Source organism: Cupressus sempervirens, chromosome 4 (genome assembly GCF_028749045.1).
Source record: "Cupressus sempervirens isolate cs-2001-9-10 chromosome 4, ASM2874904v1, whole genome shotgun sequence".
In the NCBI taxonomy this organism is placed as follows: domain Eukaryota; kingdom Viridiplantae; phylum Streptophyta; class Pinopsida; order Cupressales; family Cupressaceae; genus Cupressus; species Cupressus sempervirens.
The window spans coordinates 695,388,910-695,533,088 of NC_143121.1; positions in this window are offsets into that span (position 1 = coordinate 695,388,910).

A 144,179-nucleotide genomic window follows, 5' to 3' on the forward strand; every position below is an offset into this window, starting at 1 on the left:
AGGTAAAAGGAACTATTCAACTGACTAACAAGATAACATGTGAAAATGTTTTCTGGGTTGGAGGACTTAACTACAATTTGTTGAGTGTTTCGTAGCTAAACAAATTAGGTTGCAGAGTTGAATATCACAATAGAAAGGCCAATATTCATGATGGTGATGGTAAGCTAATTAGAACTAGTTAGTAGACAAGAGGTAACTTATTCTATCTAGACCTATCGAGAGAAACTTGATTTTTGCATAACTAGAAGATAAATGGTTATGGCACAAAAGATGATTTTATGTAAATTCTGATAATTTGGTGATTATCAGTAAGATGAAGAAACTAAGAGGATTTCTTAAAATGAAGAAGCCTGACAATGCTATGTGAAAACAATGTTAATTAGGAAAGATGACCAAGTCTATTTTTAAAAGTAAGACATATATTGCTAATGATATTTTGGAGTTGGTTCATAATTACCTACGTGGACCCATTGGTGTTAAAAATTATTGTGGAGATTAATATTTTTATTCTAGTTGTGGATGACCACTCTAGAATGATGATTGTGATGTTTCTTAAAGTTAAATATGATGCTATTTTGTTATTCAAATGGTATTTAGCCAAAGTTCAAAAAGAAATAGGAAAGAGTCTGAAGTGTTTGAGATCTAACAATGGTGGTGATTTCATCACACATGAATTCAACACATTTTATAATGATAGAGGAATTAAAAGACACATATGAGCACCAAGGAAGCCTCCTCAGAATGAGATAGCTAAAAGAAGAAATAGATCTATAATACACTCTGCAAGAACACTAACGATGGAGAAAGGCATATCACTCAAATATTGGAGAGAAATGGTTAGTATTGTTTTCTATACCCTTAATAGAGTCCAAGTTAGGAAAGGTAGATATGCTAAACCTTTTGAACTATTGTATGAATATGCTCCTAATGTTAAATATTTAAAAATATTTTGAAGTAGATGCTATATACTAAAAGGTAATAGGAATGGAAAGCTTGATGCAAAAGGTGATGAAGGTATATTCCTAGGTTTTTACACAAAAAGAAAAGCTTATAAGTGTTTAAATTCTAACACTAAAAAAGTTGTACAAAGTGTGAATGTGAGAGTTGATGAGTGGAGAAAAAGGTGATGCTTCATATAATGAAGAACCTCAAAACTATATTACATTCCTCTATATGGATGATGATACTTCCAATACTCAAAATGAGTCAACAAGTCAAGCTGCAAGTTCCCATTAGATAGGAAATGATGGAGTGCAAATGCAAATTTTCAAGCAGTAGAGAGTGGGTTCCAAATAATAGACTAGATATCTTGAGTCATAGAAAGATAATGTAAACCATCAGATATTGAGTGTCAAGCATTGAGAACCTAACACAGAACCAAAACAAGAAAGAGAAAATAAACCTGAGATTGGTTTTCCAAATGAACCTAATGAAGAGCCAAGAAGAAAGCTACTTGTACTAAAAATATATATGAGAAGAAATCATAAACCTGATCAAATGATTGGAGATGCTAAATCAAGTTTTATGAAAATGAGAAAACTTAGAAAGATATTCTTATTATCTGAGAAATTATTGGATACATGCTATGAATGAAGAAATTGACCAGATTAAGAGGAACGATGCTTGGACCTTACTGCCAAGACCTGAAGTCAAAAATGTCATTGGGACAAAGTAGGTTTCTAGGAATAAGCTCAACTAAAATGGTGAAGTAATAAGAAACAAAGAAAAATTGGTGTGGAAGGGTTATGCACAAGAAGGAGATGACTAGGGAGAAACTTTTTCTCTTGTGGCCAAACTTGAAGGAGATAGAACTCTGCTTGCATAGTTAGCTTGCAAGAATTTATAGGTATATCAAATTGATGTCAAATTTGAGTTTTTAAATTGTATACTAGAGGAAGAAGTATACATTAAATGGTCGAAATTATTTATAGATCCAAACAAGAGGAACATGGTATGTAAACTTAACAAAGGTCTTTATGGATTGAAGTAAGCACCAAGAGCTTGGTATGAAAGGTTACATAATTGTTTAGTGAATATTGGTTTTAAGATGAAAAATCATAACATCAATCCATATTTGAAGAATGGTAAGAACAATGAAGTATTATTTTCTAAGATATTTTTTGATGATACCATATTTGGAGGAAGAGAAGAATTGTGTAAGTCATTTGCTTCCAAAATGAAAAAGGAATTTGAAATATCTATGTTTATTGAAATCAAATTCTTTGTTGGATTACAAGTATGTCAAATGAACTTTGGTATTTTCATTTCACAAATTAAATACATATAGGAAACATTAAAGACTTTTGTTATGGAAGATTCAAGGCTGGTGAGCACATCTATGTCTAAAGGACATAAGCTATATAAGAATGGTGATTCTACTTATGCAAACTAGACCCTATACAAATCCATAATAAGAAAATTGCAATATGTTGTTCAAAACATACCAGATATTGTATTGGTAGTTGGTATAGTTACCAAATTTTTAGAAAATCCTAAAGGAAATCACATGATGGCTATAAAAAGGATAATGAGATATCTAAAAGGTACAAAAGACTATGTATTATACTACAAGAGAAGTGATAGATTTGGATTGAAGGTTTTCACTAATTCAAATTCGGTAGGAAATATTGATGATAGGAAAAGAACTAGAAGAGGTGCATTTATTTTAGGAAAGAGATTTGTGTCATGGACAAGAATGAAACATAATTCTATTTTTTAATCAACAACTAAAGCTAAGTTTATGGTAGTTGTAGTGAATTTCTCAAACATAATGTGGATTAAGTAAATATTAAAAGGCATGCAAGAAGAGATTACAAATCTAGTAGTTATCTATTGTGATAAGACAAGTGCTATTAACATTTTAAAGGATTCAATAATGCACACTAAAACAAAGCATATTGATATCAAGTATCACTACTTGAGATAATTAATTCAAGAAAAAGAAGTGAAATTAGAAAATGTGAATACAAAGAAACAAATTGCTGACATATTCACAAAACCATTACCCAAAGATGCTCGTGAATATCTAAGGGGTAAATTAGGTGTGATTCCCCTAAATAAGGCTCATTAAGAAGCCAATGTTCATTGCATCAGATAAGCTAAATAGAACATTCTACATAGTAGAACAACACAACTCTACTTTGGTACATGCCTAAGGTAGAATACTTTACTATATCACAAAAGATCTGTCATAGATAGATGACAAGTATCAGCTAGACATGCAAAATATACATAAATAACATATATGAGTAATTTGAAGCCAAGACAACTAGACATATTAGACATTGTTCTCAAAGAGGGAGATATTATTGATAAGAGAAAAATATTGAAGAAAAAAGAGGAAGATATTACTAAGAAGTCAAAAGATTACTAAGAAAAGAAAGATAAATCTCAGAGGGAGAGAACCATGAGAGAGAGAAAACTAATAGAGGGAGTTTGAAATCTTAAATGGATGAGAATAAAAATGAGACTAAGGATAGTGGTAACTCATAGAAATGAGATATTTTGGATTTTATGGTAACTAAGTTATTGTTAGTATTTCATATATTTGAGATGTTTCTGGTTAATGCCAAAGAGGGAGATTTGAGGGCTCTCTTGAGCTCTTGAAAAGCTCTATCACACTTCTCTATCCACTCATACTTCTTTCCCTTCCTCTGAAGAGATGTGATGGGGTCTACCAATCTAGAGAACCCTAGAATGAAGTGTTGATAATAACCTGCTAAACCCATAAAGCTCCTTGCTTCAGTGACACTAGTGGGTACTGGCCAATCCATGATGGCCCTAATCTTCGATGGGTCTACTAAGACACCATCGCTTGATATGACATGACCCAAATAATGTATCTCAATTCTAAAGAATGCACACTTTGACAAGCTACCAAACAATTGGTTCTCCCTTAACTTCTACAATACCTGTCTCAAGTGCTCTTTGTGCTCCTTCTCATCATGAGAATATATCAAGATGTCATCTAGGAAAACAACCACAAACTTATCCAAAAAGGTACGAAATATTCCATTCATGAGGCTCATGAATATAGCAGGAGCATTCGTAAGGCTAAATGGTACCACGATGAACTCGTCGTGACCATACCTAGTACGAAATGTAGTCTTAGGGATATCACTATCCGCAATCGTCAACTGATGATAACCTGACTTAAGATCAATCTTTGAAAATACTCGAGCACCCTGCAACTGATCGTAGAGATCATCAATTCTAGGAAGAGGGTATCGATTCTTGATGGTTACTTTGTTCAATTGTCGATAATCAATACACAAGATAAGTGATCCATCCTTCTTCTTTATGAAGATCACTGGTGCACCCCAAGGTGACACACTAGGTTGAATATGCCCCTTCTCTAAGAGTTCCTCCAACTAACTTTTTAGTTCACTAAGCTCATGAGTAGTCATCCTATAAGGTACTCTCGACACTAGCTCTACTGCTGGCACAAGATCAATATAAAAATCCACTTCTCTAGGTGGAGGCCTACCAGGGAGCTCTGAAAGAAAAACATCTACAAACTCCTACAATATAGGAAAATCATCGAGGGATGGCTCCCCCTCTGAATCTTCCTCCCTATCACTGATGGTGATAGCAAACAATTGACATCCCTTTCACATGCACCGTCTAAGCTGCATAGTGAAAATCATACGAAGGGATATGGGTCTCTTAACCCCAAGGATCACTATAGAGATACAATCTACATCCACACATTCCACGCTCTTCTATCGACAATCCATCTTGGCACTGTGAGAATAAAGCCAATCCATGGCAAGAACAACATCATAAGAACCTAGAGGGGTAATGCATAGATCAAACATCATGGACATGTCTCCAATCTAAATTAGGAAACTATACACCATGGAACTAACTGACACCCTGGCTCCTGAGGCTAACTCTACCTCCCAATTGGCATCCTATCTAACTGTTATATATGCTACTTTAGTATGTTAGAAACACTAAATTAAAACAATCAAAATCATTTGCATACTAATTTAACATAACTTCATGAGAGACAAAGTGAAGTCTTCAAATGAGAATATGAGCCATGGATAGGCTCTCTCAATGAGGATGATCACTTGATGTAGAGGTGTGTCTAATAGCTAAGATGGCTTGATTATGTATGTATGCTCAAATGTTCAAATGGGCTTCAATGGAGGATTTTTAATAGATTTTGGTGAATGGATTTGATGTAAAAATGGCTTCTCAAAATGGCATTATGGCTTTACTTTCTAGATTGTGTTAAAATGGCTTGAGAGAGGATTCCTTAAATAGGCAAAAGGCTTGAGGGATCAAGGGCTAGGATGCAAGGATGGGAAAAAGCTTATCGAAGGTTTAGATTGAATGAGAGGAGAGCACATGGATTGTGCTTCCTTACAACCAATCAGGGAGTGACACATGGCATAGGGTCATTGGTTAGAGAAAGAGGGGTTGAGGGGTCAACAAAGGAAGCTCAAAGCTCATAAAGACCCTCATAATGACTTACAAGAGCAATGAATGATCTTGTAAGAGTCATTTATGGCTTTGTGGGCTTCACAAAGTTTTATGGTTGGGATATTTGTGAGAGAGTTGAGATATTTTGACTTGGTTTGGATTAAGAAAGTCTTAAGCTTGACTTAGGAATGTGAAAATGATTAAGGCTTGGATTAGGCTTGGGTTAAGATTAGATTAGGCTTGTTAGAGATGGGAAAGTGGATGGCATTTAATGAGGGTGGGTGAAGGAGGAGATATTTGTTGGCTTTGGCTTGGGTTAGCAAGTCTTAACCCATGTTTAGGAAATGTGACAAGGTTCGGGGGGGTGGACTAGGATTAGGGTCAAAGATAAGGATTGACATCTTCTAGAAGAGTCTAGGCTTTGGATGAGGATGAAGAATTTCTAGAAGAGTCTAGAACTTCCTAGGATGAGGATAAAAAATGTTTTTAGGAAATAAATAAAGTTTTATTTATTTCAAGGGTTTGGGTTGAGGAGATATTTCTTAAAATATTTTTAATAAATATGAGGATTAATATTTAATCTTAATTAAATATTTTGAGTTGGGATTAGGGGTAGGAAATGATGGGATTAGCCTTTAATCAAAATTAAAGAAGAATTAGAAGATTTTTGAAGAGGTTAGTGGTCTTAAGGAAATTGGCCAAGTTTTGGGCAAAAAATAAATAAATTATTTATTTTGGAATTTTTGGTCAATTTATTAATTAAATAATTAATAAATAAGAAATTAATGTTTAAATAAGATTTAAACATTTTTGGGAGGGATTCCTTAATTAAATATTTTTGATCAAGATAAAGGGATTTAATGGCATAAAAAATTAATGAATTAATTAATTAAATAATTAATTAATAAATGATGATGTCATAAGGGATTTTTTCAGAAAATAAAAATACTTTATTTTCTATTTTTTTTTAGGTGTCTACAACTGCCACTAGCCGCAACGCTCCACCACAAAGGGAGATATAAATGAGTCAGTAGCTCCGGAATCAAATAAAACAATAACCATGCTACCCCGTATACTACCTGTATCCTCAATAACTATAGCCAAATGCTCGGCCTGATAGTTATCAACCACTGCAGAAACTCTGTGGGATCTGCCTACATCGCCAACTATCAGCTCTGAAAATGCCCCTCTCTGGCCACTAGAGGAATGTCCCTGAGGACACTCTCTAGCTATGTGACCCATGCCACCATAAGTGTAACATGGTCCTCGCATGTAAGATCATGCACCCTATGATCTAGACTATTGTGGGCCTTCTGACCTGGTAGATCCACTGAAACCACCCCTAGAAAATTGTTGAGTCTTCACTGGCTATGACTGTGGGATCTGTACTTTCTAATCCTGCTTCAGACCTTTTGAATGCCACTGCTTGGGTTTGGAGCCCTGATAACCCTATGAGGGTTTCTGCTGCTACTGCTGAGACTATTGGCCCTTAAAGGACCCTGCTGTGTAGTTCTAATTCCCTTTCGAAGGGGGTTTCTGTTGGGTAGAGTTTTAGTTCTAAGATTGATCCTATGACTCCTATCGACCCTGAGTATCCTTTGCAACCACTTCAACCTCAACAACCTATCTAAAGGTAGTAGGAAAGGCCCATGATGAAATGAAGCACTCACAGTTTCTCATCCTTCATGTACTCGACATATCGAAGGATTTCAAGAAACTTTCTCTCATACTGAGCTACGGTGAGACCCCTCTAATGTAGAGAGTGAAACTCCTCAATTTGCTTCTGTCTAAAGTGCTTAGATAGGTACCTCTCCCTGAATCTCTCTAAGATTGACTCCCATGTGAGGGTATCCATGCTCACTCCTCCTATAGTCTCCTCCTAATGCCACATATTGGAGGCATCTCCTCTCAATAGATGAACTGTAAGACATGCCTTCATATTACTCCCATAAGGATGTAATCCAAAGCATTGCTAAATACTTTGTAACCAAGCCTCTGCTACTATCCCCTCTATGGAACTGGTAAAGAGTGTTGGTTCGAGTTGTATCAACTCCCTGATATCATCTCCTATATGTCTAGGAGGTCTGTCAAGGGGTGGTCCTCTCTGATGTATCTGCTCACCCTCATGCTCACCCTAACCTTCGACCTACCTTGATGGAGGACTCCTACTCCTCTCCCTATCTCTGGCCCTGCCTCCTCAAGGAACCTGTGCTTCCCCTTTGAGAATATGCTACCTTGGCTATACTATAGGTGCTACCCTCTGGTGGACTATACCAATCAATGCCTGCAGGGCATCCAAAATATCCTAATTCAGATTCGGTGGTGGAGGTGGTGTTGATGGTCAATCCTCTTGTCCTTCTCTACCACCTCTCACCCTATGACCTTTGCCTTGTTAGTTGCTCTGAGTAATAGGAGGCATCCTACATAATTAAAGCTTTAGTTAAGTTCAGAAGCATAATGGTTTAAGGTTCCTAGTGTTGAAACATAGGCTCTGATACCAAAATGTCATGCCCAAAATATAAGAGCAAAAATGCACACAATTTTTTTTTTTTACTAAGATTTAATAAGATAAAATGGTTGATAGAGATTTAGATGTTAATCTATGATGGAACTAATTGTTTAAGTAGTTTAAAATTTTAGATAGCCATAGGTTCTTTGATGTTAGGTGCAAGTTCTCAATGATATAACGAGGTTACAACTCAGTTTGATCATATCATAAAATAGATAGTTGGATGAACTAAAAGTTTCTAGTAAATCAATCAATTTATTTATTTATTATTTACCATTAAAAATGATGACTAGAAAAAATTCAATAAATCTATAAGTTAAACTAAACTTTATTTAATATATTATAAAGTTAAATTCAACATTAAAATGTCAATATTAAGGTTTATCCAAATGATCTCTCAATAATATAAGACTAACTAGTAGCATAAAACAAAATACAATAATAACAAAGGGTAACGGAAATAAAACTACTAACCATAAGATTCACTAGCTAACAACATTCTAAAACTATTTACCAAAATCTACATTAACATACTAAATATTCTTACTACTTTCTAATGTCATAAATTAATTACTGATCTACTAAATAATAAAATACTAATCCTAAATTTAATTGAACATACATCTAGAACTAACTAAACATATATTAAACTAACCTAAATCACATACACTAACCAAACTCCAAACCCAAAAGAAAACAATATTAAACTACCCCCTATAACTAACCTAGACTGCAACCACTCATTGCCCCTAACTACCTACACCTACCTAGCCCCTCCCACAGCCCCCCATGTAGCTTCATGCTACCCCAAACCTCCCACCATAGGTCTATCCTCCTCACCTTGCATGAGTGAGCGGGCAGAAAATCCCCAAGAACAATATGGGGAAGGGGAATGGTGGATGAGAGTTAAAGTTTATACATATATATATTTTTAAAAAACTTCAACTACTCTCCCCCTTGTAATACAAGGTCAACATACCCTCATCCAAGTAAATGGAATGGCAGGTAGTTGGTGGCGTCCATGCCTGGCCCAAAAGGGAAGTGAAAATAAGAGGTAAGAGGTTGGGAGGGGGGGGGGGAAGAAAATTAATTTAGTGGGTAAGTTTGATATTTTTTTTTTTATTAATAAAATAAATGGAAATGATGGCCTAGGCAAGTACCCTGCCCTCTTAGCCACTAGGAGTTTAATGCAAAAAATTTTATGGGTGAGATATGTCAACAAGATATCCACTTAAATATTTGAATTTCAAATGTATTTCATTTATATTCCTTTTAAAAGATTTAATAAAGATTTTTAGTTGCAACACAAAGAATAATTCAAAGAATATTCTCTATGACTTAGGGGGGAATTAAATTTTTCCCCATACATTCTCCAGAGAGGTTTTTTACTCCTGGAGATGCACATTTTTATTTTGAAGCCAATTTTCTAAGTGATGATATAACTTGCTTCTTGCTATATATATATATATATATATATATATATAATTTTATTTTATTTTAATATTTGTTTTTTTTTTTTTTTTTTTTTTTTATCAAGAGTGCATTCTAGGCTAATGGCAACATAGATTTCCTATGAACAATATACTAATACAAGGATATGAATAGGGTTATTTCTTTCCTTTCTTCTACCATTCATGTTTTATCAATAATCATATAACAAGGTGTATGTTCCTTTTTATTTAGAATACAAGGAGATGCATAATTCTTAACCAAATTTGATTTTGTCAATTATATAATTTAACAAGGAGAGGAATGAATATGTTGTTCACAATGTAGGATTGTTCATTTCCTCTTACTACATATAACATTGAATTAAAAACTTCAGCATATCCAATTTACTCATACTTAACATATTCGAAAACTTGAAATTCATAATTCAATAACATTAACCATTAATCTATTTTCTCACATACATATGCATAGTTCGAAAACACATAAGAGCAATGCAAGGAGGTTTTCACAATCTTTTGCTTTCTCTATTATTTAACCTGGTTCAAGGTTCCATCAGGAAATAAGCAGTAAGAAAAGCTTACGTCTTTGCCAATACATCAAAGTTTAAAGTAAAATTTTACAAATATTGCAATTCAATTGAATTCTCTTCAAGGGCTTTCACAAGAGATCTTTACCAAGGTCTTCAATTCATCAAGGAAACCATGGGGCAGACAAGAACCAATATGGAGGTAAAACAACACAATAAGATGAACAATTCAAGCATGCATTCCCAACCCAATTTTGCACAATAGGTTCAACCATGAACCAAAATAGGGGGGAGGTGGATTTTCTCAATAGGAGATTTCAATCACCATACCATAACATAGCCTTTTCGGGGCTAAAATTCAAGAACTTCCGTTCTTCTACAATTGCCCTTTCGGAGCCAATATAACAAAGATGTTCATTCCTTCTCTTCTTCAAGAATTCAATCTTTCATACAAGGTGTGGGATGACAAGTAGGGGCCCATACACCCTACCCTCTTTCCCTCCTCTCACCATGAGAGGAGATTTTACACTATTGAGGTCCAACTAAGGCCCTTCCCCCATACATGGCCACTTCTTCCCTATCCAAGGGTGAGTGATGCCAAAACAATCCCCATGAAATTCCCTCAAAATACAAAACATCAAAGCAAGCATGAGAATAACATCAAAATAAAAACAAGTTAAGATCCCTCCAAATCATTCCCCAACACACAAGCAAGCAATACAAAAGCAACACAATGTCGTATGCATGATTCAAGAAAGATTCAAACATGAAAAATAAAGAAAACAATTCAAAGAAGTAAAGAACTCCTACCTTCACCAAAAGATTTATGGCAAAATGATGGTTTGAGAAGAGCTTTTCTTTTTCTTCCTTCAATCTTCCAACTTTCTCCAAAACTAGAGATTGGGTGACAAACTCAAAACTACTCCAAAATGCCTCTAAGTATGATCCTTAACTCAACTAGACTTCAAGTAACCTCAAGATAGAGTTTTGGGTCACCAACTCAAGTAAAGAGACAATCCATTTTCGCAATCAACCAAAAGTAGGCTTTTTGAGTGACCCTAAAAGTCAACTAAGGAGGCTAAAGGGGTGGAAAGTACTCCCCACCCATACCCTTATCCCTAGGGTACTTAAATTTAATGTTTTTAGAGCTTAAAGACTCAATAGGAACAATTAAAAGCTAGTAGAATAGTAAGACCAAATAACAACCTTTAAAGAAAGACAATGCAAAGATAGCACAAAATTAACAAGTGGTTTACTTTTGTCTTTTCATTGGGTTTTCTTGGCTAAATTTCCTGCACACTCATTGCACACATCAGTAGATCAAGAAATCACATGGAATATGTAAATTCTGTATCAGAAAATCATACAAATTAAAGCATCCATTTTTCTAATAATCAATTATTTATCTAATTCTACTCATATTTCTTACCATTAGAATTGCATAATCAAGGTGTTAGTTTGCATTCATTTACTTCATCATTACACATTTTCATAAAGCATTAAATGATGAAATCAAATAACTAAAGTAAAGAATCACACAACGTAAAATAGCATAATAATGTTCAGTGCATCAAATAATGTTCTGACATATCAAGTCATGAGTATCAAAATAATAATATGTCATCGATGCTCGGATGGGTCAAGGAGAGACCTCACAAGGAAGTCATATAGAGAAAGGTTTATTAGATACACATAAGTGAGTGGATACAAACCTAAAATAGAAAGCTTGCAGATGTGATATTGTCATTAATAAATGAATTTGAGATGAAGGCTTAAGTGTTGATGAGAAGAGTGATTTGATTACTTGAAGGGTGTCCAAGAAGATCAAGATCAATGATGACAATGAAAGGGTTATCATTGAACCAGCATAAGGACCAAATAGAGTTCTAAACTAGTGAAAGTGAATTCTAATCACATAGATCAAAAAAAAAAAAATCTTTCTTATCATTGTAAATAGTTTGTATTAAAATCCTTTAAATAGAGGTTGACCTAACATTCATTTGAAGACTTAACAATTTGTGTAAATCCTTTAACTAGGTGACATTCTAAATGGAGTAATCAAATTTCTCTTACAAGGACACTCCTCATAGGGTGATTAAATCCTCTAACCAAGTCACATTTAATAGTGTGTATTGTAATATTTAATAGGGTTGGATCCTAATAGAACTCATTTTGAAAGAGTGAAAAGGGTAACATGTTGCTGTTGATTTTTCCAAAATTTGGTTTCCACATTTTATCCTAGTGTCAAATTTTAATGAATGTCTTATGAATGTTTTACATGTGATGATGATTTCATTATTCAATGGAAGTTAAGTTTATGGCAATTTTATAGTCGAGAGTTAGCAATGACAAGATATATAGGATAAGCAAAACAATGATGTGTTTAATGTTGAATTGTTCAAGTGGTACATATAGACCTTGAGTAACTGATTCACCCACTCCTACCCTCTTAGTTGTTCTAAATACTTCTAACATCAAGGTCTTGTCAATGGTGTATGTTTTCTTCTTGCGATAATCTCATTTTTCTTTCAATTCATTATCTAATTCAAAATTTTCAAAGATATCTGCAATGATGAAAATAGTTAGAATACCCATATCTTCTAGTAATTAAACATCAAAAGCATTTCTACTATTAGAATTTCTCAAGATCTTACAATGACCAAATTTATTCATTTTGAACTTTCTATAGGTACCAATAGGAAATCTATTATTCTTCAAATGAATCATAATATCATCTTCAACCTCAAAATAATTATGTCTCTTCCTCTTATTTTCCCTATATTTATATTCAAAATTATTGTCCTTCAAATTACTTTTCACTTCCTCATGCAGTGCCTTCATAAAAACTACAAATTCCTCAGCTTCAACATTTCTTTTTACCTCAATAGTTAAATCATTCAATTCAATAGTTCCCTTAGGATTCACTCTAGTAAAAATCTCAAAAGGTTGCTTCTTAGTTATTTTATTCATAGATTTTTCATATGAAAACTCTTCTTATGCTAAAACAAAATCCCAATTAGTATGCTCATCTCCAATGTAACATCTAAACAAGTTACCCAAAATTCTATTCACAACATCAGTTCATCCATCTATATATGGTTGAAATGTAGAACTAAACTTTATCTTTCTGTTTAGCTTCTTCCACGGTCTCCTCTAGAAATAAAAAATAAGCTTAGTATCTCTAGCTAAAATAATAGTCTTGGGAAAACCATGCAATCTTATCACTTCCTTAATAATTTAGCCATATGTACAAGCTATGAATTGACCCATCTTTGAAAATGTGTCAGCTACTACAAAAAATGAATAATCAACTCTTTCAATTCTCTGAAATTGAATTAAAAATTCCATTCTAATATCTTCCCAAGGTTTACTAGGTACATATGATAGTGAATACAATCTCAATTTTGGACTAGCTACTTTAGCTATTTAACAAATCTTACAACTTCTAACCAATCTCCATGCATCCTTATAAATCAAAGACCAAAATTACCTATGAGAAATCAACTTTGTTGTCCTATGAATCCCAAAATATCTATCAAATCTACCATTATGCTTCTCCTTCATGATGTTATCTTCCATTGATCCCTTAAGTATGGACAACTAAATTCCCTTAAACAACATATCTTCCTAAATAAAATAATTACTCAACTTATCTCTTACCATAGGATCTTTACAAGCTCTCCAAGGTTATGTGAAATTGAGATCTATTTCATACAAGTACTTCAAATCATTAAAATTAAGTATACCAACTTTCATCTTTGTTATAAAATTCCTTCTTTGGCTCAAAGCATCAACAACTTTATTTGACTATCCACTCTTATAGTTCAATGAAAAGGAAAATTTCTACATATAATCAAACTAGTTCATGTGTCTCTAATTCAACTTATTTTGACTTCACAAATAATATAGAGCTTTATGGTCAATGTATGACACAAAATCATTAGGCATCAAATAATGTCTCCATTTTTTCAGATCTAAAAAATAGCATATAATTCTTGATCATAAACTAGATTTTTCCTCTTAGAATCATTAAAAGTTTCACTAGATAAATTTACTACTCTTCCATCTTGACTCAAAAAATATCCAATAGAACTTTCACTAGCTTCACATTCAACTTGAAAAACTTTATTAAAATAAGCCAAAGCAACCTCTAATTTTGCAATCTTTTTTTGAGTCTCAAAAACTCTTTTGCACTCCACACATCCATTTGACATTCCTTGTATCCCCTCTCATTGTGTTAGTCATAGAATTATAAATAGAAATAATAGTTCCCACAAATTTCTTCTAAAAATTAGATAACCCATGAAATGATCTAATTTCTCCAAAATGCTTGGTTGTAAACCAATCAAGAATAGATTTTTACCTTTTTAGGATCCATCTTCAAACCATTAATTGAAATAAAAAAATGAAGGTACATAATCTCTTTCTTCATGAATGAATATTTCTTCAAAATAATAATAAAAAAATCATTCTTCAATATCTATAATACTTGCTTCATATGCTCAAGATGTTCCACTTTAGTTTTACTAAATATTAAAATGTCTTCGAAATATGCAATCATAAACTTATTGAATAATTTCTTCAAAACTTCATTAATTAGCCTCATAAAAGTACTCACTACATTAGTTTAACCAAAAGGCATAACCAACCACTCATACAAAGCTCATTAGTCTTAAAATTAGTTTCCAAATAATCTCCTTCTCTAATACTAATATGATGGTAGCTATTTTTCAAATTAGTCTTGGGAAAATACATTTCTCTACTCAAACAATTTATTATGACATGCATCCTAGGCAAACAAAATCTATAATTCATTGTTATCTTATTTATAGATATAGAATTAGTGCTCAATCACCATTTTTCATTCTTCTTAGGTACTAATAGTATAGTTACTACACATGGACTCAAACTTTCCCTAATCATACCTTAAGCAATTCTTGCATGTGTCTATTCAACTCAATATTTCATCAAGTGTAAGCCTAAACTAACTCAAGGTATCAAATCCATACAATGACTAATAATTTTCATAGGAGGTAATCCATCAGGTACATTATCATAAATTACATCTAAAAACTTTTTGAACAAAGCTTCAATCTACATTGCATGTTCTAGTGCACCCATTAGTACATTTGGGTTCCATTTTTACCTAAATTTTTGACAATAGACCAATTTGTCTTCTCAAAATCCCTTTTTCTTAATAAGATCCTAAAAATGTCAAAATTTTGATGACATTGAAGTAATTTTGTCAAAATTTTGATGTTGTTAGGATATAAAGAAAAAAAGAAGAAGTGAAACTTCATTTTATTTTCATGCAATAAAGTACAGGTGAGCAAGAGGGTTGTAGGGGAAAACACTACATAGCACCATTGAAGGTGAGTAAAAGTCATCAAATATTTATTTTTTTGTTATTGTAATATTAATTTTTTTTTTTATTGGCCATGTGTTTGTTTACAATGCAAGAAAAGGAAGAAAACCCAAAGGAAAAGGAAGGGTTTTGTATACATTTCCATGTTACATGTGTGTGGCTTAAATAACACCCAAATTTCTTGATTGTTATTGTGATAAAATGATTATTTCAATAACTTGATCCCAAATATTTCAACATTGGATTACCAATATCACCTCCAACTTCAATGGACATGGGTGGATTCCAAACATAATATTAACTACACCAGAAAGCATGATTGTGCAATTTTTTTTTTATAGAAATTCATGTTGTGATAGATCAATAAAAAATTCTCTTTACATAGAATATGGAACCTTTGTGGAAAAAAAATCCTTGGGGAAACCTAAAGTCCTCATGTGAATTTATTTAAAATATGAAGGTATACCTGATCCTTGTAATATTCATACAACTAATCTATCATGTAGTGGAGAACATTACTTAACAACACATTAAAATTATCGGTAATTTTATAAATAGGAAAAAGAATCAATCTAAAAAATTGGCTTACCTAAGAATTTCTATGAGCTAGTAGGATTCCTCCTCTTTTTGATGTCATAGAAATTAGGTGCCAGAAGTATGAGATGCATCTCCCAACATGATCATTGAAGAAGGAAATATAAATTTTCAAAAAATTTATTAAAAGAAACTAGAAGAGCATGGTTGATAAACAATTTCTATGAAAAGTGAAATAGCCTTGCCAATTGTTGAGACAATGCTTCAAGGTAATTTTGAAGAAGATAGAACATGAGAGGCTAGAAACCTAAAGGTTGACTGTGTAAAATCCAAAAAGAAAAAACAAAGGTCCAAGCGGTTTAGCTTAGTTAGTTGAAGCAATGAGTTATTGTTATGGAGACCTTGGTTCAAGTCTCAAGAGGAACATATTGTCAGAATTCTAAGTTGTGACTCTTGCTCTTCTATTAGTTGTATTTTTCTCATTGTAAAAAGTTGGATTCTAAGTTATGACTCTTGGTCTTCCAATTATTGTTTCTAGTGTGGTTTCCCATAAGGAGCTTGAATAAGGTTGTAAGTCTCATGTTGTTGCTCGAATGAAGACAAGATTTGTAAATGATTTCAATATAAAATTAGAAATTAGAAAGATCAATACAACTAGTTAGTTTGGATGAGCTACGCACTATAACATGGAACTCCCTATGTTCAACAACTTTTTGTGTGACACCCATCGAATCAAGAATATTTCCCTTGATAAAATTGGACAATATTTTCATCCAATCCCAACATATCATGGATTGGTTGCATTCTTTGAGATCTAAGAGGGTAATTTTCACTCTTCCAAACATCATTGAGTTCAATAAAAATCTTATCCTAGTTATTGATAAGATATTTACTAAGAATTCTCTTAAATTGTGGTTGTAGGAAGGTGATGCAAGAGAACTTTAGGTGTAAGATCAATCTATTGAAAAACAAAAAAATTGTGTGTTTGTTTCTCTTTTGATGGATTTTCTTAGCTATCATAATTCATTCTTGTACAAGCATTTTCTTCTCTCATTTTGAGCACCCAATCAAACATATAATAATCCTAGAATGCAATACTACACATTCATAAGAATCCTTCTTCTTCTTTTTTCACTCTCATGAGGGTTTCCTTGACATGTTACTGTAGATTAATGTGACCTATAACACCTACCAAGACCTACCAATTAATATTGTTAGTTTGTGGCATGTTTGCATGATTTCTAAAGGAAGTGTTTTAATTTGTCTTTCACAAGACAACACAGGACATTATTGTGTGTAGAAAATCACTATTTCAATTTAGGGGGGAAGTACCTTGAGATCTAAGTGAAAATAAATTATGACTTAAATTTTATACATGATATACAAATATAGATTTTATGCAATATTTTCTGAGGTGCTCTTCAAGAATTAAATATAATTGTGTTTCTTTGATTTTTCCTTAGATACTTGCATTGAATTGTTAAAAGTTGTACCTTGAAAATAATATTTTTCAAAAATAGAGGATAAAATAACTAATTTCAACAATCAAATGAAATTTTCTTTAAAATTTGTAACTTGAAAATGACACTTTTAGAAAATCAAGGATGCAGCAACTAATCTTAAAAGATAAATGAAATTTTCAATGTGGTCAACATGGAGTATTTGTATAGTGAAAAAAATGTATACAACACAATTTCAAGAAATAAGTAGCTTTTCCTCATTAACATCTTGATATTATGTACTTCTAGCATTATTATTTTCTATTCATGAAAATCCATTTAAATCAAGAAAAAATAATGTTGGAATTACAATAGGAAATGTAAACTTCTAGGGGGGGGGGGGGGGGAGAGGATGAATCAACAGTTTAAACACTAGATCTGATTACCCAAAAACCCTACAAGTGAGAAGGTAAAATTGGCATGGGGATGACACCCACAAATCTTCACTACTATAGTAATAAAGTGTATCAAATGAAGGTTACAATGTTTTGACAATGAAACATGATTTACCCTATGAAAGGTTTTCCTTGTTAAAGGCTTATAAGGACTGTTAGGTTTCACCTTGTTAGATGATTTAAACACCCTATTAGAAGTGTTCCTTGTTAGAGGACTTCATCTTAAAACTAAGTAAGAACCCTATTAAAGCATTTCATATAGCCTATTAAGACTACTCTATTAAAACATTTGACTAAAATCACCTATTAAAATGTCTCAGCATAGATCCTATGGTTAGCACTTGATTGCCTGATAAAAGATCACCTCTATACAATGTTTTCTTTATCCTTCTTGATTAGATGTCTCAATGGTGTATTCTTTTCTCTATCCTTTATTCTTGCTCTAACCAATTCTACAATTCACTCTTTCCTCATAACTTCTAAGTCTCCTTGAATGCTCTATCTGCGAACTATTTTCTTTGCTTCTCCAAATCCTTACACACTCATAATGAAGAGTTTAGGGTATTTTCCTTCTTAAGAAGACTTTGGTGGCTTAGGGTTAGGTATGAATCTATGGCTTAGATTTATCCATTTTGTTGCATAATCCTTCCCTTTCTCTAATTGGCTACATGTAATTGCATAGGAAATCCAATTAGAGATTTGTCCTTATCTCCAAAATATTTAAATACAATCTTTAGTCAGCTCAAAAATGGTTTAGATAGTTGTTTGTGCCATTACAAAAAAATATGTCAAAATTGTGTCACTTGGCATATGAAGTCTCTGATACTCGGGATGCACTGATCTTTATACTATGAATTGACAACTACATTGCTTAGAATCCACTATTTACTTGGCTCCTGAATCATTAGACATGATTTATCTACTTAGCACTTGAGTGACTCAGCACATGAGTGACTTGGCACTCATTGTAGCTAAACATGGTTTAGTATTTACATGTTTTTCTTGACATGTACTAATATTTTGGTATGAACTAAGTAAATGACTTAATTGTGTTGACATTAACTTGTCAAAACCAATCTAAGACCAACAATCTCCCCTTTTGACATGATTGTCAAAAATACTTGAATATGCATTATCATCCTTGATTTCTCAAGGATAACATATCCATGACTCAGCTTATATATAAAACTTCAAAATTTTGCAACAACTTAGATACCTCAAAAGCTAATAACTCCCCCTGAGTTGATATGTCTATTTTGTATACAAAATTGTTTGCTCCAAGTAAATGTCTCTCTACTGATACACTTTGACTTCCATGTGATATGTTATTGATACTCTTTCATCTAATATGCTCTCCCTTAGCTGATATGTGCCCCATATATATATATATATACATATATATATGTATATGTATATATATATGTATATATATACATATACATATATATGTATATATATATGTATATATATATACATATATGTATATATGTATATGTATATATATACATATATATATACATATACATATATATATGTATATATATATATATACATATACATATATACATATATATACATATATATATATGTATGTATATATATGTATATATGTATATGTATATATGTATACATGTATATACATATATGTATACATGTATATACATATATATATGCGTATACATATATCTATATACACATATATATGTATATATATGCATATATATATATATATATATATATATGTATACACATATATATATGTATATATATACATATATATGTGTATATCTATATATATATACATGTACATATATATATGTATATATGTATATATAGGTACATATATATATGTACATATATATGTACATATATATACATATATACATATATATGTATATATATACATATATATATATGTATATATATACATATATATATATGTATATGTGTGTGTGTATATATATATATGTATACATATATATATATATATATATATATGTATATATATATATATATATATGTATATATATATATATATATATATATATGTAGATGTATATCCCCAAAAATATTTCTCCCTACTACTATGCTCCCCATTTCTTATTTTTCCTTTCTACTTATACTACTCCTATCTTATTCTCACCCTTTTTGACACTTATGTCAAATGGGCTATACACTAATTGTGTGTTCAAGTTGAAAATAGATTTATGGACATCTAGTATGATCTTGATAGTTGTGTCCTAGTTATCACATGCAACATCCAATGACATAATTTGGATTGCAAGCTTGGCAGCAATGTGGACTAGACCATCTAAAGTAGAAAGACTGGGGTCTTTCTTTAGTAGAGTTTCAACATAGCTTAGCTCCTTGTTCAATATCCCCATACATGGTGTGAGGGTTTCTTGTATGCTTGTTAGTTTGGCTCTTATGTTAGCCTCATCTGCTATCAATACAACTAATTGACTCTATGTTTAAAGCAATATCCTAAAATGCTTCTCACTCTGAGCTAGATTTTTTGGTAATCTTCCAGCTGATGCAAATATTTGGCTTTCCAGACTTGGAATGTGACTCATGGTCTCTTAAGTGAAGAGCGTTGGATTGCAAAATTTTATGTACAATTGGAATATGTTCTTAAGTACATTCTTCACATCCTCAACCTTAGTTGCCAATGCAACTTGTTGTCGTGCTATCTCACCAAATATTTTCTCATTCACTTTATTTTGGAACTTCTTTTTTGACCATTCTAAAAGTTTGGCATGTGTGTAAAGGTTTTCATTACTAATTTTTTCCACTATATCTATCACTTGTTCCATTAGTGGCTTGATCTCTTCAGGAGTTGGTAGACCAAATGCATCTAGAAAGATGTCCTTGATGTCTTGCAGTGCCTGCTTCTGCTTATGCTCTCTCCTAAGATTTTTTTGATGCTTTTTCCTTTCTAAGGCCTATTGTAGTATACCTATTTGTTCTAGTGTTATAGTATCATAATCATATTTGGGTATAATAATTTCTTCAACTGGGCTTATATCTCCATAATGAATTAGCTTTTCAACCTTTGATGAACTTGGGCTTAGTAATGAGATTTGCAATGGAATAGCTTCTATGCTTGGCTTCTGAAGAGTTTGTGTAGAAGAAGTGCCCGATGCTAGCAAAGCTACTATTACTTGAATGGCCACTTGTTTCTTCACCTTATGTGTTAACTCACTCTCTTCAGGCTTGCCCTGATCTATGACTATGACTTGACTAGCACCTCGATCTTGTGTTTTAGGTGTAGATAAGTCTATCTGACCTATTTCATTCTATTCTTTAGTGATGTCTTGGTCTTCTAATTTCTTCTCAATAGTATCAACTTTGACAATTGTATCAACCTTGGTAGATGTAGCTTCAAGCATTTGAACCAAAGGTTGTACATTAGTAACTAAATGGATGATAGAAGGTGGTTCTTGTGGATTCACTTTTTCCCTTATAACATTAGTTACTACCTTTCATAGTTCATATACACTAACCAAAACTGGATCAATGTAGATTCATAAAATATTTTCTTCAAGTCTTCTATAGTAAGAGCATTTATATTTTGAGTTGATAGATCAAAAAAATTCTTGACAGTTATAGTTTCAATAGTCTTAGTTGTGTCATGGGGAGGACTCACACTCGACAATTGTTTGTCATGCATACTCTTTTCTTCTTGTTGTTTAGGCTCAGTTGTTGCCTTGTCGTCTTCTTTTATTTATGTCTCTCCTCCAACTATGTCACCTTTGTCATCATATTATTTTTCATCATCTTCTTTTTAATAATCTTTAATCTCTAAGGGTTTAGCTTCTCCTTTCTTAACTATGGTTAACCCATAAATGAGTTTCCATATCTATTTTGATTTCTTAAAAACATCCTCAATATTGTTTTGTAGAATGCTAGAGGCTTTGTATTTAGGTGTGAACCTAACTAAATATTTTTTTATAGCCTTAGCAATTTTTCCCTTAGTTGACTTAGGCATTAATTGGGCTAGTGTGGTCTCCCTAATTTGTCTTTCTAGATTTAGACAATAATACCACTTTTTCTCAACTATGTCATATAGACTTCTAGGTACAGAGTTGGAAATTCTAGGGGTGTTTTCTTGAATTTTTTCATCATGGAATATAAGGCCTCTTCCACTTGGTTTTTCTCCTCTTTACCCAATTTATCAAAATCAACATGACTAAAACTTGAAAGATCTGCATTGTTCTTAACATTTTCACTTAAATTCTCAAGATCTAAGAGTGGATTCTGATTCACCACCTTAAATTGGTTTTTTTCATCTAACTCAATTTTCTCTTCATTAGTATCTGGTTGTGCACATATTTCCATCTTTGTCTTTTCTACTCATGACCTCCTTGATTTTTTTTCTTTGTCTTTTCCTTAGCCTTTTCTTTTGGAGCACATGTGTTGGCTCTAGTTGTAGGTGTAGTGGGCTTTGGTTAAGTTGGTTTAACAAGTTTCTTTGTGCTCTCCATAGGATGTTTCTTAGCCTTGCTTTACTTTTTCTTTGCAAGAGTAGGTGCTTCCTCGACTTCTTCTCCCTTGACACCTCCAATCTCCTCCTCTTCATTATCTTCTCTCATGCACTATGTCAATGCTAGAGGTTCTTATGCTTGAGTTTTTTCTTCCTCTTCATCCTCTTCTTCTTCTTCCTCTTTCTCCTTGGCACCTTCTCCAAATTTTTCTTTGAAATTATTTACTACCTTGTCCTTCTTCTTAATAACTGATGTAGTTTTCAGTTCCATAGTAATCTTTGACTTTACCATCTCATAGTTTCCAAAAACTTTTGCATTCTTATCTACTTCTTCTACTAGTAGAGTTTTTATAGCTGCCAAGGCTTCATCTACATTTACCTCATACCCTAAGGGTCTTAGACACATTACCATAGGTGTGGCAGCTTACACAAATGTATAATTAGCACTTACAAGAAAACATACATCATTATAATGTTTTTCAACCAAAGAAACTAGTATCCTTTTTCTCTGCTTCATTGACTTTTTGAAATCTTCAAAGTAACTAGTCATTAAGGATTCAAAATTTTCCCCTAGTTACTCAATATATTCACTAATCTAAACTGCAACTGATCTTTTGGTCTTCCATCCAATAGTACTAAATGAAGGGAATGTGTTTTGTACATAAGAGAATATACAAATCAATATTGAACCAAGGTTCTCCATCCATTATTGTAGCTATACTTCTACTAGATTGTGTATGTTATTTCTTAAAAATCTTGTAACCAACATCCATAGCTATACAGGGTGCAACATTTAGTCTACTAGATTGATAGAACTTATGTGATATAACCCTTATAGAATTTAGTTAATAAGGGGATCTATGATTTTGTCTATAGTCATACTTCTCTTGTTCTAGATAGTTCCAATATTATTTCAATCACTTCCTTGGAATCACTTCTTAGTGTCTTAAGCTGATCTAGGGTTGGGTAGTCAGTAACCCTATGAATTATTCTCTTGGTAATTTTGATTAGTCCACTCTCTAGCCATAAGGAACCATCATGAATTTGGCTCAACACTATTTGTATCTTGTCTATCTTCAATACATTTAGAGAATATAGAACTCATGTTAAACCCTTTTTCCTCAACAATCTTGAATTCTTGTTTCAAAACACCATGTTCACATAGTTTTTTATATGCCTTCCTAATCTCCATGTCACCAATGTTTCCTAACCTACAATTATAACATTTCCCACATCTTGTACCATTATTACATTTGGTGTGATCATAGACAATGTGCAAGAAGGTTCTTGTTTATATCCGATGTCGGGAATGGCTTTAGACATGGCTTTCTTAACTTCATTACTCGCTAACTAAATGTTTAAAACTTCCTTCCCTTCAACACTTTTTGAACTCAATGCCATTGTGAGAAACTAGGGTTTATTAAAATTAAACTACAAAGCTTGGTTCTTGATCAATACCTTAGGAAGGCTGATGAACCTACATGAAATTGCTCCTAGAATCATTTTAAAATTCTTGGAATGAGCTAAATTTGATCAAATACCCATTAAAACCCTTGCATTTAATGCTAGGTGCTTAAAAAGTTGTAAGCTAGGTATCAACCAATTTCAGGCTCACTCAACATCCATTGATATTTTTATGACTCGACAACTACTATGAGTTTGACATCAGCTAGCTAGACTTCTAGCTCAACATATTGTAGCATTCCACTTAGCACATATAGGAAATATTTCATGCTCAACAACAACATAGAAAAATCAAAGATTTATCATGAAATCCTATCAAAATCTTGCATCTTTATTCATGCTAATGTAGTCTTTTAAGTACTAAAACCTTTTGGAACTGATGTATGATATAGCCTTTAAATATTAGTCCCACATACCTCTTGTTTGACTAGTTTGATGAGGTGTGATCACCTGACCCATTGGGTGAAGTGATCCCTTCTCCATTTGATATGCTGCAAACATCTTTTCTCTTCAATGTCTTTTTCATCTTATCTCTCATGTCTTCAACATCTACCTTGTCGTTGCCTTTATCAAATTCATGACTTGGTGCCTTTGACCTAGTTGGACAATCGCTACTGATGTGACTAGTCTTCAAATAGCTAAAATATGTAGTTTGACTTAACCATCTTTGGTAGTTACCTCTAAAGTGTGTCATAATATAATTCTTAGGAATATGTCCATCTTCTTGATAATAATGACATCTATATCTTGTATCATAATCCCAGTTATTAGAGTTGCCATTGTTCCTTACCTTTGTTTGCTTGTTTGGTGACCACATGGGTTTGGATCTACATTCTAAATCTCTATGTCCATACTTTTGATAGTTGTAGCAGTATCCTTCAAATCGTTGTGTATGTATAGTCCTATTTCTACATTCATGTTCTTGATGACCTTGTTTGTTGCACTTATGACAATAAATCATATTCTTAGGCTTGACATGATGATTTGTAATCTTGCTCTTACACACATCAGTAGTTTTTCCTTTCTTACCACAATTGTGAGAAGTAGGCTTGGTGTCCTTACATTTGGTGTTCCTTTCTTTTGCACTTTTCAATGACTCTCTTTCTTCAGTGCTTGTATATCCTAGTCCTAATGTATCATTTTTGGATCTAGGGGATATCAATAATTGCTAAAAGTATTTGATGGCTTCATTTGGCTTGTTGAAACTTTCGGCCAATTCCTTTTCTCTCTTTAGGCCACACTACAATTATTCATTCTAAAAATTCAATGTAGCTATTTCAATGTCCTTGACATTTAGTTCATAGTTGGCATTCATTATTTGACGTAGAGTATCCAATTGTATGTTGGAAATCTTAGTTAGCTCTATTAACTTCTCTTCCAGTCTGTTGGCCATAATTCTTTTGTCTTCTTCACTAATGGCTTTGTCCTCCATGGATTTCTTCTTTAATTGAGTTACATCACATATCAGTATGGCTTGTGATTCTTGCTCTAGCTTGAAATTTTCTATTTCCTCAACTTGGATTCTATTCTTTTGCATTAGATCTATAACTATTGCATTAAATTCATTGGAGTTTCCATCTACAAATAGCTTGGTAGTGTCTATCTCTCTATAGTGTGTGTCATTCTCTGCAATAGAAATCTCTTTCCTTCTCAAGGATTTCTTTAGTTCATCTCTTGCTTCATATAGTTGATGTACTATGAGATGTATTTCAATCTCCTAATTTTGAATGGTCTTTCCCAACTTGTAGACTTCCATTTCAAGATATTTCCTCAAAGCTACAAAGCTTCTCTTTTAGAGAACTAGGCTTTGATACCAATTGTTGGAATTACAATAGGAAAGATAAACTTATAAGAGGGGAGAGAGGGTGAATCAGTAGTACAAACTTGGAACCATAATGCTTTCACCACCCATTCATCTCATGTGTTCAATGAGTAAACTGAAATAACATATAAAACATATACATCTAAATCATGAACACATGTAAGCATTCACACACATAACACTAGATATGACTACCCAAAAACCCTCCAAGTGAAAAGGTAAAATTGGGGTGGGGATGACACCCACAAATCTTCACTAGTATAGTAATAATGTGTATCTAATGAAGGTCACAATGTTTTGACCATGAAACATGATCTACCCTGTGAAAGGTCTACTCTATTAAAGGCTTACAAAGATTGTTAGGTCTCACCTTGTTAGAGGATTTCAACACCCTGTTAGAAGTGTGCCTTGATAGAGGACTACAACTTACAACTAAGTAAGCATCATGTTAAAGGATTTCATATAGCCTATTAAGACTACTCTATTAAGAGATTTGACAAAAATCACTTGTTAAAATGTCTCAACATAGATCCTATAGTTGGCACATGATTTCCTAGTAGCAAATCACTACTATAAAATGTCTTCTTGATCCTTCTCAATCAAATCTCTCAATGTTGTATTCTTTTCTCTATCTTTTGTTCTTGTTCTACTAAATCTGTAATTCACTCTTTCTTCATAACTTCTAAGTCACCTTGAATGTTCTTTCTGTGAATTATCTTCTTTGCTGCTCTAATTCCATACACACTCATAATCAAGAGTTTAGGGTTGCATCCTCCTTAAGAAGAATTTGGTGGCTTAGGGTTAGGTATAAATCAATGGTTAAGATTCATTCATTTTTCTACTTAATCCCTCCATTTTTCTGATTGGTTCTATGTAATTTCATAGGGAACCTAGTTAGAGATTCGTCCTTATCTCCAAAATATCAAAATACAATCTTAATTTGCCTCAAAAATGGCTGATATAGTTGTTTGTGCTATTACAAAAAAAATATGTCAAAACTGTGTCACTTGACATATGAAGTCTCTAATACTTGGCATGCACTAATCTTTATAGTATGGATGGGCACCTGCATTACTTAGCATCCACTATTTACTCAGCTCTAAATAACTTGGCATGGTCTATTTGCTTAGCACTTGAATGATTCAACACATGAGTGAATCGACACTCATTGTAACTTGCATTGTCTAATATTTACATGTTGTGCTTGGCATGTATTACTAGTTCAGCATGAAATCAGTAAATGTCTTAAGTGTCTTGGCATTCACTTGTCAAAACCAATTTGAGACCAAAAAATAAATCTACGTCTCTCCTTTTAAATTCTAATGTTTTTCTCCCTTTTATGTCCTCATATCAACTAAAGAGATATAACATTTAGAGTAAACATTTCTAATAAAAAGTAAATCTTTCCAATAACTAATTATAGCTCTTCAATTCAAATTAGTTATCTTCAAATATGGCCTTAAATATAATAATTGATTTTATTTTCTCTATTAAAATACTTAATTATTACTTTTTTATGAGTTAGACTTTTCTTCATTTCACTTATCCTCTAAGAAATTAGTAGTTGATATTCCATGAAGTTAGCTACCAAATCTTTGATGATATTCTCTAGTCAAGTTGTTACTTTTTGTATGACTTTATAGAATATGACGTCCACTTAAATAGTTTTTTTGATAATTAAAGAAACCTAACAAGGTGGATGACCCCATGACCTATCCTTGTTGATTGAACCAAAAATTTAAAAGTTTTGAAGGTTTAAAAATGAACCTCTCCTAAGTACATATATGGGTATTTTATTATGTCTTACTTAGTCTGGGACACATACTAAATATGGATAAATTTATTATTTTCATCATAAACTATCCTTTTTTTGATTAAATAAAACATTTTATAGTGTTTGAGGTTTACAACTAAACTTCTCCCAAGTATATATCTAGGCATTCTACTATTCACAAGAAAAAATAATGGATTGAATCCTTCCTTTCTCCTTTCCTTTTCTTCTCTCTCTCACGTCAAACTAATTCAAATGGATCTTTCACTGCATTCATGGAAACTTCTTGTGATTTATGTAACTCTTTAGGGTAGCTCAATAACATGGGGAATATATGAATCATAATAAACATAGATTCATATTGGTTCTACCTAGTGCTCAAAAGTGATCATGGAATTTTATTGATAAATAATGAGAATGTATGAAATATCATAGCTTTTTAGGCACCAAATTTTCTTATTATTATCAATGTGTTTATATTGTATAATTCATTTGATTTGTTTAGATGACACCCTTACTAAAGAGATAGTTATATTTAATTATTTTATTTTTTCCTATTATATACAAGATACTACTAATTCTTGTATGTTTATATTTGATATAATTGCATAGCTTGAATAGTTCCCTATAAAGAAAGTCCATGCCTAACAATATGAACTCAAAATAAAATAAGATGACAATTGGTAGATTGAGGTCTCACTTCAAAAGAAAAGGTGATGGAAAATGTTATTGTCCTTGCAATAAACATAAGGGCTTAAAGAATTGAATATTTCTAATCACAAAAACTCAAAGATGTTTTAGGAAACATCATCGCATTCAAGGGGGGAAGGATTTTCATTCTTTGGTGAATGTGGATTTTCAACTGGTGGAACATGGAAGTATGAATATCAAACTAGAAGGTAATTTTACAATGGAAGAAGATGGTCTTGAGGAAGAAAACACAATTGAAGATGTTGGTATTGGTGCAAATAATAATATGATAGAGAACAATATTAAATGCGATGTTACTAGTGTAATTATTGTAAATGATGAAGATGATGATAGTTGCACATCTAATGATGATGATGAAGAGAACCTTGATATACCTATAATTGAAAAGGCATATGATTACCTCTACCAAGGCACCCAAGAAATGCTTCTCTCCGTTGTATTACCATAGGTAAACTTCAAGGTTATGAATGGTATATCCAATGTAGGTATCTCACATATGCTAATCTATAGTATCATTTTTTTCATATTCTATGTTAGAATGTCATTAATGTTCTTTGAATGGAGCACCCAAAAGGATTTTTAAAAATATGGGTTTGTAAAGGATTGAATTATCGAAATGGACCTAAGAAAAGTAGTTGCAAGGAAGGGAATACCCAAGAGGTCAGTGGCTTGGTGAAGGGAACTTTAGTTGTTGATGAATCTGAATAGGTGAAAGTCTCTCAATCAAAGGCAATTTCTAAAGGGGAGGATCAAGTATGGGTTCCTTTAGATTATAGTAGTGAGAAAAAAATACTAGCTTAGGAGGGTGGTGTAATTAGTCCCAATAATGGAGATGAAGAAGAATGTTGGGATTCGTATTGATAACACTAATGATGATGATGTTGAATCATTTAAAGAAGCTGATTGTATAATTATGAGTAAGGAAACTCAATGTCTTATTAAACCTCTTACAGATGTTATAGCCATAGAGAGTAATAAAAAATGGGGGATGTTGAGGAAATCTCTAAAGCTTTGCAGCGGGGTAGAGAAGGACTCTGTTGTAGACTAGACACAAGTTGGGGTTAAAAGAAACATTAAATTAGAAAAGAAAAATGAGGTTGTATCTTCTATTTTTTAAAAACTAGGAGTAATATGAAAGGAGATATCCCTAGCACACCTTTGGGAAAAGGCATTAAAAAAGGTGAGTTTAAGAGAACAAGTTCAAGGACTGTTGTCTACCTACAACACTGTCAAGTAAAGGTATTAAGGTTGGAGATGTAACTCTATCTCTATCTTTAGTAGGTAGACCATCTAATGCATAGAGAAGAATTCTTGAGACTAATAGAAGTATTAGTCAAAGGACTATCTTAGACTCAAAATATTTTCATAACAAATGAAGTCCATATCATGGAATATTAGAGGATTAAATAATCTTCACAAGCAAGATATAATGAAAAATATGATCAGGGATAACAAATCAAATATTGTACTAATTCCAGAAATAAAAATGTTAAAGGATAAAGTGGAAGGTCTCTTGGTTTCTCAGGGAGGCAAGGTTATTAGGAATGACTCTGATGGGGCCATAAGAGTTATGGTGGTATACTAGAATATGATAAATATATTAATGGGCAACTTATCTCTCAGAATAGAAATATGATGAACATTAGATTTACCAACTCTAAGGAAGGCTCTATATGGGTTCTTATTAATGTTTATACTCCTAATTATAAATGGGGTAGAAAGGCACTATGGGAAGATATCACCACTCAAAGAAAAAAATCTATGGAGGAGAATTGGATAATTATGGGGGATTTTAATACTCCATTGAAAGAAAATGAAAAGATGGGAGTCAGACTAACTTGGATAACATATTGGATTTAATTGATTTTATTGACAATCATCTCTTAGATGATATGGATTTGTAGGGGATTGATTATACTTGGACCAATAGAAGAGCTAGGAAGGACCTCATTCAAGTCATGTTGGATAGAGCTCTTATTAGTAGTGACTAGATATTAAAATATAAATGCTTTCTTTCTGCTTAGGTTCCTATTGGCTCAAAGCACTACCCAATTTTTCTTGTGGCTCATCTGTTAAGCTTTAAGAAGAATTATTCCTTTAGTTTTGAGAAAATATGGACTCTCCATCTATGACTGGAAAACCTTGTAAAGGAATGGTGGAGCATTTAAGTGGAGGTACTGCCATGTTCAAAATTGAAAGTAAGTTGAAAAAAGTTAAAAAGAATATCAAAAGATGGAATAAGGATACTTTTGGGAATATTTTTTATTATAAAACAAAGGTTTTGGATGATTTTAAAGAGATTCATGATAGTATTTAGGTTGATGGATATGGGACTATCTCTAGGGAAGTCAAGACTATGAAATTGATTGAGATGCATGATACAATTACTGAGGAGGAGATGTTTTTGAGGCAGCGAACTGGAATTTTTTTTTTAAGGAATGGGATTGGAATACTAAGTACTTCCACATGACTACTTTGAAGAATAGGATGGCTAATAGAAAACCCAGACTCAATGATAATGGGAGTACTATGGAGGATGAGGAGATTATAAAAAGGGAAGCCATGGATTTTTCATAATTTATTGTAAGGTGATCCAAATCTCGACAAGGAGAAGTAGAATATGTATCTAGAAGTAAAATAAATTCCTAATTATTATTCCATCTAATGAAAAAATTACCAAGGTTTGTTTCTCGTTTGAGGGAGAGAAGGCACCAGTGCTAGATGGGTTTCCTTTCTTGTTCTTCCATAACTATTTTTATATCATTCATGAAGATTTTTGTAATGGGGTTAAGGAGTTCTTTGGTTCTAGAAAAAAATTTCAAAGAGCTGAATGGTATCTTCCTTGCTTTGATTCCAAAAAATTTGGTTGCTAATAGCGTGGACCAATTCTGACCAATCAGTCTTTGTAATTCTTTTTATAAAGTTATATCTAAAGTACTAACTCTTATAACTTTGTCTTTTCTCCCTAATTTTATATCCAATTAGTAGAATGATTTTGCTCCTAGTAGGTAGATCTTGGATTCTATGATCTGGGTGCATGAAAATATTCACTCCCTTACCTTATCCAATAAATAGGGGTTCCTCCTTAAAATTGATCTATCTAAAGCTTATAAAATGGTGGATTAGGCATGTTTACAAAGAGGGTTGGAACCTTTTGGTTTTAATAAGAGATTTGGGGAGCTAGTCCTCATGTTGGTTTCTTCTACCATTTTATCAATGCTAGTGAATGGTTCTCTAACTCATTTTTCTAAGATTCTCATGGTTTGAAGTAGGGGATCCACTTTCACCCATCCTCTTCAATATAATGGTTGAATGCTTTGGAAGATTTGTGGAAAAAATGGTGACTATTGAGGATTTTGTTGGTCTCAAAACCTCATCTAAAGAGTTGATCTGTTCTCATCAAAAAATTGTGGATGATTCTATAGTGATGGGAGAAACTTTAGTTAGAAATGCTAGAAAGATAAAGAATTCTTTGGATGGTTATTGGCAAGTTTGTGGTCAGATTATTAATTACAATAAAAGTGTGATATATTTCATCAATTCTAATGATAATAGGTAGAATAAAATTAAAAGAATTAATGGTTGTGAGATTGGCACCTTACTAGGTTCTTATTTGGGATTACCCATTTATATGGACCCACCTAAGATTTTTTGGACTTCGCTGATTGATAAAATTCATTCAAAGTTAGTAGGGTGGAAAGGATCCCACCTTAGCTAGGCTGGTAAGGTTATTGTCATCAAATTCATATTACAAAATGTTTCATTGTATGCCTTGAGTTTTTTTAAGATCCCTAGAAAGTTTTCTTTGGCAATTGAAAAACTTTAGAAGAATTTCTTATTGACAGGTATGGAAAAAAAAGAAAAGATTGGCCCTGATTGCTTGGGAGAAAGTTTGCATGCTTTTTAATAAAGGTGGTCTTGGCCTTAGAAGAGTTACCGCTATGGATGATACTTTTCTTGCTAAGTTTTTATGGAGATGGCATAAAGAGGAAGGTGAATGGCAACATATTTGAAATGATAAATACAACAGGTAGAATCAAGATCTTAAACACTTCCTTAACAATGAGACTTTTCAAGGAGGTTCAATGATTTGGAAACAGGCTCAAAAAAATAAATAGATTATTAAGAAAGGGGTTAGATGGAAGGTGGGAAATGGGAGGATTGTTCTTTTTTCGAATGATATTTGGATTCTTGATCACCCCATCAATATTGATCAAAGCTAGAATGGTTTTATGGAGCAGTGTAAGAATCTCTTTAGGATTTTTGTAGAAGACTATTGGAAGTAGAATAATTGGTTGGACTTCAATAGAGTGGATATAAACCTTAATGATCTCAAAAAAATTCTAAATGCTTTCTTTTTAAGCCATGAGGAAGATGCTTTGATATGGAAATATAATACTAATGGATTACTTTTTGTGTTCTAAGTGTATGCTAATTCTTTCAAACAGCATCATGAGCATTGTTGGGCTAAAGATTGGTTTAAAGATATGACTCCCAAAGTTAACATATTTTTTGGGATTCTTCTACAAGATAAAATTTTGACAATGAATAACTTATTAAATAGAGGGTTCAACACAGTTAATGGATTTTGTCTTTGTAAGAATGATGTTGAATTAGTTTGTAATGCCCTTCCAAGGGATCCAAAAGAATTAAACTAAAGTTTTACTAAGTTTTCCAAACAATTTTTTTTAAAAAAACAAGAAAGATAATCATACACATCAAACACATAGTAGCAGAAGTAATAACATACAATCATTTGGAAGCATACATAACAGGTTACATTCCTTAAGGATCCCATGATGTTGAGTCACATTTAATTTAGTTAAAACTAAGACTAAAAACTCCCACATCCACATGAAAGAATAATTAAAAGTCCATAGTCCATAATATACATTTGTTCTGAATGCCTCTTGGCAAATGAAATTCAAAATGCTCAATCATCCACTGTACATGTCATAGGGTATGAAAGGCTTAAAATAATATACACATGTAAAAATAAAGATACATCATCCTCATTGAATCCATGATACAAGTACAGTAAAGTAAATGAAACTATTAACATACATGATATATCCATCCATCAATAAAGATATAACAACCATTGTAAAATATAGCCATCCATCATAAAACACAACTAAGTGCATGGTTCCTCCCAACCATCAATAGCATCATTAGACCATCATGGGCCCTAGCCATCCCCCATGCAATATAATATCCCAAGTCACCGAAGAGATCATCGACATTATCATAGGAGGGATGTCACTCCTAAAACATTCTACATCATATGCATAAAAAAATATAACATGCAAGAATAAAGCATAAGATGATCCTACAAAGTAGTTAACATCATATATCACATGCTAATCATCAATATAGAGAAATGTACTAGTAAATAACATCCATCATAAGATCCATGAACAGAATGAAGGTAAATACCACAATGAATGCTCCAACCATGGTGACTACAAATGAATCTCAAATGGTATGAGTGAAAAAGCACTACCACCTAACCACGTGGAACCTAAGTGGCCCACTTCCACCATGCCAAGGAGATAGTCTCAAGTCCCAAATAGGATATCATAACACAAGATAAAAAATCACATAACATAAGAACTCTCTAAGTCTAGGAATCCTAAAAGTATGCTAACTCAAAGGTTCCAACACAGGCTAACATCTAATCCCAAAGGCACACAAGATGTGTAGGAAACCTACTATGTAAGTGGGAAAGTGTCATCACATGAATCACACTAGAGTTACCCTAGCAGTCTCTCAATAGACCCCAACCCCCTAGTGATCCCTATGCAGCCACTAATATCCTCTCGTACTAATGAGGTATAATACAGAATGCAAGGTCCCAACCAAGAATTCTCTCTACTCTCATCCTAGTTTGAACTATTATTAGGTTTATTTTAATCCCCATTTAGTGTAAATTTTTTCACTTATTAAATAACTTACAATGAGTTACCCTGGCAGCCACTTAGGGCCTTGACCCCCATTGCAAGCCACTTCCTAACACTGCAAGTAGATAACCTACCCTAGGCTCAAAAAAAGCACAAATCACAAAATCACCCTAGTCCAATACAAGCGACTGGAAAGCATCATAAAGATAATCAAAATAAGAACATCAAATCTCCATGAGAAACTGAAAAGAATCCATTGATAATCATGACCACAATAGTTCTCTATTGGCAACTGAAGGTATCAATGATAATCACAATATCCATCGGTCCTCAACAAGAAACTGTAAGGAATCTCAAAATAAATCACAATATCCATTAGTTCTCAACAAGCAACCAAGAAGGCATCTCAAAGAAAATAATACTGATAGAGGACTCCAAAATGGTTGAGTCAAAACATGTCACAACATGACAACATCAAGAATAAATCAACACTTCGGTCCCATCATGGAAACTAGAAAGTAACCCAAGTATAATTGATCGATGACTCAAAAATGGTTAAGTCAAGTATCTCAAATACATACACCTCAACTTCACACAAGAAGACTGGAAAGCAATAACAATAAGTAAATACAAACATCTCATAGAACATACCATCACATGACCATGGTTGGGTTATAAAAAGATTGAGACCAAATAACATCAACATGACATTACATCTCATAACCCTCAAGCCTCTGGTAGAGATCCTATAACTAGCCAACAATGTAGTCAACCCCAAAATCCCAAAACACAAATAATATACATACAATAATGCAAGTTCCATCTTTGGGTTTAGCTCTGAGCACACAATGTTAGTTCACCGCAAAATTCCAATTTCTATTTCAATGTGAGTTTTCCAATTTAAAGAGGCACATCTTATTCGATATAGTTTAACCCCTTCATTTCAACAAATAGAATAAAAATGTACCCCAATCAAATTCTCAAAATAATAAAGATGCAAATATATGTTTTAGTTTTCTCTTGAAGTGACATGGCTATGCCAAGTATGAGGTTTCAATTTTTGTTTTGAGTATATTTCAAATGTACAATATTCTTCATTTAATCTCCAAGTAAACATAGAATTAACCCTCTATTATTTAAAAGAAATTTTCTAAAATGATTCAGAAGATAATTGCTTACTTATCTAAATCATTAAACTAGTTCCTATTCGCTTCTAATAAACTCATTTTACTAAAATCAATAAAAACTCCCTTAGTTCTAAGAAGTGTCTCCCATTTATATTAAATCAAGTTCTTGAGAATAATCAAAGAATAAAAAATTATCATAATAATAATGAATTTTTTTCCATTAAATATAACTCTGATTTTATTATAGTCATTATCATCATTTTTAAGGTAAACCCAAATTCCATTAAATATTCGTACATTAACAAATCTTAATTAAGCTTTTCTAGAAGTTTGTAATTCTAACAAGGAAATAAATTTTCTATTGACCTATTAATCATTCATACTCCCATTTCCAATTTTAAGTGTATTTCGAGTAAAGGGATACTCAGTTCACCCTACAAGTAAATCCTATTCTTATTTTAAACAGTGGGTGCAATTACCCATAATAGAATTCAAAGGTAATTGCTTATTGAAATTAATAGAGTAATACCTTTCAATTCTCAAATAAATAATTTGAAATTTCATCGAAATTAAACCCCATTGCATAACTTAATTATTAATTACATTTAATTAATTTTTACAACTAATTAAATTAATTAATAATTAAATGACTATATTAATAACTCAATGATTATCAAATTCACTAAGTTCTCATTTTTCAAACAAATCATAAAATTCCTCTAATAATTTAATTAAATATTCTAGTTAAATGTTATTAAATTTCAATAATCAATTTGACTTCCCAAAAGCATTTCATTAATAAAAAATAATTAAATTTTTTAATTATTTATCATTAATACTTATTTGAACATCTTTCATTATTAATTAATTCTAATTAAATTATATTAAATTTAATTAATTTATATATATATAATGTTCATATTAATACTAAATAAATTACTTTAATAATAATTTAAATCAAAACCTAAATTATTATTAATAATAATAACTCATCAATAATTTATAAATTAAAACTAAATATTTAATAAAAATTAAATAACATATATCATTTATTAAATTATATATATAAACCTACAAAAAACACTTTATAATATTAAAACTTTAATATATAATAATAAAAATATACTGCAAATTGAATCATTATATCAAGCGATGTGAAATCGCTCTGGCTTAAAAAGTCGTGCAGCTAGTCTGCCCATCGCAGGTACACTACGTCTGCATAGGTACACTGTGGATGGTGTGGATGTCATCAGAAGTAAGTGGGGGTGTGGAAATCTTTCAAATCGCCCCCATCGCAAGTATTCTATGATGTATAGGTACCCACAGGTACCCTACACTATGACCACCTACCAATGTATAAAGACAGGGGGGTACGGGTCCGTCCCTCCACCAATCATTTAAATTTAATATATATATATTTTAATAAAGATATAAAACATCAATTCCCCTCCAATGAAATGGTCACACACACACACACACACACACACACACACACACACACACACACACACACACACACACACATACACACACATATATATTACAATATATATCATTTGCAATAATAAACTAATAGAAAAATTACTATCAATCATTAAACTTTCTCATTTTAAAATTTCCTTTGATTCAAACCCAAACCCGATTTAAAATCTAATTTCTTTCATCAATGAAACGAGGGTTTTCTAATTGAGTTTTCTGTTGATTTCTTCACAACCAATTATAAATTAACATGCATATCTAGATTCAAATTTAAAGATTGAAGATTCATTCTTGGAGTATTATTTAGACACACATAACAGGCACGATGAAGACACGAAAAAGGAAGAGTAAAATGGAATATGTGAGAATCACAAGTGTCTACCTAGACATTGATGCTAAATCACCTCTTCCAAAATCTACAAAGTAAAGCCTCTCCCTTCTCTAACATTAGCAACTCCTAGAACTGAACCAACCATACCCTCAAGTGACTAGGAGTGCTTGTAGAAGAAAATGAGGATGTAGAATCCTATGAGGATCTCCATACACACTAGGAGAGCCTCTATATAAAGGCCTCTAAGATGCATCTAGAATGTCTCTAGAAAGAACTAGGAGATAAGCATGACAACTAAGCACATAACTTCCACGATAAGAGGATAAACATGATGAGGTGTCTAGAATGTTGTAGACACCATGTGCTCAAATAATGTGCTAACTCCTAAGTGTAGACAACATGTGCATAATTAGAGTGCAAACTCTTGTGTTGTCAACATGAAAACTCATGAGAGTTCGCATACTCCTATGTGAATAAATATTAAAATAATACATGTTAATTTATTAATTTTAAAACTCATGCACTCACTTTATTAAATCCACTAGTTTTATCTTAATATATTTTAATCACATGCATGCATCATGCAATCTAGAATCTTTTAATAATTTTAATATCTTTTCTAGTTTTAAATTTATTTTTGAAACATAATTGATAAATATTATTATTAAATTAAATTAAATAAATATTATCACATTCCAACTTTACAATTATAGCTTTTATCTTCAAATTTAATTATTTTATTTTATTCATTTTCCAATTAATTAAATTAAATTAATATTAACATATCATATTAATTTTCTATTAAATTAAATCATTAATTAAATCTTTTAATTAGACTTGATTAATAGAAAATACACCAAAGACTCATAAAGTAAAATATGAAAAACCCATCATAGCAAAACATTTACAAAATCAAACCAAAAGGGTTAATATCATGAATTATGTCATCTGACATATTTGAAAGGTACTCAACTTAGATATTTGTCCTAATTTTTTATTAGGAAAAATGGCTTAAAGGGTTGTGATTTGGACTTGAGAATTTATCTCCCTTCTCTTACCATTGAGATAATGTGATAGGGTACGCTCATCCTAGCAATTCAGGGAAGTCAATACCTGGTACCCGCAACCTGCGTAAAATCCATGCATGTACAAGCACAATGTATACTAATCTAAACAAGAAATGGCAAGAAGTGGTGCATCATGTAGATCCTAACTAGCAGGTCACTACGACTCCCTTCCTTAACCACATCAAAAATGTCATACAAAAAGAAAACAAACATGCACACCATACACATGCAAGTATGGGGTAAGTATCCATGAGAAAACACATATGATAATAAGTCATCTAACTAATCATCATCAATAACTGCAAACACTAAATAATCATCATGAAAGCATGAACTATAAAGTACCAAGTAACCTCATCATATAATACACTGAATCTAAAACAATATCTGATAATCTCAAAATAATGCCACTATTAATCATCAACATAAAACTAGCCCTAAAAGAGTTTGACAATGATAGAAAAATGCGAACTATGGGCAAGCACTACACAGTTAATCATGTGACTATTCAATATTCTTATATTAGAAGATTATGGGAAAAGGTTTGTGACTTGCTGAATATTACCTAGGTCTTCCCTACTACTATTTAAAAATAAATCAATGTTTGGAAGTCACCCTCTACTAACACTTTGGTTATGAGATTGTAGGATTGTATTCTCTCATTTCTTTGTTGGGGCATATGGAAGGAACATATTGATAGGGTGTTTAGAGGTATATAACCTAATCTAGGTTAGTTATTGGGAATATGGTGACTAAGAATAGTAGATCCTATAGAAAAGGACACCAACCTCAAAATTATTAGGAAAAAGTAGTGTTTCAGAATTGGAATTTGTATGGTATTAGTTTGGTGCAAAATGGTCCTAAACTTAGGGATCTAGCTAGATGGGATTGTCCTTTCATGGACTAGTATAAGATATATTTTGATAGGGCCCTGAAGAGCAACCCAAGAATTGTTGGTTGTCAAACTAACCATGTGGTAGAAGCTAGTGCAACCCTCTATGGTCTTAGCCATGCAAAAATATTGAATTTGAATAAGATGTGGCTTGAGGGGGACTACCTTAATAAAATTAATTATCTTATTAAAGTTACTAATCCTTTTTGGACTATTAATATTATTATTGGTAAGGCCATAGATCTTACCAACTCCTCTGAAATTTGTGTTTTCACTCAAAACTATAGAGAAATGAACTAATTTTCTAACTAGATGGCTAATGTGGCATGCAAGAGTGATGAAAAGTTAATTTGGAACCATAATGATATCATACCTATTGAGGAGTGTTTATTGATCAAGCATGAAAAAGGTATAAGTGAGCAAAAATATTTCATTAATGATGCTTATGCTAGTAAGTAGTAATTATTATATGGGCAGAATTAGGAAGTGATGGGTTATTATGAGAAGGACGGTGTATTACCATTCAATACCACACAAATTGTAGGTGTTATTTCTAACAAATTTCCTTGGTTGCAATATTGACTATGGTTTTCTATTGCAAAGGATTTTTATATAAAGAGAGAAATGTTTTTTTAGAGGTAAGAAGATGGGAGGAAGGAGAAAAAGAATTGAACTAGGAAGTTGCAGAGAGTGCAGGAAGAAGGAGATCTACAACATAGTGGAGCAAGGGAATTTTACTGATTATATGAAAAATTTGAAAGGAAGCACACCTGCTATTACCGAATATTTTATAAAGACATGGAAAGATGAGAGTGTTTTGGTGGGGAATTAAAGGATGGAGGTTTCTAAAGATATTATAGCCAAAAGGGCTTGATATAGAGGGTATTAATTTCTACCAGGACAGGAAGCTCTCAGATCATGCAGTCAATGAGTTTGTGGACTTGACTAAGGAACACAATAGACTAGTGAAAATAGGTAATTTCTACTTTAGCCCCGATTCCATTTCATGCCCCTAGAGATTTTTTATGCTTGTGGTTATTGAGTATCTTACCTTAGATGATCACTGCACTAAGATAAATGGTCATCATTTGATGTTGGTTAACCATTTTGGGCATAGGTTTACAAAAAAAAATCCTTTCTACCTTAGATAGTCTCTAGGTAATTCTATTCTTGCTTTTAAAAATGATCTTGAGGGAGATCATACCTACCATGTGGGCTTAATTGTTTTAATTATGAACCTACCGAAGTCAAGAAAGGTGGATAGGCCAAGGCAGAGTAAGACATCACTTGATTATGAGATTGAGGGCAGTGATTCTAAGGAGGATTTTCATAATGAAATAGAGGATGAGGTGGATGAGGTTGATTTAATGAAGAGAAAGAAAGGTGATCTTGGAAGCCCTTCTAAGAAGAAAATGAACAAAAAGGAGAGTGATTCGAAACAAGATAGTGATTACGAGGAGGAGTAGAGAAAGGGTTTTCAGAAGAGATGAACTTTGGGAAAGGTTTCAAGAAATAGGGGAAAGAATGTTGAAAGGGATTATGTCCCCTCTAACGATGAACTCTTAATTAAGAGAATGGAAAGAAAAAGGAAAAAGCAGATTTCTCAAGATGCAGGTGATAACAATGATGTCAAGATTGTGGACTTAGATAGAAACAAATAGGGGTAGCAAGAGGACTACTTTGAGCTTAACAAGGAAGAGGATGACTAGGGGTTCCTAAAGGGAATCATGGGTAACTAAGGATCAATGCTAAAGGATATTGGTACCCTTAAAAAATAATGTAGGGTACTTCAAGGGACTTTTATTAGCTCAACAAGACAAGAAGTGGGGAGAGAACATTGGGTCAACACATTGATAGGCTCTCTAAGCTTATTGGCAATGTGAAAGAGGTCAAAAACTTGCTAAAGCATGTGCCAAAAATTAAAACCAATAATAGGAACCTTGATCAATTAGGTAAAGATCTTCAAAAAAGGATGGATGGTCTAGATGCTATAGTGAGTAACATAGAGAAAATAGTTAGGAAACAGGTATATCAAAACTTCATTATTTTGAAGACTATGGTTGATAACTTCAAGAACCTATTGAACAAGATGGAATAGAGTAGAGGACAAGACTCCCCTATTGTGAATGAGGAATAGGGTATGAGTAAGCGTACAATGGCTAATTCTAAGAAGACTATAGGAGTGGAAGAAAAAAATCTAGATGAAATGAAAGCTCTTGCATAAAATATGGACATACTGGCAGACCAAACTGCAGACTTGGTGAAGACCATGTAATTGTTAGAGGGTTGTCTTTTTGTTTTCCTGTTGTTGTCTTTTAGTGGGTAGCTATAATTTGGCCTCCTATTTTTTGGCTTTTTCTATATGTTCTCTAAGGCCTTATGTTCTTTGAATTTTTATGTTCTTATTTCCTTGATTCTTTGTTAAAGGTTTCGGGTCCTTTAAAACCTATTTTTACTTAATCAAAATAATTCTTTTTCCATGGGTTGGTAAGTGAGTGTTTGTTACCACCATTAAACATTCTACCTTTCTCTTACCAAGAATTATTAGCCATTATAAAATATATTAGAATGGTGTATCAAATAATACATGCATGTCCCAATGATCATAATATATCATTAACAAAATGAATTTGCAACACAATGCCTAGATTATCATAGTAGTAGATATCAATTAGATCAAATAACAAAAATGGTTCCTTACAAGGTTCTTCAATACATTCTAATTATTCCACTCCTCCAATGATTATTCATGCATACAAGATTGGCATGATTTATGGATTACCATGGACATAATAGAAGTCAATATGACATTACATAAATGCCTACACATGGTTCTACATTTAACAACATAAGAAGATACTTATGGCTAATATTTCAAGAAGAACATCATAATCTAAAGCTTTTATTGGTAGTAGAAAATGTCAATCCATTTGGAGAGATGAAGTCTATTTACTTGGTCTGGCCTATTTTTGTTATTAACAATAACATTCCTCCTTGGATGTCTATAAAGAGGGAGCACATAAAGTAGGCAATGATTTTACAAAGTATTTTTCCATTCTACAATCAACTAAATTAATTTATAAACATAGTATCAAAATGGCCATAGTAATTATGTTTTGTTTATGTTCATTCAACTAGGTAAGTACCATGTGAAAGATATAAATGTATATATTGAGGCCTTGATTGATGAGTTGTTGGAGTTATAGAATGGGGTCACTATGTATGACATCTCTAGACCAATTGGCGTAAGTATATTTTAATTTTGTGCAATACTTGTATGGACAATACATGATGCCTCTAGACTAACACATTTTTGTGGTATGTAAAATTGTCAATGCATAATTTTTGTATGTAATAGAGGTAGCACATTTTTGTTTTAAATTTAAGTTTTGTGTGATAATTGTAAATGAGAATCTTCTAGTACACATGTAATCTAATTATAGATGACCTTGTAGGTCACATACAAAGGGAAATTTTTTATTTCCAATTTATGGTCCAAAGATGAAATCTTGTCATTCAAAAAGTTTAGGAAAGTAGGTGTTCAATGAACATAGACACTTTCTCCAAAAAAATCATAAGTATCAAATTACAGAAAAATATCTTTTCAATGGGAAAGAAGAGATAACATCAAAGCCATGAAAGAATGATAACTCACATGTTGAATCTAGAATATAATAGAATGAATTATTTATGTAATGTAATTCCATTTGATGTTGATTTTTGTATGAAACCAAAATTTGGATACTATATTTTATTTAGCAATGATATAATTGATGGTTGTGAAGGTAGTCAAGGCATTGATGAGAAACTTCCAAAAGGACTTCAAAGTTATCCTAGACAATTTCATAGGTTGTTGTAATATGAGCACCCCTCAATTGTGTATTTGTTTTATGCTATGCATATTGGAAAGAATGTAACAAATAAACTATGAAAAATATTGGATGGAAAGCATTAAAAATAAAAATTGGTTAAAATTTATTATGAAACTGATGAATCCAATCATGCATTGAAGTTTCTCTTTGAATCAAATAGCAATGGAAAGTAAATTAATATGAGTCTCATTCCTTGGTTATTAATGCTGTAGCAAACACATGCCATACTTGATTCCATAAAAGACTAAATTTCTCACAAGATTTGCTGAAAACATAAGTACTCTCATATCAAAGAATGGTGATTTTGGGTCAGGGTTGAGAATGTATGATAAGCATACATATTGATATATGACTGAAAAGATCATTTGAGTAAGAAAACTGTTGAAGAAGACTATGTGTTTTCAATCATTTTTTTGTCACCAATGTCAAACCTGCTATATGCTAGTAAGAAAATTGCTTATATATTTTAAGCACTATCACTTAGTTGATTGATGAGGAGGATTTGATCAACAAGATGTAACAAAAGGACCTAGACGAAGGGTTGAGTTATGACTATGTATTGAAGTGCAAGAATTAGTTAAGATAGTAATAACATAGTAGATTGATGATCTACTTGAGGTTACAAAATGATTGGCTACACTTCAGAAAGTTTAGAGGAATAAGGATTAGACAAAGTTCATTTGCTAAGCTTGACCAAGTTGATAGAAGGTGTTGAGCAAAGTTAGTGCAAGAGGAGTAAAAAGTTAATTGGAACAAAGTGAAAGTGATTTCTAGTGCATGCCAAGTAAACTAGTGGATGCCAAGTAAACTAGCGGATGTTGAGAAAGATAGTTGAAGATGAGTGATTTTCAGTTGATGCTAAGCACTAGTAAAACCTCGTTGATGCTGAGTGATTTTATAGTAGAAGTTGAGTAACACAGTATGTGTTGAGCATTAGTAAATTGATAATGTCGAGCTGTTGCATTATGAAAAAGATCAAAGATTTGCAAATTAAAAGTTTAGAAGTTTGTTTTCCTTGGACTTTTAAATCAGGAGGAAGATAAGATTGATGAGTTGGAGGCACAAAATCTTATGTAAACTAGTTTGGAGGAAAATTCAAATAGATTCTAGGAGAAGTTTCTAGATAAGACAAGATACAGGATAGATACATTGTATCTTACCTAATCCATATAAAACCCTAATTTTTTAGATAGAAAATAAGTGGGAAAAAGAGTTATAATTTCCTATATGTAGGGATGTGTTCTCATGAAGCAAGGTTGGATGGAGGACAGAGAGTTCTAGATGCAAAAAATCTAACAAAGAGAAAGAAGAGGGTTTGCTTCATCAAGTGATCCACGAGGAGAAGTATGTAATGGTAAACTAAGCAAGAAGGCTTAATGAGGATGAATGCTTGAAGGGTTAACAAGCTATCAAAACTACAAAGATAGGAACCCAAGCAGAGGTGAGGATTGAATAGTGATCTATAATTTGCAAGTAAGGTTGTAAGTTGTATCGGATCAAAACTCTACTATTACTTTCTAGCAATTGTATCAGATTAAGGTAAATCCTTTGGAGAAATTTTGACTTAATAGTCATTGGAAAATCCTTTAATAGGGTGCCATGCTAGGTAAATGACCAAAAGTCCTCTAACAAGGCTCACTTTTAATAGGGTGATTGAAATCCCTTAACTAGGTAACATTTAATAGTGTGTGTTGTAAACTTTAAGAGGGTTGGTCTTTAACAAGGCATCACTTTAGAAGAGTGAAAAAGTAGTAGCATGTTATTGGTGGTTTTTCCCAAATTGAGTTTCCACATTAAATAATTGTGTCAAGTGTGTTGATGGATATGTTGTGTTTTATGCTTTAAACTTCTGCATGTTAATGTTACAATAACGTATCAGTTTTGGTTAAGACACAATGAATGCATGCATGGTTGAGAAATTTTGAAGAGTTCACTGAATTGTGAAAAGTTATATTTTGTACGTCTGGACCTTGAATAACTTCAACCCACCCTCTCAGTTATTCTAAAAGAATTCCAACAATTGGTATTAGACCCTAGTTACTCAAGAGGATTAGTTTCAAGGTACTAAAAGCATAAAGATCAAGATTTCAAAAAGAGAGGTGCCCAAGCTAAACAAAGATAACTTTCCTGCATGGAAAAGTTTGATGAAGCTACATCTTGGAGGACTTGGATATTATGAACAAACTTGCATTGTAGTAGAACATATTGATCTAGCAGGAGCTCTAACTGCTACAGATTTGAAGAAAAAGAAAGAGCACAATTAGGTGATGATGGAGATTGCCTCTACCCTAAACTATGCTGAGTTTGATGATATCAAAGACCTTAAAGTGTGAAGTAGATGCAGGATTCCATAAAAACCATCTATGGAGGAGACAAAAATGTTCAAAGAGCCAAGTTAAAGAGCCTCAGAGGTAAGTTTGATGACAAGAGAATGGAAGAAGGTAAAAACATTGCTCAATATGTTGCTAGAATAAAAGAAGTTTTTAGTGCAATAAAAGGTGCAACTGGAAAAATAGATGATGATATTGTGTTAAGTAAAGTCTTCAGAACATTGTTTCATGTGTATAATATTAGAGTGTCTATAATCCAAGAGTTAAGATATATGCCAGGAAATGATCTCACCCTTGAAGTTTTGGTAGGAAGACTCATTGCTTTTGAGTTACCTAATTTTGACAACTATAGACCAAAAAGTATTGAATCAACTTTCAAAGAAAAATTGTTACTAAAGAATTTTGAGGAGGTAAAGCCAAAGAAGAAGAAAAGAAAGATAAAGTATGTATCCAGTGACAACAGCACGGATGAGGAAGACATTGAAGAATTGGAAGCATTGCTGACAAGAAGATTTCATAGAGGAAAAGGTAAATTCAAATGTAATCTACCTATCATTTGTTTCAATTGCAATGAATTTGGAAATATTATAGCAAGATTTACATAAAAGAAGAACTTCAGAGAAGGGAACAAGCACAAAAATAGAAGAGAAGACGATGGAAAAGACTACAAAGATAAAGGAAAGAAGTTATGCTACATTGCTGATGAAAATAACTCTAATGAAAATGATGATGAAGTGGTATATGTTGCAATGAGGGATATTGAGAGGTGAATCATGTTTGTTAAGCATGAAGGAACCTAAGATAGTGAGAGATGCATTGAAAGATGATGATTGGTATAAGGCTATGGAAGAGTAAATTTAGTAGATAGAAAAGAACAAGACTTGGAGCCTAGTTCCTTGACTAGGGGACAAGAATGTGATTGGCACAAAATGGGTATTTATGAACAACCTAGATAAGAATGGTGAAGGGACACAAAATAGGTATTTAGGAACAAGTTAGATAAGAATGGTGAAGGGAAAAGAAACAAAACAAGACTAATTTGCAAAGGGTGTGGACAAGAAGAAGGAATTGACTATGGTCAAACATTTTCCCCTATTGCAAGATTGGAAGGAGTAAAATTCTACTTGCTTATACTGCATATAAAGATTTCAAAGTTTATCATATGGATGTTAAGTCTACATTTCTGAATGGAATATTAGAAGAAGAGGTCTACATAGAACAACTAGAAGGATTTGTAGATAAAAACAATAAGAACATGGTATGTAGACTACACAAAGGCCTGTATGGATTGACACAAGCACCAAGAGCATGGTATGAGAGACTTCATACTTATCTTGTTAAGATTGGATTTGAAAGGAGTGATAATAACAATAATTTGTAAATGATGAAAGATAATGAAAAAGGTATATTGTTATCTGAATTTTTTGTTGATGACATAGTATTTATAAGACAAGATGCTTTTTGTAAAGATTTTGCAAATAAGATGAAGCAAGAGTTTGAAATGTCAATATTTGGTGAGATCAAATTCTTTGTGAGATTACAAGTCTATCAAATGAGATATGGTGTACATATCACTCAGTCAAAATATTTCAAGGAGATATTGAAGACATTTGGACTTGAGGATTCAAAACCAATAAGTACACCTATGGTGATAGCACTCAAGCTATCATAGAATGATGATTCAGTTGAGGTCAATCAAAAATTATATAGATTCATGATTGGAAAATTGCAATATGTAATACAAAATAGACTTGATATTGCATTAGCTATTGGGATAGTTTCTAGATTCTCTACTAAACCTAGAGAGGATCACTTGATGGTCATAAAGAGAATAATGAGATACTTGAAAGGAATAGAAGAGTATGGTTTATACTGTAAGAAGAATGAAAATTTTTAACTGAAAGCCTACACTGATGTTGATTAGGCTATAAATATTGATGGCAGAAAGAGTACTAGTGGAGGAGCATTCTTCTTAGGCAGAAGACTTTTTACGTGGACAAACAAGAAGCTGAGTTGTACTTCCCAATCTACTATTGAAGAAGAGTATGTTGCTACTACTATTAATTGCATGAACATTGTATAGATCGAACAACTACTAAAGGGAATGAAGGAAGAAATCATTGAACTAGTGATAGTTTATTGTGGTAATACAAGTGCTATAAATATATCGATGAATCTTGTTATGTATACAGAGACAAAGCACATTGCAATAAATTATCATTATGTAAGGGAATTGGTTCAAGACAAAGAGGCAAAGATGGAATATATCAACACAAAGGAGAAAATTATTGATATCTTCACCAAAGCATTACCTAAGGATGCTTATGAGTATCTGAGAGGTAAATTAGGGGCGATGCTCCTATCAAAGACTAGGTAAAATATATAGGGAGTATCCTGCATCAAACAACATGACATTCATTTCATACAAATTCATGCAGTGGACCTTACTTTAGGAAGTTACTTAAAGTAATCACGAGAGCTAGAATTTCTAATTAGTCACAAGAAAGGTGACAAAGGGAGTAAAATTGAAGAGCTTGCAAAAGCTTATATTTACAAATAGAAAAGATGTCAAGTGTTGAGTATATGTCTTTGGTATTGTTGTCAAAGAGGGAGAATGTACAATAAATTGATCAAGTTCATACTGATGAAGGGAGAAAGAAGAATTCATGATTAGAAGATCAAAAGACTGAAAAAAATAAAGAGGGAGAAAGCAGAAAGAAATAGAGGGAGATATTTTGATATTGTGTTGATCCATGATAGAAGAGAATTAAATAAGAAGGATATTTGGTAACCTAACAAGGAGTTTCTAATAGAGGGAGAAGTGTTATTCACAATATTTCTTTTTGCTACTGTCTTACTATTTTAACCTAGTTAGTTTGATAGAACAAGATGTTCATTATTTTTTTGACTAGTTGATCAGTTTGGTTTGCCATCAATGCCAAAGAGGGAGGTTGTGGATATATGATTAAAAAGATCATTTGAGTATGAAAATTGTTGAAGAATACTGTGTGTTTTCAATCATTTTTTTTTTCATTAAAGCCAAACCTACTATATGTTGGTAAGATAATTTCTTATATGTTTTAAGCAATATCACTTAGTTGATTGATGACAAGGATTTGATCAACAAGATGTAACAAAAGGACTTAGAGGAAAGGTTGAGTTATGATTATGTATTGAAGTGAAAGAATCAATTAAGATAGTGATAACATAATGTATTGATGATCTACTTAGAATATTTAGAAGAATAAGGATTGGAAAAAGTTCATTTGTTAAGCTTAACCAAGTTGATAGAAGGTGTTGAGAACAAAGTTAGTTGGATCCGAGTGAAAGTGATTTCTAGTGGATTTCGAGCAAGTTACTAGGTGCTAAGCAAGATAGTTGAACCTGAGTGATTTTTAGTTGATCCCAAGCACCAATAAAATATACTTTATACCAAGTAATTTTATAGTAGAAGCCAATAAATATAGTATGTGTTGAGCATCAGTAAATTGATAATGCCGAACTATTGCATTATGAAAAAGGTCAAAGATTTGCCAATTAAAAGCTAATAAGTTTATTTTCTTGGAACTTGTAAATCAGGAGGAAGATAACATTGATGAGTTGGAGGCATAGAATTTTATGTAAAATTTTTTCAAGGAAAATTCAAATGAATTATAGGAGAAATTTCTAGACTAGACAAGATATGGGATAGATACATTGTATCTTACCTAATCCATAGAAAATGCTAATTTTTGAGATGGTTAATGAGTGGGAAAAAGAGTTCTAGTTTCTTATATGTAGGGATGTCTAGTCATGAAGCAAGGTTGGATGGAGGTCAAAGAGTTTTGGATGTAAAAAATATAACAAGGAGAAAGAGGATGGTTTGCTTCATCAAGTGACCCAAGAGGAGAAGTCTGCTATGGAAAACTAAACAAGAAGGCCTAATGAGGATGAATGCTTGAAAGGTGAACAAGCTATCAGAACTGTAAATATAGGAAGCCAAGTAGAGTTGAGGATTGAATAGTGATCTATAATCTATAAGTAAGGTTGTAAGTTGTATCAGATCAAAACTCTATTGTTACTTTCTAACAATTATATCAGATTATGGTAAATCCTTTGGAGAAAGGTTGACTTAAGAATCATTGGAAAATCCTTTAATAGAGTGGCATTCCAAGTGAAACTAAAAGTCCTCTAACAAGGTTCACTTTTAACAGGGTGATTGAAATCCCTTAACCAAATCACATTTAATAGTGTGTGTTGTAACCTTTAATAGAATTGGCCTTTAATAGGGCATCACTTCAGAAGAGTGAAAAATGAGTAGCATGTTACAGGTGGTTTTTGCCAAATTGGGTTTCTACATTAAATCATTGTGTCAATTATGTTGATGGATATGTTGTGTACTTTTGATTGTTTTATTTTATAATATATTAAAAATATCATTATATTATTACTATCGTATGTTCTACCTCTATCTCTTCCACAACTTAGACAACATGAGTGTCAAACACGTTATATATGATCTTTGGAAATACATGAGGTTACAAGTGTTATTTGTCGCATTAATATGTTTATGCGTGATGAATATCTTCTAGGTGATTGTTATCTAAATAAATTTATAAAAAAAATACATAATGTATTGGAAGAGAAAAAATTCTCGGCTTTTGTGTGTGATGCAAAATTTTCTACCTTCAATTTGTTTCAAAGCACATGAACACTACCTCATACATCTAGTTTAGGAGATTGAATTATGTGGACATGTAATAGCTAGGTGAATGTGGATGGTTGAAAGGCACTTAAAAATTTTGAAGGGCTTGGTTTGACAGAGAGAATGTCTTGAGGGTTTCATGATTGAGGGATATATTGTCTACCAAACTAGAGTGTACATTAGTGAATATCTTCCTGAGTTTTCATCAAATATCCATGTAGATCACATTTGGGATACAAACTCCATTAAAAGATTCTAATGGGATTACTTAATGGGGAAAGGTAGATTGAGGAAGTGAGAGGTAACTATAAGATGTTATTGTAGTTAATTAATTCTTATCCATCATTAATATAAGTTTTTAATACCTAGTCTATTTACTTTATACAATTCTTCATGAGTGGGATGCACTTCATTTTTATATTGCAAACAAACTTGATTGGATGATGGTTTGGATTGAATGATCTCAAAACAATGGTCACTCATTAACATGTGAATGTGTTAATTCATTGGTTAAAGAAGCTCATCATAATGGAGATCCCAATGTTATGCCAATGGTAATTGATCTAGAAAATGGTTTAAGAGGTGGGATGGTGTGTATAAGTTAATCTATCATGACCCATTTGTTTAATATCAACTCATAGATGTGCACGTAATTTTGACATGTCTGAAAAATAAGAGGTCACATACCACAAAGCTATATACTACAATGGTCATAAATTTCACATAAAAAAGGTGGACGACACTAAGATACCTTGTGATTCTAGGATAACTATAATATTCAAGATCACCAATATTTTGTCTACAAATGGCATGCATCCTCAACAATTTAAAAATAGATACTATGGAATTTTGGACAATATAATTTAGTGTAACTTTAATTCATTCAAATTAGTTCTATTCATTTTCAAATGATATAGGCTATGACCATATCAAAATGATCCTGATAGAAATACTATTGGGATGCACTTCATTTTTATATTGTAAACAATCTTGATTGGATGATGGTTTGGATTGAATGATCTCAAAAAAAAGGTCACTCATTCAGATGGGAAGGTGTTAATTCATTGGTTAAAGAATCTCATCGTAATGGAAATCCCAATGTTATGTCATTTGTAATTAATCTAGGAAATGATTTAAGAGGTGGAAAGGTATGTATAAGTTAATCTATCATGACCCAGTTTTTTAATATCAAATCACAAATGGATGCATAATTTTGACATGTCTGAAAAATAAGAGGTCAAGCACCATAAAGCTACATACTACAATGCTCATAAATTTCACATAAAAAAGGTGGTCGACATTAAGAAAACTTGTGATTCTGGGATAACTACAGTCTTTGAGGTCACCAATATTTCATCTAGAAATGAACATACATCCACAATGATTTAAAAATAGATATTGTGAAATTTTGGATGATATAATTGAATGTGACATTAATTCATTCAAAATTAGTTCTATTCATTGTCAAATTGTAGAAGCTGTGACTGTATCAAAATGATCCTAGTAGAAATGTCATTGAAAATAATAATGGATTTACATTGATTAATAAAAGATCATTTGAGCTAGTTGGAAATGAGCCCTATGTTATTCCAAATCAATTTTAGAAAGTATGTTATTTTGGCATTCCACATATATCAAGTTGGTCATTTATCATTAGACACAATCCAAGAGGAAGACTGGTAAAGTATATTTGTGATTGAAGAAGAAGATACTCAAGAACTAGAAGATGAAGTACATGATGATGGTGGTGAAAATGAAGATGATGGTCGTGGTGGTGGTGGTGGTGGTGGTGGCAAAAATGATGATAGTGGTGGTGGTGGTGGTAGTGATGGTGATGGTGATGGTGATGGTGATGGTGATGGTGATGGTGATGGTGATGGTGATGGTGATGGTGATGTTGACGATGGTGATGATGATGATGGTCATAGTGATGACCATGATAATGATAGTGGTCATTCTAACAATTTGGATGATTATGTTGATAATGATGATGTCTATGATGATTAGATGAACAAAGAATATGATCAATGGAAATGTATTAGGTTCTAATTAGGTTGAAATATTTTTTATGATGCTCAATTCCTTGTGTTGATTACTTATAATATACTTTTTGTAGAGGTTGAAAATTAACAAGTTGTTGGTAAATAGATTTGTCACTATAGAAATTTCCCAATGGAGTGTATGTGGTAAATCATTCATAATAGTTGGATAGGCCCTTGATATCTGGCCTTCCTCTACGTTTAGAGGGGAAGCTCCCTCATAAGATGAAATTTTTGATTTTTCAATAAAGATGGATTGAACTTAGAAAATAAAAAGGAAATCACTAAGAGCACATGCACCACACAACTTCAATGTTTCCATAAAAAAAATGTAAACTATTAATGAAAGAAAACAAGAACTATGCTTGAGAACTATCACTAACACAATGCTAATTCAATGATTCATGAATACTCACACCATACCATGAAAATGCTCATATGACGAATCAAAACTTCAAAATTTTAGATTCATTAGAAAGAGAATGCCAAATGTACTTCCTTTATTTCTTTGCACGAAGATAGTAAGAAATGACTGGTTACAAGAACAATAATTGTACACACTTTCCAAAAAATTCTTTGTTATCAGAGCGTAAGTGTTCCCTATCTTCAACTCTAAAAAGTCCCTTATTACATTGATTTTCAGGAATTTATAGTTGTTCAGGGATAACTACCTTGTTGGGTTTGTAACTACTCAAAAATTTAAGATTTGGGTATTGGACAAGCATTTCACAACTAATTCCGACCTTTTACAAAGGGTAAAAGCATAGATCTGTGTCACCGTTTGTGATACCAAAACCTGTTTTGGTCAAATTTCATTTCTCTGTCAAAACTCAAATCTTTTCAAAAACTAAAAATACCCTTTTATAGATCTCAGATTCAATATCATCATTATATAATTTTTTGAGTGTTTTGATTAGTTATAATATGTTATAATCTCAAAGTATTATAAGTCAATATTTCAACATTTCAAAAGGTGCTCGCTCAAAAAAGGAAAAAAAAATAGTAAATCATATCAAAAAAATTTAAAAATTATATTTATCTCTAGAGGAGAGAATCCTCTTCATGAATATGTAATTTTTTTTCAAGAAGGTATAGATTTGATAGGAAAGTTTTGACATGAGGAAAAAACTGTTGGATTCTGATAAGGTCAAACTTGAGTACTTATAACAAAGAAAATATATATCAAAAATAATTATTTATTTTTTTGTGCACTAGCTATACATGTCATCTATAAGATATTTTTAAATTAGAACAAAAAAAGATGATTTGCATATACTTGTTTGACGGGAACTACACCCTATATTTTTTAAAGTTAAAAAAGATACTTCAAAATAAAATAAAATGACTAAATTCTTACTCAAAAAAATTATAAAAATTATAGGAATAAAGTTCATACAATTCTACACATTTCATCAGTTTACATCATCTTCATATTTTAAACGCAAATAACATTTTTTTTGTCACTAATGTTGAACTGTCACATTCTGATATCATATTTCTTTATAAAAGGTGACACTGGTTTGTGCTTTTACCCAAAGTTGAAATACAACATCCTAACTATGGTTATAATAAGTGACACATGCCACTTTCCACCATTGAATATACATTCTTCAACAATTTTGGGTTCTTCTAACAATTTACAATCTTACCGATTCCATTGACTTGAGCCTTCTATTGGGATTCAAAATTGAAGCCCTGATTTTGAGTATCATTGAAGAATTTAAGCCCTATAAATGCTTTTTGATGCAACTATACATGGCTGTCCATTTGAATCATAAGAGGTCTTTAATGTTTCTAACACCTTCCATTCAGTGCATCTATATCTTCCATAATGATAAATTGTCATTCCGAGTCATTCTGTGAAGCCTCATTTTGAGCAATTGTCAAATTTGCATTTTTGCTCAAGTGTCAAACAGCGATGGGAGGCCTTGTTTGCAAGTGAATATATCACACCTAGTAATGTTTCATGACTCACTACTTTGGGAGTATTTAGTGTCCATACTTGAGAGCCTATGTTTTAGATTTCAAATTATTTGGAGTCTATTTGACTAGGTTTTGAATCCCTCAAAGTTGGTCATTTATTGATGTCATGCTAATGTGAATTGTTTTGAATTCTAGGAGGCCCTATTTGATGAGTTATAACTTTTAACCAGTTGACCCAAATGAGAGAATTCCTACTATATTTCATTTTAGAGGTTAGAGGCTTACTATGTTTCAATTTTGAGCTTATGCCAAATCTGTCTGATTGGTTTTCAAATGCAATTCCAAATGCAATATCAAATAGTTGGCACCTTTGAAACCACTATTCATGTTTCTCTAACTTGGGTCTACTTTCAATAACATAGTCCTCACCTTCAACCTCCTACCTTCAGATGGACACATGAGATTGTGTGTTTCAGACTTTTCTTTTGTCCCTCATTTTTATGCTCTCAAATTTCTCTTCCATTTCTCTATATCAACAACAATGAATGCAAAACAAAAAACCAAGTGAGACCAAACTAGAGAAATTTGAGCTCCTATATGTTGGTAAACAAATTAGTTGCATTATTAATTTTAGAAGACTCTCTGGCAAACATTTTGAATGCTTTCATTTTCCAATCACACCGTTGTGAAGTTTCAAGCATCGGTGGAAGTACACATTGATAATCAATGGAAGTTGTGTCACCTTCAAATTTAGCATGATTGACCTACAAGTGCCTTCCCTACAAATAAAACTAGTCTTCCAAATTATATCTGTGAGCTTTTGTTTCAAGCTGGTAGTTGTTTTCAAGTTGGACTTTGGGTTGGAAAGTTTGGGTTAGGATTAGGGCAAAGAGTTTGAGTACGTAGAGAGAGAGTACTTTAGTATGTGGAGAGAGAGGGATTGTGTGGGAGAAGGAAAACCCAAACCCATACTTCTCTCTAAAAGTTTGAGTATGTAGAGAGAGGTAGTATGGGCAGAGAGAAACTTGTCGAGGAGAGAATGAAACTCAAACTCAAACCCTGAACTTCTCTCTAGAAGTTGGAGTATGGGGAGAGAGAAAATATAGAAATAGTGAAAAATAATTATTATTTCATTTTCTCTCCTTCTCTCTATTAGTTAACTCAATTAACTTTCCCCCTCTCTCATAAAATTATCTAGGCAAGAAAATTATAGAATGATTTTGATGTATGCATATTATTCTCATTATGTTCCATGTAATTTTTAGCATAAGTATCATGTAATTTGTAACTAACTTAAGATAGATGATTTACCTACATGGGAAACTATACCAGTTTGACAAGGACTATACATAGTGACATGAATCGATAGGTATAAATTTATTACATGCTTTCTTTTTCTTTACCTTCAATATTAACTTTAGGAAAACTTCACCAATATTAGCCTCATTTTATAGAAAAATATTTTGCTTCTTCAATTATATCTCTCATTTGATGAGCTATATGTACCACCATATAGGTATCTAAAAGATTTGTCTTCCTATTAGACATGTAGTAGGTCTACAAAAGAGAGAAAAATTAGAGGTCAAAATATTAGAAAAAAATTTAATAAATTGATGCAATTTTTCCTTGCTCAAGGGGGGTCATGTTCTTATGATGAGACAAAGGGCAACATCAGCATTCACTTGAGGTACACACATCTTGAGAAAGAATGGGTGCCCGACGAATTACCTACAATTAACACTATTTTTTGTATTAATGAGATGATATATTGCATAGTTCCATCAACATTACTTGGTTTGGGCATATTTTCCATGGATAGCATAAAGGCCAGTTATAATAAAGTTGTTGAATTGATGGAGTCTACAGGACCTTGTTACAATTACAATCATTGGATGTGGATAGTTCAGTAAAAAAAAAAGTATGCATAGGTATGCACTGCCAGCAAATTATCTACAATAGAAAGAAAAGAATTGAAGTAAAAGACTTGTTAAGTACATTGATGGAAGGCCAAAAGAAAAAGGGAACATTGTAGGTTTTATAAATAGTACATGTCCTAGGTCATCTAATAAGCGACCCAATTGTATTTATGAAGCATGTTAGGGAAATAATGTTTTCATATGTGCGATAAAATCAATAAGTTTAGGGGAAGAGCTACTAATAGATTACACTTTGAATCACATAGATACAAAAAAAAATCAGTATCACTGGACTTATATGTAATATTTAAACTAATTACTTCCAATTAAAACTCCAATATACAATATACCATTTTATTATAAGTTTTTTGGCTAAGTCAACTATTCCTTTCATTATGTTAATGTTTTTATATATATTCTTTGTCATAGGACAACATGGCCAATCCATCAAACAATAGAGGAAGGGATGTTGCTCCCACCCCTTCTCTGGCATAGTTAAATCTTCTGTATAAAAGATTGTGAAATTTTAGTTTTACAAAATGTCATATTATCAACTTGTTTTGATTGTTTTACTAATGTTTTTGTCACAATTTGATGCTTGGGGAAAGGGAAAAGAACATATTACACAAGATAAAATAGTTATGCATATGGAAGCCACCATATTATGTGATGATGGTATGACATATACCAATGACCCTATAGGCATGTGTATAAAGAGCCTCAAGAGCATCAATCTACAAATACATGGGTTTGTGATGGATCTAAATCCAACATAAGGGAAAGAGCCCACAAGAAATCAATTGTGTCATAGAGCACGCTATCTGGAAGTAAGAAAAAGTAAATCTTTTGCTAGGAGAATAGTTCAAGAAAGCTTTATGTTTTATACTAATTTATGGAACATTAACCATACTATTTATGTTTTGTTACAACAATTTTTGAGACCTTACCAAGTTTTTTCACCTGACGAGGGTACCGGTATAGCTCCTACACATATGTGATTTCAATTTTCAATCATGAGAATGAATATTATTTTCTTCATGATTATTATTCACAGTTTTATATTACTATTGTAATCTTTTTGCAAACTATATTTTAGAAAAATAATACATTATATATATATATGATTTTTTTTAGGATCTAATGATGTGCATAAACATACTTCCATGAGGTTGACCAACACTCCAAGATTATTGACTACATGATTGGCAACAAGGAGCATACAAATATCTACACCTACTATAACTAGAGCTAGTAAATCCTTGTCTTGCTATATTTTGTTATCTATTAAATATGATTTGGTTTGTAATTTTTCATTCATTTGAGTATATTATGGCATTGATGAACTTTATGGAGGGATAGGTACACCTTCGAATGATGATAGAATAAATACTAGCGCTAGTGATATTTTACTAGCCTTTCCTAGAGTAGCATCTATTACCTCTACTAGATCATTGGATGCATCCTTCTCGATGGTGGAGAAAGATATGATTCCCTTAAAATTGCCTAAGTTTTTGGGTACTTTAAAATCATAATTATTTAGAGTATAATTTAGGTATACTTATTCATAACTCATTTTCGACGAATGATCTCATGATGATTTTGTAGGAAAAAATCTTTCTATGAAACTTTTTATGATTTAATATTGAAGATATTTGGGCCCACATTATGTAAAAGTTATGTAGCTTGATATAGTTGGTCACTAAATTTTTATATTCAACCATTTGTTGTAATATATTTAGGCTACATAGCATGAACCCATTCTTTTATAGATAAAAATTTTGTTTTTTGTTAAAAGGTTGAATAAGTAAGGCCCTAAATTAAAAAATTAGCTCATAAAAACTATGGAGGAGCTCTTTGGTGAAAATATTTTGAGCAAAGACCAAATTCTTAAAAAATCTTGCAAACATGTAAAGACTATGAAAGACCAATATAGAAGAGCTCTAAAGCTCAACCCAAAGTATGAGCATACGCCTATGGTTTCACAGCTGGAGTATAATGAAATCATTGAAGATGAAAAAGAGATTAGACTAAGAGATAAATTAATTAACCCATGACCTGACAAAAATAGGTATATGGTAGTATTAATGTAATTATTGGAAAAGTAGTGATCTTTATGTTTGTATAATCTAACATATGTATAACATATTTTAAAGTTTACATATGCAAGTTATAGGACACATCAAAGTCTACACAAGCTAGGAAAGAGATGTTTGGTCAACACCATCTTGGCTCTAGTAGATATATGAAAATTTACTCACACCTTGTAAGCAGCAATAAATGAAATTACAGTGGCAAAAGAGATGTAGAAGATTCGGGTACATCAATTTACACACAAATAACTAATCCAAATGAATAATAACGTAAATTGAGAACTTCATGAGAAATAATCTATTTGATGTTAATTTCAAACAATGATAAAAATGCATGCATGACATTTCACTACAACCTTCTACTCCTAGCATACATCTTACACAAGATGAAGAAGGAACAAAGCCTATATATGATAAAGGCCTTGATGTGCATCACAATGATAAAGGTACATATTCAATTTTTTTTGAAAATTCACTGTGTAATTATTAATAAAATTTAACATTTTAATTTGCAATTGTTGTAACCTTGATGTGATAATTTTTTAGTATGCAGAGTGTGATGTTAGTCTTAAGCATGTTGAGGTTGTGTCTAAAAAAAATGTGATTGGAGATGATGTGGCACTATAATTTTAAAAAGGAGTTATGTTATGTTCTTTAGATTAATGAAATACTTATAACATTAAAAAAAATTAAACCCATTTATTTCTTATTGCAAGGGCACATTAGCCTTATCCTTGAAAAAGGAAGAGGAAGCTTCATGTCATAAGATTAGAACCACAAGAGCTACAAGAGAATGCCAAAGATAGTGTTGATGTGCCCATTAGCCTTTATCTTCAATAAAAGAAAAAACAAAAGAAGAAATAAATATTAAAGACCTTATTTGATGATGAATGTGTTGATGAATTTTTATGAATGTTGTTTATTAATAAATTGTATGTCATGTTATTAGTAATTACTGGGGCAAGGGAGAGGCCAAATGAGCTTTCACCTTCATGTGGTTGGCCTTGTCAAGTAGAGAATATGAAAGGATTCTTGAAACCAAGTGAAGATAAAACTAAACCTATAAAAAAAACAATAATATATGGTCCTATCAATTATTTCCGAATGCCTTACAAATTTGACACTTGAATAAATCTTGACTAAATAATCGTAACAGCTTTTAATTAGGATCAGATGGTTCAAACTCATATTTTGATTACAAAGGCTTTATGAACAAACTCTGAATGCAAGCTTTGCATTTCCATCACAATCTGATTTGAATTTCATACTTTGACTGTGGCATAATAGTGATACATGACCTTCCTAATGGACACTTCAAAACAAATAAATATCCTCAATGTACTTCAAGGTCAATCATAGTGTTTTGTTCTGAACCATATAGATCTGACCTTTAATGAATCAATATATTACTATGACTATCACTATCATGGTCAAGATAGTATGATAGTATCTTTTCTACACAAGGACTCAAAACTACGTAAAATCCATTTCCATCCAATCTAAGGGTTCATCTCATTAAATTTTGTGGAATAATAAGTGGTTATCATTTCTTCCATGTTGATGTGATGTGTCTAGTTGACTACATTTCTTCCATGCTGATGTAGATGTGTCTAAGATTTTTCCTTGGTGATGAGGACATAGCCCAAGAATAGAATGGACACAACAAAAAAAGGGAAAATGTATTAACTAAAAAATAAGCTAGTACATTCAGTACAGAGAAAATAAACTTCAAAACATGCCCTAAGGTCTTACAATAGCATAAATGTGGAGATAATTTCTCCTTTCAGTACCTCCTCTCAAACTCCACTCCGAACTGCCTTTTACAATGCCAAGAATCTCCTTAAATAGACCCCGAAGGGTTAAGGACTAGGAATAAATTCTAGAAAGTGCTAGTAGGCATCCACCGACCAAATAGAAGGCTCCAGAAGCTGCGTTAGAAGTCGGCACAAACCTAGAAGAATCCAAAAATGAAAACCGAACTCCCAGGAGGTATAACTTTTCAATCGTAGCTCCGATTGACGAACCATTTACATTTTTGGAAAGCTCTTGAAGCGCTCTATAGACCTATGGACCAGCTTCACTCATTCCCCACTTTTTGGCCCTTTTTGAGGTCATTTAATGCCCCTAACCTAACTTTGAAGCATTCTTAGGAGGTCTCCAAAATTCAAAAAATTGTAATAACTTTCAAACCGTGGGGCCTTTTGACCTGATTCTTTTTCTGAAATGCCCTAAATCACAATTACATTCATTTGGCCAATTCACACCTTCTATTTTACCAAAATGATGGCCTAATTACATACTCCTATTTTTTTGGGATTTACTAGCACACTGATAGTGGAACTGTGAGAGTTGGAACCTTTATTTGACCCAAATGGGTGTCCAAAAATGAAAACACATGAAATAGAAACTAAGTCTAAGTTCATTTTTTTGGGTGACACAGGATTTCCCTTATACCTCTGGATGCTCCTGCATCAGACACCTTGGGTAGATTGAAAAGTGACCCTATCACTTTATGAATGGTAGAGGAAATCCCAAATGGGAAACCTCAGCTACTAAAATCCAAGTTGAGTCCTCGATGGGTCATCCTTTCCATTTGACCAAATACTCTTCATGCTACCTATTTTTGGTACTCCTACCCACACGATGATCTAGAATGTCTTCTATCTCCTCCTTCTTAGAAGTAGGAATCGGACATGGCTCTAACACGAGCTCCTCATCTGCACCATCATCATGATACTCTGTTAAATCTGCAATGTTGAAAATGGGAGAAATGTGAATACCATCTGGCAGCTCCACCTCATATGTATTTCCTGAGTCATGTTTCTTCAAAATTTTGCAGGGGCCAAATTTCTTCATTTTCAGCTTGTTGTAAGTACCGGCTGGAAATCTTCCTTTTCGTAAGTGCAACATGACTAGATCCCCTACTTGGAATTCCTTATGTCTTCTCCTTTGATCTGACCTAGCTTTATACTCTTGATTCATCTTGGTAATGTGTGCCTAAACCCCCTCATGTAGACGCTTGATATGTTCAGCAAATTCTTCCACTTCAACACTTGTCCTCTCCCCTTGCTCTATCTTCCTCAATTCTGGTGCAGTCCTTGGGCTATTCCCATATAAAATTTGGAATGGTGATTTTCCAGTACTCCTATTTATAGAGTTATTATAAGCAAACTCTTCTTGTGGTAGAATTAAATCCCATCCCTTGGGCTTATCCCCAACTAAACATCTCAGCAAATTTCCCAAACTTTTATTTACCACTTCTGTTTGGCCATGAGTTTGTGGGTGATGCGTGGAACTGAATTTCAAGTCTATTCTCAACTTTTTCCACAATGTCCTCCAGAAATACCCCACAAATTTAGTATCTCTATCAGAAACTATACTCCTTTGAAGACCATGTAGTCTTACCACCTCTTTGAAAAACAAGTCTGCAATATGGACAGCATCATGAGTTTTGTGGCATGGAATGAAATGTGCCATTTTGGAGAACCTATCAACCACCACGAATACTGAGTCATTACCCCTTTGTGTCCTTGGCAATCGAAGAACAAAATCCATACTTATGTCCTCCCATGGCCTTGATGGAATAGGAAATGGCTGATATAGGCTAGTATTGTAACTAAACCCCTTGACAACTTGACAAACCTTGCAACACTGTAAAAACTTCTTCACATCCTGTGGAATATGAGGCCAAAAATAATGTTCTCTAAGAATGGAAATGGTTTTATCTTGACCAAAATGTCCTGCCATCCCTCCACTATGTTTCTCCTTAATCAAATTTTGCCTCATGGAACTCCTTGGAATGCATAATTGACTGCCCTTGAACAACATGCCATCCTGAATCAAATAGTCTAACCACTTGGTTCTATCTACATCAATAGGTTCTTTACAAACTTTCCATGCTTCAGCAAAATTAGGATCCTTGGGCTAAAAATTCTTGAGTTCACCAAACCAAACTACTTCAACCTGCATTACTATAAGCAAAAACTCTCTCCTACTTAGTGCATCTGCAACCCTATTAGATTTTCCACTTCTATGCTTCAACACAAATGTATAACTTTGCAAGAACTCTACCCACTTCATATGCCTCTGATTCAATTTACCTTGGCTATTTAGGTACTGTAATGCCTAATGATCAATATAAAAAACAAATTCCTTTGGCAATAAATAATTCCTCCATTTCTTTAAGGCCTGAACTATTGCATAGAGCTCTTGATCATAAACAGAATACTTCTTCTTTGCATCATTCAATTTTTCACTAAAATATGCAATAGGCTTACCTTCTTGGCTTAATACATCCCCAATACCGCTGCCACTGGCATCAAAATCTACCTGGAAAACCTTTCTAAAATCTGGAAGTGCCAACATAGGTTGTTCTATTACCTTCTTCTCCAGCAATTCAAAACTTCTCACAGCTGTTGCAGTCCATTTGAACGCTTTTCTATCCCCTCTTATTGTATCAGTTAGGGGTGCATATATGCCACTAAAATTTTTAATAAACTTCTTGTAAAAACTAACCAGACCATGAAATGATCTTACCTCAGTAGTAGACCTTGGAGTAGGCCATTCCAATATGGCTTTTACCTTCTTTGGATCCATTTTGAAACCTTCGGGTGATATAACAAACCCCAAATAGACTAACTCCCTTTTTGCAAAGATACACTTCTTCAGATTAATTAACAGTTTATCTTCCCTTAGCCTTTCAAGGACACTACAAATATGCAGTAAATGTTCTTCCAAAGTCTTGCTGAAAATTAAAATATCATCCAAATAGACAATAACAAATTTTCCCAAGAACTTCTTAAGTACCTCATTCATGAGCCGCATGAAGGTGCTTAGGGCATTCATCAATCCAAAGGGCATGACTAACCACTCATAAAGACCCTCCTTGGTCTTGAAGGCTATTTTTCACTCATCTCCTTCTCGAATCCATATCTGATAATAGCCACTCTTGAGATCTATCTTTGTGAAGTACTAAGCTCCACTCAAGCAGTCCATAAGATCATCCATCCTTGACAAAGGAAATTGGTACTTGATGGTTATCCTATTTATAACTCGAGAATCTATACACATCCTCCACTCTCCATCCTTCTTTGGTGCGAGTACTGCAAGTATTGCACATGGACTCAGGCTCTCTCGAATCAAGCCCTTCCTCAACAGCTCCTCAAACCTATCTATTTAGCTCCTTTCTTTCAGTAGGAGTCATCTTGTGAGCAGCATTGTTAGGCAAACTAGCTCCTAGAATCAGAACTATCTAATGACTAATTTGCCTTACTGGTGGCAATCAATCTGGAACATTATCAGAGATAATATCTCCAAACTCCCCTAGTAAGTCTGAAACTTCAAGTGGTATTTCACTACTACGTTCTTTATCTTTCCTAGGAATCAAAGCATAGCACATATGCTAATGTTTCATGCCATCTAAAAAATTCCTTCCATCAACAAGACAAATCCTAGCACTGCTACATACCTTTTCACCTTCCTTTTTCATGGGCTTCAATTTTTGGCAAACTCCATCCTTTGTCAGAGAGTATGTGTTTGCATGTCCATCATGTACTGCATGTCTATCAAACTGCCATGGTCTACCCAACAATAGATTGCAAACATCCATCGAAATAACATCACAGAGAACTTCATCATGGTAACTCCCAATTTTGAATTTCACTAAACATTGTTCACTTACCAGGACCTTATGATCATCTTTTACCCAAGCAATCTGATAGGGCTGGGGATGTTTCTCCTTCTTGAGCTTCAGCTTAGAGACCATCTCTTCTGATACCAAGTTATCAGTGCTACCACCATTAATGATCACGTCACAACATTTATCCTCACACTTGCATCTGGTACAAAATAAACTCCTTCATTGTCCTAGTTCAATCTCACCACTTAGTAGGACTCTTTCATTTATCAAGGTCTCTCCTCTTTCTGTATCCTCTAAATGTGATGATTGTGCATCCTCATCCACATGAGCAACCCTTGCTTGGCCCTTAGCTCTCCTATCTATCCTTCCTAATTTTCGTTGAGGGCATTCAAAGGCACAATGACCTTCTTCATTGCAATGGAAATAGGTACCATGAAAGCCTCCTCTTCCTTTTCCACGTCCTCTACCTCTTCCTCTCTGATTTCCAAAGTCTTGATCATCAGAGTGGTTGAAACCCTCATTCCTCTGGTTCCTGCTAGTACCCACATCTTCATTTTTCTTTTGGGTTTCAGTGCAGCCTCCAGATGATCTACCGCTTCCCCTTCCTCCTTGACCGCACCCTCTTTGTCTTCCTTCAAACCTTTTATTCAGCTTCTCTTCAACTCGTAGGGAAAACTGGTATGCCTCTTCAACACTGGTCATTCTTACCAGACTTAATTCCTCCTAGATGCTAGGTCGCAACCCACTAATATAATGAGCAACCTTCTCTTTATTGGCTTTTGCATGCCTCACTCTAATCAAGAGTTAGTAAAATTCCTCTGTATATTCTTGGACTGATCTTCCTGCTTGCTTTAACCCATGCATCTTCTTAAACAAATCAAGCTCGCAGTCCACAGGAATGAACTACTTCTTCAATTTGTCCACTGATGCAGGAGCATCCAGAAGTATAAGGGTAATCCTATGTCACCCAAAAAAATGTACTTAGACTTAGTTTCTGTTTCATGTGTTTTCATTTTTGGACACCCATTTGGGTCAAATAAAGGTTCCAACTCTCACAATTCCACTATCAGTGTGCTAAAAAATCCTAAAAAAATAGGAGCATGTAATTGGGCCATCATTTTGGTATACTAGAAGGTTTGAATTGGCCAAATGAATTTAATTGTGACTTAGAACATTCCAAAAAAAAGAATCAGGTCAGAAGGCCCCACAATTTGAAAGTTGTTGCAGTTTTTCGGGTTTTGGAGACCTCCTAAGAATGCTTTAAAGTCAGGTTAGGGGCATTAAATGACCTCAAAAAGGGCCAAAAAATGGGGGACAAGAAAAGCTGGTCCATAGGGCTATAGAGTGTTTTAAGAGCTTTAAGGAAATGTAAACGGTTTGTCAATTAGAGCTACGCTTCAAAAGTTATGCCTCCCGAAAGTTCAGTTACCGTTTCTGGATTCTTCTAGATTTGCGCCAACTTCTAACGCAACTTTTGGAGCCTTCTATTTGGTTAGTGGATACCTACTAGCACTTTCTAGAATGTATTCCTAGTCCTTAACCCTCTGGGGTCTATTTAAGGAGATTCCTGGCATTGTAAAAGGCAGTTCGGAGTGGAGTTTGAGAGGAGGTACTGAAAGGAGAAATTATCTCCACATCTATGCTATTGTAAGCCTTTAGGGCATGTTTTGAAGTTTATTTTCTCTGTACTGAATGTACTAGCTTATTTTTTAGTTAATACAATTTCCCTTCTTCTATTGTGTCCATTCTATTCTTGGGTTGTGTCGCCATCAAGTGGTATTAGAGCTAGTTTTCCTAAGTGTGTAGACCGAGCGCCGACTGTGAGGCAGTTTGCACCAAGACTGTGTGGTTGTGGGTTTGTGTTAAGAAGATGTCTCTACAAAGAGAGCATGGTAGAAGGGCTAGAGCTATTAATCCTAAGGAGGTTAGAGCCCTCCAAAGGCAAGTAAAAGCATTACAAGAGTAGCTCTGTAGAGGAGCAACTATGGTCACAGGTGATGAAAGTGAAGATGACAACGAAGAAGATGAAATTGGACCAGAAGGAGAATTTGACGGGGAAGTTCTAAATCATGCAGAGGAAAGGCTTTTTAGGGCCATTACAAATTTTGAGAAAAGACCTACAATTGAAGTGGGTGTATTTTCAGGAAATCTAAAACCAGATGAGTTGATCAATTGGATCAATGAACTAGAAGAATACTTTGACTATGAGGATATCAGGGACCTAGATAGGGTTAAGTTTGCAAAGGCCAAACTGAAAGGCCATGCCAAAATTTGGTGGCAAGAGGTCCAATTGGAAAGAAATAGAAGAGGAAAGGAGAAGATCACAAGATGGGATCGCATGGTGGATAAATTGAAGAAGCAGTTCATTCATGTGGACTACGAGCTTGATTTGTTTAAAAAGATGCATGGGTTAAAGCAAGTATGAAGATCAGTCCAAGAATATACAGAGGAATTTTATCGACTCTTGATTAGAGCAGGGCATGTAGAAGAAAATAAGGAGAAGGTTTTTCGTTATATCAGTGGGTTGCGACCTAGAATCCAAGAGGAATTAAGTCTGGTAAGAATGACCAGCATTGAAGAGGCATACCAGTTTGCCCTACAAGTTGAAGAGAAGTTGAATAAAAGGTTTGAAGGAAGACAAAGTGGGTGTGGTCAAGTAGGAAGGGGAAGCGGTAGATCATCTGGAGGCCGCAGTGAAACCCAAAAGAAAAATGAAGATGTGGGTACTAGCAGGAACCAGAGGAATGAGGGTTTCAACCGCTCCCATGATCAAGACTTTCGAAATCAGAGAGGAAGAGGTAGAGGATGTGGACAAGGAAGAGGAGACTTCCATGGTACCTATTTCTATTGCAATGAAGAAGGTCATCATGCCTTTGAATGTCCTCAACGACAAGGAAGGACATATAGGAGAGTTGAGGGCCAAGCTAGCATTGCTCATGTGGATGAGGATGCACAATCATCACATTCAGAGGATGCAGAAAGAGGAGAGACCTTGGTAAATGAAAAAGTCCTACTAAGTAGTGAGATTAAACCAGGACAACGGAGGATTCTGTTTCGTACCAGATGCAAGTGTGAGGATAAATGTTGTGACGTGATCATTGATGGCAGTAGCACTGATAACTTGGTATCAGAAGAGATAGTCTCTAGGCTGAAGCTCAAGAGGGAGAAAATCCCCAGCCCTATCAGATTGATTGGGTAAAAGATGATCATAAGGTCCTAGTAAGTGAACAATGTTTAGTGAAATTCAAAATTTGGAGTTACCATGATGAAGTTCTCTCTGATGTTATTTAGATGGATGTTTGCCATCTATTGTTGGGTAGACCATGGCAGTTTGATAGACCTATAGTACATGATGGGCATGCAAACACATACTCTCTGACAAAGGATGAAGTTCGCCACAAATTGAAGCCCATTAAAAAGGAAGGTGAAAAGGTATGTAGCAGTGCTAGGATTTGTCTTGTTGATGAAAGGAAGTTTTTAGATGGCATGAAACATCAGTATATGTGCTATGCTTTGATTCCTAGGAAAGATAAAGAAGGTAGTAGTGAAATACCACTCGAAGTTATAGATTTACTAGGAGAATTTGTAGATATTATGTCTGATAATGTTCCAAATGGATTCTCACTAGTAAGGAATATCAGTCATCAGATAGATCTGATTCTAGGAGCTAGTTTTCCTAACAAGGCTGCTCACAGGATGACTCCTACTGAAACAGAGCTAAATAGACAGGTTGAGGAGCTGTTGAGGAAGGGCTTGATTCAAGAGAGCCTAAGTCTATGTGCAGTACCTACAGTACTTGCACCAAAGAAGGATGGAGAGTGGAGGATGTGTATAGATTCTCGAGCTATAAATAGGATAACCATCAAGTACTAGTTTCCTTTGCCAAGGATGGATGATCTTATGGACTGCTTGACTGGAGCTAAGTACTTCACAAAGATAGATCTAAAGAGTGGTTATCACCAGATATAGATTCGAGAAGGAGATGAATGGAAAACAGCCTTCAAGACCAAGGAGGGTCTTTATGAGTGGTTAGTCATGCCATTTTGATTGACGAACGCCCCAAGCACCTTCATGCAACTCATGAATGAGGTACTTAAGAAGTTCTTGGGAAAATTTGTTATTTCTTATTTGGATGATATTTTAATTTTCAGCAAGACTTTGGAAGAACATTTATTGCATATTCGTAGTGTCCTTGAAAGGCTAAGGGAAGAGAAACTATTAATTAATCTAAAGAAGTGTATCTTTGCAAAAAGGGAGTTAGTCTATTTGGGGTTTGTTATATCACCTCAAGGTCCCAAAATGGATCCAGAGAAGGTAAAAGCCATCTTGGAATGGCCTACTCCAAGGTTTTCTATTGAGGTAAGATCATTTCATGGTCTGGTTAGTTTTTACAAGAATTTTATTAAGAATTTCAGTGGCATATGTGCACCCCTAACTGATACAATAAGAGGGGATAGAAAAGAGTTCAAATGGACTGCAGCAGCTACGAGAAGTTTTTAATTGCTAAAGAAGAAGGTGACAGAATAGCATGTGTTGGCACTTCCAGATTTTAGAAAGGTTTTCTAGGTGGATTGTGATGCCAGTGGCAGTGCTATTAGGGATGTATTAAGCCAAGAAGGTAAGCCTATTGCATATTTTAGTGAAAAATTGAATGATGCAAAGAAGAAGTATTTTTTTTATGATCAAGAGTTCTATGCAATAGTTCAGGCCTTAAAGAAATGGAGGCATTATTTATTGCCAAAGGAATTTGTTTTGTATACTGATCATCAGGCATTATAGAACCTAAATAGCCAAGGTAAATTGAATCAGAGGCATATGAAGTGGGTAGAGTTCATGCAGAGCTATACATTTGTGTTGAAGCATAGAAGTGGAAAATCTAACAGGGTTACATATGCACTAAGTAGGAGACAATTGTTGCTTACAGTAATGCAGGTTGAAGTAGTTGGGTTTGATGAACTCAAGAATTTGTACCCCGAGGATCCTGATTTTGTTGAAGAATGGAAAAATTGTAAAGAACCTGTTGCTGTAGATAGAACCAAGTGGTTAGACTATTTGATTTAGGATGGCATGTTGTTCAAGGGTAGTCAATTGTGCATTCCAAGGAGTTCCATGAGGGAAAATCTGATTAAGGAGAAACACAATGGAGGGATGGCAGGAGATTTTGGTCGAGATAAGACCATTTCCATTCTTAGAGAACATTATTTTTGGCCTCAAATTTGACAGGATGTGAAGAAGTTTGTACAGAGTTGCCAGGTTTGTCAAGTTGCCAATGGGTTTAGTCACAATACTGGCCTATATCAGCCATTTCCTATTCCATCAAGGCCATGGGAGGGCATAAGTATGGATTTTGTTCTTGGATTTCCAAGGACAGAAAGGGGTAATGACTCAGTATTTGTAGTGGTTGATAGGTTCTCCAAAATGGCACATTTCATTCCATGCCACAAAACTCATGATGTTGTCCATATTGCAGACTTGTTTTTCAAAGAGGTGGTAAGACTACATGGTCTTCCAAGGAGTATAGTTTCTGACAGAGATACTAAATTTTTGGAGTATTTCTAGAGGACATTGTGGAAAAAGTTGAGAACAAACTTGAAATTTAGTTCCATGTATCACCCACAAACTGATGGCAAAACAGAAGTGGTAAACAAAAGTCTGGGCAATTTGCTGAGATGTTTAGTTGGGGAGAAGCCCAAGGGATGGGATTTGATTCTAACACAAGCAGCGTTTGCTTAGAATAACTCTATAAATAGGAGTACTGGAAAATCACCATTCCAAATTGTATATGGGAATAGCCTGAGGACTGCACCAGAATTGAAGAAGATAGAGCAAGGGGTGAGGACAAGTGCTGAAGTGGAAGAATTCGCTGAACATATCAAGTGTCTACATGAGGAGGTTTAGGCACATATTACCAAGATGAATCAAGAGTATAAAGCTAGGGCTGATCAAAGAAGAAGACATAAGGAATTCCAAGTAGGGGATCTAGTCATGGTGCACTTACGAAAAGAAAGATTTCCAACCGGTACTTACAACAAGCTAAAAATGAAGAAATTTGGCCCCTACAAAATTTTGAAGAAACATGACTCAGGAAATGCATATGAGGTGGAGCTGCCAGATGGTATTCACATTTCTCCCATTTTTAACATTGCAGATTTAACAGAGTATCATGATGATGGTGCAGATGAGGAGCTGGTGTTAGACCCATGTCCAATTCCTTTTTCTAAGAAGGAGGAGATAGAAGACATTCTAGATCATCATGTGGGTAGGAGTACTAGAAATAGGCAGTATGAAGAGTATTTGGTCAAATGTAAAGGACGACTAATCAAGGACTCAACTTGGATTTCAGCAGCTGAGGTTTCCCACTTGTGATTTCCTCTACCATTCATAAAGTGACAAGGTCACTTTTCAATCTACCCTGGGTGTCTGATGCAGGAGCATCTAGAGGTATAAGGGCAATCCTATGTCACCCAAAAAAATGTACTTAGACTTAGTTTCTATTTCATGTGTTTTCATTTTTGGACACCCATTTGGGTCAAATAAAGGTTCCAACTCTCACAGTTCCACTATCAGTGTGCTAGAAAATCTTGAAAAAATAGGAGCATGTAATTGGGCCATCATTTTGGTAAACTAGAAGGTGTGAATTGGCCAGATGAATGTAATTGTGATTTAGAACATTCTAAAAAATGAATTAGGTCAAAAGGCCCCACGATTTGAAAGTTATTACAGTTTTTCGAGTTTTGGAGACCTCCTAAGAATTATAGAGCACTTCGAGAGCTATCCTAAATTATGAATATGTTTTAAGTTCGCATGAATGAGTTTAAAATATAGAAATTAATTAAAAGATAAAATATGTGCACATGATTAAGATATTTTAATAAAGTGCGCATGAAATCAAAATTATAAATTAACTTTAAAAGCAAAGTCAAGTGGAAAGTTAAATAAAGTAATTTAACAATTCACTTAAAGTGCATGAAGGAATAATAAAAGAATATTTTAATTTAAAAAGAAATTAATTGTGCATGAATTAATTAATTAAATTAAATAATTATAATTTTAGAGCTGTGGAGACAGAAACCCTAAAAGGTAATTAGATTCTATATTAGGGGTTTTCAGGTCATTATTAGGAACACAGGTTTTAAGGCAGACATAGGTTTATGGAGAGCAACTCGAAGGGTTTGGAAAGAAAAGAATTTTACGTGGCTTGAAAGATTTTTCTTGCCGTAGGAATTTTGCATCTAGTTTTCAGAGGTTAGCATCAGATCTAGGTAGGATCTTGTGGTTTAATTGTATAGTAATTTTTCACTTTTCAAGTTTCTGTCTGCTTTGTGTCTTTTGCATGTGTTGTTTTTCGAGTATGCAATATTGTTCTTGTTTGAAAAATATCTATACATGGCATAGGTGGATACTTCGTTGAATTTATTTTAGAGGATTGCATAAGATTGAATAAGAAATCAAACAATATGAGAACCTATTGGATAATTGAAAGAGGGTTTGAGGTTTAAAAGTAAATTTAATTGAGAAATTCGCATGTTAGACAAACCTTTTTATCGGATGGTTTGGGAAGAATTTGAAAATTGAAATAGGACTTTGTACATTATATATTTATATATATGGTTAATAGAAACTCTTCTATTAGACCATAATTGCAAGATATGTTAAAATATATATATATATATAATTAAAAATTTATGGGGGAATGGTTTTTTATTTATTTTAAATATATATATATATATATATATATATATATATATATATTAAAAATTGGGGAGGGGCGGGTTTTACCCCACCCCCTACCCCCCTTACCTTTTTGGTAGGCGGCGTAGCTGCTGCTGTAGCAGCAACCTGCTACGGCAGAGCTACCGCTAGCTCAGCAAAGGCTGCGGCCGGTTTTAAAAGCCGACGGGCTTAAAACGCTTTAATATTTTTTATTTTTATTTATTTATTTATTTATTATTAAAGTTATTAATATTTATTAATATTTAATAATAATTTTTACATAAACTTTGCTATTATTTATTAATGAATTTTAATATGTTAATTTTATTAATAATTAATAATATTTTATTAACAAGTTTTATAAGGTAAATTATATGATTATTTAGTAATTGGTCTAATGAATGTTTTTAGGAATTTATTAACATTTATTATTTTTATAAATGAGTAAGATTATTTTAATTTAATATTATTAATTAAGTTTAATTAAATGAAATTTAATTAAAATTAATTAATATAAGAGAATACTTAGTGGAATTCCGTATTATTTTAATATTAATGATATTGGCTTTAATTAAATTGAAATAATTAATTTTATTGGAAGAACAATCATTATTATTTTAATAATTAATTGATATTATATAAATGGGGGTAATTTTATAGTTTATCCAAATTAATTAATGAGTTGACTTGTAGAATAAATCGAGAATCTTCTATACTTAAAACGTACATTAAAATGTAAAGTGAAACTTTACTTCTAATAAAATTATGTATTCTCAAACCAAAACTCAGACTATGAAACTATGTTGTTTTTCTTGTATGGCTTATACTTGTGGATTCTCAAGTTGTTTAGATGTTGACCAGTCTAGGATGTACACCAGAGGGTTTGTGAAATTTCTTTGATATCATTTATATGGCTGGATGTTATGATGTGTTTTGTGATTCATATTGGAGATTATATTTATGAGGTTTATCTTGTGGAGCTTTTATGTGTACTTGAATGGGAAAACCGTCTTATTATCAGGTTGCCTGTTAAGGAACCGAGTTTGATGTTTATGAGTGTTGTGGTATGGGACACAACTGTGTTTTTATGTGCTTAGGAGAGATTGTCTAGGTACGTGACTTGGGAGTGGCTTGTATAGGGGTCCGGGACCCAAAGTGGTCAGTGCCAGGGTAACCTAATGCAAGTTATGTAATATGTGATAATCTAGTAAGTAAAATTTATGGGGGGAAAACACACTAAAAAGATAAGTTAGAGATATTTGATCTACCCATGCCTTTAGTGTTTGTATAGACTAAGGATGGGAATGAGAATAGTGCCTCGTCCTCTTGAGAGGGCTTTCTAGTTTCCATATGTGTGATGTTGAGGGTCTGGGGTTCAAAGTAACCAGTCCAGGGTAACTCAACGCTTGAGGGTCCAGGGTCTATTAAGAGATCAGTCCAGGGTAACTCAAGCAGCCATGTGATGACACTCCCTAGTATGTAGCTTGAGTCTCCTCTGTAGATTTGTGTATCTCTGGTAGTGTACATATTGTTGGATGTGGTGTATCTATTGTCGGATGTGTTTATTATGGTTATTTACTTTCATTGATGATGATTGGTGATTCATGGTTGTTGTACTTTTGACATGTGGCTTTTGACTTGAGATGATTATCTTTCGTTGACTTTATCTTATGATCTTGGTATTTGTTTTATACTTGGTTCGTGTATGATGTTTGGTTATGTGGTGTCGGTATTGGTTTGAGTGTTCTTACTTTTGGATTATTTTATCTTCTTGAGTAGCATGTGTTACCTTTGAGGTAGTTTTGGCTATTAAGGGTACCTTGCCTAAGAATGTTTTATGTTTGATAGCCGTATGTGGATCATTCATTATCTTCCCTGCACGGTGGGAGTGGAAGCCTGACTAGGTAACCACGCGGTCAGGAGGTAGTGCCTTCTTACCATTTCGGTTTCCCTTCACATTGCCAGCTGTTGGATGTTCGTTGTAGAAGATGTACCTTTATCATTCTTATTTCTTATCTCAGAGACTTCTTTTCAGATGATGTATATATGTTATCATGTATTCTGATTTATTGTATCTATTTTCACATACCCTACGACATGTGCAGTGGATGTTATTTATTGGATGTACTTTCATTATGTTAGATATACTTATGCATTTGCTTATGCGATTATTTATATGTTGTTTCTTTATGATCTTGAGAGATTGTACTTGGAACTTAAACTAATTAATTTAAAATTATTAAATTTGACTCAACGTAAAGGAACTCTTGAGGAATTGAAATTGTATCTATATTTGCATATGTGTATTTGATCTATATTTGCATATGTCAATTGGAGCTATGGTTCAAAAGTTATGCCTCCTGAAAGTTCAGTTACCATTTTTGGATTCTTCTAGATTTGCGCCAACTTCTAACGCAGCTTTTGGAGCCTTCTATTTGGTCAGTGAATGCCTTCTAGCACTTTCTAGAATGTATTTCTAGTCCTTAACCCTCTGGGGTCTATTTAAGGAGATTCCTAGCATTGTAAAAGGCAGTTTGGAGTGGAGTTTGAGAGGAGGTACTGAAAAGAGAAATTATCTCCACATCTATGCTATTGTAAGCCCTTAGGGCATGTTTTGAAGTTTATTTTCTCTGTACTGAATGTACTAGCTTATTTTTAAGTTAATACAATTTCCCTTCTTCTGTTGAAGTTTATTTTCACTGTACTGAATGTACTAGCTTATTTTTTAGTTAATACAATTTCCCTTCTTCTGTTGTGTCCATTCTATTCTTTGGTTGTGTCCCCATCAAGTGGTATCAGAGCTGGTTTTCCTGAGTGTGTAGATAGAGCGCCGACTATGAGTAAGTTTGCACTAGGACTGTGTGGTTGTGGGTTTGAGTTAAGAAGATGCCTCCATGAAGAGAGCATGGCAGAAGGGCCAGAGCTATTAATCCTGAGGAGGTTAGAGCCATCCAAAGGCAGGTACAAGCATTGCAGGAGGATCTTTGTAGAGGAGCAACTATGGCCCCAGGTGATGAAAGTGAAGATGGCAACGAAGAAGATGAAATTGGACCAGATGGGGAATTTGATGGGGAAGTTCTAAATCATGTAGAGGAAAGGCTTTTTAGGGCCATTACTAAGTTTGGAAAAAGACTTACAATTGAAGTGGGTGTATTTTCAGGAAATCTGAAACCAAATAAGTTGATCAATTGGATCAATGAACTGGAAGAATACTTTGAGTATGAGGATATCAGGGACCCAGATAGGGTTAAGTTTGCAAAGGCCAAACTGAAAGGCCATGCCAAAATTTGGTGGCAAGAGGTCCAATTGGAAAAAAATAGAAGAGGAAAGGAGAAGATCACAAGATGGCATCACATGGTGGATAAATTGAAGAAGCAGTTCATTCCTGTGGACTACGAGCTTGATTTGTTTTAAAAGATGCATGGGTTAAAGCAAGTAGGAATATCAGTCCAAAAATATATAGAGAAATTTTATCGACTCTTGATTAGAGCGAGGCATGCAGAAGCAAATAAGGAGAAGGTTTCTCATTATATCAGTGGGTTGTGACCTAGCATCCAGGAGGAATTATGTCTGGTAAGAATGACCAGCGTAGAAGAGGCATACCAGTTTTCCCTACGAGTTGAAGAGAAGCTGAATAAAAGGTTTGAAGGAAGACAACGAGGGCGCAGTCAAGGATGAAGGGGAAGCAATAGATCATCTGGAGGCCGCAATGAAACCCAAAAGAAAAATAAAGATGTGGGTACTAGCAGGAACCAGAGGAATGAGGGTTTCAACCGCTCCCATGATCAAGACTTTGAAAATCAGAGAGGAAGAGGTAGAGGATGTGGACAAGGAAGAGGAGGCTTCCATGGTACCTATTTCCATTGTAATGAAGAAGTTCATCATGCCTTTGAATGCCCTCAATGACAAGGAAGGACAGATAGGATAGTTCAGGGCCAAGCTAGGGTTGCTCATGTGGATGAGGATGCACAATCATCACATTCAGAGCATGTAGAAAGAGGAGAGACCTTGGTAAATGAAAGAGTCCTACTAAGTGGTGAGATTGAACTATGAAAACGGAGGAGTTTGTTCCATACCAGATGCAAGTGTGAGGATAAATGTTGTGACGTGATCATTGATGGTGGTAGCACTGATAACTTGGTATCAGAAGAGATGGTCTCTAAGTTGAAGCTCAAGAGGGAGAAACATCCCCAGCCCTATCGGATTGCTTGGGTAAAAGATGATCATAAGGTCTTGGTAAGTGAAAAATATTTAGTGAAATTCAAAATTGGGAGTTACCATGATGAAGTTCTCTGTGATGTTATTCAGATGGATGTTTGCCATCTATTGTTGGGTAGACCATGGCAGTTTGATAGACATGCAGTACATGATGGGCATGTAAACACATACTCTCTGACAAAGGATGGAGTTTGCCACAAATTGAAGCCCATGAAAAAGGAAGGTGAAAAGGTATGTAGCAGTGTTAGGATTTGTCTTGTTGATGAAAGGAAGTTTTTAGATTGAATGAAACATCAGCATATATGCTATGCTTTGATTCCTAGGAAAGATAAAGAAGGTAGTAGTGAAATATCACTTGAAGTTTCAGATTTACTAGGTGAATTTGGAGATATTATCTCTGATAATGTTCCAAATGGATTGCCACTAGTAAGGCAAATCAGTCATCAGATAGATCTGATTCCAAGAGCTAGTTTGCCTAACAAGGCTGCTCATAGGATGACTCCTACTGAAATAGAGGAGCTAAATAGACAGGTTCAGGAGCTGTTGAGGAAGGGTTTGATTCGAGAGAGCCTAAGTCCATGTGCAGTACCTACAGTACTCGCACCAAAGAAGGATGGAGAGTGGAGGATGTGTACAGATTCTCAAGCTATAAATAGGATAACCATCAAGTACCAATTTCCTTTGCCAAGGATGGATGATCTTATGGACTACTTGAGTGGAGCTCAATACTTCACAAAGATAGATCTGAAGAGTGGTTATCACCAAATATGGATTCGAGAAGGAGATTAGTGGAAAATAGCCTTCAAGACCATGGAGGGTCTTTATGAGTGGTTAGTCATGCCCTTTGGATTGACAAACGCCCCAAGCACCTTCATGCGGCTCATGAATGAGGTACTTAAGATGTTCTTGGGAAAATTTGTTATTGTTTATTTGGATGATATTTTAATTTTCAGAAAGACTTTGGAAGAAAATTTATTGCATATTCATAGTATCCTTGAAAGGCTAAGGGAAGAGAAACTATTAATTAATCTGAAGAAGTGTATCTTTGCAAAAAGGGAGTTAGTCTATTTGGGGTTTGTTATATCACCTGAAGGTCTCAAAATGGATCCAGAGAAGGTAAAAGCCATCTTGGAATGGCCTACTCCAAGGTCTGCTACTGAGGTAAGATCATTTCATGGTCTGGTTAGTTTTTACAGGAAGTTTATTAAGAATTTCAGTGGCATATGTGCACCCCTAACTGATACAATAAGAGGGCATAGAAAAGAGTTCAAATGGACTGCAGCAGCTGCGAGAAGTTTTGAATTGCTGAAGAAGAAGGTGACAGGATAGCCTGTGTTGGCACTTCCAAATTTTAGAAAGGTTTTCCAGGTGGATTGTGATGCCAGTGGCAACACTATTGGGGCTGTATTAAGCCAAGAAGGTAAGCCTATTGCATATTTTAGTGAAAAATTGAATGATGCAAAGAAGAAGTATTATGTTTATGATCAAGAGTTCTATGCAATAGTTAACGCCTTAAAGAAATGGAGGCATTATTTATTTCCAAAGGAATTTGTTTTGTATACTGATCATTAGGCATTACCGTACCTAAATAGCCATGGTAAATTGAATCAGAGGCATATGAAGTGGGTAGAGTTCTTGCAGAGCTATACATTTGTGTTGAAGCATAGAAGTGGAAAATCTAACATGGTTGTAGATGCACTATGTAGGAGATAGTTGTTGCTTACAGTAATGTAGGCTGAAGTAGTTGGGTTTGATGAACTCAAGAATTTGTACCCTGAGGATCCTGATTTTGATGAAGCATGGAAAGCTTGTAAAGAACCTGTTGCTGTAGATAGAACCAAGTGGTTAGACTATTTGATTCAAGATGGCATGTTCTTCAATGATAGTCAGTTGTGCATTCCAAGGAGTTCCATGAGGGAAAATCTGATTAAGGAGAAACACAGTGGAGGGATGGCAGGACATTTTGGTTGAGATAAGACCATTTCCATTCTTAGAGAACGTTATTCTTGGCCTCAAATTTCACAGGATGTGAAGAAGTTTGTACAGAGTTTCAAGGTTTATCAAGTTGCCAATAGCTTTAGTCACAATACTAGCCTATATCAGCCATTGCCTGTTCCATCAAGGCCATGGGAGGACATAAGTATGGATTTTGTTCTTGAATTGCCAAGGACACAAAGGGGTAATGAATTAGTATTCATGGTGGTTGATAGGTTCTCCAAAATGGCACATTTCATTCCATGCCACAAAACTCATGATGCTGTCCATATTATAGACTTGTTTTTTGAAGAGGTGGTAAGACTACATGGTCTTCCAAGGATTATAATTTCTCACAGCGATACTAAATTTGTGGGGTGTTTCTAGAGGACATTGTGGAAAAAGTTGAGAATAGACTTGAAATTCAGTTCCACGCATCACCCACAAACTTATGGCCAAAAAAAAGTGGTAAACAGAAGTCTAGGCAATTTGCTGAGATGTTTAGTTAGGGATAAGCCCAAGGGATGGGATTTGATTCTACCACAAGCAGAGTTTGTTTATAATATTTCTGTAAATAGGAGTACTGGAAAATCACCATTCCAAATTGTATATGGGAATAGCCTGAGGACTGGACCAAAATTGAGGAAGATAGAGCAAGGGGAGAGGACAAGTGCTGAAGCGGAAGAATTTGCTGAACATATCAAGCGTCTACATGAGGAGGTTCAGGCACACATTACCAAGATGAATCAAGAGTATAAAGCTAGGGCTGATCAAAGGAGAAGACATAAGGAATTCCAAGTAGGGGATCTAGTCATGGTGCACTTACAAAAGAAAGATTTCCAGCCGGTACTTACGACAAGCTAAAAATTAAGAAATTTGGCCCCTGCAAAATTTTGAAGAAACATGACTCAAGAAATGCATATGAGGTGGAGCTGCCAGATGGTAGTCACATTTCTCCCATTTTCAACATTGCAGATTTAACAAAGTATCATGATGATGGTGCAGATGAGGAGCTAGACTTAGAGCCATGTCCAATTCTTACTTCTAAGAAGGAGGAGATAGAAGACATTCTAGATCATCTTGTGGGTAGGAGTACCAAAAATAGGCAGTATGAAGACTATTTGGTCAAATGGAAAGGATGACCGATCGAGGACTCAACTTGGATTTTAGCAGCTGAGGTTTCCCATTTGGGATTTCCTCTACCATTCATAAAGTGACAGGGTCACTTTTCAATCTACCCTAGGTGTCTGATGGAGGAGCATCCAGCGGTATAAGGGCAATCCTGTGTCACCCAAAAAAATGTACTTAGACTTAGTTTCTGTTTCATGTGTTTTCATTTTTGAACACCCATTTGGGTCAAATAAAGGTTCCAACTCTCACAGTTCCACTATCAGTGTGCTAAAAAATCCCAAAAAAATAGGAGCATGTAATTGGGCCATCTTTTTGGTAAACTAGAAGGTGTGAATTGGCCAGATGAATGTAATTGTGATTTAGAACATTCCAAAAAAAGAATCAGGTCAAAAAGCCCCACGGTTTGAAAGTTATTGTAGTTTTTTAAGTTTTGGAGACCTCCTAAGAATGCTTCAAAGTCAGGTTAGGGGCATTAAATGACCTCAAAAAGGGCTGAAAATGGGGGATGAGTGAAGCTGGTCCATAGGGCTATAGAGCGCTTCGAGAGCTTTTCAGAAATGTAAACAATTCAGCAATCGGAGCTACGGTTCAAAAGTTATGCCTCCCAAAAGTTCGGTTACCATTTTTGGATTCTTCTAGATTTGCGCCGACTTCTAATGCAACTTCTTGAGCCTTCTATTTGGTTGGTGGATGCCTACTAGCACTTTATAAAATGTATTCCTGATCCTTAACCCTCCGAGGTCTATTTAAGGACATTCCTGGCATTGTAAAAGGCAGTTCAGAGTGGAGTTTGAGAGGAGGTACTGAAAGGAGAAATTATCTCTACATCTATGCTATTGTAAGCCCTTAGGGCATGTTTTGAAGTTTATTTTCTCCGTACTAAATGTACTAGCTTATTTTTCAGTTAATACAATTTCCCTTCTTATGTTGTGTCCATTCTGTTCTTGGGTTGTGTCCCCATCATCCACCATGTGATCCCATCTTGTGATCTTCTCCTTTCCTCTTCTATTTCTTTCCAATTGAACCTCTTGCCACTAGATTTTGGCATGGCCTTTCAGTTTTGCCTTTGCAAATTTAACCTTATCTGGGTCCTTGATATCCTCATACTCAAAGTATTCTTCCAGTTCATTGATCTAATCGATCAACTCATCTGGTTTCAAATTTCCTAAAAATAAACCCACTTCAAAGCCTTTCCTCTGCATGATTCAGAACTTTCCCGTCAAATTCCTCTTCTGGTCCCATTTCTTCTTCTTCATTGTCATCCTCACTGTCGTCACCTATGGCAACATTTGCTCCTCTATGGAGCTCCTCTTGCAATGCATGTACCTGCCTTTGGAGGGCTCTAACCTCCTCAAGATTAATAGCTCTAGCCCTTCCACCATGCTCTCTTCATGGAGGCATCTTCTAACTCGAACCCACAACCACACAGTCTTGGTGCAAACTACCTCACAATTGGCGCTTTGTCTACACACTCAGGAAAACTAACTCTGATACCACTTGATGGGGACACAGCCCAAGAACAGAATGGACACAACAAAAAAAGGGAAAATGTATTAATTGAAAAATAAGCTAGTACATTCAGTACAGAGAAAATAAACTTCAAAACATGCCCTAAGGGCTTACAATAGCATTAATGTGGAGATCATTTCTCCTTTCATTACCTCCTCTTGAACTCCACTCCGAACTGCCTTTTACAATCTCAGGAATCTCCTTAAATAGACCCTGGAGGGTTAAGGACTAGGAATACATTCTAGAAAGTGCTAGTAGGCATCCACTGACCAAATAGAAGGCTCCAAAAGCTGTGTTAGAAGTCGGCGCAAACCTAGAAGAATCTAGAAACGGTAATCGAACTTCTAGGAGGCATAACTTTTGAACCGTAGCTCCGATTGAGGAACCGTTTACATTTTTGGAAAGCTCTTAAAGTGCTCTATAGCCCTATGGACCAGTTTCACTCATCCCCCATTTTTTGGCCCTTTTTGAGGTCATTTAATTCCCCTAACCTAACTTTGAAGCATTCTTAGGAGGTCTCCAAAACCTAAAAAACTGTAATAACTTTCAAACTGTGGGGCCTTTTGACCTAATTCTATTATTGGAATGCTCTAAATCACAATTACATTCATCTGGCCAATTCACACCTTCTAGTTTACCAAAATTATGGCCCAATTACATACTCCTATTTTTTCAGGATTTACTAGCACACTGATAGTGGAACTGTGAGAGTTGGAACCTTTATTTGACCCAAATGGGTGTCCAAAAATGAAAACACATGAAACAAAAACTAAGTCTAAGTACATTTTTTTGGGTGACGTAGGATTGCCCTTATACCTCTGGATGCTCCTGCATCACTTGGACTTTTGAACAATCCATCCTGCTCACTACTCTTCATCTAATTAGATATCTTCCTTTTCATCATCTTGCTACATACATCTATAAACTCACCAAGTATACTACATAAAGACACTTTTCTATCTTTGTGGCAACAACATATATCCAATTTGTATTCTTGGACCATAAAAAACCCCCATTATCTTCTCATTACCCATCCCCAACACTATTAATGCATCATTTTCAATGACATCATTTCTTCTACCAAATTAACACTTACCTTGTGCCATTCCTTTTGGCATTATAATTCTTCATTCACCATGAAGATTACATCATTAGCTTGCATATCCTTCTACTCACTAAAAGGACTCATCACTATCCCAAACACTGCTAACTCAACATACTAAAGCCTCATACAACTTTCTTCTTTGTTGTCCTCACTAGCATCTTTGTCTTCCATATCTTCTTCAACACCTTGAACCTCTTCATCACTAAGTTCTTCATCTTTTTCACTATCCATCACTACTTAAACATCTTGAATGAAGTCATTTTAAAGATTTTCATCTTTTTTTTGCTTCAACCCCATCTTCCTCTCCATGGCATCAAGCCTCATTATCTATCTCCTTCTCACTAGTATAGCTCTACCTCCTTTCCTCACACTTTTTTTAGTCTTCTCATCTTGCTCTATTTTCTTCTTACCATTACTTAATGTTCCCTTCAATTCAATTTTATATCAATCAAAACATTAAATATGCTTTAAATACTGATGATAAGTATAATTTCCTCTAGAATATAATTCCTTTGTAACTTAAAAATAGAAATTTAGGAATGAAATATATGATTTATGGAGAGTCTTATGGTGTGGGGAATTTTGTATTTGTAGGTTTTTCCCAAAGATGGTTCAATTAATATATTTCAACATACAATAATGAAAGTATTCTTCTAAGATTTGGAAATAATTTTGATAAGATCAATCATCTGGATTTGTAGGAATTTGAAGGCATTTACACTAAGAATCAATAAAAGTTGCAACTTTGACAAAACCAATTCGTCATGCAACAATTTTTTTTGCTGAGAAACTTTTGCCTTCCCAAAAAATTACAAAATTTGCTCAACAACAAAAATTGTTGCATGAAATTTATTTTTTCAATTTAAAATTTTTTATTGATTCTTACTCTAAATGCCTTCAAATGACTAAAAATGCATGTCAAAAAATAGAAAACTCCTAATAAGAATAAAAATGCATGATTATGGTCAAACCCTAGTGTTGGCCAATGTTAACTGACCTAGATCTTGGCTAGTAGATATGATTGAGACATCATAACTATTCAATGCTACATATTAGTTTGGAAGATTAATGTAGAGTGCACACAATAGAAAATTCTATGACCTTGGACAATTTTCCAACATGTACAAATCTATTATTTAGTGGAATGATGATCACTAAATATGCAACTCCAATAATAATTCAAACTTTCACTTTTCCTTTCCTAGGTTTCCCTTTTGCTCATGATAGTACCATAAACACTCAAATTGATGAATCAAGTCCTAGGGAACTCTATACTTGTTCAAATTATTGATTTATCATAGATACCATCAATTGAAACTCCTTGCAAAGTTTGGATACACAAACTACAATTTTGTGTCTTTTAGCCTTCTTTCCAACTAAGTATCTCCTAGAAAATTTTCCTCTAAAACAAGGGTAAGGTTATGTACTTAGAATTTTAGTATTGGATTCAACCTACTCAAGTGAAAAACTTTCACTTCCCCAAATACCAAGAACCAGTCTCACTCCTACAACATAAAAACTTACAAACAACACTTTAGCCTAATCAATCAAGTTAAGCTAGGGCTTGATAGAATTATTTCAAATTGTGTGCATGAAATTGATCCATTAGTTTGGTGATCATCTCCAAACTTAATTTGACCCAATACATTAGAAATATTAAGTGTAATTAAAAAATAACATATTGAATTGTTTAGTTATCAACTACCAGGTATATAGTTGCATTCAACAAACAAAATAACACACTAACACAAACAATGTAAATAAACCCAAGATAGCTTATGCGGTAAATGTGTTGTGTCCTTATTCAACCCCCTAACTTCTAGCTTAGTATCCCACTTCAAGAATTCCATTAGATCACACTCTCTTCGTGGAATGAAACCTTTAAGCTATTGGGGGTATGTTGGCAATTCCAATAGTTTCCAGGGTCTTCTCCTTGCCAGAATGGTCACAGAAGTCTTAACAAGGGCTAGGTTGGAAGAAGCTGCTAGAGAATGAATTGTTATGAAGGCTTAACAAATCAAGGGTTTTGGTTGACTATTATAAAAATATCTTTAGAGAGAGGCACCAAGAGAGGTCCTACTTTCAAAGTTTGTCATTTAGCACTTACTACATCTAATTAAAGACCAAGGGGTGAAGGATATCACTCAAATCAAGAATACTATATTGGAATATTCAATCTTATCAAAGATGGGCTCATGTATTTCATTTAAACTTCTATTTACAAAAATTTTTTCAATGAATTTGACTTATAATCTAAATAGTTGAATCCTGATAGAAACATCTACTTATTTAAAGTGACACTCTTTAGTAGAACACTTGGCTAGATCATAATTTAATTACTCATAGATATTTCACTTTATTTGATAATAGATTGTCATACACACTCATATGTTTTTACTTCTAGTCAACCTTTGTTAAATGCTTTTAAGAAACAGACAATGTGGATATGCTTGTGAGTGCTCATTTTTGGTATCAGTAGAGAAGTTAAAAACTATTGTAGTGTTTGATATTGCAATGATGTAGACATAATTTCTTTTGGTTCCTCTTTTGGGAATCCCAGGAGAACTATAATTCATTCATCTAGATGTTAAATTGAAATCATGGGGTATGTACAAGATCATGGTGTGCCAAAAAGTGGCAATCTAAAAAATATGTAGTTTTGAAATGCCTCAAAGCATTTCAAAATCTTTTTCCACCCATCCCGATACTAAAAAAAAAAAAAACCTTTATAAGTCCTACTATATCGTTCGATGCCAACCCTATATGGCCAGCTTTAAAAACATCCTGAAAAATGTGTTTTTGGCCTATTCTTGTGTAGTTTTTTTACTTTAAACATGTAGCTAATGACTTCCTTTCACCAAATTTTAATGAAATGAAAAGGGTTTTTAGAATGTTCTTATCTTTTCAGAAATGTAAGTTTTATCAAATTACGAATTCAGTAAGTAATTATTACTTGTTTTCTAATGGATTTCCTTGTAAAGTGTTGATTGACACATTGCATGCAAAACAACTATAACTTTGAAATGATATACAAATTTTGAAATCTAAAACACCCATCACATTCCATGCTTCTTGTACTATAAGAAAAAAAAATGTAGAGTTTTAAATTAGTTAAGGGGATCAGACATGAGAGTTTTTCATTCCAAAAAGACTAAAGTAGAAAATGAATTATTAATTTTCTATTTAGAAAATAAATACTCAAAAATATGTGTCACATATAGGTAGGAGTCTACTTCTTATATCTATAACATTATTAAAAAATATTATCATTCAATTTTGATTAAGGTGGTTAGACATACATCTATTTCTTATTTTTTTCCTAAATTTGTTATAATATTGCATTAAAATTCAAAATTTTGACCAGTCAATTTTATTTTTTTTCAAATAAGGCCTAGTAGTGTAGAAACTAAATTCAATTTCTTAGCAATTCTTTTCTCTCAGATTTTTGATATAGAGTTTATATCAAATAGAAAATTTCACATCAAGTTGACATAACTCTAATTTGCTAATTTTGTATTGTCACTTAAGACCATAGTTTTGTTTACCATGATCGTGCACATACCCCATGATTAAACTCATAAATATAGCATTGTGGTAAAAAATAATTATCCCTTTCTTGATGATAAAAGAATTGGATGTGAATGATGAAAGAGAGTAGATTGAGAAGGAGAGATACTGATCAAAAAGGTTAAACAAAAGAGATCAGGTTGTGTTGAGGCTAATAGATGAGTGATTAAACAAGATGACCATAACCAAAGGAGTGGAAATTGACTCAGAGATAGATGGAATGCAGACCCCATGATTGAAGAGTTTATGGAGTATTGACAATGAAGTAAATAGAAGAATTGGTTAGGGATCAACAATGAAGCACAAAAATGAACAATTCAACTTCATTGTTATAGTCTTCTCTTTTAGTCTTCACTATTCTAAATGAAAAAAGGCACAATATACATATGTTAATTGCCTTAAAAAAATAGTACTATTGATGACTATGATATGTCAATAACATATGTAACACTAATATGACTATTGGCTCAATAGGAACCAAGGGTCAACACTCATATGACTATTATTAGCTTGATAGAATGAGCCAATTTAGTGGCATTATTGTAGCCATCCATAATTGATAAAATGATAAGAAATCAAAACATATTTGTTGAATATACAATTCAATTTGATCACAGACTCTTTAAAAAAAATCATGGTTGTTGTCAAAATTTTGACACATAATAGTCACTATTTTGGCAATGCCTATTGTTGATGGCATGACAAAATCCTCAAAATGCATTGATAAAAATATTAGTTTTTTTGACAATTTCACATGGATTATCATCGATGGCATGGCAAGCTTGTCAATAATAATTTCCTAAACGCCGATCTTTTGACTAGAACAGTCCTCGATAACAATTATGTAATTGTCAAACTTTCAACATTTTGCACTACTAGTTTGACACTAACCTGTGAAAAAGATTTGGATTATTTTTTAGTGGCTTGTCAATATATTGATAGCCCTAGATTACATCAAGATTTTGAAAAAATTATAGCAACGATATTTTTCAACCATTGAATGTCAAAATATTGACTAATTCTCATCATAAGATAGGTCCAAATTTACTATTGACCTTGTTTCTCATTATTTTTAGGAATTAAAGACAAGATAAAATTATTAATATTAAAAAAAGACCAAAAAAGGTTCATGTGACTGAGAGTTTACAACTAGATAGTTGAAAATAGTAGGAGTAGCAAGTGGTGTCCAAGAAACGTGAACGACATGAAATAGCAAGAAAAAGAAGAGGAGAGAAAACAAGAAAAAGAGTAGATTAGACATAGAAGGATAAGATTGTGAATGGATAGGAGCCCTAAATTGTGTCTATGAACTCATTGAGGAGTGTCACTAATTTAAGAAACCACTGCAAGATCTAACATGACCACTGATAGAACTAGTTGGCCTTTTCACACTGCGTAAAAGAGATAAAGGTACAAAAAAAAGTAGTAATAGGCTAATTAGAGCAACACCAATGAGAAAGTAGTGACTTTAAAGTATCATTTCAAAGTAGAGTGTTCTACTAAAGATAGAATGTTAGACACCACTGGTGATAATAACAAAAGAAGAATGGAAGAAAAAAGTAGTCTCAGAACAAAAAATGAAATCTCCCTCTAATCCCATAAACGATAGGACATCTAAAAATAAAGTGGGTTTTTGTCTCAACCTCAACTAAAGTACATAGCTTACAAATGTGTTCTCCTATGTCAATATGATGATTAGTTTGAACATGAAGACGATGAGAAGCAACTCTAAAAGACCCTAGAGAAACACAAAGAGCATGACTCCACCATCAAGAAAGGTAGCTAGGATGGAAAATAATCCCATCAGTGATTAGAAAGTGATCTGCAAAGAAAAAAACACATTTTGTTTCTTCATATCCTTAGCAAATTGTTTACCATCAAACAAACATACTCTAACAATGGTACAATGATTCTCCTCAAGATTTTCAGCCAAAGGAAAAAATACTTGTTTCTTTCCGTCAACCCAAATAGTATATTAATTCAATCTACCATCATGAAAATCTTGTCTATCATATGTATAAGCTCTACCCAATAGAATATGACAACAATCTATAGGCATAATATTATACAAGACTTCATCACATGATAATTTCCAATTTTGAATTTAACGAGGCATTGTTTAATTACAAGTAAATTATGCTCCTTCTGGATCCAAGAAATATGGTAAGGTCTAGGATATATCAATCTCTATAAGTGAATCCTGTTAACTAGCTCCTCAAAATCCAAATTATCAAACTTCCACTATCAATGATTAATTTGCAATATTTTCTAGCGATCTTATATCTAGTTTTGAACAAACTACTTCCCAAAATAGGTTCTTTACTAGCTTCTTCATCCAAGAGATCCTTATCAGCATTATATTCTCACCAAATTTATGTCAATCAGTTCTTTCAATAACTTCTTCACAAGCCAAAGTTTTTATGTGACTACCTCTAATCTTCTTTCAATAGTTAGTACATTCAAATGCTCTATATCCTTCCTATCCACACTTGAAACAAGTTCCATTTAAAAAGGTCTTTCCTCTCTCTTTCCACCATTATTATTATTCCTCGAGTAACCAATATAGCTACCTCTACTGGGTAAAAGAACAAACTTGTGTCACCCTTTTGTAAAGGAAAAGGCTAACAAAAGTATAATTATTCACCTCCAATGACATAAAATTGGTATTATTATTTTGAATTTGAAAATGAAGTAAACTAATGAAATGTGTAGAAATCGATGAAGTTTAGGATTATAATTTTTAATAATCATTTGGAATAAGAATTGATATATTTTCCTAATGTTATAGATAATTGTTTAGCTTCTAAAAAATGCTAACAATTAGGGGTCTAGCTCCACCACAAAACTAGATGGAAATAAAATTATTTCTCTTTGATCTCGGATTATGTTATGATTACATATATAGCGAGAAGAATCAAAAATAAAAATCAGCTTTAGACCTATATTTTCTCTTTTATAATGATTCAAATTTCAACTCACCTGAAATCAAAAGTTTTCATCTCCCACCACATTTTTCAAAAAAAATCTATTATAACCATGAGAAAAATTATACATTCTAAAAGTGGACTCTCTCCTCTAGAACTTCATATAATTTTAAATTTTTTTGATATGATTTAATATATTTTTCTTTATCAAAATTGACATCTTTTCGAGTGTTAAAATATGTGCTTGTAGAATTTTTTAATTACAATATAATATATCAAATTAAAACACTATAAACTCTATATGATAATATTCTTGACTATAATCTCATAAAATGTTGTCTATATGTTATTAAAAAAAAATCATAAAAAATAGTAAGAGTTATTGAAATGCCACTTTACCTGAAATAATTGTATTTCTTTAGTAATTGGATACAAACTAGTATAAAACATACATTTAATAGACATTTCCGATTGGAAAAGTGTGAGACCATATATAACTTAGCTAGAATGAATTTATCTAGATCATCTGTTAGGGAAAAATTGACTTTTAGATAGAAATACTTAAATTCAATTGTTTTAATAAATCGGCCTAAAAGGTGACATAGCTTTGTACTTTTACCCTACTATAGCTACCTCTTTTTTTCTAGTGGGTTCTTCTTTTTATCTTGTCTTCTCTTTATTCTTCATTGCATTGTTGTATCTACTACTTTATCCATAAGTTCTACACCTTGCTTCTATGAAATATAAGGGTACCAAGAAAGGCTGAAGAGGCACCTCCTTGGTACCCTCTCTATGAGTTGCATGCCAAAGCCACCAAATTTGAAGAAAGTACAAGAAATTATTAAGGAATTAATGCAGTAATGATAGATAATCATCATTAAACATGCTATACATAAGACATACCTAGTTGTAGCCATATGCATTCAAATTACAATTAGAAAACTTAAGAGCTAGGGATTACAACATTTTTTATATTCCATCTATCTAACATTATTGTCCTTCTAATCCTCAATCTCTACTTTTATACCAAGAAAGACCATAATTCAGCTTATTAAGAAATTGGTTACAAATTATAACTCCTACCAAAAAAGAGAATTAAATGACCTTTTAAAAAAGAAAATTAACTTCTACAAGGATATGGAAATGTCCACAAGTAATCAAATAAGGGATTCCCAAGTGTCTAGAAAACTATGATGCTGCAAAAAAGCTCACTAAATCCAAACCCACACCTTACTCAAGGTACTATGAAATTAGCATGTTGCAAACAAAGAGAAGGATAAATCCTTTAAATGATGGAATTAAGTTCTAAACCCTTAGAAAAAGCATCCATGATAGCTCCACATTAAAGAGATAGGTTTACATAAAGAGAAAAACAAAAACAAAAACAATCATTGTACAAAATATAAACATGAACAATGAAAATAATTATTTTTTGGTCATGGAAGATTACTCAAGTACTCAAGATGCTACTGCATCATATTTAGTTTAGGTTTGGGATAATATGGCATGGGAACATCTAGAAATATTTTAGTGATATTTAAAAGGAAGATAAAATCATTAAGACTAAATTTCAACATTTTGTAAGATCTGTTCAACTTATATTTAGTTTTGGTTTTGGTTTAGTGAAAAAAATTTCTTAAGTATAGCTAATGAAAATTTTTAGTAGTCATATTGTCCTAATCAATGAGCTTAGTTGGATATGTTTTATTAGCTACAATTTTTTCTATTGGTAGAATGAAGTATGTTTATAATTTCATTATGTTTTCTTGATTTGATATGTCAATTACTACATGTTCTAGTTGAAGAATGAGAAGGAAGACTTGTATTACAAAGTATAGGATAATATAAAAGAGAGGGTTAAGATATTTAAGCCTAAGAAAATTATTTGCATTATCAATTCAATTAATTGCAAATATAGGGATGATGTCCTAGATGTTAACCCTTAGCTAGAAAGTTTCGATTATTGGTTTTGGAGATTGTTCATTAAGGTTGATTGGATAATATAATTGAAAGGGTATTTAAATATGATTATTTACGCATGAAAAGCATGGTATTTATATGTACATGTCATGGAAATTTTATGGATGATGGTATGACATTGTTTTTATTGTTAGATATGAACTATTATTGTATGGGTAGAATTAGATGTGAGATATTCAAAGGACTAACCAGATATTGTAGATATAAGTATAGTCATTTCAATATTGCATCTATTAATTATAATTATATAGATCAAATATATTTGTAGAATAGTTATTCCCCATTGTAATAAAACCATGGACAAGGTTGATACCACTATGGAAGTCTAGTAATCTTTGATGGACTAATGTACTAAAAGAGAGGGATAAGACATTTAGGCATAAGAAATTGATTTTCCTTGTCAATTAAATTACTTGGAAATGTAGGGATGACATCCTAGATGTGAACCATCATTTATAAATTTTTGATTATTGATTTTGCAGATTGTGTGATATGGTTCACCATTAAGGTTGATTGGATAATATAATTGAAAGGTTATTTCAATATGATAATTTACTCATGAAAAGTATGTAATTTATATGCACATTCCATGAAAACATTATGGATGATGATAATACATTGTTCTTATGGTTAGATGTGAACTAATGTTGTTTAGGTAGAAATAGATGTGAGATTTTCCTAGGACTAACCACATATTTCACATATCAGTACAATCATTTCAGTATTATATATATTACTTATAATTATATAGATAAAATATATTTTAGAATAATGATTCTTCATTGTAGTAAAACCTTAGACAAGGTTGAGACCTCTATCAAAGTATAGTACTCTTTGATGGACTAATGCACTAAATGCATGTAATGAATCCTAATAGAGTGGAAACTCCTAATACATAATTTTCATATTAGCACATTGTTGTGGGTACCATCCCAACTAGGTTTTTTCGTTGGCTATGGTTTTCTTAAAACTAAATCATATTGTTATGATTGTCTTATTATATACTTTACTTTTCAATTTAATTATTTGTTAATGCATTTGGTTAAGTTTTGAAATATATAATTCATGTAAAAGTGTTACAATGCTGATTCATCACCTTCCCCTCATAATATTTCCTATTTATAATAGGTATTCCATTCAAGTAGTTATATGTTTACTATTCATGATAATATGTATACCGTAGGATTAAAATTATAGGAGCAATAGAGTCTTTTGACCACATCTTCTTCCAACATGTTCTTAGTCAAGAATGTTCAGCTTGGTTGAATGCCTTCATAGCTATCCATTATTGTATCAAGACCCTTTTTCTTCTATTTGGTCTATTACCCCTTTCCTTTTATGATGGAAATTTATTTTGGAGCACAGAAATATTTTTGTTTAGAATTGAAATCTCTATCTATAAGAACATAAAATTATATAATTGTATAAACAAAATCCTCTAATCTACCCTAAACTCAAGGTATAAAAATCTAACTTTAGATTTGGATCACACCTATATGCCCCTTAAGGAAGGCTTGTTAAATAATTAGTTCAACAAAATATATATAAAATCTATCAAACATAAACCAACAATAATGCATTATTTCAACATAACATATACAAAATGACTCCAATATTATTTTTGAAATTAAGGCACTATTAATGGATCTTAAGTTTAAAAAAATAGAATGAAATTAAGGTATTATTATTGGAGCTTAAGAATAAAAATAGATTGAGATTTCTCATCTTGTCATTGAAGGAAATTTTTTTAACAAAATCACTACTCTGAGCCAAAGAAAGATAAATAACTAGAAATGGAATAACATCTTCTCTTAAGCATACAAAATCTTAATATCAGTCCCCAACTATCATATCTCTAGTTTCTAGGAGAGGGTAAAAAAATAATAAAACCAAAAATTATTGGTGAAACATGTTCTTAGCACTATCTCCAATTTTAAGATAAGATGGATATCATTTGCTGGGAAGATACTATTCATGAAATTAGTTCTTAGTGCACTAATCCTAATTATGTTATGTTAGTACCAGTTGCTCCAAAAACTATTTTTGATTCTGTAAAAGGATCTTGTTGAATTTCATATCGAATAGTAACATGGAGGATTAAAAAAAACTATCCTAGTATCTTGGGACAATCTCTATAAAGAAAAAGATGTTGACAGGGTGGGGGTTAATAAAATGCATGAAAGAAATGTTAGCCTAGGAGCCAAATTAAACTAGAAACATTATGAGAACCCCTAAACACTATTGACAAAGATCATCAAACCCAAATACCTAGATAGTGACAATCTTGAGCATATTTTTACAATTTGGAAACCTGCAAAGGGCTCTAAAATGTAGAACTTTATAATAATGTGCTGAGGGGGCATTTTAATTCACTTATTATGGGACATGAAGGATTATCTTTTCTCTAGAATATTGCACTCTCATTTGGGACAAATATTCTTGTAGAAAATACATAGTCAAGGATGGGTTCTAATCACTCACTCAAAGATTTCCAAACAACCTTAATTGAGTATACATTTTCAGCTAGCATGATACAATGCTACTTAAAGGAGGGGCTTTCATAGTGACAGATTAAAGGGATTGGGAATTGTAGATATTTTCCCTTGCATTTTGTGTTGTAAGGCTAGTGAAGATGTTAATCACCTATTGTTTAGTTGTGAATTCTCCCAAGTCTATTGGATGTGGGAGATTAGTAAGCTCGGGTGGCCTTTATTGAGTAAATGCACCTTTTTTCTAGAAATTGAAAAATTATTCCATCAGTTGTGGTGTGGGTGTTATTATGAGAAAGAAATAAAAGGATCTTTTGAAAGGAAACTTTGACAGCTAACAAGGTATGTGAATTTCTTGAAACTTTGACTTCAGAATACATGAATGCTTATGTTTTGAGAACAAAGTCTCTTTCCTCCCTTTATTCTTTAGTACACAATGGTATGTTAAACTACTAGAATCAAAATAAATTACCTCACAAATGATTGTTATTCAGAAAGGCTTCCAAAACTCAGAAGAGAAGACATGTGAGATAGAAGGGGTTAGATCCATCTTTTGTCAAAATAAATTTTTATGGAGCTTCAAAAGGAAAGTCGAGTAGATGAAGGATTGGAGCTGTAATAAAAAACTATGATGGCCTTATTATCAAGACTAAGTTTTCATGGATACCTATTGGATCAAACAATGTGGTAGAGGTGCAAGTGGTACTAGTAGGATTAGATTGGTGCTAGTTTTCATAATTCCCATGTTTGTATCGAAAGGGACTCCCAAATAATTACATCATCTCTCATTACAAAGAAGGTTGTAAGATGAGAACTCGAATATGTGCTTGGTGAAGTATAGAAACTATTACCTAGGTTTTTGACATTCAATTTTTTCACTATTATAGAGAGGACAATACTATAGTAGATTGGATTTCCAATTTGGGAGTTGTATTAAGGTAAGGCCTTTCAATTTGGGATGCTCACCATATAAGGGATGCCTATCTTGATCTCTTGATTTTTGAAACTCTAAACTCTAAACTCTTTTGTTAGTGATGTGAGACCCTTGCTACTCGAGGTTTGGTTTCTTTCATTTGGAGTTGGTGATATGTCTAGAGGAGGTTGAGTTCATATTTAGGTAGTTGTTTACATCAATGTGGTTAGGACTATAGATGTCTCTATAGAGTCTTTTTTTAGTAGGTGAAGAATATTAGTTATCTTTTCTTTGATGACAAAATTCCTAGAGTGCCACTATGGTAAAGAGGTTAGACTTAGGTGGAAAGTCTCATAATCAACAACATACCAAGGTTAGGCTTTTGAGCCACACATTTACTAGTTTTAGTTTTTTTTTGCGTAGGGATTGCTTAGTGGTTTGGTGGAAGCTTTTGATAGGAGGTGGTTGATCATTACATTTGGTTCTTTTAACTATTGTAAACCTACATCTATTTTTATATATAAAAACTCCCTTCACAAATAGTTTTTTTTTTTTTTCCAATCCTTTGTTCCTCGTAGGGGGTGCTTGCCATAGGCTATAGGTCATTTTTGTGGATTAGATTATCATCTTGGTTTAGTCACCTCTTCATTGTTGAAGATCTTGTTAGACATTTTTCCAGCACTCCTATAAGGATTTGTGACAAGGGAAATAACCACCTCCTGTGTACTATAAGTTGAGTGGTTGTATCAGGCATTAATAAATTGGTCTTTTGGTGCAACAACAACCCCATTCTAATAATAGGTATTAAAGTTTGGTCAAAGGTTTGAATCCTTAGAACCTCAAGTACTGTTGAGGGGGAGATTGTTATAAATTTGTTTAGCACTCCCTTGGCATTTCCTAACTACTTCCTATGTATGATAATTTGAGTGGTTGTATTGGGCATTGATAGATTGACCTTTTGATGCAAGGATGACTCCAGTCTAATATATCTCTCTTTATTGCCTCTAATTTATAAAATTTATCATTAGGAGCACTCTAGAGTTTCATTAATATGGGGTGGATCAAGTTGGGCCCAGTATTTTATTGGACTTTTGAGAATCATTTGCAAACATGTCAGTTTGGTAGCCTAGCTGAAACTATCATTCATTGGTCTCTTCTTGGGAGGTAGTATTTGGAGCTCTATGATTGATCATGTTCGATGGGAGATGGATCTTGTATTTTTCTACTCATATACTATTTATCTTTCCCCATTCTTCATTGATGCCTAACTCTTTTTTCTCAATTAGGCCTCTCTTCTTGTCTTCTTGCTCTCTCTATGTCTCTTTGTAACTCTCACAAGCATTGGGGTTTTTTCACCTAATTTGTTCCTCCATGAGCTTGGAAATCAACCTTTGGATCATAATAAAATTCTAGTACTTCTGCACTTTTATCAAAAATATATATTTTTTTAAAAAGAACATTTTCTCTTAACATTATAACTAAATCTCTAATGGGGAAAAGTTTCAGATTCTTAGGTCTAGCAATGTATACTTAAAATTTAGATGAATAGTTTCCTAATAGTTGGTCTATTCTAAAAACTTATTGATTTGTGCAAGTTTTGCATGTTCTAACTAATGTATACAAGTGTAACCTTGTTACTTGTTGTACTAAAATTGAATATTTTCTTTCATCTTTAATCAATTTCCCAAGTAGCATACTCCAAAGAGATGAACTTTGAGAAGGAACAAGGATACATAAAAAATAAAGGAAAAAGAAACCCACGTCTTTATGTCTTTTTTTTTCACTCTATTTTCTAAATGTTTTGCCCTTATGGCTGGAAGTGTATCTTTTTCTTGGTTTTCATTTGTTTTATATCTCTAAGATTTTCCTCTACTTTTTTCTTTTTTTTGACTCTCATCAATATAATGAATGACTACAATTGTTCGAGCAAAGTATTGGTAACAAGCGCTACAAATTCTTGTTAGAGGGCTCTCTTGTTATTTTCTAATATGTATTGGTCATATAGTCCTTTCAACTTCTACAAGATTGGATAGAGCATGGCTACCTCTTGCTTTTTGATTTATTATATTGTTGTATTTTGGTAGTGTTTAAGCCAAAAATTTAATACTATTTCTTGGCTACTCTAGCGAGCTTAATAGATCAATGATTTTATAGACTTTTTTTTATCATTCAATTAGTATCCCAAAAGTTCTACTATAGTCTATTAAACTCTATATGTAATATACATTTATTATCATAAAATATAGAAAAATCAATTATAATTTTTTTAATAAGCAATCTAAAAATTGAAAGATATAATTTTTTTAATTAGATGATTCAATTTATTAAAATTGAAAAAATATAATTTGAAGTTTTTGCCAAACTTTTATATAAGAACTTTTCCAAAACTCATAACTTATTAATTAAAAAATTATTAATGTCCTATCTATATATCAAAAATTTAAAGTTATTATAAATAAAATATACTTTTAAATAATATATGTATAAATAAATATTGCTTCAAATTATAATCCTTGGAGCTATAAATCACAATTGTTTTCAGAAATTATTATAAAAACTTAAATTAGTGAAAAAGATAAATAGATATAAAGAAAATATGAAAAAAAAATAGTGTAGTAAATTAAATTTTAACTATATCAATATCACTTCTTTAGATAGATTTATTTAAGATATCTATACTAGTTTAATTAAATTTATCCTGATCATACAATATGATTTTGCTAAATAAAATAAATTAATTAAATGACTAATTAATGATTTGCAAAGAAATCATTTATAAATCAATAATATTATATCCATATTTGTCTCCATTTCCATAATTGCTATTAATTATTATATTTATCTTACCCTCCCATCAACTACATAATTACAGAGTATGCAACCTTTTTCTAGATTATTAGTTCCTGCCTTTGGCAATAAACTAATCCAATCATGAGGTTCCATATCAGTTACATAATCTAAAAATTTCATTGATATACTAATGTTTGCAAAAGGTTTATCAATTTGCATGTTTTTTTGCAATTGAAAAATACAATTTTTAAAAAATTGTATTGGCGCATGATGAAAAAGGCAATGAAAATTTCAATTTTCTTCAACAAAAATACAACTATTTTTTCCAACACCTCTATTAATGCATGCATTAATTACAACTTTATCTTTTCCACATTTGTGACAAGTGGATAAACTTTCTTTCTTAAAATCATTTTTCTAACACCTCTATTAATGAATGCATTAATTTCAATTTTACCATTTCCACATTTGTGATAAATGGATAAACTTTAAGATGGTTTATTGTAATTTGTAAAATGTTATTCAAATATAATCATTTTAATCAAATATAGAGTTAAATATATTTCTTATTTTAAACACATTTATTATTTAAGATAGTTTATGAAGAAGAACTCATATGAATTTAAGTGGTAGAAATTTAGTTCATACATTATTATTTGTATTATTTATATACAACATAATTAAATAAATAATAATAATAAATATTGCTTTCTTTTGAAATCTACAAATATTTATCAATTTATTTATAATTCAAAATTTTAATCATGTTATTAGAGTTATCCAGTGTGTTTGGTTTTTTTTAAGCATAAATGTTATTTTTAAATTAATTTATGTTTATTTATTTTTATACATTAGATTTAAGCTTAAGAATATTGTCCAGCTTCTTCAATTGGATGAATTTACCGCTTAAACAAGATATATCAAACAATCTAATAATTAAAATTAATCAATTTAACTCTTTTTTTAAAAAATTATATAATTTGTTCTATATCTTATATATAATTAGTTGATAAATATCTTTGGTATGATAAATGTTCTTTAGGATGTCATCTAATTTTAATTTAACATGATATTATAATATTTATTTATATATTCTTTTACTGCTTTTAATATATATCATTGTAGTTATATAATTTAATAATATACTAACTATACTCTGTAATTTAATTTAGTTTAGCACTATAATATTATATTTTTCATTACTATTTATTTGTTATATTTATTAAATTAAATACATTATACTTTAACCAAAACTTACTTCAATCAACCATAAAATCATGAAGGTAAGCGCATGTGCCCCTTGGTTAAAGCACTTTTAATGAGATGTACTATGACCTCGGAATGTGAGTCTCCATGCAATTATTCCCACTTTGACCTAAGAATTATGTTAGTCTACATGCAAATCCTTTCATAGAACAACCTGTTATTTTTGGTGTTATGGGCAAATACTCTAATCCATGCAGTAGATATAAAAATATTATTACATATACGACAAAAAGAGGTCTAAATTTTTCTATAGAAAATAAATCTTACTTTTTAAAATCAATGCAGGTTGATGCTATTAGGGCCCGTTTGGTTGGAGGAATATGATTTGAGAATTAGCATTCCAAATCTTTGATTTGGGATTCTGGAACTTGAAGTGGAGATTATGGTTTTTGGATTTTATTTTGAGACTTTGGTTCAAACCAAAAAAATTTGATATTCAGAATTTGTAATTCCACACCTGTTTAGTTCAAAATATGAATATGTGATTGAAAAGATAAACATATAAGTTATAGTGATCAGAATAGAAAGCCACAAATATGTGACTTCAGAGCTTGAAACACAACAAAAATGGTGGAGTGCAGCACATAAAAAAAAAAATTAATTGATTTCAAAACTTTGATAAATTTTCAATAATATAAACAAAATTAAATGAATGATGGCACAATTTCTTATGGTAAAAACTCAAATAGAGGAACCATAAGCAATTTAGGGCCTGATCCCATTCATCCTCTCATGTCAAAAAAATTGTGTCTACCCCTCCTGTGGCTGTAGATGACTAGTAATCCAAAGCCCCTGCTATTTCTCTATGTAATTTAATTCAATCTAGTTCTACATCGATTGGATCCACCATTTCTCTAGTGATTCAATCTTCAAAAATCTCTCTGTGTAGCTATAAAAGTGAGCACCAAAACAAATGGAGAGAAAATGGAGAGGAAAAATTGATGGAAGGATGCAGCGTGAAGCAAAGAAAATGGAGAGTAAAACAACAATGGCAATATATTTTAGCAGACCAAAAGCGAGTGCCAAAAAAAAAAGGTCTGGCGGACATAAAAAAAAGGTTTCTTTTTCATTAATTTGGAATGCTTATTTTTCCAAAATTTGAATTAAAACAAGTATTTGAGCAATACCAACTATTTGGAAGGAAGACTGAATCCTCAAATTGGGGGATAAATGAGGATACAAATTCTAATTTTTTTTTATTCCAATTCTCATTTTGTCAACACAAATAATAGATTACAATTTTTTTAGAATTCACAATTCTAATTCTTGTTGATATCCATGAACCAAACGGGCCCTTGAGGTATTGGTATTCTTGTCTCTAAAATTTAAATCCATAAAATATTCTAGGATTCTCGTTCTTATTAATGCTTACACATGGTTTGTTAAGAAAAATGGGATGTGTAACCTTGATCGAAATTTTTTGATTAAAAGTATCCCTTTTAATATTATGCAATTTATTTTTTCATTTTAATTCTTACCTAGCCAAAAAATAGATCAACAACGTTACACTAAAACAATGTTTATGGAATAAAGAAAAAAATATATATTTTTTGAATTTCCTATTAATAGACCTATATGGAAGGCGATTGACTTTCAAACCCTTCTCATCATGCGAGAACTCATGCACATATAGGGCTCTTTTGTTATCAAGAGCATATGGAAAGCTTGGGAAACTGTTAAGGCTTGGCTTCACTAGTCTAGTGATGAATTCCGTGATGGGCCTCTTTGAATCAGTATAACATTTGGTAGTCTCCTTTGTTTGCCATCCAGAGTATTCCACTAGCCAAGACTTAAGGTGCTAGTGCTCTACGTTTTTTCAAATGTGGCATCAGGACTCCTAAAGATCTTTTCTCTAGGATCTTCATGAGTCTCTGATCTTGGGAAGATATGCAAGTCAAGTTTCATCTTGCCCATTCAAATTGGCAAACTTTTGACTTATTGCTTTCTACAATTCCAGGTCACTTAATTCATAAAGTGAGTATCCAGTCTGTTCGACCTTGGTGGACTGACTGGAAGTGGTATCCTACCACTCCCTTCACCAACTACAAGCCAAGTTTGGGATATCGATGGATACCCTCAATCAGAGATGGCATTTGCAATCTTCCCTTTCTTAGTAGAGAAAGTGTTTTGACACCATTTGGAGCACCATTAGAGAACCCAAGATTGCTCATTTTGCTTGGTTTTTGTCTTTTTAAGGTCTTCCTCTTCAGCCTCGGCTTAAGCATATTGGGGTTCTAGATCCCAGTGTCCATTTTGTGGCCAACTAGAGTCTTTCTTATATTTTTTCTGGTTCTATAGATGTGCTCAAAATTATTGGCATTGGATTCATGATTTCTTTAAGTTGTTTTGGCTTGAACCCTTTTCTTGGCATATGTTTATTTTTGGCGATCCTCCTAGATCCCTAGAAAATTTATCCAAATTTGGCATACTTTTAGGATGGAGATTTTGTTCACTCTATTGAAAAATAGAAATGTTGTTATTTTCACTCATAGTTTTCTTGATATAGATATTGCTATGTACAATAAAGCATGCATTAGTAATAATGTAATGATGTAGATACAAGTGCAAGCCAACAAGGTGGCTCTGGAGGTGGCCCACCTTCACAAGCTTCTAAATCATTGGGGCAATGCCACTTGTACTATTGCCAAAGTACCCCCAAATGGCTCAGTTGATACCACGTTGCCTAAAGTTTTCCATTGGGGACACAGTTCTTTGAGCTGTCGCTCGTATACATTGCGTTCCCATGCTTCTTGCGAGTTGGCATCGCTACTTAGTTTCCCCACCCCATGGTGGCACAGGCTAGTCACCAAGCCTGGTGGCTTCTCCTCCTCGTTTGCAGTGTGTGGTTTCTAGAAAGTGGCCCTTTTGCCTGGAATTGGCCATCTCACCTCCATGGCAAATGCTGACCAAGCCCTTGATAATGCTATTGACGACTGAACTATTCCCAGCCTTTCTATCGATCCTAGGGATGGCTTGAGATTTTATGATTTGGATGAACCACCCCCTCAACTAACACTATTTTAACTAGCTGAAAGTTGTTTCTTATATGTTTTTTGTGAATTGTAATCTTAGTATAAATTAATTAATAGAAAAGAACTATTCATAAAAAAATATAAATAATTATTTTATTGAAAAAAATAGTTCAGACACATGTTAAAATATAACTTAGGTACCTACTTACCGTAAATAAAATGAAATCCTTAAGTCTAAGAAAAATGTAGTACTTCTTTTTCTCGGTCAATTTCTATATTCCCCTACGTAGGCACAGGTTGTACAATTCCATACCAGAAACGCGGTTTAAATATAAATTAGGTTACTTGGTTTAAATAATAAACTAGGTTACATAATTAGCATGTGGATTCTTGAGGGATGGAACCAATGATAAAAGACAAATTTGTATGGTGGGTGGAAGGTTCAACCCACAAACCAAGCAAAATTCAGGGAAATTGAAACGAAGTAACTGCGATATTATTCATTGAGTCTTTGTTATCAGCCAGTTCTATAAAGATGATATGCTCTACGAAGTCACTCATCAGACTCCTGCCTTGATCTCGCCTCAGTTATTGCATTATTTTCTTCAGCCTTTCTGTCTCCCATGAAATCTATAGATAAGGAATTGGCCAGGCCCAACACAATGATTTGCGCCGCCAAGAATTCTCAAATAATATCTAAATTAAACGCTGCATCGGTTTCAAGCACAAAAGTTATCCCGGTCATTCGAACCGTACAAATTCCTTCTCCACAGTATTTCAAAACTGATCCTGCCAATTTTCTCACCCTAGTCCAGAAACTTACTGGAAAGAAACTGGCAGCGAAGAAACCTACCGGCGAAGTCGATTCAAAGAGGAGGAAGATAGTTGACCAGTGGTCTTTCCCAAAGCAGTTAAACCAAAAGGAATACCGTCAATCTGCAGTAATCGAGAGGGATTCATGGGATCTGGAGGAAGGCGGATTGCGAATGTGTGATGATTTTTTTTCAACTTTTGGGTGGACAAGAAAACTTGGATTTCTTGAATATTCTCGGAAATTCTTTGTCAATGCTACCTGAATTTCCGATGAGTAGCATCTTTTAGACCGTAAAACAGTGGCGGATTAGCTGTTTTTTATTTCCAGCAGGAGGGCATATATAGAACTGGCGCGCGCTTAAAAATAAGATATTGTTAGACTCATAGGTACTTGTATACCATTTGACTGAAATTAATTGTTTTTACTGAATTACAGCTAACCTTTTATCGGAATCGAGTGGATTTGTTCTGTAAAACATAGAAAACTGATAAGGATGAATGCTCTCATGAAGGCTATTATTTTCTTAAATATTAATTAAGATCTGCTGAAATGAGATATATATTGTAGAATTTTGAAGGAATTTGGTAAAATAAATTGAAGATCTTGATGAAAGAAAAAGCTTAAGTTGTAGATTAAAAATAGAGAAAACAAAGCTATTGAATGAAATTTTGTTATTCCTTGATTCTATTCCATCTGCATAATAATGCATGATATACACAATTTTAATCCCCGTATCAAATAAGAAATCACCTTGAAGAACTGTAGGAATGTGAAAAGGAAATAGGAATTAATATGTTCTTATCATCCAGTTAAAGCATCCAGGTAACCATCCACAGTTTCTGTTGAAATGAAAAAGCCCTTGACCAGTAAATTGTGAATAAAAAAAGAAGTGAATGTTATGTTAGTATTAATTAACACTAACATCTTTCTTAATTTTCATTAAGGCGAAAAGGAAAATCGAATGAAAGGAATAAGGAAGGAATAAGGAAAGAGGAACGAGGGAAAATCATACATAAAACGTCAAAATTAAAATTAGATTAAAATAAACGATAATTACCTTCACTTTTTACTTCAATTACATTGCATGGAAAATGTATAATATGTAAAAAAAATAAGAATTAATATTTTTCTAATTATGCTAAGATCTTTTAGTGCTCACACTTTCACGTAAAATAAATTGCAAAATGAATAAATTAATTGACCAAAGGAGACTTTCTTTTATCAAACTTCACTCCTTACTAAGATATTATTTTACTTTAATCTCTTACAAAATATAATTAATGTATATAATATTTTAAGGGTAATGATCCCGGTGCTACGCATCAACTCCGGTTCGAGTCACATTAGGTTTACCACAAACCCTTTTAAGGGTGAGTGAGTAGCCGAGTTGGTGTGAAGGTGAGTCGTGAGGCGTAGTGTTAGGCTAATGATCCCAGTGCTATGCATCAAATCCGGTTCGAGTCACACTAGGTTTACCAAAAACCCTTTTAAAGGGTGAGTGAGTAGCCGAGTTGGTGTGAAGGCGAGTCGTGAGGGGTAGGGTTAGGCTAATGATCCCGGTGCTATGCATCAACTTCGGTTCGAGTCACACTACGTTTACCACAAACCCTTTTAAAGGGTGAGTAAGCAGCCGAGTTGGTGTGAAGGCGAGTCATGAGGCGTAGTGTTAGGCTAATGATCCCGGTGCTACGCATCAACTCTGGTTCGAGTCACACTAGGTTTACCACAAACCCTAAGGGTGAGTGAGTAGCCGAGTTAGTGTGAAGGCGAGTCATGAGGCGTAGTGTTAGGCTAATGATCCCTGTGCTACGCATCAACTCTGGTTCAAGTCACACTAGGTTTACCATAAATCTTTTAAGGGTGACTGAGTAGCCGAGTTGGTGTGAAGGCGAGTCGTGAGGCGTAGTGTTAGGCTAATGATCCCGGTGCTTCGCATCAACTCTGGTTCGAGTCACACTAGGTTTACCACAAACCCTTTTAAGGGTGAGTGAGTAGCAGAGTTGGTGTGAAGGCGAGTCATGAGGCGTAGTGTTAGGCTAATGATCCCGGTGCTACGCATCAACTCTGGTTCGAGTCACACTAGATTTACCACAAACCTTTTTAAGGGTGAGTGAGTAGCCAAGTTGGTGTGAAGGCAAGTCGTGAGGTGTAGTGTTAGGCTAATGATCCCGGTGCTACACATCAACTCTAGTTCAAGTCACACTAGGTTTACCACAAACCCTTTTAAGGGTGAGTGAGTAGCCGAGTTGGTGTGAAGGCGAGTCGTCAGGCGTAGTGTTAGGCTAATGATCCTGGTGCTACGCATCAACTCCGATTCAAGTCACACTAGGTTTACCACAAACCTTTTTAAGGGTGAGTGAGTAGCCGAGTTGGTGTGAAGGCGAGTCGTGAGGCGTAGTGTTAGGCTAATAATCCCGGTGCTACGCATCAACTCCGGTTTGAGTCACACTAGGTTTACCACAAACCCTTTGAAGGGTGAGTGAGTAGCCGAGTTGGTGTGAAGGTGAGTCGTGAGGTGTAGTGTTAGGCTAATGATCTCAGTGCTACGCATCAACTCTGGTTCAAGTCACACTAGGTTTACCACAAACCCTTTTAAGGGTGAGTGAGTAGCCGAGTTGGTGTGAAGGCGAGTCGTGAGGCGTAGTGTTAGGCTAATGATCCCGGTGCTACGCATCAACTCCAGTTCGAGTCACACTAGGTTTACCACAAACCCTTTAAAGGGTGAGTGAGTAGCCGAGTTGGTGTGAAGGCGAGTCGTGAGGCGTAGTGTTAGGCTAATGATTCTGGTGCTACGCATCAACTCCGGTTCGAATCACACTAGGTTTACCACGAACCCTTTTGAAGGGTGAGTGAGTAGCCAAGTTGGTGTGAAGGAGAGTCGTGAGGCGTAGTGTTAGGCTAATGATCCCGGTGCTACACATCATCTCCGGTTCGAGTCACACTGGGTTTACCACAAACCCTTTTTGAGGGTGAGTGAGTAGCTGAGTTGGTGTGAAGTCGAGTCGTGAGGCGTAGTGTTAGGCTAATGATCTCGGTGCTACACATCAACTCTGGTTCGAGTCACACTAGGTTTACCACAAACCCTTGAAGGGTGAGTGAGTAGCTGAGTTGGTGTGAAGGCGAGTCGTGAGGCGTAGTGTTAGGCTAATGATCCAGGTGCTACGCATCAACTCCGGTTTGAGTCACACTAGGTTTACCACAAACCCTTTTTAAAGGGTGAGTGAGTAGTCGAGTTGGTGTGAAGGCGAGTCGTGAGGTGTAGTTTTAGGCTAATGATCCCGGTGCTATGCATCAACTCCGGTTCGAGTCACACTAGGTTTACCACAAACCATTTAAAGGGTGAGTGAGTAGCTGAGTTGGTGTGGAGGCGAGTCGTGAGATGTAGTGTTAGGATAATGATCCCAGTGCTACGCATCAACTCCGGTTCGAGTCACACTAGGTTTACTACAAACCCTTTAAGGGTGAGTGAGTAGCCGAGTTGGTGTGAAGGCGATTCGTGAGGCGTAGTGTTAGGCTAATGATCCCGGTGCTATGCATCAACTCTGGTTCGAGTCACACTAGGTTTACCACAAACCCTTTAAGGGTGAGTGAGTAGCCGAGTTTGTGTGAAGGCAAGTCGTGAGGCGTAGTGTTAGGCTAATGATCCCGGTGCTACGCATCAACTCTAGTTCGATTCACACTAGGTTTACCACAAACCCTTTTAAGGGTGAGTGAGTAGCCGAGTTGGTTTGAAGGCAAGTCGTGAGGCGTAGTGTTAGGCCAATGATCCCGGTGCTACGCATCAACTCCGGTTCGAGTCACACTAGATTTACCACAAACCCTTTTAAGGGTGAGTGAGTCGCCGAGTTGGTGTGAAGGCAAGTCGTGAGGCATAGTGTTAGGCTAATGATCCCGGTGCTACGCATCAACTCCGGTTCGAGTCACACTAGGTTTACCACAAACCTATGAGGGTGAGTGAGTAGCCGAGTTGGTGTGAAGGCGAGTCGTGAGGCGTAGTGTTAGGCTAATGATCCCGGTGCTACGCATCAACTTTGGTTCGAGTCACACTAGGTTTACCACAAACCCTTTAGGATGAGTGAGTAGCCGAGTTGGTGTGAAGGCGAGTCGTGAGGCGTAGTGTTAGTCTAATGATCCTGGTGCTACGCATCAACTCCGGTTCGAGTCACACTAGGTTTACCACAAACCCTTTAAGGGTGAGTGAGTAGCCGAGTTGGTGTGAAGGCGAGTCGTGAGGCGTAGTGTTAGGCTAATGATCCCGGTGCTACGCATCAACTCCTGTTCAAGTCACACTAGGTTTACCACAAACCCTTTTAAGGGTGAGTGATTAGCCGAGTTGGTGTGAAGGTGAGTCGTGAGGCGTAGTGTTAGGCTAATGATCCCGGTGCTACTCATCAACTCCGGTTTGAGTCACACTAGGTTTACCACAAACCCTTTAAGGGTGAGTGAGTAGCCGAGTTGGTGTGAAGGCGAGTCGTGAGGCGTAGTGTTAGGCTAATGATCCCGGTGCTACACATCAACTTCGGTTCGAGTCACACTAGGTTTACCACAAACCCTAAGGGTGAGTGAGTAGCCAAGTTGGTGTGAAGGTGAGTTGTGAGGCGTAGTGTTAGGCTAATGATCCCGGTGCTACACATCAACTCCGATTCGAGTAACACTAAGTTTACCACAAACCCTTTCAAGGGTGAGTGAGTAGCCGAGTTGGTGTGAAGGCGAGTCGTGAGGCGTATTGTTAGGTGAATGATCCCAGTGCTACGCATCAACTCCGGTTCGAGTCACACTAGGTTTACCACAAACCCTTTAAAGGGTGAGTGAGTAGCCAAGTTGGTGTGAAGGCGAGTCGTGAGGCGTAGTGTTAGGCTAATGATCCCGGTGCTACGCATCAACTCCGGTTTGAGTCACACTAGGTTTACCACAAACCTTTTTAAGGGTGAGTGAGTAGCCGAGTTGGTGTGAAGGCGAGTCGTGAGGCATAGTGTTAGGCTAATGATCCCGGTGCTACGCATCAACTCCGGTTTGAGTCACACTAGGTTTACCACAAACCCTTTAAAGGGTGAGTGAGTAGTCAAGTTGGTGTGAAGGCGAGTTGTGAGGCGTAGTGTTAGGCTAATGATCCCGGTGCTACGCATCAACTCTCGTTCGAGTCACACTAGGTTTACCACAAACCCTTTTTAAAGGGTGAGTGAGTAGCCGAGTTGGTGTGAAGGCGAGTTGTGAGGCATAGTGTTAGGCTAATGATCCCGGTGCTACGCATCAACTCCGGTTTGAGTCACACTAGGTTTACCACAAACCCTTTAAAGGGTGAGTGATTAGTCAAGTTGGTGTGAAGGCGAGTTGTGAGGCGTAGTGTTAGGCTAATGATCCCGGTGCTACGCATCAACTCTCGTTCGAGTCACACTAAGTTTACCACAAACCCTTTTTAAAGGGTGAGTGAGTAGCCGAGTTGGTGTGAAGGCGAGTCGTGAGGCATAGTGTTAGGCTAATGATCCCGGTGCTACGCATCAACTCCGGTTCGAGTCACACTAGGTTTACCACAAACCTTTTTAGGGTGAGTGAGTAGCCGAGTTGGTGTGAAGGCGAGTCGTGAGGCATAGTGTTAGGCTAATGATCCCAGTGCTACGCATCAACTCCGGTTCAAGTCACACTAGGTTTACCACAAACTTTTGAAGGGTGAGTGAGTAGCCGAGTTGGTGTGAAGGCGAGTCGTGAGGCGTAGTGTTAGGCTAATGATCCCGGTGCTACTCATCAAGTCCAATTCGAGTCACACTAGGTTTAGCACAAACCCTTTTAAGGGTGAGTGAGTAGCCGAGTTGGTGTGAAGGCGAGTCGTGAGGCGTAGTGTTAGGCTAATGATCCTGGTGCTACGCATCAACTCCGGTTCGAGTCACACTTGGTTTACCACAAACCCTTTGGGTGAGTGAGTAGCCGAGTTGGTGTGAAGGCGAGTCGTGAGGCGTAGTGTTAGGCTAATGATCCCGGTGCTACGCATCAACTCTAGTTTGAGTCACACTAGGTTTACCACAAACCCTTTTAAAGGGTGAGTGAGTAGCCGTGTTGGTGTGAAGGCGAGTTGTGAGGCGTAGTGTTAGGCTAATGATCCCGTTGCTACGCATCAACTCTAGTTCGAGTCACACTAGGTTTACTGCAAACCCTTTTAAGGGTGAGTGAGTAGCCGAGTTGGTGTGAAGGCGAGTCGTGAGGCGTAGTGTTAGGCTAATGATCCCAGTGCTACGCATCAACTCCGATTTGAGTCACACTAGGTTTACCACAAACCCTTTTGAACAATTCCAAATGGGGAGATTGTCGAAATTCAAGTCATGTTTGTTATTAGTGACATACACTTATTCAGATTATGAGTTCATACTAAGAATATTGTATCGATGGATGTTGGAGTTTTCGGGATGGAGTCTCTGAGAAGCGTTGGCTGTCGGCTAGGCTAGGGTTTTTCCCCTATCCTTTTCTTGGTGTTTGATCTTTACTATTTTTCTGTTTTGTTTGGATTGTTAGCTACTGAACATAATTTGCGTTGGTGTTTTTGGATATCTTCTGCAGTCAATTTTGGATTGGGGGTTTTATTGTTTGCATGGAAGGGCCTGGGATTTCTTCTCTGTTGGTGAGAACAGATGGTTCTTCTCCAACTATGCATGCAATGCGATCTCAATCCTTTTATTTAGGGGAGAGCTCCAAGCTGAAAAAAAGTTAATGGTTGTCTTCCGCGTAGCCATGATCGCCCTATTCTGGTTATTCCTCCAACGGCTGTAATGGAGGACATTGATTATTGGACCAAGCATACTTTGATATGCAAATTTCTTGGAATCCGAATTTCCCTATCCGCTCTTGAGTCATGAATCCGCTGCTCTTGGCAGGTGGAAGGCGATATGGAGATTATGTTGGCAGGGAATAGTTATTTTTTTGTTGTATTCTCTTGCATGTCTGATCGTGATCGTGTTTTTGAAGGAGGCCCTTATTTCTACAATAATGTGGGGTTATTTGTCAAACCTTGGCATTCAGGTTTTAATTCTGCTAAGGATCTCCCTTCGACAGTACCAGTTTGGGTTCGCTTGCCTCGTCTTCCCTTGGAATTTTGGCGTGAAGACATCCTTCGACAAATTGCTACTTTGTTGGGGAAGCCAGCTGCGATCACACATCAAACCCTCGATAAAAAGGTTATTTCTTTTGCTAGAATTTGTGTTGAAATTAATTTGAATAACCCATTACCAGATTCTTTGGAAATTTGTCTGGGGGATTCTTCTTGGGTGTAGTAGTTAGATTATGAATCCCTCCCTTTCTGTTGTCGAATTTGTCATGAGTATGGTCATTTACTACGGCAGTGCCCCCGTAACTCGAGTTTCAAAGGAGTGGATCGATCTACAGCTGGAAATGCTGGTGGTTTGGCAGATACTACAGGGAAAGGACAATCTCAAATGGTTAATACTACCAAGGGGATGAATCCACAAGATGCTACAGGTAAGGGTAAGGCTCCAATGCAGGATAAGGATGGATTTACCCCTGTTCATCCTCGAGCTAAGGGACGTGGTCAAAAGAGGCCTTTGAAAGAAAGATTATCTGATTTAGGTTTTAACCGTTTTGAGGTGCTGGATAGTATGGTTCTAGAGGAGGGTATTCCTCCTCCTATCTCTTCTGATCTAGCTTGCCCAGATGAGAGATCTGTTCCTAATGATGCTTGTGGGGCATCTCAAGTTGTAGTATATCAGAATTGTGAGGTTCCTGTAGCTCCTGTGACAGCGGCTCTAGTGACTCCTACAGTGTTGGAAGATGATGATGTTGTTTTGGCTGACTTGGTTAAGGATGTGCTACCATCAGGTAAGGGCAAGGGATCTCCTCTCCCCTTGGGGTTGCTGCCTCGACCCTTTAAGCGGGCTTCTTCTTCTCCCCCTCTAAGGAGTGGGCGCAAAACAGACCAAGAGAAGATTAAACTCAGAGGAGATATATTGATTGAGTCTGGTTCAGTGAAACCTTTGGATTCTCATTTTCCCAAATCTACCCAATGATGATTATTCTCTCATGGAATGTAAGGGGGTTGAATAGCATCCCTAGACAAAAGGCTATTCATAACTTGGTGGTTGATCATAGTCCTGATGTTTTTTGTATCCAAGAGAATAAGCTCTCTATGGAGTCTATGGTCCAACATGCCTCTAGTATTTGGTCTCATGGCCAATGCCAGTGTGTTGGGGCAACAGGCAGTGCTGGTGGTTTAGCTATATTTTGGGATCCTCAAAAAATTTCTCCTCTTGCCTGGATGTCTTCTCGCTCAGCTCTCTCTATGGTAGCTTCTGCTCTAGACTCAGGAGAGGTAATCATGGTTACTAATGCGTATGCACCTGTTGATCTTGTGGGAAAGGAGGAACTTTGGGAACATATTCAATATGTTAGAAATTGTCATCCTTATCATCCTTGGGTGTTAGTAGGTGACTTCAATTCAGTTTTAAGTCTGGAAGAGAAGCATGGTGGTTTGGCTAGATTGGGGCCTTCTTCTGCTCTTCTTCGGCAACACATATCTCTTTTGCATCTCTCTAATGTTAAGCCTTCTAATGGCCTCTATACCTGGAATAATAGTAGGACTGGTGTTGCTGCTATCTCAGAACGCCTGGATAGATTTCTTGTTTCTTGCTTCTGGCTTAGTGGCACCCTTACTATCTCTTCAGAAATCCTTGATTGGTGGGGTTCAGATCATTGGCCAATCAAATTTTTTGCTATAGGGGCTTATGTTCCGAAGCATCCTCCTTTTAAGTTCCACTTGATGTGGCTCCGTGACTCCTCTCTTCATGATATTTTTTTTTTGTTGGTGGAAAGATGGTGCCCCTGCATATGGTACTGCAATGTTCTCATTTTCTAAAAGGCTTCAATATGTTAAAAGGCAGCTCAAGATATGGAATAGGGAATGCTTTGGGAATCTTCACTTTATGAAGAGGCTTACTCAAGAAAATCTTGATGTCATCACAAGGGAGATTAGAGATGGAGGTTTCTCGGAGGATCTTGGCCAGGCTGAATCCCTTGCTTCTAGAGCTCTAGAAGAATGGGAACTTCGAGAGGAAATTTTTTGGAAGCAAAAGGCTCGAGTTGATTGGCTCCAGGAAGGTGATCGAAACACTACCTTTTTCCATAAAACAGTGCAATCTTGCCGGAATCAGAGCACTATCTCTTCTTTGGTTAATTCTCAAGGTATCCAACTGAATTCCTTGCTAGCTTTGTTCTAGTAGGCTATTTAGTACTTCTCTACCCTCTTCTCTGAGGACTCTCCTCCTGCTGATAATGAAGAAAATATTATTTTTTCCTGTATTCCTTCCCTTATCACTCAGGAAATGAATGATTATCTCATGCGTCCTATCTCTTTGGAAGTGCTGGAGGCGGTGGTCTTTGGCATGCCTAAGGGGAAGGCTCCTGGTCCTGATGGTTTTCCAATTGAATTCTTTCAGGAATTTTGGGACATCATTAATCATGATTTATTGGAGGTGGTTAAAGAATCCTATGCTAGCAAGCAGATGCTTCGAGCTTTGAACTCTACATTCTTGACTCTTATTCCTAAGAGAGAGGGTGCTAATCAATTGGAGTTTTTTAGACCAATTGCCTTATGTAATGTAGTCTATAAAGTTATTACTAAGCTGATTGCTGAGAGACTGAAAAGGTGGCTTCCCATTATTATCTCAGAAGAACAAGGTGGTTTTTTTGTTGGAAGACAAATTTTGGATGGGGTGGTTATTGCTACTGAGGCTATTCACTCTATGGCTACTTCAAAGGAGAGAGCCATGTTTGTTAAGCTGGATATGGCTAAGGCCTACGATAGAGTTAAATGGAGCTTCCTAAGGAGTATTCTTCTTTCTTTTGGATTTAGCTCTGACTAGGTGAGTTGGATTATGAGTTGCGTTACTTCTGCCTCTTTTTCTATTCTTATTAATGGTCAACCTTCACAACTATTTGGTGCTTCTAGAGGCCTCCGCCAGGGTGACCCTCTCTCCCCATATCTATTCATCATCATGGTTGAAGGCTTGGGCAGATTCATTAAGCATCAGGTGTCCTAGAATTCTATTCAAGGCTGGCGGTGGGGTAATGGCTTACCTTCTCTTTCCCATCTTCAATTTGTTGATGATTCTGCTCTTGCCAGTCTTGCTAGGATCAAGGAAGTTGAAGCCTTTCGACATGCTTTGGATATTTATTTGGCAGCTTCAGGCCAGAAAGTTAATGAGCTCAAATTTTTCATTTAATTTTTTAACACTCCCGATTCTATTCAACATAGGATTTTTGGTATCCTACGGTTTCAGATAGGTTCACTTCCTTTGACTTATCTTGGCATTCCTATTGCTGTTTCTAGGCAGCCACGTCTCTTCTGGCAAAATTTGATTACCAAGCTTCAGGATAAGGTAAATCATTGGACTCATAGATGGCTCTCTACTGCTGCTCGGGTTACTCTTCTTCAAGCTGTTATCCAAGCTCTTCCTACTTATAGAAGCATGGTTCTTGCTGCACCTATTTACTTTCTCAAGGAGTTTGATGCTCTTTCTCGACAATTCCTTTGGAGTGGTAATTTGCATAGTACTAAATGGAGCTTGGTTAATTGGGCAACTGTTTGTAGGCCTAAAAAGGAGGGTGGTCTTGGTCTTCGTTCTGCTCTATTGAGTAGACAAGCTTTGGCTGCTAAACTTTATTGGTGATGGTGCTCTGGACAGCATCAACTTTGGGTTCATATTATCACTCATAAATAGTTTCATGGTGCTGATCCTTGCTCTATTTCTGCACTTCCTCTTGAAGGTCGTGGCTCAATGGTTTGGCATACTTTGAAGACAGGTGCGATGTTGGTGAAGAGGGGTCTGTTCTAGATATGTAAAGGAGGTTCTCATGCTTTGTTTTGGTCTGATGCTTGGGATGGATTCCCTTCCATTTTATCCATATACCCTCATCTTCAGCCTCTTTGTGACTCTTTTCTGGTAGCTGGATGGGATAAAGTGGCTCATTACAAGACTCCTTATCAACTGGGACCTGTTGTTGGTTATAGATGGAAGCATTCCTCTGATTGGCCTCCTGGAGGTACATACATGGATCATCAGGAGCTTTCTCAAATTTTGGCCTCTAGAGAGTGTTCCTCTTTGCTTGGTCCAAATGTATTGGCTTGGGGCGGTACCTTGTCTGGTAAATATCATGTCTCTGCTGGGTATCAGGAGATAACTAGACAATTATTTGGGGATGCTGAGGTCCCTTGGTGGAAGCAAGTCTGGAATAAAGTTTCTTGGTCCAAGTGCAATTTTTTCATGTGGCTAGTGGCTCACAACTATTGTCTTACCTGGGATAATCTTTGTAAACATGGATTTCAGGGCCCCTCTTATTGTGTTTTGTGTGGTAATGGAGAGGAGTCGGTCTCCCATCTGTTATTCCATTGCTCCTATTCTACTCAAATATGGCACCTTTGGTGGAGCACTTGGGGTTGCTCTTGTCGGCATGCTTCCTCTTTGCCTGAGTTCTGGGCTCGCTTGGGTAGTGCTCCCTCCAAGTCTTCTTCTCTCCATGCTGCTTGGATTGCTGGCCCATCTTTCATGCTTTGGCATATCTGGTTGGAGAGGAATCATCGCATATTCCAAGATGTTCGGCTTGGTGTTTTGCATCTTTGGTGGAAAATATCACATTCTCTCCAGGAAACTATTCTTGTGAAGTGTGAGCTTGATGGGGGTATGGATCCGGTTGATGTCACTATCAGTAATTGCCTCAATTTTCATCTGCAGGATGGGGTTGCAGCTCATAGGTTTCCTTCTATGTCCAGGTAGCTTCACCATCAGAGGAAGGGTCGGGTTAACCGGGATGGGCACTGGACTCCTCCTCCCTGTGGAGTTCTGAAAATTAACACTGATGGTTCTTCTCATGGGAATCCTGGTCCGGCTGGTATTGGCAGAGTGGCTCGTTGTAGTTCTGGGAATGTTAAATTTTTCTTCTCAATTCATAAGGGTGATTATACTAACAATCTCATGGAAGCTCAGGCTATTTTATATGCTGTGGAACAGTGTTGCTTGTGGGGATGGAGTAAGATTATTTGTGAGTCTGATTCCCAAGTGGTGGTGAACATGCTTTCTTCACAAGAACTTGAGGATGTTAGTTGGCAGCTGGCCACTGTTGTTAAGCAGATTCTTTTCTTCTCTTCCTCTTTTCAGTTCATTAGGTTCAAGTATATTCCACGAGAATGGAATAGACCTGTTGATTGTTTAGCCAAATGGGCTTCTAGTCATGATCCGGGTTGGAATATTAGGGATAGGGGGCAACTGCCCTTTGAGATGGTGCAAGAATTTGATGATCTTGTTGCTCAGGATCGAGCTCCTTGTTGAGCTCTCCTTGTTGTATTCCTTTCTGTCTTAATAAATTTTTACCCCTCTTTTTGCAAAAATAAAAATAAAACTCAAAAAAAAAAATTTATTATATTCAAAATCATATAAAAATCTTTTTAAAAAATCACATTTTACTGATGAAATATAAATTTAAAAAATATTAATTTATTTCAATGATACAAATTATATTCTAATGAATAAAATATAACAAATGACGAATTAGTTATTTGCAAACATTAATAGCAAATCACCAACAAAAGTCCCTCCCTTGGGTAGAGGTTAAGCTGCAGGGAGCTCTGATTTGGGGTAGCATTGCAAAGAATAATGATTGACATTAGAGGAATCATTTCCAAGATTGCACGAATTCATTAGACGTTCTTGTAGAAAATTGTGCACTTGTTTGTATCAAATTGTAGTTATCCAATGTTCTGAAAGACTTTATTTCATCTAAAATTTATGTATCTCTATTCATTTAAACTGCTCAGTTGTGTCATTATGGCATTGAACCTTTGTGCGTATTTGTGGTTTTTTAGGTTTAATATTGTTGAAATCCAATGAGTATAAAATTTATGAGTTTGTACTGCTCCATGACGATCAGCAGCTAGATTCTTGCTTGTTTAGATTGGGTTCTTATTGAGAGTAATATTGTTGAGATTTCATGACTTCATAGTTGAGATGCAAATCTATGGAAACATAGGATTAGTGGTGCACATTGAAAGGATTTTTTCTAAGGTCAAGACAAATTGAATGGGCTCATATGATTTGTAAAACCTTTTCTTATTTACTTTTTTCAGAAATCTATATTTTGACCATTCATGGTTGAAAATGGTTACATGTTGTAGTTCCAAAGAGTGAGTAATTACTAATTGATAGAAGAGATCTGATAAATATTTATATTCCAAACCTAAGATGGTATAAGTAAGGGACTGAAAAACTGTCCTAAGATCTTTCCCTAATTAGTAATGAAGACAATATCACCTATGAATTTTTTTGAAGTACAATTGTAGGCAACTCCATAAAAAAAACTTCTAAGAGTTATATTAAATTTATCGATGACATATTTAAGGCTCATAACTTATACTTAGAAAGGGCCATTGAACCTTCCAATTATCCTATTCCAAAACTAACCTAAGTGAATTAAATTATAAATCAATAAATTATGAATATATAATAACAAGACAACATAATACTACAATTTACAATTTTTAATATTGATTTTCCTACAATCAATGCATATTTTATTTTCTAGAGTAAATATATTTTACATTTTCTAGACACAGTTGTTCATAAATAGTAAATAGTGTGTGGAAAATATGTAGAGGCATCAGTAGACAATTTTACTTCATATTATGCCATCATAAGAACAATGAGAAACACTTTTAAAAAAAAACTAACAATCTAATTGTTTGCTTGCCCACACAAATGAAAAAGGAGAAAGGAGAAGTATGGAAAAAATTAGTGATCCTTGAAATTGTACAGATTAATTCAAAAAAGGCCCCCATTTGGATTAGAAATCAACCCATAAACAACCTGAGCTCTAGATTAGGCATGCATAATAGAAAACCACAAAAAAACATAGTACATTCTAAAAGAGGGAGCAATCCTAATAAAATAGGTCTAATGAACAAAAGAGATTTGAAAGCTATCACTTGGAATAGTAAAGTTAAAAAGGTAATTTGTAGAAGACCATGTATCCAAAATTGTTCTATATTAAATTACAGTTTTCCCATCTATCATGTATGTATGTGAAATGAAGACACATTGATAAGGCATGGACATGTAGTGACTATCCCGACAATTGCCACAATTTTAGAAGTTCAATTAAAACTATAGGATATAGCACATATTAGATGGCGTTCACCATTATGAAGACTTGACCTTTGTAAAATAATTATTTGAGAACTTCTCAAATTATAACCATGTCCATTTCCATAATTTCTATAAACATATTTATCTTTCCCTCCAATTAACTACATAAGCTCTATTGTTTCATAGATGTTCTAGATTTCTGAAAGCTCAACCCTCTTTCTATTAAACTATTGATCCATAGCACTTGTAACCAATAAAAATCTTGGACTGATGTGATCTCCATGTAGGGATTCCCACTTTTCCTGTTACAAATCCATTCACACAGCAACCTAGTCTTTACTTTATTATGGAAAAATGATATAATCTCTAATCTCTGTAGGAGCAAAAGATCTGTGCAACTGCATATACTTCCAAAAAATCCACTTTTTTCCAAATAAAGAAATCTTATTTTCCCAAGTCAGTGCATGCTGATGACATTTAGGCATTGGTATTCGGCACTGGCTAAATAGCCAAATATTTGCACCTGTCTTTAGCCAGTACCACTACCTTCGTCTGTTAGTTGTCTGTTTGAAACAAGACCCAAGTACTACTAACAGTCCCATATCAAAAGATATTTTTTATATATTTTTTTATTTACACTGATCACTTCTGTAGGGGCTAATAATGTTAAGTGGGGGATTCATTTTTGCTATATTTTCAAATAGTGATAATCTTTAAAAAACATACAAAAGTCCAATTTAAAATAATAAAATATTGATATTAGTATAGTATAATTTATAATTATAAAAAATTGTAAATTAAATTTGAAGATATTTGCAATTTTATATATATATATATATATATATATATATATATAATATTTTTTAAATTTGAAATAATTTAATTAAATGAAATATATTTTAAAATGAAAGAATTTAATCTTATATAAAAATATTAAACTTAAACGAGTCTTAGTATATATTTTTTAATAAAAAATATTGTTAAATTTTATTTTACAATTCAAATATTTAGTTACTTTTATACTAACATATATTTCCTTTAACATTGATGTGTAATTTGTTTAAAGATTTCCAAAATAAATAAAAATGTATAACAATAAGTCAAATTTATAATTTATAATTACAAAATTATCATTAAAAAAATTAATAACAATATAATATAAAAATATATTAAATTTAAAATAGATTTCAATATAACTTTTTAGTATAATGAAAATATAATTTAAAATAGATTTAAAAATATAAAGAATAAGTGTTACAATATGTTTTATAATATATATATATATATATATATATATATTGTTTATTTTATGTAAATATAAATTTGTTATTTGATAGTTTTTATTTAGTTAAGAATTTAAAATTTAGAATTTTTATTCTATATTTAGTTTGGATGAGTATTATGTGTAATTTTTGTGTTAGAATTGTTAATATAGAAGAAGGAAACATGTTATATTAAATTAAGTTTATAATATTTATGCAAATTTAAAGTTATTTTAATGTATCAATTGTAGTGTGCAAATAGAAATGATTTCACAATATTCCTCTATCTATTTTATAAATTATGCGAGAAAAACATTCATATAGACATAATGACATATTCTATAATGACATAAGAGAGATTGATAATCTCTAAAAATATAGGATCTATCTATATAATGCTAATCTTATGGCTATTTGCATTGTGGAGGTGTGAATAGGGACAAAGGTTGGTTAGGTATGGAGACCTTTCTATCCTATGATTATGTGAATAGAGTAATACTATGTGATGTTTATGTATTTTTATTTATCTACATATTAATAAGAACTTAATCTCAACAATAATAATTTAACATTTAAAGAGCTTATAACACAATGACTAAATAAATAAATAATTGCACATAAATTAATAAATTTTTAAATTTTTAAATTTTTATATATCTTTATATAAAGTTTATTTATTTATCTAACTTTTTATAAGTTATTTTGGTTGACTCTTACATTTATTCTTTTTATTTAAAATGATGATTGTTATATATATATATATATATATATATAATCTTATTATTTTCTGTATTTGATTTATATTTTTTATATTGTATTATTTTTTTAGAGATAATTTTATGATTATAAATTATAATTTTGATTTATTGTTATACATATTCTTTTTATTTAGAAATCATTAAACAAATTACACATCAATAGATTTTAAGTTGTTAACTAATGAAAAAATATATGTTAGTATAAATGTAATCAAATATTTGAATTGTAAAATCGATTTTAACAATCATGTTTAATTAAAAAAATACATACTAAGACTCATTTAAGTTTAATATTTTTATTATAAAATTTAAAAAATATTTGAAATATTATATATACTAACATAGTATTAAATATCTTTAAATTTTTTTATTTTTTTAACAATTGTAAAATATACTAATATACTAATATCAATATTTTATTATTTTAAAGTGAACTTTTGTATTTTTTTAAAAGTTTGATCACTATTTGAAAATATAGCAAAAATAAATCTCCAACTTAACATTATTAGCTCCTACAGAAATCACATCGGCGGTCATAAAAGGAGATCAGAGTAAATTAAAAACATATTAAAAAAATGTCTTTTGATACGGGACTGTCAGAAGTACTTGGGTCTTGTTTCAAACAGACAACTAACGGACGGAGGTAATGGCACTGGCTAACAACTGGTGCAAATATTCGGCTGTTTAGCTAGTGCCTTGAAATCTAAATTCATAAAATATATAGGTTTTTATGTTTTTTTAATGCCTGTTTATGGTCCATTTACAAAGAGAGAATCTGCAACCTTCGAATCTGCAACCTTCGGTCAAGGAAGGAATCTTAGACAACTGTTGATCCCTTCTCATCTAATTACCTTTTTTTTTTCTTGTTCTAGAACAACATATTTATTCTTCAACCAGCCAAAAAATAAAAAGCAAGATAGTTATCCAAAAACAATATTTATAAGATGAAAAAGAATAATTTTTACATTAACAGTTCGTAAATTTTAAAAGGTAAATAATTTTTTTATTGATAAAACTGGTTAAAAATACATATTAAAATAAAATAAAATTCTAGTGACATATTATTGACTTAATTGGTCTTCGTCATACAGTCGCGTATATAGAAAACCTCCAATTTTAAGAAATTTAGCACTTCTAATTCCGAGTCAATGTATATAGGCCCTACATGGTCACAATTGCTACAGTTCCAAACCAGAAACACGCTATAAATAAATTAGGTTAATATAACGTAGGCAAATTTGTATGGTGCGTAGAAGGTTCAACGCATAAACCAAGCAAAACTAGGGAAAATTGAAATGAAAGTGCTGCGATTATTCAATTCATCTTTCATATCAGGATTTGTTATAAACCGCTAAGGATGCATGCTCTCATTAAGGCATCTGTTCCTTTATTTATTTTTAATTAACATGTGCTTAAATGAGATTAGTCGTTAGCTTATAATGGACATAAATGAGTTTCTTAGTTTTAGCTGAAGAAATTTAAAATGACTCCCAATTTTTTAAACAACTTACGACAAGTTTTGTTTCTATAATTATAATTTTAGAGCTACTAGGTACTACATTAACGTGTTTTTGCAAAGGTGTCCCCCCTAATTTTTTTACACCCATGAATAAATAAACAGCTGGTTCGGTCTATAGGAGTAGACATCGTCAATGATTAAGTTTATATTTAGGTTAGTCTAACTTTAGTTTTATACTTAAATTAGTTTAACTTTAGATTTATATTTAAATTAGTTTAATTTTACATTTAAGTTTGCTATGTAGGTTAATAAATGAATTAGTTTTAGATTAGCTCATAAGTTATTTTTCTAGGATGTTGTCAATTCATGAACAAAATTTTAGAGATAAAAAACTAATCAATATATCAAATCTTTGATATATTTTCTATGTGTCAATCTTACTGTATATAAACTTTAGTTCAATTTATATTTTTCTATAACAAACTATGGTTAAAATTATATTTTAAATTATATTTCAAATTAATTTTATTTTTTCCTTTTTATGATGAATTAGATCCTTTCTTAACTTGATGACACTTACATTATCACAATGAATATCTATTTAGTGTGAAAAATATTTATAACCCAAAGGGCTTATCTACTACTAGCTAAAATGCTATAACATACTCACCTTTTGTGGATGAGAGAGTGTCAATGATTTTCTTCATTGAAATTCAATTAATCAAACTAGACCCAAAAGAAAAACTATTTCTATATGAAGACTTACAATCATTCATACCACCTATCTAATCGGATTAATGTAAGCTAGCAAGATTGAATTGTTTAAAAGAGTGGTAATCAATACTAAAATTTATAGTGCATTTCACATAGGTCAAAATTTATTTGGACTTCTTCATGTGTATCTCTAAGGGATTTGTCATGTACCTTTAAATAAGTGAAAGCAAATAAGAAATATAAGGTCTTGCATATGAAGAAAAAATGAAAATCCCAACAATCTTTTTCTAATAAGTCTCATCAAGTAATTCATCACCATCATCACTACACAATGAAAATAATTGAGAATGCAGACTGAAGGACAAATTATACTTAACCCTATCAAATTTTTTTGTCATATGTTTTGCATGCGTACTTTCATAATGAAATTTTTTCTTACTTTGATAAACTTCTATTCCTAGAAAGCATCTCATAAGAACTAGATCTTTCATTTCAAATGTATTTACCATGGTAGATTTGATCTCATCATTCATTTTAGAATTACTACCAATATACACTAGATGATCTATATATAAACTTCAAATACGATTATCATTATCTCCTTGCTTATCATAAAGGGTAACCTCATTCTTACTTCTCATAAATCCATTTTGTTGGATGTATCCATCACTCCTAGCATGCCATGTTCTTGGTTCTTGTTTTAGGCTTTCCAAAACCTGCTTTAATTTTTAGATCTAGGTTTTCTCTTTAAAACTTATGACTATTACATAAATACTTCTCATCATAAGTACTTAATAAAGAAGGAACTCAATTTTATTTGTTGTATCATCCATTTTTTGAGCTTCTAATGAAATCAACATTTTGATAGTGTCTTTCCTTTCCACTCAAATTTTTTTCTTAATAATTTATTCCATACTTATGGTGAATCTTTAGAAGGCCTTCTACTATACTTAATTTCTTTGGTAAAACCATATTTCCATATATCTTGTAACACTCACATCAATGTTATACTCGGTCTAATAGTACCATTTTTTGTCAATATTTTTCTTACCCCTGTTGTTTGCCTTGGATTTGAAGTTGGGATTGTATTTGGTGTAGTGCCTACCCTCGTTCACATCTTTTCTGGACATATTGTTGCTATTATTATCAAACTATGATGGACTAGTTTTATGTTGATGGATTAGTGGTATTGTTTTGACACTATCAGACATTATGTTATGGATTCAGTGGTTATATGATGAGATCATTTAGAATTTACATTTCATGCATACATGATGATCATTATATTGTTTTCAGTTATTGTTGATGATTGGTTGGATGGTTTATTATCTCATATGCCTTATTATGGATACTTACCTCATACTTGCATGTGTATGGTGTGCATGTTTTCTTATTGTATGGCATTTCTGATGTGGTTAAGGAAGGGAGTCGTAGTCACCTGCTTAGTCGGGATCTACATGATGCACCACTTCCTGCCATTGTCTGTTTAGCTTAGCATTATATATTGTATGTACATGCATGGTTTTTCTACAGGTTGTAGGTACCAGATATCGACTTCCCTAAATTGCCAGGATGAGCGTACCCTATTATATTATCTCAATGATAAGAGAAGGGAGATAAATTCTCAAGTCCAAATCCCAAACCCTTCAGCCATTTGTCCTAGTGAGGTAGGACAAGTATCTAGATATTTTACCCACAGAATGTGTCAGATGACATAATTCATGATTTTTAACCCTTCAGACTGATTTTGTGTGAATTGCTCTATGATGGGTTTTCATATTTTGTCTTGGAGGTCTATGGTGAATTTTCTATTAATTAAGTCTTAATAAATAGATTTAATTAATTAATTAATTATTTGAGAAAATTAATATAAAATATCATGTTATTTGATATTTTGATTATTATTAATTAAATGAGAATTAATTGAGGGAAAAGGAATTAAATAAAAGAAAATTAGAAATTAAAATTAATAACAATAATAAAATAATAATAAAGTAATAAATAAATAATAATAATAAAAGTTATAAAAATTAAAATGAAAGTTATAAATATTTAAATAGAAATTATATAAAAAGTGAATTGGAGTTATAAGCTTGCATGGGAGTTAACGCACTTTTCTATTTCTCATGTGTCTACAACATGGAGGTTAGTGCATCAATTAAACACATGGTGTCTACAACCCTATGGCTCATCTAGAAGGTTGGAAAAGACCCACGCTTAGTTGGTGACACCTTCTAGCTATTTCTAGAGGCATTCTAGATGTTTCCTTAGAGCTCTTTATATTTAGGCATTCCTAGAAGCTTAGACATAGCATTGGAGTGCAATTGGAGCATTGGAGGATTCAAGAACTCTGAAGAAGGGAGCTTGTTCTGCGGGTTTTCTGAGGAAGAGTGAATTAGCATCAAACTCCGAGTAGATTCTTGTGATTTTACTTATGCTATTTCCGCATCTTGCTTTCCCTGTCTTCTTCGTGTCTTCCATATGTCTTCTAAGGAATTTCTTATTTTTATTGTATGCATTCTCAATATGGGTGATTAATTTATTTGAGAATATTATATGCATAGATCTGAAAAGAACATGAGGCTGGGGTTTAGATTCATAGTCAAACCCATTAGATTAATTATTGGAAAATTTTGAGATCACAGGTTTATAGAAAAAATTTGAAGATTGAAATATATATATATATATATATATATATATATATATATATATATATATATATATATATATATATATATATATATATATATATATATATATATATATATATATATATGTCTTGTGTATATATATGTCTATATTGTCAATTTGCACACACACACACACATATATATGCAATTATATATATATGTTTATATGCTGTGATGTTTATAATTTTGCATGTACACACACACACACATATATATATATACATATACCTTCATATATGTGTGTGTGTGTGTGTGTGTGTGTGTGTGTGTGTGTGTGTGTGTGTGTGTGTGTAATATATATTTGTTAAAAAATTGAATAATATACCATTAGCTGAAAACATTTTAAGAAACATCAAAACCAAATCGCATACTAAATGGAAATCGCATAAGTGATTTAAAAAAAAAGAGTATTATGCATAAGTGGGGGGGGACGAGACCCGTGCCCCCATACCACTACGGTCACAGTGTACCACCATCGTAGGTACTGCTACGGCAGGGGTATGCAGTACTCGCTGACGTCACAAGCCCTGCGACTGCAGGGTCCTGCATACCGGCAATTATTATGTTATATGAACGTTTATAACACTTGCCATATATATGAAGCCATTTTTAATTGTTATTAAAATTTTATATGTTAAATGGTATTAATCAAATTTGTTAATTCGATTTTGTATAATGTAATATCAATTTATATATTTATATATGTATATATGTATATATATATATATATATATATATATATATATATATATATATATATATATATAATATGTAAATATGTTAATAATAATTTGGTTTATAATTGTGTAACTGATCAATGATTTATATTAAAGGTTCATAATTTAATTTTTTTAAATTATTAAATAAAGTATATTGTTAGTTTTGGGGGGGACATTAATTGAAAGATGGATTTTAAGGAAAGTTTTTATTCATTCAAATTAATATGTGTTAGGAAATTTGTACAAAATGTTCCTCCTTTCACTTTCCAAACTTGGAAACATAAACTGAGACCTCTACATTTAAATTCAAGTTTGTAAATTTAGCAAAACCAAAACATGTGTTTGCATTGTGTATTCTTTATGCTATTGTTTTGGGTTTTGTGTTGATTAGTGTTGACCAGTTATAGGACGTCTACTAGAAGCTTGGGAGTTATGTGATTGTGATGTCATGATGATGTTTTAATCTCGATCTTTATAAAACCAACCATGGTTATGTGATGGAATGCTCTAATTATTGGATGTGTTTATTGATTGTTATAGTTGAGATTCTTATGTATGAGACACTTGACTTAACCATTATTTTTGGTCATCGATCAATTATCCTCGGTTATTTTCTAGTTGCCATGATGGGACTATAATGTGGATTTATTCTTGATGATGTCATGATGTGACATGTTTGACTCAACCATTTTTTGGAGTCTTTGATTAGTATGATTGAGATATATTTGGTTATTGAGAACCATTGGATACTTGATTATCAGAGATACTTCAGTTGCCAATAGAGAGTTGTTGTGTTCATGATTTTCTATGGATGTTTGCTCATGGAGACTTGATGCTTTTATGCATATTTGATGATTTTATTATGGATTATCTTTTGTGATTTTTGTGATTTATGATTCCATGAGCTTAGGGTAGGATATCTACATGTAGTGATAGGAAGTGGCTTGCAATGGGGGTCGGGGCCCTAAAAAGCTGCCAAGGTAACTCATTGTAAGTTGGATTAATAAGTGATAACATTCACGCCTAATACTAACTAAATGAACCTAAAAAAAGATAAGAGTTTTGTTCTCACCCATGCCTTGAGTACCTGTACAGGCTAGGATGGGAGTAGTGAGAACGCATGGTTGCGACCTTGCATTCCGTAGTATGCCTCATCAGTATGAGAGGATACTAGTGGCCGCATGAGATCACTATGGACCCGTGGAGTTTAGCTAACTGCCAGGGTAACTTGTACGTGATAAATGCGATGACGCTTTCTCGCTTGCATAGTAGGTTCCTACATGTCATTGTGTGCCTCTAGGGATTAGATGTCTGATTTTGTGTTTGAAACCTTTGAGTTAGTATACTTTTAGGATTCTTGGACTTATAAAGATTTGTGCTATGTGCTTTGGATAGCCTGTTTGGGACTTGAGATTATCTCCTCGGCACGGTGGGAGTGGACCACTTAGGTACCACGTAGTCGGGTGGTAGTGTATTTTCCATGCTTATCATTTGAGATTTATTGAGACATCGTGGCTGATGTGTTCTTCATGATGGTGGATATGTATCCTTTCATTGATGTTTAGCAAATGTTAGATGATCTTATCTTATGCTTTTGTATGTTAGATCACTTTCTACATATGATGTTATATGTGTTAGGAGTGACATTCCAACTATGTTAATACCGATGATCTCTTCAGTGATTTGGAATGTTATGCACGGAGGGATGTCTAGGATCCACGATGGTCTAATGATGCTATTAACGGTTGGCAGGAACCATGCACTTAGTTTAATATGTTTGATCTTTATGATGGATGTATATGTTTTCTATGATCATGTGTAGCATGTGATTATCATTACTTTGATGTATCATGGATTAGAATAGGATGATGTACCTTATTCTACATATGTATATTCTTTGAGCTTGTCATACCCTATGACATCTACAGAGGATGAATGAGCATTTGAAATGTAATGTATAAACATTGGACTTATCGTTAATATTTCTTGTGGATGTTGTACTAGATGGATTCATGTTTGTTAGTTGATTTAGATGTAATTCAATGTTAAGGGATCTTAAAGAGTGTAATCTGTTATGTATATTATGTTTACTTTCAGATGGACATTGCTATTACTTCCGTTATTGTGCATAAGATATATGTGATATTTACTTTCATGTTTAAAAAAAAAAAATGCTACTAAACTTAGTGAAATTCTAGGTTAATTCTTTGGATCCCTTGGCGGGGCATTACATTTGGAAATAAAGAACTAGATGAGGGGCTTCTTTGTGGATTCGAGACACTTTAAATAGAAACATTACTGGCTACTCATGATCAACATCATTGATAATTGCATCATTCATAATAGATTTTCACTTTTTAAAATAGTCTTTTTCTTACCATAGGCTTCCCCTTGAAAAAAAATTGCATATTTAGAGACAACAAACTTAAGCCTTTCTTTCCTAAGTACATGATCAAAATCCAAAAAAAGAAAAAAGAATTAAATTCTTTTAATATTAGGATATTTATAATTCCAAACATAATAAGGATTCATCTTGTCATTTGCACTGTTTAGACTTTGATTGAAAATATATACTTTACTGGAACATTTATTTTTCACAAACCAATTGTTGAATTTTTTTGCTTTATAATTTGATTGTGATGACATCTAGCTTTTGTCTTTGGGCCAACCCCTATTTTGACCACTTTTCCCCTATTTTAACTACTTTTGAATATAAATAACTGATTAGGAAAATAGGTTATTTTAGTATTTTTTATATGATCAACTTCTCTCAACTATAAAATGAAAGCTAATTTATAATTATGATTCATTCATATAAAATATGTAGAATCTAAAATATTCTTATATTGAATACAATATGTAGAGAAGCTTATAGTTAGAGAAGATGAAAATTATCCTTGAATATTGTTTATTTTTGTTAGATTCTCCCATTAACTCCTACTAGAGATTAAATATTTCATGACTAGCTTATTATTCAAGATTAATCACTAGCTCTTCAATTCCTAAAAAATAGATCTTATTTGACATATTTGATATCAATATAATTCTAAATTAACAATAGAATGTAAAGAGATGAAATTATAAAAGGTAGTTTAGTAAATCCAATCTTCTAACAATTAGAATATAGCAACAATAGATAGATAAACAAAGAAGAAAAATGGTATTAAATTATTTCTTCTCTTTTCTTTTTTTCATATATTGCAATTAGATCACTAGGAATAGAATGAAAATTTAATTTGTGCTTTGAACACTATCTATTTGTAATGGGAGAAGCATCCTATACATCATCCCACACACGTTTATCATTAAAAATGTATTATGTGCCATGTCCATTACAACAACTTAATGTGAGAACAAGTGATGTACGAACTTGACTTCATTAAATTTATCTTGGTGTTATATGTAGTTTGAGTGTGATAGATTCAATTTACTTGAATGAAGTATAAGATTTTTCACTCTTTATTCTAAACAAATAATGTATAAAATATATCTTAAGATGAGACCAATACTTTTAAAGCTTTAAACCTCTACTTAAAAATTTCCCTCTTATTAATTGACATATATACTCTTCAAAAGGTAATCTATTAATTAAAAAATCTATTTATGTATTAATAATCTCTTGATTATACTTATGATTGCGTTTTACTACTTGATTTCAAATTAAATAAAATAATTATTTGAAATATAGTTACAATTAATGTGTTTTTTTAATAGTATATTTATAAATGATTTTATTTGAATTAATATTTTTAATCTATAACTAGATTATAATATTATTAGCCGATTAGGCTATTTACTACGGGACTCTCAACATGGAAATGTCCTGTCCAAGTCGGAATCCCTTTCTCAAGTGTTGGTCAGACATGCTCGGCTTCGGAACAGAGCTCGATTGTGGATATGGATGGTGCGATGTATTTGTCACAGCTTCCTGCTCTCTCTGTGCAGCATTCGCCATGGACCTACTATGGGCTCCCGCTCTCGTGGCCGGTTGCCAATAGAGTTGATCCGTGACTTGTTATGGGTTTTCCGATTCGTGGCAGACTGGCGTTTGGTATGTGCATCGACCGACTGCCTTGTTCTGCTATTTGTAGGGCTTTTGCTTGCTTCCTACCACATTATGCGTTTGATGATTTCTTGGTAACAAGGTATTTTGTGCTTATTTTTATTTTGCATTCTTTCTCGTTTGTCATTTCGTTTTTGCTGTATATGCGGTTCCGAACAGGGTTTGTTCTGGTTTCGCCAATTCTGAGTAGGAACATATTGTTTAGTGTATGAGTCAGGATAATCATTCACATCCATACTGAACCTTCTGAGATATCGATAAAGCTATTTTATATCTACAATGAGATCTCTTTGCCCTATATGACCATCTTGATTTTGCAGTTCTTGCTGTTTTTTTTAGAATGGCACTTTTTTGGCTCAGTTCTTTCATTTCTCCGAGGTATATTTTGGCTATAATGATTTTTGTTTGCCCGGTATGCATTGAGGGTTTTTCGATTACTCACCATTTAGGCTGGGCTACTGCAGCGTATTTGAAATGAGAAGGACCTACAAGAAAGTATCTTAATAAATCTGAAATTAGTTTGACCAGATACAACCTTTGCTTCTAGCTAGAACAAATCGAGGTGTCTGTTTACGTTCAGGCCTTTCTTATATGCTGTTTTATTTTCTACATAGATTCTTTGTATTTTAATCTATTAAAATAGAATTGCCGACATATTCTTTGGTTGGTATTTATCGTCCTCCTGCCTCCAACGAGTTCTTGATTAGAACTACATAAAAGTTCTACTATTCTGAAATATCGCGGTCTTCTTTTTTATTTTGGTGCCTGAGCTTCCTGAAGACTCTGTCATACCTCCTGCCATGCTACTTAACCTGTGTGGCCTGACTGACCTACTCTATTTTCTCATTTTCTTGTATTTGCCCTCATTTTCTTCCTCATTTTTTAACTCACCTTTCCCTACAACATGTGCTACCTCTTTGCTATTTTCAGCAGTACAACAGATGTTAACTGATTTATCTAGCTGTGGCTGTTCCCATTCGCTTCCATGTCTTTGAGGCAAACTTTTACTGTCCACCTGTAAAATTCATGTATCTGATGCCCAATTAGTAAAATAAAATTGTACGCTCTGCATTTGCCCCAGTTAGATGACGTTTTTGGATAGGTTCACCAAATTTTCCTAATGTTTTAGAACTTTCTTTTCTCCTCCACATTTATCTCACCTTGCTATCTATGATAAAAACTCAAATAAACTTAAGAGAAGAGAACAACAGCACAAAACATAATGGAAGAGAAAATAACCTTTATTTATTTTTTCACTACAATTACCTTTCTATATATAGAGAAGTTTACATTTTCTAGAACCAAGAAAATTTCAACTGACTTCATGCGTGGAGGAAGTAAAAGATGATAGAACTGCAAGTTTACTCACTTACCAATTAATGGGTTGGAAGATGTCAATTGTTAACAACTTGTTGTGTAGTTGTAATAAACAGCGATAATTACTCATTCAACGGTGTAATTATTCCAACACTCAGTTAATAGCTAGAGAATAGGAAACATGAGTCAATTGCTTAGTAGTTCTATTGCAACAAATCACTTACATGGATATCACTTATTCCAACACCCTCGCTTAATTTCTACCACTAAAGAATCTTTCGGTGGAAGAAATTATAATAAGAAATTTAGATAGGATAGGTGCCAACATTGAGCCTTGTTAGGTACCCATTTACAACATTAAAAAAATTTGGCTCCCCTTTTCACTATCAATTTGTTCCCTGTGTCATTATGATGTGGGCTTTTAACCGGTGGACCCATAACCATTTGGGATTTACCCCAACTAATGAAATTGATTTTCCTTTTGGATTTCTTACCCAAACAAGTGGTTTTGGCTTACCATACACCTTTCAAAAAAAATTTAGGTTTTGCACCCAAACATGTTGTTTTAGCTTACCACAAACTTTTCAAAAAAAAAAAAGGCTTTGCATCCAAACAAGTGGTTTTAGCTTACCCCAAAATTTTTGAAAAATGCTTTAGGATCTTTCACCCAAGTGGTTTTGGTTTACCACAAACCCTTCAAGACTTTTAGGTTTTTCACCTAAACAAATGGTTTTGGATTACCACAAACCTTTCAAGACTTTTAGTTTTTTCACCGAAATAAGTGGTTTTGGCTTACCACAAACCATTCAATAGATTTACTTAAACAAGTGGTTTTCAATTACCACAAACCTTTCAAGGACTTAGCAAAAAATTTCATTTCACTAATGGGAAAAATCTATCTTTAAGCTCACTTTGCATGGATGTCTTGGTAGATGATGATTTTGATTTGCACGAACTATTTGTAATCCTTCTTGAGAGTTGACACTTTGATAGGTTTTGATTATTCTTCACACTAGAACATTTGTATCTAAAAAAACCTTTTATGATACCTATGATAGTTTTTCAATTTGATCCATAACTCCATCCAACATCCATTTTGAAGCATTTTTCCATAGAATTATTTTTACATTCTTTGTTCCAACATGTCTTTTCACAATGACTTTTTAATCCACAAAGACTGCATGGATGTGGATCCCAACACTTGTCTTTTGTGTGCCCTTTCCTATTATAATTTGAACATTGCATATATTGTTTACATTGAACAAATTTAATTGAATCCATATAATCATTTCTTTCATTTGTCATATATCCTAGTCCTTCATACTTTGGTCTCATGATTGGCTCAATAGGCTCTATGATTCCTTGTTTATGTTTTCATAATCCTTCACCTTTGTAACCCATTTTCTTCATTATATTCCATCCAACATTCTTATTATCACAACTAATAGTATTTGATGACACATTCTCATATTCTATATCACAAACAACCTCAACAGAGTCACACTTTTCTAGTGGTGAATTCAAATCATCTATACTACATGAAACATCACATACTAATTTTTCTTTGACACATTCATTTCTTTCAATGATGGATTGATTTAGTTCAACCTTTAACAAGTCATTTTCTTCTTTTACTTTCTTCATCTTCTCTTCTATTTCATCTTTTAACAAGTAATTCTATTCTTTTACTTTCTTTATTTTCTCCTCTAATTTGTCATTTCTTTTCTTAACATTATCCAACAACTTCAATTTTTTCTCTAGCTCTCCAATTTCATCTATATAGTCATTAATTTGATTTAAAAAGTTGCATCTTTCTAGATTCATTTCTTTTCTTCTTTTACCTTGCTTCACCATTGCGATTAATCCACAAATAACACTTTCTTTGAATTAACCTAGCATTTTTACCATATTTCACAAACACAGTGATACTTTCATATTTCCTCATCTATTCCTTTAAGAATCCAACTTTAAGATTATTGGATATGATCACCATCTCAACAATATCACACCAAACTCTATGACCTTTTCTCTACATTGATGAAATAGATAATTTTACCTCCAACAATCTCATTCTTCTCTTGAGTAATCTTTTACTAGGCACCTTTTATTCTCCTTTAGGTAACAACTTCAAAAAATAAAAAAATCTATTCCACTGCCCATCTTGGCTTTCCAAATAACCCAAAGGTTTCTTTGATGCTAGTAAAAATTCACAAAAAAAAAAATCTACCACAGCCCAAGAGTCAATAATGCTCTGATACCATGATAAAAAGTAAAATAAACTTGAGAGAAGAGAACAACAGCACAAAACATAATGGAAGAGAAAATAAATTTTATTTATTTGTGCACTACAATTACCTCTCTATATATGGAGAAGTTTACAATTTCTAGAACCAAGAAAATCTCGACTAGCTTCATGTGTGGAGGAGGTAAAAGATGACAGAATTGCAAGTTTACTTTGTCACAAATTAATGGACTGGAAGATGTCAAGAACAACATGTTGTGTAGTCTACAATGATAATTACTCTTTCAATGGTGTAATTACTCCAACATTCAACTAATAGCTAGAGAATAGGAAATGTGAGTCAACTGCTAATTAGTAGTTCTGTTGCAACAAATCACTTACATGGATATCACTTATTCCAATAGTACACACACCATGCATAGTCACATTTGAAGAGTTCTGAATCGGCTATAGATAATCTAAATTTGCAACTCCAACATTAAAAATTGAGTGTATACCTTGGTGGTTTTTGATTGGCCACTCGAACCTATGTCAGTAGTATCGTAGAGCTGGAAAAATATACTCAACTTTGTATATTATTTGTGCCTAACAATGAAGATGGTTAACCAATCTTATTTATTTGATTGATTATTTGGGTATTTGCATATCAGCATAGAATTTATAGTCTTCAAACATTATTTGTTAATATCTATAACTTGTGATTAATGCTTTCCTCATATGTTATTTCTTTGACTATTCATTTTATTGCCTGCTTGTGGAAAGGTCGACTTGATTTTGTTGAAATGGTTTTATTTGGGCCATATTATTAGTTGGGCTCTCATATTTGCTGACTATAATGTAAGACATGCTTGAGCATATAGGTTCGTGCTGGAATGAAATTTCACTATCATCCTCCTTATTTGTTAGATGCAAGATCTGAAATCTTATAGGGAAGCACTAAGATTCAACCCTATTTGTTAGTAGAATATTGGTAGATTTTCATTTCCTGTTGGTGTGACCTCTTGGTTTCTAGTACATTCTGTTTCATTCTTAATTACTTGTAACGAATGAGGAAAAGGTTCATATATAGGCTTCAAGAATTTGAACTATCATACTATGCAATGTAAAGGTAAATTTTCCCTCTATTGTTTACTGTAATCATTTTGAGGCATGGTAGTTGGTGATTTTCTATTCTCAACAATGCCTTAAGGTAAACTTTGAATGAGCATAGATTGAAATATATATAGCTTATAATTTCAAGAGATATGAATTCATATCAGTATTGTGTTCTTTTTAAAAGGTAGCTATTGAATAAAAATATGGCTGGTTTGGATAATGCTTTCTTAAAATTGTGTTGATTAAACTCTTAGCAATCATTTTTCTCTTGAATCAAGTTCTGTTTTGCAACATGTAAATGTTACATTGATTGATAGGTTGCCTTGTTATTTACGCTTGCATTGAACAAAAGCTGATGTATTGTTGTCTATGTGAGAGTTAGGCATCAGTCAAACACTGAAAAGCATATAAAGGACCTGAGTTTTAAATGGTTTTATTTAGTGTTGTGCCATTACTGTAATATTAGGAAAGATTAAACCAACTACATTAAATGTTTGATCTTTTGAGTTGTTATCCAGTATGCATATTTTCACCTATTATTATTCTAGGTGAATGTCAATCTGTGAAAGTATGTATTCATTTATTTTTCCCCTATGACAATTAGGATTAATGAACATCAAAGAGCAAAAAATACTAACGTTAATGTCTACACCCAACTAGAGCAAGCTATGACTAGAAAAATTAACTGCCAAATAAAATATGGACATGACAATCACTAGCTTTGTGTATATAACTTACAAAATGGTAGCAACAAAACACACTAATAATTGGATATGTTTTTTTTAGATGAACAACCATTCTCCGTGTTTGAAAGGGATGGCTCCATTCTATAATAAAACTTAGAATGTACATTCATATGCTATTGACTCGAATGAAGAAATTATAATTTAAAAAAAATAAATGTGACTAGGGCAAGCATAGAGTATCATACTAATTACTTATTATAGATAAGTTCATAGTAAGTGATTTCTCTCTCTCTCTCTTTGACTAATACCATGCATTTCTATTTTGTAGGTTCCTAGAAGATACAAATACAATACAAAGTCAGGGCTTCACAAGGAAAATCCAAATACAACTCAACTGAGTATTCCTCTAGGAAATGATGATTCATTGCTCTTTCCTTATATTATGAGTTTCTATAGAATGGAATGCAATTATGCCATCCCATACCTTCCTCTCTTCGCTTTCTCACTCCAGCCCATGGTTACTTCTCTGCAATGCTGAAGGATTATGTACCACCTATTGTTTTTCTATGCAAAAATGGATTATGATACCTTTCTCATTTTTTCACAATTAGGAATCCCCGTTGTGTATATTATCGACTTCCCCAGAAAGATTACTTGTAAGGTTTCCTTCACAGTTATACATCTGCAACCCGCTTAGGCAGATTTACACTAAGGTACAACTAGACCTACAATCCAAGCTCATAGGAAGTGTGCAAGGAACACATGGAGAGCCTTACATAGTACTAAAGACATCAAACAATTGGAGCTAGGCCTTGTTGATGTATGTTTTATGACTCACCAAACAGTAGAAAAAAATACTAAAATATCTTATCCTCTCTTGAATAAAGTCTTGTGTATGCTAAGATTGCTAGAAGATCATACAATGACTTCAAGGTTCCTTTAATGCCAGGTCTTCACTGTGGATAAGATCAGTGGTTGATGTGATTTTCTGATGATCAAAAGGGGCCTTACGTGTTTATTCATATTCATTTCAAGCCATACTGGATGTGGGAGCTATCTTAAGGTTTTGCAATGAAGCACTTTTTTTTTTGGATTTTTTACAGAATATGCAGAAATTAAATAGGATGGGGTTTAGGAATTCTATTCTAATCCTAAGGGTAGTTATAACAAAAAATAGTATTCTAGTGGACAAATTCCTCAATTTACTCAATTCCACTTCGCCAAGTTATACTACAACTAAGCATGAACCAGTGCAATCTTCAAGGGTTATGCCAAAGATTTTCATATCACTGCATACACCATCATAAAGAATAATCTATACAAATGATAGAAGTTGAGCATATGCATGAAAGAGGTTCAGGCTAACTTTACACAATGAATTAGAATCACTAAAATGTCAAAAGTCTGAACCAAAAGAATTCATCAATACACCATCATATTCTCCATTGTAATCACCACACATTGACTATGCTAAACTTAATCTACTTGAAGAAATTTAGGAAAACAAGCAAGCACTAAGACACATCAAGTATTCACCAAACTCCAATGAAAACTTTATTATCTCAGTAGGTCATAGCAACAATCTCATAAAAATATTCCCTTACAAATGAGAAATGAGGCATTTATATAGGTCCTCGATCACAATGGGTGGCCTAGATGATCACAATAACTAATGGCCGAGATCATGCCACATCAGCCCTAATTAGGGTTAGGACAATGGAAAGGAATCTACATTAATGCCATAAGGAATTCACTACTGTAGTGGGTAATAAATGCCCACCATGCATGTTAATTTAAGGAGTGGGGTGTAATAAATGATCCGTATGCACACCCACTCTGTATTTAATGCATCTATCCTTGATTTCTTTGCCTGAAAGATTGAAATCGATCTAACACTATTTTCAACTCCTCCGTACTGATGCTTGGTGCAAATTCTTGCTTGAGTTCTAGAACTGCAATTGCTCTTTTTGCTTTTCCCAAGCTTTCATCCCAATCTGGTAGTAAGTCCTTAGTAGTGTGCATTGTATTTGAGAAGATGGAGAAGTTCTTAAAATCATCTCTTCCATATACGTTTAGCTAAAAGAATTCCTCTAACTTGACTTTTAGATTATAAGTTGTCATTTCCTCTTCCCCCAATCTTTGTGATAACAAGGATGCAACTACATTTGATATTCCTTGCTTGATGTTATCAACAATCTTTTTCCATTGACTGGATTCCCTGGTAAAGCTCTCAAACATTTCCTTAGCTATGATCACTGCACTGTACCATCAAATAAAATCATAGACATCCCCCTCACTGATAACTTGACCATCAATCAATTCTTGCTTTGGGGTATCCATTAGACTTTGAATGTTGGCAATCACCTCTTCTTGGTAAATATGCTCATCGACCCATGATTCCTCCATGCACTGGATCCTAGAGACTGCAGCGAATGCCCTATTGTGCACTTGCACTAATTCTTCTATATGTTTGAAGGCTACCTCCGTAATTCCTTCGATCCAAATCTTTGCACCCTAAGCAATCTGCTTGATTCTGTCAATATCACCTACCACTTCATTGGAAATACTTGTTGGAGGGATAAATGATGGACCTTCCTCTCTTACTGGATGAGGCAAGTTATTGATGTACTGACATAACACCTGAATTTCTCTTTTCTGCTTTTCATACCCTTCTTCTACTTTCTTAACCCTATCCTTCAAAGCCTATGTGGAGTCATCAAATTCTTCCAATATTTTCTCTAGGGAGGCCCGACCAAGATTTACTTCTATAACATGATATTCATCTGGAGCAATCTAATTTTTCCCTTTGTCAACTGTGGGAGTCACAATCTGCAACATTCTAGATCATGATTCTCCTCTGATGAATTTAGTATATCTTTTTGCTTTCCCTTGTTCTTCTGATCGGTTTGATCAATCGAAAATCTCTTGTAATTCAATTGCTGGATCAACCTCTTTTTGTTGATGCAATTGAATTCATTGCCTCAACCATTCCAGAATGGGTATACTTTGGTCATCCGAAATTACAAATTGATCTTTCCTTTGGACTGCTCGAATGTCAATCTCCTCTTCACCTCTTGGACTATCCATTGTAACCTCAGGAACTATAGCTTCGGCACTTGGAAGATGTATTGCTACCCCTGGAGTTTCTTCCTCTAGAGGACCATCTCCATCATTAATCATTTCTTGCTCTAAGATCGTAGCAAGACTTTCTTCTGTAGCAATATCTTGATCTCTCCCTCTTTCTTGCATGGATTTTTCATAAGCATTTATACTCAACCTATCATGAATTGGCCTATCCAAATTCTCTTCTTGCTCAAATCTCCTTATACTTGTCCCTACATCCTGCCTTTCAAAAGTTTCTATCTCTTGGACACTTGGAGTTCGACTTGGAGAAGAGGGAGCATCTCCGTGTTTCTGCTTCTTATTTTGAGGTTCTTGGATGACTTCCTCAATCCTAGGATGCTTTTCTCGAGGTACCTCCTTCCCTTTATTGGTTCCTAAATCTTTGGATGGAGTTCCCCTTTCTTCAACAGTCCCTTTAGATATTTGTCTTGATCTTTCATCCCTAAGTAGTCTGGGGCCAAGCAACCTATATTTGAATCCATTAGCTGGTGCAACTAATTTTTCAAGCTTATGCTCAATCCACCACTTTGTAAAATCTAAGACTAGTTTTGAAAGGGCTTCGAGATCTATAATTTCTTTCTTCTTCCAATCAAATGGTTGACCTGTCATTTCTGGATTGAATCTTTTTCGCATCACATTTGTATCCTCCTCCATTTGATCAGGAACCTTGAGTATGTTGCATGTTCTAATAATGTTCAATGGTAGTCTTGAATGCAATCTTTTTCTAATCTTGTTCTCATCTACTGCATTTGCCCAAAAGTCTTCAAGGTGAACCTTGTGTTGGTCCTTTGACCCTCCTGCTGATGAGATCTTGTTGAAAGGATCAAAATCATTCTTCTTTGGATAAGGGGGAAGCCGAAAGAAGTGGAGCTCATCTGATGATTTTTTTGCAACTTTTAGACTTGGGCATACCTCAGTTTTCCCTTCTCCTATGAAAATTAGAAACTGCAATCCCAACTTCTTCTTCCCTTTCTAAATCTTGTCATAGGTAGTAAGTTGTCGAGTAAGCTCTAACAAGACCATCTTATCCATTGGATACCTGGGAATTTTGTATGGCTCCGTGGAGAATCGTTGAACTCGGATGTATGAAAAGGTAGGAAACTGAATGAACTAGGCACCATATTCTTCAACCAACTTCATTCCACCCATTGACATTCTTATATGTGGCCTCTTTTGTAGTGTTCTTACTATGCGCATGGAAAATATATCATTAACCCTCATGTAATCATCCTTTGAATACAAATGCAACTGTGGGTAACATTTATGGACTTTGAGGTATTGGCTTCCACTTCCAATTGGTCCTTTGCATCGTAGTCGATCATAATTTGTCCTCCATGCTAGCATGTAGAGGACATAGGAGCTCATGCAAAATCTCCTTGTATGCTCTAATTTCATCAACTACTCATTTAGGTTATCACTTATGAGCCCAGCCCAATCTATTCTGTCACCTTCCTCCATTACCTACTCAACAAAATACCACATCCAAGATTCAAACCTATAAGAATAAGGCATGCCAAATATGTGACTCAACATCATGACGATATCACTATATTCCCTCTGCAAGTCGAGCCATACTATTTCTTTAGGAATCTTGGAATGATGTGGTCTATTCTTTTTCAACCATCTTTTGTTGATTATTTCTTCACAAAAATTGATTCTAGATGTATAGATTCTCAGTGCTTGCTCTTGTGTTTTTGTGACCATCCTTGGATTTGAAGGAATTCCAAATGCTTCAAAAATGGATGTCAGAGAAAAATCTCCCAGAATATTTCATTCAGAATCTCGGATGGTTCTGTCTCTAGGACTATAATGCTTGGTACGTTCCACGATTAACTCTGGATGCTGAAAAGAAGGAGAAAAACCAATTGCAGCAAAAATTCCACTTCTCACAATTTTTGTAGCCAGGTGTGTTGGGTGATAGTCGTTATATCCAAGCATTCTTCGGTTAAAATCTTTCAAATCAAGGCTGCCAAGACTTGTATCTCCAATTTCTGTTCACTTTGACACGATTTTGGATTTTGGATAGAATCCTCTCCTTTCATTCTTTATCAATTGTCCTCACGTTTCTCCTGTTCCCCTGGGCTCTGCCATTTTCCTTTCCTGTAAAATAGAAAATGTACATACATAAGACTATGCAACGAAAGCATTAAAAACAACAGATATGACTTGTCCATAAGACAAAGATTTTGGATTTTTGCCAAAATTTCCATACTCCTTTCAAGATTCACTTTTCAACACTTCCGTGAAAAATATGAAATTCCACAACTCACTGTGAAGAAAATTCCTTAGTGATAGCATTCAAAATCTTCTGTCATGAATTCCCAGAAAACTCCTAAACAATTTTAGAAAATTTCTCAAAAAACATCTGCTTCCTTGAATTCCTCAAATCTTACTCCTATTCTCGATCTGCTCTTCAAATTTTTTTGTGAGCTTGAATGAATGAGAGGGTATCTTATATAAATCATTCTTCAAAAAAATGCCTTTAAAGCTGCAAACTAAAATTAGGCAGCTGCTTTACTTAACCGTTATGGTTTCCATTATTTTGTGCCAGTTGTCGCCTTTTTGCTGCTTGATTCAAAAAGTTGCTATCTCTAATGCTCTTAACTTCATGATGAAGCTAAGTATTTCTATTTTGATTTTTTTTAGTTTTATTTATTAAATATCAATTTAAAAAATCAATATTTAATTAACTTCCATTTTTAAATGAAAAGTCAAATTTATTTGCAACTTTTTCTCCATTTTTATTTTTTGGGTTATTATTAAAAAAAAATCAAATTAAATATTAGTAAAACTAATATTTTATTTTATTTTTATGTAAATCCAAAAAACACTTTTTCTTTTTAAGAAACATTTTTTTTTCGCTTTTTCTCTTAGACCAATTTTTAACTCCTCAAGGAATTTCATTCAAGCTATTCTCGGCTCTATATCTCCTTAGAATCATACGCATGATATCTGGGTATTCTTTAGAAGGAGATTCATCTTATAATCATCCTAAACCAAATTCTAATTTCCTGAATCAATTTTTCACCCTATAGAATGGATTACCTGGTTAAATTCGTTTATTTTCAGCATAATTAAAATAAAGAAACGCAGATGATTTATATGAGTTGGGGTGCCATATAAAACAATACATGTGATTGTAACAATCCTCCAGCACCTCAACTTGGGAAAGGCATTGTAAATGAAAAAATGCATTTGTCGCCATTTTTAATCAATCACGGATTAACTTTCCAAAGGAAACTTTCCTTAGCCCACCCAATTATGTGCTCCACAATTTGCGGGAGTGGGGTTTTCCTGGAACGAAGGATTTCATCCTTCACATAATATTTCTTGACTATCACAAAATTGCACTCCACAATTTTTGGGGTCGGGCCTTTTCAAAACAGGCAAATTTTCCCATATTCCTCCACTCATACTAACTTGTGCTCCACTCTTTATGGAAAGCGGGATTCTTATGGAGTGAAGGATTTTGCAACTTTTCCTGACTCCTTTAAAACTATGCTCCATGCCTTAATAGGTCGGGGTTTTTGAGGATTGGAGGATTTTTGGTTTTTTCGAGATTTCTTCATTCTTGTGCTCCGTAGAAGAAGGGAAAAAGCTAGCAAAAAATTTAAAAAATAGAAAGGGGGCCCCTGACTGGGGCGGTGGTGATTGGCAATCACAACATCTGGCGACTCCACGAGCAAAATGTTACAAACATTTCAAGGATAAGACTTAATCCGAACTCAAAATCTCTGGTTTCTCAATCTTATGTCATCAATAAGAGAGAAAAAAAGCTCAAATGGGGAGAATAATCATATATTGGATCAAAAACACATTTACTCTGCGACAACCTGAGTGTGTGCAATTTATATTAATTCCATCTCAACAAGACCACTCAGAAATCCTAGGATTAATCATGACAAGTCATTGATACCTCTTGACTTCAAAAGCATCCTGGACATTGCCCCGCTGCCAGTCAAGCATCCATAGCCCCGATGGAGTTGTCACTGTAAAATCAACAAAGATTGCTCCACTTCTAGTGAATTATTCTTTAGAACATCTATGGAGATTTTCGCGTACCCCCAAAGCCAATCTCATTATTTCATCATTTTTCTCTTCTTTTTTTTTTTTTTTTTTTTTTTGTATTTCATCATTTTCTCTTTTCTCTTGGCTTGTAATCAATGAAGCTTACCATGGGTTTAGGAGTTACAATGGCGCTGAAGCAAGATTTTTAAAATTTTCACAAGTCATGACCTTTTCAAAGACACATAAATGGACTCAGAGCAATAGTTAAGAGTGTGAAATATGTGGCAACCTCAGAGTTCATGCGTCAAGACAGAATGTATGATTAACCTTCCAAGTCAAGTATGTTTTCTAACCTACTACAAATATATGAAGGATAGCCGAGATTTTAATGCTCTTCATAAAAATTATCCAAGAAATGAAATAAACAAAACTCGGCCAAGTCTTCAGATGAAGTAACCAAATCATGACACCACTCCACTTGCAAAAAGGAGATTTTCATAGCTGTGAGCCACCTAGCAAAAGCCAAAACTGAAGAAAAAACCAAAAGAATAAAGAAAATGAAACCACTTGAGGAAAACAACCCAGGGAAAAAGAAAAGAAAACAAACAAAGGAAAGAAACCTAAACTACGAAAAGCCAAAACTCCTAACCAGGAGAGGGGAGACAAACCAAAACCCCCACCTAACTAATAAAAAGGAAAAAAAACTAAAAGAAAAACACACCACAAAGGAAAACCTAAACTAACTATGTACAAGTTAGACTTCACAAAGAAACCTAAGGGCAAAAATAATGCTTGAAGAATTGCCCATTGATAGGCAATTGGAGTTCCTTTCCTGTTAGAGTCTTAAGATTGAATGCATTATCTCCCAAAATTTCAAAAATTTGATAAGGACCTTTCCACAGATTATCAAACTTGTCATGTCCACCTTTCTTTTTAGATGCCTTATCCCAGCGAAGTACCAGATCTAAAATTTGAAATTCTTTAAACTTTGCCATTTTGTCAAACCATCTCTTAACAACTCCTTGATGTTTAGCAAACTTTTCCAATGCTTTGTCCCTCTTCTCTTCCAAGTTCAATAATTGGGTCAAACATGTCTACACTCTATCTTCTCCTTCCATAAAATCTTGCATGAATCATAGTGTTGGAATCCTCAATTGGATAGGAAAAATTAGATCTTGTCTGTTGACCAAATGATATGGAGATGTCCCCAAAGAGCTCTTTATTCTGATCCTATCTACCCAAAGTGCAAATCTCAGCTATGTATGCCAATCTCTAGGGTTATTCTCTAATAACTTCTTCATTGCACTCAATATATTTTTGTTTGTTGATTCTGCCAATCCATTCCCTTGCAGATAGCGGTTTGATGAAAAGTTTAGTGTGATCCCATAGTCAAATGCCCAATTTGAGAACTTCAATGATCTAAATGATGGCCCATTATCACATACAAATGTAGGGGGACATCCAAACCTGGTAATGATATTTTCTTCAAGAAATTTGATAACAACCTCTGTTGTACAATGTTTTAGTGATTGAGCCTCGGTCCATCAAGTGCAATAGTCTGTAGCAGTCAGGATATACTGGTGGTGTCCTGATGATGGTGGATTGATGGGACCGATGAAATCTAACCCCCATTTTGTGAACAGTTTTACTTCAATAATAGGTTGTAATGGCATAGTAGGATTTCTTTCACGTGTCGCAGCTATCTGACATGTGTGACAAGTCTTCACGTGTTCATAAGTGTCTTTAAACAAGGTTGGCCAATAATACCCTGCTCTTGATATTTGATGAGCCATAGCCAAACCACTTCCATGACTGGTTCCATATTTACTATGAAAATGCTCAATGATGTGTCTAGCCTCTTCCTTTCCACCACATCTCAAATAAACCCCATCATGATTCTTTCTATATAGCACAGATCCTTGAAGCATAAAATTTTGACTCTTCATTCTCAATGAATGCTTTTGAATAGAATTCAAGTGTGATGGAGACTTAAGGTTTAGCAAATAATGAACAATGTCATCATACCATTCATCTGGGGATACTTCTTCTAACACATATACTTGTTGTACTAACCTGGGACCAGTTGTAGACAGGGTTTGGGCTAGAGATTGTCCTCGTACCAACTTCATTGGTTGTATCTCCATGTCATATTCTTGAATAATTTTCATCCACTTTCCTCTTCTTTTTCCCAATTCATTATGCATTAGCAAAGTCTTTACTGCTGCATCAGGAACTATTGCATAAACCTTGCTTCTTAGGATGTAGTGTTAGAATTTCTAAGTTATTGCTTTCACCAAAGCATAAGCTTGTTTTTCAATGTTCGAATATCTCAATTGTGCATCTTTCATGGGTGAACTCATGAATGCAATAGGATGTTCATCCTGATCATCTGCCTTCTGGGTGGGATAGTTGCACAAGTGTGTTCTGAGGAAAAAGAATATATATAAAAAGGCTTGGTGTAGTCAGGACTCAACAAAATAGGAGCATCCACAATTGCTTGTTTGATTTCTTTGAATGGATTTTTTGCTGTAGGTGTCCAATCTATCCTTGCTCCTTTCTTTAGCATGTCATTTAATGGCCTTACTATCTCTGCGAATCCAGTTATGAACTTCCCTACAAAGTTAATTTTCCCAAAGAATGACTTTAATTCTTTCTAACTAGTTGGCAATCCTATCTTTGATATTGCCCCAATGTGCTCAAGATCAATTGAGATTCCTCATTCTAATATTACATGTCCTAACAATTTCCCTTCAGTGACAGCGAACGTGCATTTCTTTGGATTCAAGTAAATCCCATATCTTCTACATCTTTGGAAGATTCTCCTCAAATCACTGATGTGATCTTCCATGCGTCGAGAGAATACTGTGAGATCATCCATGTAAATGATGATGCACTTCTTTACCAAGTTTTTGAAAGCATAATCCATGGCCCTTTGAAAAGTGGCTCCTGCATTGATCAAACTGAAAGGCATTCTTCTATAAGCAAATGTACCCCACTTAGTTGTGAATGTCGTCTTTAGTCTATCTTCTTCTTCTACCATCACTTGGTTATATCTAGAATAACCATCTAAAAATGACATCATTTTAGAACCATTAACAACTTCTATCACTTCATCTAATGATGGTACTAGATAATTATCCTTCTCTGAAGCTCTATTGAGATTTCTAAAATCTACACACAAACTTATCTCTCCATTCTTCTTTCTAACAGGTACAAGGTTGGTAACCCACGTTGAGTGTTGAACGAGGAATATGATCCTTGCTGATAATAACTTCTTCACTTCTTGATTTATTAGTGGTTCTAACAATGGATTTATTGGTCTTTTCCTTTGTCTAAATGGTTTACTGTTTGGCTTTAGTGGAATAGTATGTGTAATGAGAGACGTATCATATGTCTTTAGATCTTCATATCCCCAAGCAATCACGTCAGGGAATTCCTTCATAAGCTTCAATATTTCTTCTTTTTCTGTGGGGGTACAAACTTTCCCAATAAATACATTCTTGACATTTTCTCTCGTTCCCAAGTTCACCTTTTCACCTTCTCCTCTTTTAGTTCTTTGGTACTTGAGGGAACTCAGTCAGTCTGCATCAAAAATTCTCTCTAGCTCAATCATTCCTTTTGGAATGGTATTTGTCCTTAAATTCATAATCTCATCAATTTCAAATTGAGCTTGTTGTTGTTCTCCTTCATCTATGACTTGTGCTTCAAATACCCTCGAGCTTGTCAAAAAATCAAGAATATGCTTGTCATTTTCAAACACTTGAAAATTTGTGATGTTGTGAGGGACTGATGGTACTGAAGTCAGCTCAACAGTAAATTTCTTAACACAATCCATGGCTAATGGTTCTAACGAACTTGCAGATTGAGCCAAAGAGTTTGCTACTGGATTGCTTGTTCGACTTATCCTTTTAATATTGAAAGCATCAAAGCTTTCGATTAGGTCCCAAACTCTATTGTGATACTGGCCCAATCTTTTATCATGGCATGTATATTTCTTGCATACCTATAAAATGACTATGTCTAAATCTCCATGTACATGTAGGATTTTGGCACCCTTTTGGATAGCGAGGAGCAATCCAATGACCAATGATTCATACTCAGCCACATTATTAGTACAAGGGAATTGCAACCTATGTGCTACCAAATATGTTTCTCCAGTTGGGCTGATGAGTTCAACACCATCTCCACTACCTTTCTTTGATTTGGATCCATCAAAGGATAGGGTCCACACTTGATCATTTTCATATTCCATGGGTGATCTTACCTTTGAATCCTTGGATTCTTTTTTACGTTCTTCTTGTCCTATTTCACCTTCTCAAATTCTTTCTTACTGTGGGTCTAAAATTTTCATACAAGATGAGTTCATTTTGACCAAATTTTTTGCTATCCATGCTTGTGGAACCATTTTGGAAACTTGTGCAATTTCTTCTTTGCACATGGTGCATGATATCTCAGAATTAAAAGCATCATGTATTCTACACCAGTTGGGTAGCAGCAGATTTTGAATGGATGCATCTTTTCCTATTTCAACTTCCTGCTTAATGCGTTTTAGGAAAAAATTCCTAAAAATCTCAAACATTCCTTCATTCAGTGATGGTTCTGAATTATCCATAACTAGTACCTTAGCGAAAGTTGCAGTCACATCAGGACATCCCCCTTGATTGTAACCTTGCAACATTAAAACCTCTCCAGTTTTGGGAATATATGATCCCAAAGTGGTTTCCATAAACAAGATCTCATTGTGTTCACCATACTCAGTTATGAACAACTGGAGCCTTGGAGTGCTCTCTATCCTTATCTGATCGAGAATTCCCTTCCATGTGAGCCACATGTGTGAAAAGTCCATTGCAATATAACCATTCAATTTCCTTGCCCAATCTGTACTAAGAAGCATGCCATACCCTTCAAGAATATCCACAACAGATATGTCAATACAACTTTGAACACATGGATCAGAGGCCAATTTCATGTGAATATTATTCAACTCTCCCACGATTGGGACTTCAGTTTTATCCAATTGTGTGACTTTCTTGTCGGTCTGAAGTGGAATCAATCCCAACTTTCTACATATGTCCAATGGCATTACATTACTTGATGCACCAGAGTCAATTAAACAATTATGTAACATTTTTCCAAAAATTCTAACAGATACTAGGAAAGGTGCAGGTTCCTCCTTCCCTTGATAAAAAACCACTGGCTTCTGCCCTTTTGAATCAAATGTCTCATTGTTATGTATAGAATTTCTCCCATTTTTAGTTCTCATGGAACTTTCCACTATAGGAGAATTATCTTTGATC